Raw genomic sequence first — 143,262 nt, 5'->3', positions numbered from 1 at the left:
TACTGAAACTTTCCTTTTTAAAACTAGGCAAATTTTATTAAGAATCTGGAAAAAAAAAAAAAAAAAAGAATCTGGAAAGTCTTGTGGGTACTCCTAGCCAGGTACTGCATATAAATATCACACCCAAACTGAAGAGTACAGGCTCTGCAATCAGCTTGCCTGGGTTCAAGTACTGGTCCTAGATGATAGTTGTGCAAACTTGGGTAAGTTAACTTTTCTGCCTTAATGACTTGGAAAATGGGCTTTAAAAATAGCACCTATCTCATAGGATAGTTATAGGCATTAAATACATATATATATATATGTGTGTGTGTGTGTATGTATGTATGTATAAAGAGCGTAGAACAGTACCTAGAACATAGGAAGTATTCAGTAAATGTCTCTCACACACATGCAGTGCTGGATCTTTCAAATACAATTTGTCACATATCAGATTAACATGCTAGCTACAGTGGATTGTTGACTGGGAAATGGAATTAGTCTCATTTTATTTGATTCTGATTCCCTAAACTAGAATTCTATCTGTATTGTATCAATAAAAATGAATTTCTTGAGGACATGAACTGTGTGCTACTCCATCTTTTTATTCCAGGGCCTGGCACAATGCCTATTATACAGGGATTTAATAAATTTGGAACAATTTAATCCTAGTAATTTAAAAATTATCTATAAACCCATATAGGTGGATGTTAATAGAGATCTATAAAACTCCATAATTTTATTCTTATTTGACTACATACAATACGAATGTAGTTCTGGTGGGAACTTTGAAGCATTTAAAAAGTTTTTCTAAACAGTAAGGGGTAAAATTAAAACTCAACTAAAAATAATTTTTTAAGAGAGGATTTGAGCACAAAACAACAAAAACTGGCACTTTGTACACTTCAATGCAAGATCCAGCTTAATTGCTGAGAAGTAGAGGAAAAGCTTTGTGTTGGTTGAAACAACTCCATCTTCTCCACAATTACCGAGAACCATACCAAATGGGGACAAGACTTTCGAAGCCCAGAATAAAGAAGCTGTCCATTTTTACTAATACAGAACTGGTTTAAAAATACCTAATAAAGTCTTTCTTCAAAACAGACATCTCACTTACCTTTTCAGTATATTTCCTAAAAACATTAAAGACAGATGTAAGGCTTAGTTGGTAATTTTCATGAACTCAGTTCTTTTCCTCTGACTGTAGTGGAGTTGACGTGACAAAGCAGGTTTGGGAACGCTAGAAATGAATTCCTACTTCCCCTTGCATTCTTCAGATTCATTTTCCCCCAAATTTCTGCAATGGTTGGCTTCCATTTCAGCATCAGTCACGAAATCTTGAAGGTTAGACACAGTAAACAGGGAAGGACATAAAATTAAGTGATACGGGCGTAGCTTTGAGTCTCACAACTTTAATAGGGATGAGTCATACCTTAAAGTATGTGAAAATGAATTACATACTCTGTTCCTTTATGAAATTCAGCTCTTAGTCAAGCTAAAGGTATTAGTTTGGTACAGCCTAAAATTTTGTTTGTTCCTTTAATAAATGTTGAGTGAAAAAAGATGTAATTCCCATGAAGACCAGACAAAAGTTGATTTAGTATGAGTCTGCACCACTGGTTTATTTTGCACTATAAATGTGTAAAGGAAAAACATGTCTAAGAAAGGGAACGAAAAATACTGGCAAACTGTTCTGATTTTCTAATTTGCCAGTCAAATTTGAAATGAGTATTGTACTTATGTATCACTTAAGTCAGAAAAAAAAAAAGTGAACCGTATCTGATTTTCATTAGTACAAGCTTTAAATTAAGACTTATTCCATTCAATTGCTTTCGTAGGAAATTAGCATTGAAATTAACTTAGTAAGAGAGGAGAAAAAATATTGAATAATTCATGTGGAATTAACAACCAAGAAATGTCTTTATGCTTTGCAAAAATCTAAACTGAAAACCAAAACATTCTACACTTCAAGTAGTTAGCAAACAAAACTATTTTTCTTTCCTTCCTATAAATCATTAAATACGTTTTCTGTACTCACACGCTGACATCTCAATTCCCTTTGACAGCCAAAAGTGACAGAATTAGGGCACTACTTTAGGAATATAAATGAGAGTAGCTAGATTAGGGGAACTCAGGCTCACAAACTTGCTTTTTAGGGGAATGGAAGAGAAAGCCATCGGTATGCCATTAGTTTGAGCATTCTGACCATATTATCAGGCAGTTATCCTTGTTGAATGGCTCTGGATTCCAAATGACACATTCTTCCTCAACGTACTCACTCCATCACTGGCTGAGCAGTCCACTCTGGAGACCATTTAAAAACATGCTGTTTGTAATAACCATTATCTATCTTAGCAGCTAGAAAGGTAAAACAAAAGTTAGCATATAAAACTATCTTTAGGGACTAGGGCAGAATACTAATTCATGAATGAGAAATATAATGACCAGAGTAATTTCTCAAAAAGTATAATGAACACATCTGGTACTAAGGAGTTGGCTTTGTTTTTAAGAAATAAAAAAAATTTCTAAATGTCTTTTATTCAAAGTATGGTCCAAGTACCCTCTTTCCTCCTCACAACTTCTATGTTTGAAGTGGCATTCCAGAAGTGCAAGGAATATAAAATATCATGGTTAGGTGTTCGCTAAACAGGAAGGCGAGCCAGTGAATTTATTTACACTGCCCAATTAAATAATAAACATTGGAATCAATATGCCTTCCATCCCAGAAAAGAAAAGTTCATGGATGAAAATCAGACACAGCAACAATTGCTTCTGATGCCAGATTCTAACTGCCAAGGGCAAGAGGGTCTCATGTTACCTACTCTTAACTTTACAAAGAAAAAGCAAAATTCAGTTTAAAAAAGAAAAGGCTTTGATATAAAGCAGAAACTAACACACCACAGTAAAGCAATTATACTCCAATAAAGACGTTAAAAAAAAGAAAAGAAATGACCATTTAGAATGATCTGAAAAAAGCTGAGAAATTTTCATAAAACAGAGTTTGAGAACAAGCTGTGTGAATGCTAGGCTCAATGCTTCTTAGTTTGCAGTTAAGAAGTAGTATTCAAAGGGAAGACAAAATGTACATGTAAGTTTCTTTTCAAAGTAGGACACTGCTCAAAGCGAAGCAATGGGGCGAGCACTTGCGTTAAACTGGTATCTGGAAATAAGGCAAAAATAAAATACGGTTTGTTGCAGGGTTGAGATGCATCCTGGATTAGATTCGTTAAACTAAGAGCCATGAGTTGGCAACAGCAGACTTCTGCTCTTAAAGACATCCTAGTTTGTAGTATTTTGTTCTTGTTAACAGTCAACAATTTAAGTTTCAGGGTTTGTATTTTGAAGCTGGTTATTCTGACATCTATACTACAAAACACTTCTACTGTTTATATTTCAAATCCTCTAATATAATCTAATATACTTAACCACAGCTTCACTGACATCACAACTGCTCCTACAGACTTAAGAGGGGAGGGGTGGGGGGAAACTGAGAAATGTAATCATTATACCTGTTCCATTATATCAGTTGAAGAGAATAAAGCTCAAGATATGGAGAACTAATTATTTTTTGTTTCTCTTCATGCCTGGTTTATAATAAGTTGACCACTGGACCTAAGAAAAAGTGGAGGTCCTAGCACCAAGTTTTCATCACTCATTTGAAGTAAACACCAAGGATATTGGCTATCTCACACAGAAAGGTGCTTATAATCTCTCACTTCAAAGTTAAATTACCTGGAGCTATGCATATTTGTGTTCTCCTGTAATAGTGTAAATAATCAAGAACCACATGAGTCATACCCTAGTGATAACAGCCATATTTTTTTGGCCTACAACAAATGCAACTACACTTTTAAGTGTTTACATGCTTCTTTAAAATACTAATTTCGAACATATAAAATGAGTAATATTCTTGTTTTATTTAAACCCAATATTCAGTGTCCCTGACTGAGGTGGGCTCAATAACTGGTCTTTCAAAAACAGTACAGTTGATTCATATATATTTTAAGTATAGCTGCTAGCTAGCTTGGTCCCAACACTTCCACTTGGTTCTCTCAACTTGGTTCTCTACTCAAGGACAAAGCCAAAAGCAAAACTGAACCTGTAGACCAGGCCTTGTTAACACTGAGCCAAGATGGCCACCAACTTTAAAGAGGCAATCTCTCCCAATTTGGGGATGCTCTGTACATAACTATAAACAAAGGGTCAAGTGTTAATTATGCCCACGAAATGGAGATTTCCGTAGCCTCAGCTCATGAAAATTCATTTTAAAAGATAACAAGGCGTTACGATTATTTTAGTTGTGAAATGTGAAATATCAAGAGAATAAGAAACCAAAAAAAGAAGTCTTGAGCATAATTTCAACTTTTTTTCTATATAAAATTTCCTGATAATCAAAAGCCATCAAAGTGCCTTTCAAGAAGCCTTATCCTCTCGGTTGGCTGATGATGGTGAAGGTGATCACATTCGTGAATATTTATAGATTTTTCCATTGGAGATGCTGTTGGTCTTGGACTGAATGCCATCAGAGCCACTGCTACCTGGATAGAGAGCATCTGCTGTAGATCTGTGTCTCCAGCCTGGCTTCCTGTTTTTCCCAAAGTGCATACTTAAGGAATGAAACACTCATTTCATGTTAGTTATAAGTAAACCACATAGGAAGCACATCAGACTACAGATTACTTAATAGTTATTCATGTCATCCCCTGCCTTCCTAATGCTGACCCCACTACTCCATTTCCTGCAACCTCTTCTCTATTTTCTTTTTTTTTTTTTAATTTAAGAAAAAAATTTTCCCTGTGTAATTCTATTCTCCCAACATTTGTGGGCTTTGCCCACTCCCCTTTCTTCGAAAAAGACATTGACCTAAGTTCTTGGAAATTTCAGGAAAAAAATCAGTGTTAAAACTAAAGGCAGAGTAAAGAGTAAATACTACTTTTCATGTAAATTATTAACAAGAATCAAATTAAAAAGGTGGCAGTTAACCACTTCTAACTCAAACTTCAAAGAATAAGAAATCCTAAATGTGTCACTATCTTTTAATCATTGGCCAATCAGTTATTACACTCTCCCCCTTTCATGAAAATACTAACATGGGCACTCTAATACCATCATACACAACTCCATTAATCAAGCCCTTATTTTCCTATCTAAATTAAACTTTCAAGTCACTTTTTAAAAAATGCTAAGGCAAAGAAAACTAGAAAATCTGTATTTGAATGAACTTTGCCAGTGACTGTGATGTAACCTGGAGTGTCACTTTTAAAAATAAACAGACATAATATTTCTAAGCATCAATAGCCACACTTTTATTAAGTTTCTCCTTGCTTTATGAAATGGGTCAATTTCTAAAAAATCCCATGAATAAACATAAAATTTTGGGGAATTCCCTGGCGGTCCAGTGATTAGGACTCCCCGCTTTCACTGCCAAGGGCCTGGGTTCAATCCCTGGTCGGGCAAACTAGGATCCCACACGCCACGTGGCACGGCCAAAAATAAATAAACAAACATAAAATTTTTATATACCAGATAAATTTCCCACTTACAACAAACTAATTCCAAAGATGCTTTACAACATTTATTTCTGATTGCTATCAACCAGCACCTTCTCCTTCCCTCCACTAGTTTTTTTTCCCAAGTAAATTCTCCAACAGACTAATGGTTCTACCCGATACCTTGGGTGAAATTCCCAATTTGATCTTGCTAAATTAGGTTACTATAAATAAGATGTAAAATGTGGAATTTTAAAAAATGTATTATTGGGAGTTCCCTGGTAGCCCAGTGGTTAGGATTCTGGGCTCTCACTGCCGTGTCCCATGTTCAGTCTCTGGTCAGGGAACTGAGATCCCTCAAGCCGCGCGGCCAAAAAAAAAAAAAAGAAAGTATTCTTTTTCTATAGCTTTTTAAAAGACTGCTATCAGAGCCTGGTTCTCAGAGATTCGATTATCAAGACAAAGAAGAAAAAGAGAGAATGTGTATTATCCATACGTAGAAACTCATGTTCTCACTGACTTTGCGGAAGAACCTAGTCCTTTTCATTCACTGCGAAGTTCTACTTCAAGTAAATGGAGTTTAAGCAAACGTCAAGTAACTCCAAGTAAAAAAATAATTGCAGACATTTAGTTTTCAAAGAACACCTGTTTGACAGAAAAATGTGTTAAAATTTTTGGTGTCACTAAATTAAAAATTTTAAATGTGTAGCATACCTTGTTTCTAAATTAAAATAAAGGATGTTTTAAAACAACTTTATGAGCAGATAAATGACTATGACAATACCAAGGTTTTTTGCTCTTCCACAACTTCTAGTCATAGAAAAGAACTTGCAGGGTTCACTCTGGCACACCTGGCTCAGATATGTGAGAGATACGATATGGGGTTTATATCCACTGAGGCTTCTGGGGAAGAAAGCATTTCGGACAGAACAGCAGTAAGGCCTGATTCCAATAAATCTAAAATGTTAGTTTTAGATTAGTATTTGCTATTCACTTTACAATTAAGTAGCTCAAGTACCGCATAAAATTTCACACAGAGGGGAAATAAATTTCTAAGTACTTCCTAATATAACATGAGACCACCTTTTTTGACCTGAAGGATTGAGAACTGATATATGTTTATAAAATTAAGAGAATCAAAATATCCATAATCGTTTTGGCAAAACCTATACCACTTAAATTGTTACGTAAATATTTTTCAGATTGAACACAGCAAGTACGCAACTAAAGGAAAATGACTTCATAACCCTAATGTAGAAAATGTTCCATATTATACTTTTTACCTATGTCCTTCTTCAAGTCTGAGGGCTCCAATACATGCTAGTGAAAAAAAAGATCAAAATTAGCATTAGTGTAAGGATTTTCAGTCAATACTACAAACAGAATCACCAGGAGAAAAAAGTCAGAATAAAGAAAACTCAATTATGTGACTTAATGAGAAACTCTTGAGACATACAAAATCAAACTGTATTACTTACCAAACCTCTACACCATCTCCTGACAAATATCCAGGGAAAAAATGTGGGAGATCTAAAATGTATCATAAACATGCAGAGAAAACACTTTAATAGCTCTCCCCCTAAAAAACATAGTTCAAAATGAAAAATTTCAAGACAAGACATAGGTCAATGAAGTATAATTATTTTGAAGTCTTTTATAAAATTTCTAAACTTATGAATAAACTTCCAGTTTACTGCTCCTGATGATGCTGAAATAGTTTGAAAAGGGAGGGGAAAAAAAGTTAAAAATGTGGGGGGGGGGGGAAATTTACACAGAACATGGGGTAGAGGTAAGTTGCAGGGAGGAAAGGAAGAGAGAAAACACCAAAATTAAAAATAAAATAAAAACCTTTCTCTACAACATGATGGAGCTCTATTTTTTTTTTTTTCTTCTAGTTTATTGAGACGCAGGGCTCTATCTCTGAACAGATCAGTTATTTAGTATTTGAATCATGGCTCTAGTACAAACATTCCTGCCTCTCAATGTCCTCATCTGTAAAAGTGAAGCTGTGAAGAGAACACCTGAAAAGCACTTTGAACAGTACCCGACACACAGTAAGCACTTAACTAATGCTAGCCATCAGCATTAAACAGAGCACAGATTCACCTAAATTTTATTTCCTTATCAACTATTATTTTTATTTTTCCAAGGGCAAACGCAGGGATCTCCCCGATGGGCTCCCTTAATGGCTGGAATTTGAGTCCAGGTCTTGCCAGTGTATCTAATGATACTTAACTTTCAGAACAGCTTCAGGCAAATTCTTTCAAACGTTCTTTACATAGAAATAGCTGATCCAAATATGAGGTAACACTCTTCTTGCCTGGCATCAATTATTATTATTGATATTAGGAGGTGGAAGGCAGTATGCCCTTATATATATAGTGTTATATGTATGTTAAGTGTGGTGAACTAAATGTTCAAGTTTGCTGGGAGGATAATCAAAGTGGTCAGACTCTACTTGCAAGTATAAAACCAACTTAACCTCTTGTATCCCTTTCCCCTACAAAACTAAAGCTTTTGTGTATATATATATAAAGAAGCAAACATGTATCAATCACAAAATGTAGAAAAGAAAATATTCTATGAGGCTAAGAGCAGGGCAATAGAAGCACACAATAGCAAATTAAATTTTACAAATTTAAACCTTATATTCTAGAATAAACCTTGTTTTTAGCTTGTAATTCAAAACTCCCCACAATAAACCTAACCTAAGAAACTGCTTTGTCTCTAGCTCTAAAAAGCAAAATATATTTCCAGAGAAAGATAAAAGTGAAAGTTTTTAGCTCGAATACTTGCCTTATTACAAACTAGCTGTACAACCCTGGCAATGTCATTCAGTCCCTCTGGGCCTAAGTTTTCCCACTAGAAATAGGGATACTAGTGCCTAACATGGGAGTTATTGTGAATATTAAAGATAATATAAAGCGCCTAGCTGCATGTGACTGGCACACAGCAGGAACTCAATGAATGGGAGCTATTGCTTGACTACTGTGAGAAGGGTTGGATATCAAGTCAAAAATTAAAAATATCAAGAAGTCTTTCTTTTTGTACTTTAATTTCCCCAGGAAGAGACAGCTAGAGCATGGAACATAGGAAACAGGTCTAACAGGCTTTGTCTAAGGGAGTCTATCACCATGATTAAAGTACAGATTTAAACAGTCTCACTCACAGTATGGATGACTACCACAATATGGACATGTACTGCAATAATATAACAGTACCTTTGCTTTCAGAAAATACAACAGCATGTGAAATTCTATGTACCCACCTATGTAATTTTTAGGCCAAGAATGGCCAACTAGGCTGTTTTTCTGTTTGGTCTGTGTACTTTTAAGAAGTGGAATTCTGAAAACTGTAAAGCAAAAGATTGCTCTTTACCTGTCAAGAGAATTTTAAGTTCCCTGTGAGTCACTAGGTTCATCCTCAAAACCTGATGCAAACTCTCATATCCATATTGACTAAATCTAACCCTTCTGCATTTTCTACTTAGATTTTGTTACCCACTGCATCTAGATAATAAGTTTCAGTACAATTTTGTTGTCAAATTGCCACTTAAGTGATTCCAAGTGCTCCCGGAAGTGGGCCACTGGTTGGAGTCTAGAAATCATTTTGTATATAGCAGTTTTCATAGTATAACCATATATTCCTGTTATTTCATGAATGATAACACATTCCAATCCATGTCTTTAAAAAATGGAATAATCTCCAAAGTAATTGCTAGGAAGTAATGAGTTAAAGCAAGGTGGACAAAGGCAGTCTAACTTTCCTAAGGTTAACAGTAAAGGTTTAACTAGAATGTCAGAATGGGAAAGGAATAAAAGGTTGGAAAGGAAAGATGCCTGGGAAGTATATAAAAGGTCTCAAATTTCAAGAATTCAGATCTGACACCATGATGTGATGGGAATATTGGTATTTGTATGACAATTATTATGGCAACTGTATAGGACAAATAGAATAGTGAGAGAGATCAGGTAGGAAAATTAGGAGAAGAGTTGTAATAATCTAGAAATTGACTTGTAAGACACAAAGCAATGCCTCCTAACTTGTAAGTCTTAGATTTGGGGGTACATCAAGCCAACTTAATGTGAATTTTCTCCCTTAATAGAATATTAGCTCCATAATGGGAGAAGACTGCCTTATACCCAGTGTATTTTCAGACCCTAGTACATTATTTAGCATAAAGGTGGCTCTCTAAAAGTACAGTCTAAATCTGAATGTAAATGTTGTTGTAATTAATAAAATAATTCACTTAAAAAGTATTGCTGAATTCCTAGAATCTTTTAATACAAAATTTCCAATCAACAGAAGTAGTGAAGTACAACTGTTAGTTCTTTTTTCAGCCGCCATCGTGTGGAGTGCAGCATGTGGGATCTTAGTTCCCCAACCAGGGATCCAACCCGCGCCCCCTGCATTGGAAGCACAGAGTCTTAACCACTGGACAGCCAGGGAAGTCCCACAACTGTCAGTTTTTATGGTTGGTCCGATATTTTTTCCTACACTGGTTCCAAGTCATTTTCCTGCAAGGTTAAGAACTCCCACCCTAGGATAGTAGATTAACTAGAGAAAGTAAGGAAAAGACGTTGTAGAAGAATCAGTATGACTTAGCAGAAAATCCAACAGGAGAACTATTAAGATTGCAACCCACAGGATCAAAATGTGCTCCCAAAACACGTAATTCTTTCATGGCTATGTCTGTAAGGTTTTGTTCCCTTTGCCACATGCTGCTCCTTGTATCCCCAGTGCCAGGAACACATGTACTCACTAAACGTTTGTTAAATGACTGGTAACTATTTTTCAGCATTATCAGGTTTCAGGTGATCTGGAGGTACATATGAGATTAGAGACTGAAAGAGTGGGGTTAGAGATATAAAATTCAGTAGCCTTAATAGTGGTTGAAATCCCTACAGAGGGACAAAAGACACAGGAAGAGGGCATTACAAGGGACAAGGAAATACACATATTGTGGACCACAGCCAGCCAAAGCCAGAAAAGCTTTGAAGGTTTACTCAATTGTGTCAAAAATAACAAGACGATCAAGGATAATGACTGGGAAAAAGGGCAATTGAAATGGCCTGAAGATCATTGCTGTCATTAGCAATGCTGGCTTTAACTGAGCAGCAATTAAAATGATCTGTAATTATGAATCTCCTAGACAGGACACAGCTGGATGGAACCTCAAAGCAACCCAGGGCACCTTGGTTTGTCAGATACCTATTTGGAATTCTGAACCTGGTCTTGGTGCTAAGTATAACTAGAGCCAGCCTGACTTTGATTAATACCTTCCAGGTCACAAGTCCCAACTCTGATATTGCGAAACTGTTTATTCACCAGCCACATATACATATACGTATATACATATACATATCAGTTACTATCTGAGAACTGATTTTCCCGAAGTTCACAGGCAATCAGGATGCCATTCAACTTTGCTTATGCATACTACACATAGGCTTCTTTCTCCAGGAATCAAAGTGAGTGGAAAACAATAAGGCAATAAGTTCTGGTTCTGCTCTATCTTTAGTCTATGACCCTAGCCTAGGCAAACCATGAGTTAAACAATAATGCCCTACTTCGAAAACACACACAAACAAACAGAACGATAACAATTGCAGGTAATCAGAAAGATGTTAAAAAAAAAAAAAAGATAATCAACACTACACAAAGCTGGGTTATATATGCACCCATACTTCATGACCTTCCTGCAGCCACTTCAAAGACATGAAAGAAAGCCAGGGAACGTACAAAACAGGGCAGCTAAGAAGTGTTTACAAAAATAAAGTAGCTTTTACCTTCAAAGAGTAAGAACTCCAATCTGGAAAGAAAATTAAGATGATAAAATTGAATTCCATGTAAAATCATAGTGGTTGCAGATAAGATACCACAGTCTGGCTCCATTTTATTCAAAGTAATTTAAAACAAATCCTGAAACACTAACTAGGAAATGTTTTAAAATTGGTAAAAAGAAAAATCACAAGATGATTAGTAAACTTGTGACAAAAGCCACAAATACAAAAAAAAGTTTAAAAAGAGAGTAGTTAACCATAAATAGGTTTAAGAAGGTTCAATTAATGAAGGCTACACTGATAGCAGTATTTATTTACAAAAGGGAAGCTTCTCAGCTATTCAGAGGCTATCATTAGTCTTACCATCACAACACAAAATAATTCTTACGCTGTCATTTCTATGAAACTAGTCTTTGGCCCCACCTATAGTTCTGAGCTGGGGAAACTAATAGTCTAACCAACTAGTTAGTAATACCCCAGTTGTTCAATATTTCAAAGAAGCCTAATGACATTTACCAGATAAGACTGCACACAGCAAGTAAAACCCAGAAGGCAGTACAGAGTGGTGGTTAAAATGCGAGCTCTGGTATCAGACCAACCTGGGGTCAATTCAGGATTGGCCACTTCTAGTCAGGAGGACCTTGGACCAAAATGTCTCTGTCTCAGTTTTCACATTTACATTTATTTAAGACAATGACAGCCCATTGGAAGCATTCAGTATTAGTTCTTCTGCCAAGTTTGTTTTTGACTGAAATTATAACCACTTCAACGTGTTAACCTCAGTTCTCTCTTACTGACTAAAAGTTCTGGCTAACAATTATAGGTCTTAGAACTTCTTAAAAGAGAAAATGTTCATAGGTGAAAAACAGAAATAACAGTGTGTATTATCAGACACTAACCAGTTTTGTTAAGACATCATGGAGTTTGAAACAGCTTGACCTCATGAGGGGCCTTATGAATTACAGGGAATGGAGAAAAAAATTATTTTTAGTGAATCTACTCCATTTGAACAAAGCAACATCTGTATGTCTGTTTCTCTTCAGGGAGGTAGAAGAAATATTTCAAAGAACTGCCCATTATTTCAACCCTGACCAGGGATTTCTCACTTAAAGGCTCAGTTTTCAGTAAGGGAAAAATAGATACAAATATAAGGAAACCTACCTTCACATTTGTTCTTTCAAATTCATATGGTCACTCCATCTTTACATTTTAAAATTTGAACTGTACAGTGAAAATTCCTAAAATCAAGTTACTTTGATCATATCCAGTGGATACTAAACAAATTTTAGTTTAAAAAATTCATGATATATACATTTTACAAGCTCTTCTCTCTAGGAGTAATCCAAATCATACACATTATTCAGGTACTCCAATTATAAGCTGAATATTTTATTATGAGCACAGAACCCCTTTCAAATTTCCAATGGTGTTTTTTCTGGAAGATTTGGTTTGATGATCCCTACTATTTATAAATCTATTATTGCCTCCTGGAATCTCTTCTAAATTCTTTGAGGATAATGATGACTTATTATTTTGTATTTCTAACTCTTGAAACATAAAACACTCAATGGTTGTAAAATGAAGGACAACATATCAATTATCAATGTTAGGTATAGACTAGACTTATTAACCTTTTCAATAAATAACTGACTTTTAGTTGATTATCTAGATTTGGTTGATAATATACAAGATGAATCTATTTGATTATATCCCTTCCTACGCATTAACAGGTTGATCAAGATGTTACTGTACTTTCTGAAAAGAAAAAGAAAAGTTAATTACTGTTATAATACTTCTCAAGGACAAAATCCAGTATGGGGAATTTTTGGTAGTTCTTACTGTCATACTGAAAGCCCACACTATGGAGAAAGCAACTGTATATGTGCAATCTTGTTAAGGTGAAAAACATGTTACATTAATAAAAATAAGAGTAAAGTTAATAATTTTCAACAACACGTCATGATGAAGCCTCAATTCGACTTTGCTATTTATTAGAACTATTTAAACATTTTTCCCAAATATTTATTGGTAAGCAAGATCACAAATTATATGCTGAGAATTAATGTCAGTGTTCAGCTGCTGGAATACAGTTAGTCAAACTTCTTTCTTCAAGACTACTATACTATACATCTATAGACTTAAATATTCTGCCCCAGACAGAATCTTTGGGTAAATTTTAAGAAGCACTCATCATTGCTTTGACCTACTTTGCAGATTTAAATATAAAGCAACGCTAAAGCTGATATAAAAATATTATTTTTAAAACAGCAATGATAGTGACTTTTCAGAAAATATTGGCCAGATCCTTTATTAATGTAATATTTCAAATCATTAATCATCTCCTTCTGGGAAACATTTAGTCTACACCAAACAAAACTAATCATGTGAAAATTCCGTTAAGGAGAGAGCTGGTTTTCTTAGAGCCAGATCAACTGATCAGTTATAAACTCAAAGAAATGACTTAAGTTTAGGTATCATAAATAAAAAGTCTTCAGCTAATCCCTTACAGCATCACGTTACCATCATGGTGACTTAAATTCAGGACTGCTGAGTACTGGGAATCCCTGAATCTATTCTGAAATACCCAATTATTTTAAGCAATGGACCAAATTACATAGAATTCTAGAAGCAAGACATTACAGTCCTTAAGAATTAATAGGCTTTTAACAAAAATATTGATATCTGTTTACCTATATACCATTTTTATATAGCTCAGATTTTCATGAAATAGAACAGTAGAGAAAACCCTGAATAATCTAAAGCCATAATTTTTTTTATTTAAAAAAATTTTTTTACAGACCACCTTTCTTTCTGCATCAGGGAAGGAAAATAGGTTCTCTACATGACCAATTTTACGGCTGAGTATACTAGCTCCTTTTATATGCTAATTCTGTATCTTGCGTGTGTGTGTGTGTGTGTGTGTGTGTGCGCGCGCGCACACGCACACACACACTCACTGAGGTTTGGTTTAAGTGAAGGCCTTTAACAAACTTTTCTACCATGTCCTTGAAAAATGTAGAAGAACTGAAACCAAATGTTAGATAGATGATGGGAATGGCTTAATACAACAACACTTTAAAAAATACTTAGGACTTCCCTGCTGGAGCAGTGGTTAAGAATCCGCCTGCCAATGCAGGGGACACGGGTTTGATCCCTGGTCCAGGAAGATCCCACACGCCGCCGGAACAACTACGCCCGTGTGCCACAACTACTGAGCCTGTGCTCTAGAGCCCGCGAGCCACAACTACTGAGCCCCCGAGCCACAACTACTCAAGCCTGCGCCTAGAGCCCGTGCTCTGCAACAAGAGAGCCACCACAATGAGAAGCCCACGCACCGCAACGAAGAGTAGCCCCTGCTCGCCGCAACTAGAGGAAAAAAGCCCATATGCGCAGCAACAAAGACCCAACCCAGCCAAAAATTTTTTAAAAATTAAAAGAATTCAATTTAAAAAAACCCAATACTTTAAACGCTAGTATAGACTAAACTCAGGGATGAAGATTAATTTGGATTTTGTGAATAAAATAAGTGAAATTTTAAAATTTTAAGTGAAAAAAAAATTTTGTTTAAGTCAATCGGAAAGTGGCATTCCCTTTCCAAATCAACTGTAAGTTTGCTTAGTTAAAAATGGCTTTTCTGGAGACCAAAGTCCAATATGATATTTTGGCCTAAACTTTTATAAATGAATAATGGAAGAAAAACAAAACAAATGGCAACTGAACTATCAACATCACACAACACACACACACACACACACACACACACACACACACACACTCCTTTTAGCAATCCTTTTTAATCTAGGACTTTACAGTTGACCCTTGAACAACACAGGTTTGAACTGTATTGGTCTACTTACATGTGAATTTTTTTCAATAGTAAATACTATATAGTACTATATGATCTGTGGTTGGCTGAATCCGAGAATGTGGAATGGCATACACAGAGGGACTGTGCATAAGGAGGGCCAACTGTAAGTTATATGTGAATTTTCCACTACAAGGAGGGCTGGTCCCTGTAAACCCTGTGTTGTTCAAGGATCAAAGCTACTCTAAATTCAAATTAGTGTGACTTTGTTTTAGGCATGAGTTAAAGAGCTTTAAAGTAAACATAAAATTAAACATTTAAGTCTAACCTGACTTCCTAGGCCTATTCCTAACCTAGCAGTTATGAGTGTATACTCAGTCAGGCAGAACAGGGTTTGAATCCTGGCTTTGCCACTTTCTGGAACCACTAGCTATGCAAAAAATATTACTTAAATCTCAATCTCTGAGTTCCTCATATTTAAAGTAGGGACAATACCACCTACCTTAAAGGGTTGTTGATTACATAATACACAAAATATAAAGTGATTCCTTCAGCACAGTGCCTGGTAACACAATACCCACACAGTAGTTAGTATTATTAACCTACCATTAAAAAAAAATGCTTGGCATAAGGAAACAGCAGAATATTTCTTTTCCATGCTTCATCTATAATATTTTTTTATTTTTCAAAATAAAGTTTTAGAGTTGAAAGTAAGATATTTTATCAGTTCCCAGGGACTACATCCTAGTCCCTCTTTATATAAAAATGGATACCATTTTTGGTATGGATACCTGCCATTTCTATTCTTTACATTTCCCATCTGTTGACCTTAATCCATATAAATTATTTTTAAAGTCATCTTTAATGATTTTCTTCCTTAATCTGCTTTAACTTTTCACCACCAAAGGCTTACTTTGATCTGATTAATGAATGTTAACTTTTTTTTTTAAAGTCAGAGATTTCAAGAAAAATAATACCACATGGCTATTTTTTGTTACCTATTAGCCTTCCCTTCCTGAGCTGTCAGAAGTTATTTTTATTTTATCTTCTATGACTTTTTGTATCTGTTTTCTGATGTAATTCCTAAATAAACATGCCATGACACTTCCTCAGCCACCTAGTCTTTTTTGCTTTTTCCTTCTTATCTTCCATCAGTTCCCTAAAACTATTAATGCCTGATTTTCTAAACTCATTTCATTTTCTTGCAGATTATGCTCTTAACCTTTCCTTGGGATCTAAACACAATTAACATTTGTGGTGGCCATTACCAAAGTTTGTAATCTCCAACTAGATCCCCCTAGACCAACCATCCTACAAACCACTGTAAACATCTGTTGTTGGTATCTTTTCTACTAAGGTCTACTCTCTAAAAACCCCCCAAATGTGATATAATCTATGACCATGTTATTTATTCAAAGTGTAATTAGGGACATTGACATCACCTACGAGCACGTTAGAAGTGAAGATTTTTGCTCCGTCTCAAATTATTGAATCAGAATCTGCATTTTTAAAAAAATCCCCAGGGATTCCCATCCACATTAAAGTTTGAGAAACACTGTTGAATGGTGAATTGTGACCTAAAAAGTTAAAATAATCACCAGAAGTTCTTGCAAAATTATTTTGATAAATGCAACAAATGGTCTCATTTATCTTTTTCCCACCTTTGAAAAGTCAAATAAAAACGACATTACAACTAACAAGCATACTTACATTACTCTTCAGGATTTAAAAAGACATTTCAATAACAATATTTATTGTTGGTTATATTTAAATAGATCAAATTGTTTTCCACACCAACTCTACATAGATGATACTTAAATATTATTAATCTGATAAGGTTATATACTTCTTAACAGGAAGCATGGAAAGAAAGTTTCAATATGATAAGCCCATGCTAAACATGTACCATCTAACCAAAATATTTAGTTATACCTAACTTGCCAGAAGTATGCCCAAGTCGTTCTGACCAAAGCAACTGAGGTACTTGAACATAACAAAATATATAAACACATACCGTTATAATCAATAGGTTCAAATAAAAACAAGATTTGTCTTGATAATATTTTTCACTTTTTTTCCCACAAAATTTCAAAATAGTGATTTAGCTGATAAACAGTAATGGCCTTTTAGAATATATTAACCTCTGCTTAATCTACTTAAAAACCTAGGCAACTGAAATTTGCAGATTTAAAGGATTCCTGGCGGAAGCTTGAAATTAACACACCGAGAACCACCTGTATAGATGTCTCCGCCTCCAGATTCTATTAAAAAGTGCTCAATATAGTACACGAGATCTCTAATTATGCAATATTTTCATATTTAAGGAAATATCTTCCCCTTTACATGTTTGAAAACTGAGGCTGAGCTCCTTTTTCACCAGTCTTACTATACTTAACAATATTGGTCCTCACCTTTAACCCTGTGGGAAAAAACTTTTAAGTGATCAAACCTCGCATTATTTTAAAAGGCATGACTAAGTTGTACAATTTTATGACTACTTTAACCTCCTGTCCTCTTAATAAATGGACAGCTAGGCCTAACATCACCCTTAGGGAATTTTAAGTAAATAGGTGAATAAAACACTACTCCTGCTTATTAGTTTTTTGAGGAAATGTCTATACATGATTGTGATTTCAGTCACAGATTTCAAGTCTAAATAAACAGAAATGTGATTTCTTTCACAGCAATAGGAGAAGATATTCCCCTATGTGAATAAAATATACTCCATAGGGAAAATACTTAATAAAATCTTATTTCTAAAAATAAATAAATTTAGGGCTTTAGGTAGAGCCAAAAGACACCAATAGAGCCTAAGCCTAAAATGATCATCAAAAATCAACCTTTTATTTTTGGAAAACATACACCATAAACCTGTGAGCTGCACCACCCCTGCCCCAATCCGCCCCCATCCCCAGCTCTGCCAACTCCTAAAGGTGTCCAAGTTTAGATATTTTTGCAGTCAGAACATTCCTTACTGTCTCAGTGAGTGACCTCTTGATTTGGGGGAAAAGGAAAATAAAAACAGTAAACACTTTCTGGAAAATACTGACCAAAGAATTTTGTCTACTCTTTCTTAAACAATAGGGTACACTTTTTATTCCCCATAGCTCACATTTACTTAACAGTCTTCATTTAAAAGAGACAAGGCAGAATGTATTACTACTCCTTCTGAATGGCTTCTTACTCGATTTATTTACAAATCATTAGGTCACTTTCCTCCTAAATCCTTATTGTTATTAATGGTACAGTATTCAGAGGAATGAGCACATTACTTCCAGTAAATTTCCATTCTGAGTTGCAGAGCTTCTACCTTTTTGACTGGTAAGGAACTAAGTACACCTTCAAGGAAAAGAAGTCACAAGAAATACTACTAGATTAGGGCTATCTTTCAGACAATGGGATCAGTATGAAACAGAGAGCCCTCTATATGGTATTTCTTACACACTGGAGATATTTCCCAGTGAGGCACCTAAATCCTCCAACATAGCCTTTCTCAAATATTCCCTCACTTCTCCTTCACTTGCTGAAATGTCATGTCAAGGGGTCAAGGACACTGGGAGAATAAAATGCCTACTGAAAGCACTGTACAAGTGTTTCCCTTTGCCCAACTCTATGTTTTCTAGGATCATCTCCAATGTGGATATGCCACAATTTCATCAGAGAAGCTTTATAAGTAGCCTATTATGCCAAAGACAACAATCCCATCTGACACCTGTAGACCCAGTTCTAACCCCAGTAAAGCTACTTCTTGATACTCTAATAAACCCACTAGAGTTCATTCGGTACTTTTATTTTTACTATCCCACTCCTTCACTACCTTCACTTGAACAGGTGCCCAATATCTAGTACTAAATTTGAGGAAAAGAACTCCATTTGACTACAAAAGTCTCAATTATAGTATTATTGAATCTTTTTTGCACAATTGAACCCATCACACCCCACCCAAAATCACCAACACAACACTTTGAACATGTTAGATTTTATTAAAAATATTTAACATTGTACAAATATTCCAACACAGTTATGATACCTGAACACTGTACCAAAAGCATTAATTTTTATTAAACTGCTGATTAAATGGTCTTGCAAATGTTCCTATTTTAATATTCTCATGTTACTGTATGCGTATCAGCAATGTAATGTTTGCAGGAGCTTTCAGCTCAATTATAGAAATAGCCTTATAACAGTACTAAACATCATAATAAGACTCATTAAAGTACAATTCTATCTATGTTACTGAACAGGGTAGAGAAGTCCCCTTTGTCCAACCATCATAAATAAGACATCAAGATACGCAATGTTCATGGGATCCTGACAAAGTTACTACAGAAAATGAAAGCCCTTTTTTATACTTGAGGAATTTAAGTTTTCCCCCATAATGCTTCCTTCTTTTTTGGTCCCATGAAATGTATTTTATTGTTAGTGTATAAAAGCCAGCAAGTTTGCACTGCATTTTCCTTAAGTTATATGAACCCCTCAGCACTACTTGAGTGTTCCTATTGCTAATTATAAAACTTCCCTAGGATAACACGGTATTAAGTGCAATCTAAAAGTTCAACACCCAAATCTTTTCTATCACTGATACATGCATAAAATGTGTCAGAAGAGAAACAAGTACTTTAACACAATGATACAATCACTGCAGTTCTTAAAGTATAATTTCATTGTAGTAATATACAGCTACTCTATAGCAAGCTTACAGATAAAGGTTTACATTCATGACACTGACTAGCCCATTAATACCTAGGAGATTCTCCCTAGACTGATATGCCCAACCAACAAAGAAGGCATAAGAATACTGAGGAGGTTCTAGGCATGAAAATTCATAATTACTTTTAACCAGTGCTTATGTTATACAATTACTTTTTATGTGGTAAATAGTCAGAAATGCCTAATTATTACGTTTAATTTCCTCAATTTATACTTTACCATCATAGAATCCCCTGAGTACGAAATTTTGCTCTTCAGTAATGACCTAAAAATCTACTCTAATTCTATCAATACCTACTAATCCCATCAGCTGTCCTGGGTTTCAGACGAAACACAAGTTGATAGATTTGTGTTACTGCTATATTCAAGGCCCTAATATTTCAGTTATGTAATTTCCTCTTGACGTAAAGTCATCATATCAAATGTACCTTTAAATTGAGCCCACTCTTGTTTGTCAAGTTGCTAAAACTTTTAAGTTTCATTTTATAATATTAGTATCTCTTTTGGAGGACTTTAAAAAATAATTTATCCTGGTGTTTAAACCTTCCATTCTATTAACACCTTCCTATTTTTTACTAACATTCGTGTGCAATAAATATTTTTAAAGATGCATTATATGCTCATCTACCCCCATAAAAATGTAAATATAAGGAAAATATTAGAGGGATTGAAATCACATAAAACAAAGCAAATTTACTGTTTCTCTAAGAGATTTATTTAGAGTCTATCTTGACCACTTAAAATATACCCTGAATATTTCATTACTTCATACTTGCAGGCCTTTCCTGCTAATCTACGAATTTGAGAATAAAGAGTATGAAGTACTTATTATATGTTCCTATTAAGAACCGAATTACCTAATATTAAAGCCTTATTTTTCTACAAGGCTGACATAAATGCCCACTTACAGAATATGGGCATTCTCCCAAACTTAATGACCCACTACTGACCAAAAAAAAAAAAAATAGGAAAAAAAAAAGTTCTTACCAATAATTCCACTGGTTATCGTCCCCAGCGAACCCCACCTAGCAAGTCGACATCATGACATGTCAGGTCAGGGCAGCCTCAACCTCGCTTCCCTGATAGTCAGGTGATAAAAGGAAGGAGTTAAAACAGGAAAAGTACACTTGCAGATTTCTGGATAACATCTGAAAATGATTAAAAAACAGAAACAAAACAAAAAACCCAGAGCTTCTGGTAACCTCTAAATAAAAAGTATATATGTATATATATTTAAAAGGAAAAAAAACTTTCCTAGAAAGATTAATAATGATCACTTCCAATTAAATATTTAAATTACTGACCAATACATTAAATATGCAATATTTTTAAAGTTTAGTGTTTGCATTTCAAAAATAAAAACTAATCAACAAACTTCTAATGCAAAAGTAAACATGCCTGGTCAATGGATTTGTCATTCTGGATTCTCTAGTCAGTCACCCAGTCCACTGTCTTAGAACAACTAAGTTAACAGAAGCTCCCATTCTCAGAGAAACATAAACACAGTTATAAATCCAGTGCGCTCTTTCTATAAGGCTTTTTCTTAGCTGCTCACTTAAGTGGCTTCACATGATAAAGGACAACATTAACAATTCTTCTATATACTTCGGTTGGTTTTAAGAATACTGGATAGTTCAATATAATAAAATTCTCTTTGGAAAAGTCAAAATGGTAAATTTTAACATCTTCAGAAGTCTTTTTAATTGACAAGTGATAGCCTTATAGCAAGTATTTACTGGAAGGGTTTGATTTTACAAATAATACACAATTAATAAAACGTAGGTATGATTATCCAAATGGGCAGGAGGCAAATGATGCAATGAGTTTCAAGAATATTATATGGCTTTATGCTAGGAATGGAATTTTACATCCCTTCTCTTCTGGAATTTAATATATATAATTTATTTTGATGCATGCTGACCTTTTTAAAAAGAGGGTTCAACTCCTAAATCACATTTCAAAGTCAAATGAGAGAAAAATTATCTACTAACAGAAAGCATTGGGCTTTCTTATGCAGAATAACCCCAGTAACTAGAATAACTGAAAAACAATTATGCTGAACTCTTTTGCTTAAAAAAACTACCTACAGAACCATAGTAACTCAATTTCCACATCAATTGACCAAATAAACTTGGAATTATTAAAAATCTGGCTACTTATTAGAACTTTTTTGCTTTTAAAAAATTAAAACACCATCATATAAATACATACATTTAAGCAACTGCTATAAATGAGTGATCAAATAAAAATTAGTATTTCATTATGGGGAGGGGGCATATATATGTCAATCTCAGGAAGGTACCTACAAAGAAGAGGTCATCCTCAACATAAAGTAAAAATCTTTCCCAACACACACGTTACTGTAGCAGGCTCAGAAATAAAACCAAATGAATTAGGTTGGGGAACAAAAAAGATGGCAGGAGAGTCGGAAATCAGATTTCCCAGAACTCATAATTTGTGCCTATTTAAGAAAAAACCTCATGCAAATCTAGAATAAAAATCTCCTCAACTGACATTTTTCAGGTTTGTATATTATTTAGATTGTTAAATTTACTTCTGTGAAAATTTCAGCTCTGAAGCTATTTTCTCGTAATAGCTTACAAGAAGACATCAACAAGGGAAAAGCTCTAGAGTGAGATTTAATGCTTATAAAGTTTTGTCTGTCTGTTAAAAAACCTATAAGGCAATATTAGAGGGACACCTCTATAGATATATTTTTAATTGGTGAGAGCGAAATATAATTTGTAATTAAAGAAAAGGATTTTGACAGGGAACCTAGGTTTGATTTTTATGTTCTTGCTAGGGTTTATATTTTAGGATGGGCGGGGGAAGCACATATATTACTTTTTCAGAATCACTTCTATTCCCATTCCTAATTTTGTTCCTAAGAACTTTGTAGCTGGTAACATCTAAGTTGTAAGAAATACAAACAATTCAAATTTTATTTCTAGATCCTCTCTTCTTTCCAAGAAAAATCAAGGTTTTACTTAAGTCTTATTTAGATTTATAGCTATAGCTTCAAATTGTATTTTCAAAGTTTAAAGGCAGAATTTAAAGAATGTTTGGTGTCTTTACTTGCATACATGGGCATAAGAAAAACAACCAGCTCTAAGCTTCATCGAATAGATACCCATGTTAACTTGACACTACTATACACAGCAATTATATATAATTCCTTTATCAGCTTCCAAAACATAAAAGGACTATTAACAAGGTCTGTTAACTTACTGTACTATGTAATAAGTGTACTTTTAAAGAGAAATCAGATATATTGACTTTCATCAGCAAATATTCATTTTCCTCCTCAAAGTCAAAAGAGAAGCCATGAAACCCAAAATACGATCTACCTGAGCTCACAAGGAATTAAGTGGCTTATAATTTTGAAATCTAATACTCCTGTCATAAAAGACACCAAACAAGAACAAAACACAAAATAAAGGTGTGCCCATTTTAATTATTCTCCAATGGCTTATTTTTATAATTTAAAAACATTTTAGATCCACCTAAGAATAGAATAGAAGGGAAAATTTTATTGGTAATTTGAAAGTGACAGAGTTTTCTGCACTGTTAGGGTCAGATTCTTTTGTTCCTTTTATTCTCAAGCAAAAAAAAGTAGTTACAATAAATCAGAATTTCTAAAGGAAATGGAAATAGATGCTATGACTTGGCCAACAAAACTTTAGCCATTCGAGTAGTAAAAAAAATTAAAATAAGAGGTTATTAACAGAAAGCAGAAGTAGGACTACTGGATATTTTTAAGCCTCTCTTAATAAGGCATGAGTGTTTCTCAGAGTAAATTTACATAGCAATAGGAAATTATATTCCTAAACCAGTAGAAGTGGTAGTCACAATCATGTGTACTAAAAGTTTACATGAAGTTTAGTCCGCAGAGCAATTGACGCCACAGTACTAACATTTTTTCCTGTTATGTACATTCACTCCAGCAAATAAGGTCTTCAGACAACAAATTATCCTTTATAGAAAGAATGTGGGTCAAAATAAATTGCAGTCTGCTTCCCCAACCCCATTTTATTTAACGCAAATTATCCAATGCCTGCAAGAATGTTCAAAAGCCTTTGAACCTGTTTTTAATAAAAATAAAGGATAAAATTGCCAAATTAGAAAAGACTATGAGAGAACATCAATCAGTGCAGTGCTATTTGGAATAAATACTAGAATTTAGTCTAATTCTCAGTCTGATATCCACGATACATACTGGAATAGACAAGAAATTTTGCATGAATTTGATCACTCACATAGGCAGTTATAGTTTGAAAACAATATTCCTTGCAAGGATTACGAATAAAATAATGTTTTAGGACACAATTGAATTTGAAATAGGTAATGTTTTGAATAGATTTTTGAGTTTTATTGAAATCTTACATGAACAAGAAATTGGAAATACAATCACATCAAAGAACAAATTGTCACGGCTTTGACGTTTAAGCCAAACAAATTTTGTAGGGCAGATTTCAAAAAGGTGTGAAGTTATAACAATTTAAAAACACAGTTGACCTACTTCTAGGAATGCAAAACATACAATCATAGGTTATTTTCAATACAAGAAAACTTAAATTTGTTTGCTTTAATTTCTTAAAACTACTAAGACAAAGCACTAGCTTGTATTTTTATTTACAGCATACTCCATACTGCTAGGTAATCTATCCCAAATCCAAAAAATGAAGCTGTCCAAAACCAAAGGTTCTGCAAAATCATGATTTAACAGTGTGCTCAGCTTGTTTTGAAGCTAAAATGAAGCCTGAAAGGATAAAAGCATTGTAACTCCCAGAATAAGGGAACTCTGCAAGCCCAATAATGTCCAAGAGCATTTATGAAAAGAGGAAAAAATAAAAAGACTTGAGTATATACACAATAGTGATTTCTTCAGCCCAATACAAATGGCAGCAAACTGCTACTTAAAGATGAAACAGATAAGCCAATTTTTTTTTTGAAGGATGTAGATCTAGAGCCAATCGTATCTTGCCAGTATCATTTTCAAGCCCTCACTTGTCTATTTCCACTGTTGCCCATAAGTATCCTGATAAAATTCCTGGTTGTCATTATTGTAACCATAGTTACCAGAATAGTCACCACCTTGCTGAAGCGGCTGTTGAGCGATGGGCTGGGAACCCCAGTTCTGTTGGTTGTTGGTCTGACGGCGCTTGGAATCAGGTTGGTTGTACCCATCTGCCTTTCTCTTGCCTCCTACATTGCCCCCACGGTTGCCCCGAGATCCACGGGAACCACGGCCTCTCTGCTGTTGTGCAGGACCCCCTCTGCCACCCCTAGAGCCTCTTGGTGGTCCCAAAGGTGCCCCCCTTTGTGAATAGCCAGCTCTACCTCTTGGAGGTGGTGCTCCCCGCCCCCTTGGTGGTGGTGGAGCACCTCGCCCTCCCCTTCCTCCTCCTCTTCCTCTTACTGCATAGCCATCATCATAGCCGTAGTAGGGATCTTCATAGCCTCCACGATAGTCGTGATAATCATAACCATAGTAATCATCATAGTAATCTTCATAGCCATAGTAATCTGGAGGGTAGCCATATCCACCTCTCCCCCCACCACGACCCCGACCTCTAATTGGAGGTGGCATACGAGGAGGAGGGTGATAGTAATAATCTTCATACCTAGCAATGGAGGGAAGGGAGAAAAGAAAAAACAAGTTAGTTTGCTTCAAGACTCTTCCTGACTTTTTAAATTACCTGATCTCTGTTATCAAGTTATTCTCTGTTCAAAGATGTATTTACTAAAATGTAGACTCACGCAGTGCTTCTGGAGGCCTGTCTAGCAGCTTGGCGCTCTTTCCTTTTCTTGTCTGGTGGCTTGGCTAAGACTATTTCAATTTCTTCCCCTTCTATTTCTTTGCCATTCATTTCATCCATGGCCTATACAAAATTAGGAAATAAATTTACTTTACACATAACAGTACTTTAAACATAACAAACATATCTGTGCCATTAATACACTTGATAAGCAATTTACTTCACAACTATTTTAATTTGCAAGATGAATATACCCACCAAGTTAAAAAAAAATACACAAAGAAAGTACTTGTTCCCCTCAATCTTACATTCTTATGTGTAAATTATGTTGAGAACAAAACTGATGTCCCACCATTATATTTAAAAAGATAAAAGATTGGGGCTTCCCTGGTGGCGCAGTGGTTAAGAATCCACCTGCCAATGCAGGGGACACGGGTTCGAGCCCTGGTCGGGGAAGATCCCACATGCCGCGGAGCAACTAAGCCCGTGCGCCACAACTACTGAGCCTGCGCTCTAGAGCCCGCGAGCCACAACTACTGAAGCCTGTGTGCCACAACTACTGAAGCCCAGGCGCCTAGAGCCTGTGCTCTGCAACAAGAGAAGCCACCGCAATGAGAAGCCCGCACACCACAACGAAGAGTAGCCCCCACTCTCAGCAACCAGAGAAAACCCTCGTGCAGCAGCGAAGACCCAATGGAGCCAAAAATTAAATAAATGAATAAATAAATAAATAATTTAAAATTAAAATAAATAAAAATAAAAATAAAAAAAAGATAAAAGATTGCCAGAGAGCTGCCTGTTGCTGCTACTTAAATCCAAAAACTTAATTCCAAATAACTTCCAAGCTTAGCCAAACCAAAGCAGCAAATTCACATCTGGAAAAAGTGCCAGTAGTAACAAACTTTTCAGGATTCAAATTTTTAAACAAACATGTGGCATTCAACATGTAGGTCTTAAACTGTTGTTCTATAAAAATTTTAAGGATTTGAAACATAAATGAGGTTATCAGTGAAATTCAATAAGATACTGACCAAAAAAAGCCCCACAATGCTTAACCTGGAACATACTTTGCCTGAATAGTTAAAAGCACAAAGCCTAGCAAAGGCCTGAACTAATGAAGATTCAAGTACTCACCTGGAAAGCAGTAATCAAAAGTATTCTAGGCTCTAGTTTTTTAATTTATGTAGTTCCACCTAATAGCCTCTGCCATAGGGTTCAGGGTTCAGGTAACTCAGTAACAAAGTCTCACCTCCTCACCACAGCTTTTCTGTTCCCTATACAACCTTTTCCTCTCTGGATATACATAATAAAATGCTCTATCCATAAAGAACATTTAGTGCTTTACAAGTATCTAGACAAAGATTAAATCAGTATCTTCCTCTAACTAGTTTTTCCCCTTTACCACCTTAGCTTTTGGCTGCTTCAACTGAAGCAACTAAATGAGTCTATAGAAGCTTCCTGGTATAAACGAGAGAATGGGGGCATCTGTCTACTCTCCCCTCTGGCCATCCTCTGATTTCCAGTTACTGAGCTAGAAATCTTATAACTTCAGAGACTTCTTTGGCAAACCACCCTTGAAAATTATTTTAAATTAATTAGTTATTTAATACCAACTGATTCAAAAGGAGTATTTAGAAGGTATAAATGTATTAGTTATCTGTCCTTCGTACCATTGGCAATTCAGAAGCCACACATTAAATTCTGTATTAAGCTGTGAATTTTATAAGCAATATTGTCTCACTAATTAGCTTCCATGAAAAAGCAAACCAATAAATTCTAACTAGTCAAAGATTCTGTAAGGCACATTTTAAAGCAGTACCCTGAGCAGGAAACAAAAACTGCTCAAATTAGAGGTGGCATCACTTTAACCGACAGAACATGTAGAAAAAGAACCAGGCCTGAGTCACCAAGGATTTCAGATCTATCTCCCCAATTACATAAAAAAGCTTTTATTTTGTCTTGTCTTTTGTTTTGTCATCCCCCTCCCCTCCACCCCTCCCCCGCCTTCCCCCAGAAAGGAGAGAGGAACAAGAGGAAGAAGAAACCTGAAATTTCACCCACTAAGGATGGTGCTGATCCATTACCATCAGAAAGCAGCAGAGTATTCGGGTTATATGTTCTAGACACCGTATGAAAAGGCTTTTTTCACACTTTTCAATACTATCATCAACAAATAAATTAACTATTCCATGCAAGAAATATTTCTAAAAACTACTGAAACTGGCAAAACACAGTCAATACTATGAGAATTCTAAAATGACTAAAGAAAGGCAAAACTATGAAGAACTAACCATTCCCTCAGAGCACAGCTACTGAATTAAATGTGTTGTACTAGGTATGAAGCCATGTACACTGCTCAGTTCCATTCATAGGTCCACAAACCAAGGTAAACAAAGTAGTTACAGTACACTCATTACCATTTTAGTATTTACACCAGCTAATTACTATTCCTTGTAACATTTCCAAGGTATCATGCTATCAAACCTTAGGCTTACAAAAATAATACAGAGATTAAAAATAACTTGCCTGAGATCACAAACCCAGTTAGTAATAATCAGGCTTTGAAATATGGAGTCTTACCTGTTATACTACTACCACTTCACAGAGATTATTAAAAGAAAGTTCCAGAGTTCGGTAAAAGCTGAAAACAATTTTATTTGTTTTTAAAGTCACTTTATGTGTTTAGCAAGTTTCAACAAAATTCAAGTATCAAAAAACAAAATTTTAAATTTTCTACCTTAACAGCTGCTCCTCTGTCTTCGAAATGAACAAATGCATAATCTTTCAACTTCTTCACTCTTTCAAGTTTTCCAAATTCAGAAAACGACTTTTCCAATATTTCTTCTGTCACTGTAGTAGCCAAGTTTCTCACAAATAAAACTTTCACCTAATATAACAAATATACAAATTGGCATTGGCTACTTAATTTTAGCTGAAGTCCTATATTAAAGTATTTCTTCTTATCTTCATGGCATAGGCTTTTCTTCTCTAAAACATTAAGTGTTAAAAGTGCTGTGATCTGGTAACTGACTATACTGCTGAACTGAATAAATAAGCATTTTCAGAACTCTAATGGAAAACTGATGAATTCATAAAAGTGCTAACAAAAGATCAAGATGAAAAATAAATTAATTACATGGGACTGAGCGAACTGATGAGGATGATTATAATTTTTGTGACTTTCTGTTTAAATAAAAAAAAAAAGAAAAAAAAATCCCACAAGGACTGAGAGGCAAAAAGTATACAAATCAATTTTCACTGCAAAGTAAAGGAGCTGTTACAGTGGAGGATTACTGGGGACTGAATGTCAATATTATGACATAGTATGAGTGTGTTTCGTGTTTGGTAATTGCAATCATTGTTGCTTTTGTTGTGGTCATCCATTTACAATGCTTCGTGTCAGTTTATCTCTTGTAAAAATAAAATACAGTGTGTGTGTGTGTGTGTGTGTGTGTGAAAAAAAAAGAAGAAGTATATTGTAACTTGGAGGCTAATGACACTGTGCTACTGTATTTCTGTACACTATTTTTAGTAAGGTAAATGGTATATAGATTAATGCTTAAAAAAAAAAGTATACAAAACTGTTCAAAAATACGGTATTGTAAATCTACTAAAATGTTAAGATTATAAAGAAAATAAATGGCAATTTATGGAAGTGTTAAAAAAAAAAAAAAAGTGCTGTGATATAGACGTGAAGAACAGACTTGTGCTTGCCAAGGGCTGGGGTCGGGGGGCGGGGGGAAGGGATGGACTGGGAGTTTGGGGTTGGTAGGTGCAAACTATCACATGTAGAATGGATAAACAAGGTCTTACTGTATAGCACAGGGAACTATATTCAATATCCTGTGATAAACCATAATACAAAAGAATATTTAAAAAATTGTATATATGTGTATAACCGAGTCACTCTGCTGTACAGCAGAGACTGGCAAAACATTGTAAATCAACTATACTTCAATAAAAAAAAAAAGTGCTATGATAGAAAGTATGAAAAGTACCAAGAAAATGATTCTATTAGTTACCAATTTATATAAATTATCAGTTCCTTCTCCTGCCATGTCGTTAAAAGTAACTAATACTGTGAACAGGACCTTCAAGGAACCAAAATATATTTATTACTAAGTTAATTTACAAATTTAATATGGTCCCTAAGTCCCCCTAAAACAACAAGTTTTTGTTTTTACCCCCCAGAACTGGATGTGCTGATTCTAAAGTTCATATGAAAAACTAAACAAGCAGGAAGAGCCAGGAAAAAAATAAGAACAAAATTTAGAGACTAGCTCTACTAGACATAACAAACTCTATCAATTCAATGCTTAAATCATTTAATCAGTGTAGTGTTAATCTGAATAAAGATGAAAATTGGATCCATACCTCACATTATACACCGGGATAAAGTCCAAATAGATAAAAAATTTAAAAGGGGGAGATGTTGAAAGCATTAGAAGAAAATAAAGGCAATTCCTTTATGTAACACTGCACTTGGAGAAGGCTTTGTGACTTAAAATCTATAAACTACGAAGGACTGAAAAATTCAACTACTGAAAAGAAATGACTTCTACACAGTAGAAAAATACCATAAGCAAAGTCAGAAAACAACTTATATCACAAAGAGTTAATCTCTTTCATATCAGAGCTCCAGAAAATAAGAAAAAGATCAACAGAAAAACAAAATGAATGGAAAGAGGCAAAATTCATGAATACATGGTTCATACAAAGAAACACAAAATGGTCCTTAAATGTATAAAAAACGTAAACTCACGCATGCTTAGTAAAGAGAAGCAAATCATAACAGCTTTGAGGTACCATTTGTTATGAGATTTGGCAAAACCCAGAAGTTTGATCCTATCCTCTTTTGACAAGGATGAGGAACATCAGCCTGTTGTATTCTGCTGGTGGGGAGCAGAATACAAGTACACCTCCTACAGAGAATATGGTCAATATCTTAATAATTACAGATGCATTTACCCTTTGGCCCACAATTCTATCCTCAAGAATCTATCCTACAGATATATTTGCTCTTGAATTAACTGAAACGATATAAGCTTACTCATTGGAGTACTATAATAACAAAAGATTAGAAACATCCAATGCCCAGCTGGTTGAATATACTATGGTACATCTACAAAACGGAAAATTACGTAGTCAAAAAATTAAGAAGAGCTCTAAGAGCTACTTTGAAAAAAATGCGAGGATACACTGTTGCTAAGATTTTTTTCCCCATTTTTATACCTCCAAATAGGGATCTAATTTACAGTCAATGTGACAGATAAGCACTTGTCATAGTTTAATTGGCAGCATTTTATAATTTCTTAGTGGTACATAAAATAACGGTATACTTCCTTAGAGATGAAATATGACAGTGAATAAAGCAAACATAGATCATTAATACAGCTACCAGTAGCCATTTGTGCAAGAAGTAGGGAAGGAAAGAATATATACTAATATTTGCCTGTGTTTGTCCAAGGAAGCACTAAAAGGACAAACCAGAGACCATTAACACTGGATGTCTACAAGGGACAAGGAGGACATGGTAGATGGGGCTAGAGGTGGAGGTAGGACTTCCTACTTAGGATTTAGGATGAATTTCTATGTATAATTTTGATTTGTGAACTAAGGAAATACATTACTCATTCAAAAAAAAAAAATTAACACACCTACCGAACAAATTGTCGCCTCAGATAAAGGGCTATCTGAGTAAAAAGGATTTGGGGAGAAGACATTAATTCAAGGGAGGAAAGTTTTCCACTTCTATCATTACACCCTTTATCTTTCTCAATGTTGTCATACTGAAGTCTAATTCTACATTAGACAGGCCTCCAATTGGTTTATTTACCTTTTTTTTTAAACTCAACATGGATCTTTTATTCTTTTCTGAGATGAAACCAAAGCATCCTATATAAAAATTACTAGTTGAAACTGTGTTTAAAACATTCAATAGGAAAAAGGTCCCTTTAAGAAAGATATATTTATGTACACCTGAACCTAACATAACACTGTAAATCAAACTATAATCCAATATAAAAATAAAAATTAAAAAAAAAAGAAAGAAAGATACATTTAGGCTCTTTGGTTCTGGTTGATTATAGAAATGACCCAACTTGGCAAAAAAATCTTCAATGAATGATAACACTGATACAGTGAATCAACAGCAGAAGCTTTATACTATTGGGTATACTCCCCCTTGCCCAACCCCGGAATAGAAAACAATAAAGGAGCATTATCCAGTCAAGTTTATTCAAATCGGCATTGTTCAAGTTTATAGAGGCTTCCTTTTCATTCTGAAACTTGTTTTTGATCCAGGAAGAATAGTTACTAGAATAAAATCATGAGGTTTTTCTAATCTTATAAAAAGATTTAGGATGAATTTCAACCTGAAAGGTTACCAGAGGTATGTGAAAAGTGGTCGAATAAGCAAATTACTGGCTATACTTTAGATATTCTGGGGATGTCATTCCCCTCTCAATCTATAAGCTATTTTTAAAATGTTTTTATAGGAAATGAAATACAGGCTACAGTCAGTTTCTACAAGGTAGATTCAAAGTTGTAAGAGATCTTGTAAAGAGATTTATCCAACTCCAATAAAATAGATAACATCCAAATTCAGTAAGTTTGCTCAAAGTCACAATTGTATTAGGAGAAGAAACAAGTGGAATTAAAATCAAGCTAGTAATAAATAAAAATAAAATATCAGGGCTCTTTAGATTCCCAGTCCCTTTCCTTGACACCTATCTACTCAAAGAATATGAGAAAAAGAGTGAGCGACACATCTGAGTCTCTCCAGTTCATTCTCAATGAATCTTCTTTGCTTAATCCAAAAATGCTTTTGCTTACAAAAACTTTTACCATGCTAGTATAAACCAGGGCTCTCCTCCAAACTAATCAAGAGTGAGGACTGTCTCCTCAGAATCTGGAATAAAAAGCTTGAGGAAAAAGACTTCTCAGTCCAGAATAATCCAACCACTCATTTATCACCATCCATAGAGTTGCTGCCTCCGAAAAGGAAAGAGACATACACCAAAATACTTGAAAACTCACTAAAAGCAGCAGAGATGCAACTTCAGATGTGTCCCTTCAACCCCAGGAGTCTCCCAGAGGAAAGCCTAAGAACCAGAACCCTTGGAACCATCCTTTACCAGGCAAAGATACTGGCAATGCAAGTACAGGACTTAGGATGAAAGTGAGGGCCCGCTACAGGACTTGCCATGCATATTTTGCCACTACTGTATAACAGCAAACGTGATAACCCTTTGCCTGTCTTCATGGAGACAATACTCTAAGGGAGCTTGATCATTAAAAAAGAAAAGCTTTAAAAAAAGAAAAAGGAAAGTAAACTATAAATCTCAATGAAATATAGTTCACGGCCATGTAATAAAAGTCATAGTATGGTCAATGAAGATTATAACTCATAATCACCAGAACATTACTTCTCTCTTTATTCAGTAAGACCTTGTCTTTTTTCTTTTCTTCTTAACTTTTTAACCTTGTATCTCTCATAGTGCCTAGCACTAAACAAACACTTAATTGAAGGGATTTTATTTCAGTTCCTTTTACACATTTAATCTGCAGAAAAAGGAATGGTTAATGGAAATTGCTGGATACCAAGACAGACTGTTAAATTTGGTGTCTAAATGGTTAAGATCAAGGGCTACAATTTGTATTTACTGTAAAATTTGAAATATTCGAGCATTATTCTGAGTACAAAATTTAAATGACAACCGCACCCCCAACCCAAGCAATTGCATTTACCTTAGCCATGACTTCTGGATCTGGTTCTTCCACAGGGTCAGCCCATTCAACTGTAACTACATTTCCCCATACTTTTACTTTTCCACTCATCAGCCGGCGTCTGGCTTGTGCTGCTGACTTGTGATCCTCATACTCAAGGAAGCAGAACCCCCGATTCTTCTTTTTGTCATCGGGTTGATGATAGAGAATAACGTCCACCAAACCCTCTGTTAAACCAACAGCCAGATATATAAGCCAAAAGCATCCACCACACATTTAGCGATTAGGCAGACCTAAATCCACTTGCCGAAGAGCAAAAAATAACTGAAGAAGCCTCAAAATGATTTGCTAATTACCTAGTAGACAATTAAATCAGCGTTATTAGATATGGAGCTAGGGACAGTGTTTTATGTTCCCTTTTAAATTTTAGGGATCCTGAAGGTACAGCCATGAACAAATCCAACTACTGTATTCTGACATACATTTTAGAGTGTTTGACATAACGTGAGCTTAAAATTTATGAAAATACTACCAAGGAACTTAAAAACCAAATTATAATATAAATCCAAGAGAACACTCAACAACTAATCATGACCAAAAATCATCCTTGAATCTAACTTTTTAAAAGTTACTATTTTTACCAAGAATAAAAGTAATTGCTTAAAACTGGTGTACCTCTGGTCTTAGTCCTGTACCCTCATCTTTCCATATATGTTCTTTCTAGGTGGTCCCTACTTTTAAATACCATCCATATCCTTAAGAGTGCTTAGATTTTACTCCTAGCAGCAAGATCCAGAATGTGATTTGGATGTGGGAGAGCTGAAGTGAAGGACCAGAGATGAGGCAGTCATAAAACTAGGAGGTTACAGCATTGGATGGTTCATCCACATAGATGTTAAAAGTCCTAACAATAAGTCAATTTCGGGCAGAAGAGAAAGACTGTGAACCAGAAAAAATCTTCAATTAATGCAAGACTGAAACCAGAAGAGCAATAGGTGACAGCTTGAAGGAGGGGGAAAGGATTGTTTATCTGTAGCATATGTCTGGATGACAAAAATGTAAAGAAATAATGGTTTTTATATGGGATGGAGAAGTAATGGTCTAAAAGTGTTTTTTTAAATGCAGCTAGCATTAGTGGATCTCCATTAGCATTTAAAACAATGAAATGGAATAGGAAATGTCAGACTAAATCATATGCAGTAAGTGAAAATATAATTTTGTTAAATTTTGTTTCAGTTATATATAAATGTATATAAATCTGTGATATAAAATGTTCTTTTCAATCACTTCCATGGATTTAGAATTGGAAATCTGGAAAAATCTGATCTAGACAAGGTAAGAGGAAGAAGGCGGATTAAGAACTCTCACCCCCTTAGCCCTAAAGCACACTGAATGTCAAGGGGGAAAAGCCTTCCTTCACTTGAGGGCTACCAGGGCAAAGACTGTGTCAAAAGCTAGGGTTCAATTAAGGCAAAGTAAAGAGGACATTCCAAGAAATTGAGGCTATGAGGGAAGCTGCTTAGTCCAAACCACTAAAAAGAAGAAAGGAGGCAATTTAGACACTGAATAGACATGTGAATTCTTAGATTAAGATACACCTCATTTTTTTGCACTTATAAATAGTACCACAGATTTCCCAAAACTAATTTCTAAATACATTTTTGTTTTACCTGTGACTTTACTGAATTCTTCCAGAATGTTTTCTTTAGTCTTATTCTTCGGAATTGATCCAACAAAAAGCCTGTTGTTTGCCACAGAAATGCACACTCCAAGGTGTTTACCAGGGCGAATTTCATAGCTGTCACACTGAAAGGAAGAAAAGAACCAGACACCCCACAACCACCCCAAACTCAGAACAACTGATCTCAATCTAAAAAATTGAACAATTTAAGGTCAAACACTCCCTGCTTAATGAACTCACTGAGCTCCCTCATGCTTGCCGTAACATAAAATGTGTATTTTTAAACTTGTTACAGCCTCTCGTTTTAGTTTTAACCTTCACTGCTATTCACTTTATCTTTAAAAAGATCTGATTTCATATTTCAGTATTATCTATCTGAAGATTTTCTCCTAGAGAATTTCAGAAAAAATACCTGAGACTGATCATTCATCTGCCCTTGGAGATGAAATTAGATATAAATAAGCCACAGGCAAAATAACAATATATAAAGAACACCAGCTATGTTTAATCAATGTAAAGAAATTTAGAAGAATTTCACATTTTACATAAAACACAGAATTCCAACATCTGAAACTACATATCAAACACAATACTTATAAAATTATATGAAATGATAGGAATAAAAAATGTTTCATTTAAATGGCTATGGTGATGATTTCCTTGATAAACTTTAGCTTTTTAATGGCTTAACATTACTTACCTATTAGTTTACTAAAAGATATGTAATTTTTTCAAAAAAATCATCCATATGTTGTCAGAAACAAGGAAATAAAGCTTTAAAAACTTCTCGGTACTGAATAAACAAACTGGAAGGAAAAGTCCATAATAAAAACTAAAATCTGGGTCAAGCTAGAAGCAGAACTAATTTTGAGGCAACTAATAAAACCAAAAGCCTTGGTGAAAGAGGTTACCATTCTAGAAGAACTAGAACTAGACTAAGTGAGGCCTTTAGCTGTCTGGCAAAAGAGTATGCCAAGGAACAATGATATTGCTATTTTGGGTTACTGAGAGGGTTGTATCTTAACAGAACAGGAGCAAAGATATAGTTAATTGGCATAACTGCTAATACTACTACTACTACTCTGAAATAAGTACAAAGGGTAAAAGGCCCTACAGAAAGGAAATTACTAGATTGGTTATAAAACAGTAGAAAAAGAGAGAAAGATTAAAGACAGAGAGAACTGGAGGGCTTGGAAACAAAAAGATAGAAAAGAACAAGAATATACTTAGAAAATAAACTGTATGATTAGGCTATGACAAAAACAAGAGAGATTCACAGCCATTTCCTGAACTGTGTCCTAAAAGTCACTGTTGCCCAGTTATGTTCCCCAGAACCCATCCCAGACTTCATCACACTTTAAGAATCCTACCCTAAAGTTTAACAGCAAGAATTGACATTTTTGTCTAAGATCAAAAGAGAGACCTGCAGAAGCCAAATATTCAATGAAATTTTAGATACTAATCACTCTAATAAATAACTTCTTAGAATTATGGGAGACTTTCTCTAACACCTTATTTCTTGGGTATTTTCATTTCTTTTTTACTTTTATAATCAGAAAAAAATAGCCAACGGTCACATACCAACTCAGTCAATATAAAAACTTTCAAAGCAAAAACTAAAGAAAGTGAAACAATGTTAACTGCAAATGTTTTTAATTGAGGTATTTCTCTCAAATAATGACTTGCTAGACAGTGGGCATTTGCTTATCACATACCAGTTTAACAGCTTCCTGTGCAGCTTCCTTTCCACAGAAGGTGATAAATGCATACCCTCTGTTCTGACCAGACAGTGGATCCATCATAAGACGTAGATCCCAAATGGGACCAGCCTTTTCAAAAAGGGGCACCAACTCATCCTCATATAAATCTCTTGGTATTTTACCTACAAAGACCTGAAATAAAACCTCTGTGTTAGAATCCCAATGTAAGCATTTGATTTTAGAGCCACAAAGCCTAGCTGCCTTTTTTTTAGGGGGTGGGGACAGAAAGATGGTTAAGGAAAAATGGGGACAATTTGAATCTTGCAAAGCTAACCTTAGTTTTTATTATAATGACTTTCAGGGCATCAACACAGAACAATATTCTATATTGAAAATTGGAAAATGATTAATAAAAGTGTGCAAAATTTGTAGTAACAACTCTAAATTTTGAATTTTTATAATTTGTCTTTTTCTCACAAAAAAACAGAATAAAAGGCATGTATGAATCTTCATGGAAACACCTCTGCATTTTTATAAAAACAATAATTGAAAAGAAAGATTGATGAGGTCTTCCTCATATTTTCTCCTCAACTCCAAATTCTTTACTACTTAGAACTCCAGTACTGGGACTTCCCTGGCGGTCCAGTGGTTAAGACTCGGCCCTTCCAATGCAGGGGGCGCGGGTTCAATCCCTGGTCAGGGAACTAAGATCCCACATGCTGCGCGGCTTAAAAAAAAAAAAAACTCCAGTGCTTCAATCTATCCCTTTCTCTATCAGGATATTACATTTTAAGTAAGTATGAAAAAAATTTTTCAACATTTGAAGATTTTGTGTGCTTAGTTAAAATTATATAGTAAGTAGGATTAAGTTATATAAGAATGATAAATTAAATGATAAATTAGAACAATCAAAAACCCTCTCAGTATTTAGTATCAGACTACAATTTTCTTCAAATTTCCACCATGTCAACAACATTGAAAATAATCTTTTATGTTAAAACATTTGCAATCCACACACAAAGTCTTAAAGAGTAAATTAGTGTTTGCATGAGATGAATTTTCTAGTGAAACTCATCTACATCAACATTTCATATTCTGAAATGACCTGATTAATGAAGTAATAATAATAGCAATCCAAAAGATGCCAATATTATTACTAGAGATTAAGTTTCTGGTGTTAAGCTCTACTACAGTTGTGCTATCTTAAGACAATCCTTTTCAAAATAATCAGATTCACCTTCACTGCTACCTGGTAAAACTTGAGGTCTTCTTCTAAATCTCTAGCACAGTTCTCACACGACAGCTATTCTCATTTGTCTACCTCCTTAAAGTCTCCAATCCTCGTTCACTAAACCTCATTCTAAGGAGATCACCTGAAAAGCCACTGGTTTCCTAACATTCTTTCCTCTCAGTGCTAAAAACCTTTCTCAACATCTATTTTCACTTCATTTCTTTATACCTCAGAAATTTACCTCCTTTCCAAAAAAAGGTTAGCTCCTTAACCCTAATAAATAAGCCCATTTCTTCTCACTACCTTCTTCTGGAAATAATCGCAAATCTTCATCTCTTCAACTGTCCTATTTTGCTCAGTGCATTCTTTCCTTCCCAGTGGTTCCTCCATCTTCAAACATGCCAAATCTCCCATAACAAAACAAAATACAAACAAAAAAACCCTTCTTTAGCCTATATCTTTCGTTTCACTTTTAAATGCTTTGAACACATGGCCCATATCTGTTTTATTTCACTCATGCAGTTATTCCTTTCAACACATCTACTGTATGCTTAGTACTGTGCAGCTACGAGAAGTATAAATAAGACATCAGGCATCATCTGAGTGACATCCCTACAGAACCATCTTTCTAATAAAAGCTCACTCTGAAAAGCACTTGCATCTACGCTCTCTTTAACCCTCTAAAAATTGGCTTCTTCTTCTATCACTAAACTGTATGCCCTAACGTCACTAATGGACTTCTAAGGACCAAATTCAGAAGTCTTTCTTTCCTCAGTCTCATCATCCTTGCCTTCTCAACAAGCATTAACACTGGTGATCTTATCTTCTGAAAATTCTCTTCCCTTAAGCTTTCAGAATCCTCCACTAACCTGGTCTTATCTTTAACTACTCCTCTATCCTTTCCATGGTGATTCGTCTATCCATCTAATAATAATCTGCATGTTTCCCAAAGTTATGGCCCTATTTCCCATAATTCACTGTATTTTCTTCACTCGTAAGGATCATAACCATTCCCAAAGGCTACAACTCTACAGTCATCTCTCAATACATCCCATACATCCCAGGACCTAATTCTAGATCTCCAACTACCTATTAAACATTTCCTCTGGTAGTCCTGATTTTACCCCAAATCATCAGTAAGTTTAGCAATGCCAATTTCTGTTTTTTGATTATAAATGTATGTATAGATAAGAATGACTATGTATCAGAATATTAAAAGTTGTTATCAATGCATGAAAAAAACTACTCTAATTTTATTTTCCTTATTATATTTTCTAAATATTTTACAATAAAGGTATAATATATTTGTAACAAACGTTTCCTTTATCCAAAAATCAAAATGACTAAAACCTACCCTTGTCAGTCGGCTCCTCTGATTTTCCCCACATTTCTCTTGGGAGAACCTAATTTCTGCTCCCCCCTCCACCCCAAGATGACTGAGGAAATAATACTCTCATAAATAAAAACCTCAGATATTTTTAATCCCTCCCATTCCCATCCATATCCAATTTATTTTTAAAATATAAGCTGAAGTCGCTCCAATGTATAATGCTACCCTATACAGATAACTGGCTCCCTTCCTATTCAGAGAACTTGTCCAGACCTCTCACGAGACATGGACTCATAAGCCATGTATTTTTCTACATTCTAGAGATAAGAGTGAACACCACAGACAGGTCTAGGCATTAATGAGGCTTATATTCTACTGATAAGACAAAAAAAATTTAAAAGATAAACAATATGATTTCAGGAGGTGTTAAAGGCTAAGTAAAATAAAAGCAAAGGGACTTCCCTGGTGGTGCAGTGGTTAAGAATCCGCCTGCCAATGCAGGGGACATGGGTTCGAGCCCTGGTCCGGGAAGATCCCACATGCCACAGAGCAACTAAGCCGGTGCGCCACAACTACTGAGCCCGCATGCCACAACTACTGAAGCCCGTGCGCCTCGAGCCCACGCTCCACAACAAGAGAAGCCACCGCAATGAGAAGCCTGCACACCACAATGAAGAGTAGCCCCCGCCCGCCAAAACTAGAGAAAGCCCACACACAGCAACGAAGACCCAACACAGCCAAAAATAAATAAATTTATTTTTAAAAAATTTTTAAAAGAAAAGGGGGACTTCCCTGGTGGTCCAGTCGCTAAGACTCCATATTCCCAATGCAGGGGGCCCGGGTCCGATACCTGGTCAGGGAACTAGATCTCACATGCATGTCGCAACTAAGAGTTCACATGCCACAACTAAAAGATCCCACATGCTGCAACTACAAAAAAAAAAAAGGTCCTGCGAGCCCCAACTAAGACCTGGCGCAGCCAAATAAATAAATAAAAATTTTTTTTAAAAAGCAAAGAAAAGGGATAAAGAAAGAAGAGGTTGTATTTTAATAGAAGGGCCTCCCTGAGAAGGTGAATTTGAACTGAGACCTAAGAGAGAAAATTAAGTAAAAATCTGAGGAAAGAGCATTCCAAGGTGATAGAACAAGTACAAAAAGATGGGGAGTACAACTGACATATATGAAGAACAGCAAATAGGCCAGTGATTAAAATAAAAGATCTGGGACTTCCCTGGTGGCGCACTGGGTAAGACTCCACGCTCCCAATGCAGGGGGTCCAGGTTTGATCCCTGGTCAGCGAACTAGATCCCACATGCATGCCGCAACTAAGAGTTTGCATGCCACACCTAAGGAGCCCACCAGCTGCAACTAAGATCTGGTGCAACCAAATAAATAAATACTTATTTATTTTAAAAAATTAAAATAAAATAAAATGTCCACACAGGAGACAGTGATGGGAAAGGGAGAACAGGGGCCAGATTAAGTTAAACCATGGTTAGAAGTTTGAGTTTTATTTCTTAGGAAGACAGAGGATTTGAGCAGACAAATAACTGAGTATTACCTATGTTCTAAAAGGAATATTCTGGGGCTTCCCTGGTGGCGCAGTGGTTAAGAATCCGCCTGCTAATGCAGGGGACACGGCTTCGAGCCCTGGTCCGGGAAGATCCCACATGCCGCGGAGCAACGAAGCCTGTGCACCACAACTACTGAGCCTGTGCTCTAGAGCCCACCAGCCACAACTACTGAAGCCCGCGCACCTAGAGCCCGTGCTCCACAGCAAGAGAAGCCACTGCAGTGAGAAGCCCACTCACCGCAATGAAGAGTAGCCCCCGCTCGCCGCAACTAGAGAAAAGCCCACGCACAGCAACCAAGACCCAACGCAGCCAAAAATAAAATTAATTAATTAAAAGAAAAAAAAAAAAGGAATATTCTGGCAGCTGGATAGAAAGTGGACTGTATGGAAAAACAGGCTGACCAGTCAGCTTAATAGGGCAAGGGATGATGGTGGCTTGGTGTAGTAGGATGATAGCTTAAAGGTAGGGAGAATTTGAGAAACAGTGAGTTTTTAGTTATGTGGGATTCAAATCTACATTTTAGTTACCTTGAGCAAGTTTCTCAATTAGTGAGTCTTAAGATCCTTATCTGGGAATAACATCAGCAAGAGGGTTCAATTTCCATGTGAGCAGAGAGCCCACATCTTGATCCTCATTTTATTCCCAGCACTGAACACAGTGCCAGGGACACAACAGCTGCTCATCTTTGAAAGAATATATGAATGAACATCTACCTCATACTGTAACTTATGCGCTAGATCCCATCCTTTCTTTCTTACTCAAGGACACTTGGTCCGGCAACAATTTTATCATCAATTTCCCCCTTTATACGTGGACCATTCCTATCAGCACATAGTATGTTATAATTTCTCCCTTAAAATTTAAATTAAAATAAAAAATATATCTTGATTATAACACCTTCTAGCTATTGCCCCGTTTCTCTGCTACCCTTTGTAGCAAAATTGCTCAAAAGAGCCATATATACTTGCTGCCTCAAATTTCTCATCTCCTTAGTCTCTTGAATCTTCTCCAAATCTGGCTTTTACCACCATTCCAGTCAAAGTCATTAATGCCATCAATGCTGTCACAATCAAATGTCAATTCTTAGTCCTCATCTTACTTGGGAAGTTTGATATAATTAACCATTCTTCCTTCTATGAAAACTTTCTTCACTTGACTTCTGGGACACCCTACTCCTGGTTTTTCTTACCTCACTGGCTCTTTCTTCTCAGTCCCCTTTGCTAGTTCCTCCTTGTCTCCCCAAACTCTAAATGTTGAAGGGCTGCAGGAATCAGGTCTTAGACCTTTTCTCTAGCTACACACACTTCCTTGGTGACACATCCAAACTCATGGTTTTAAAATACCATCTAGAGACTTTCCTGGTAGTCCAGTGGTTAAGAATCCGCCTTCCAATGCAGGGGATGCAGGCTCGATCCCTGGTCGGGGAACTAAGATCCCACATGCCGCAGGGCAACTAAGCCCGTGCTGCAACTACTGAGCCCGCACGCTCTAGAGCCTGTGTGCCACAACTAGAGAGCCTGCGTGCCGGAATTACAGAGCCCACACACTCTGGAGCCTGCACACCACAACTAGAGAGAAGTCTGCACGTCACAACTAAGACCCAAGGCAGAAATAAATAAACAAACAAACAAATAAATAAATAACCCATCTAGATGCTTATGCCTCCCACATTTATAATCTCCAGCCAGAATTCTCCTATGAACTCCATGATATAAGCAACTGCTCACTCAACAGCTCCATCTGGATGTCTAAGAGACATCTAACTCATAACATGTCCAGAACTGAACTACTATCTTTCAGTCCTGCTAATTTGCTCTTCTTTATAGCCTTCCTCATTTCAACAAATGGCAATTCCATCCTTCCAGCCGCTCAGGTCATAAGTCTTAAAGTCATCTTTGGCTCCTTTCTCTCATATCTCCATATCCAACTCATCAATAAATCCTGTTAGATATGCTTTCAAATTATCCAGAATCTGACCACTTCTCACTAGCTTCAGCCATATCACCCTACAACATTATCAACTCTATAAATCAGCATTCATTAACAGGGCACGGCACTTAAAAAAAAAAAAAAAAAGCTACTGATAAAAGGTATCCTGAAACAAAAAATACATAAGAGTAATTGGTATTAATTTTGAAATGTATTTTTTGGTGTGGCTAGGTTCTCTGGCCACACTAGGCCTAGCCTGGTTTGAATATTTTTAAATTTGAGAAAATCTGTATTTGAGTATTTTAAAACTGTTCTGGGAAGTAAATTCTGCTTTATATTGTTTCTATTAACATAATGCAGTTGTGCTTCATAATTACATCATTCACCATCCATATTTTCTCCCTACCCATTACAAATACAGGCAAAAGCAAAGAAAGCACATGCAGTGGCACTGTGAAAATACAGTTGAGGGGCTTCCCTGGTGGCGCAGTGGTTAAGAATCCACCTCCCAATGCAGGAGACACGGGTTCGAGCCCTGGTCCAGGAAGATCCCACATGCCGCGGAGCAACTAAGCCCGTGCGCCACAACTACTGAGCCTGCACTCTAGAGCCCGTGAGCCACAACTACTGAAGCCCGCGTGCCTAGAGCCCACGCTCCGCAACAAGAGAAGCCACCGCATGAGAAGCCCACACACCGAAACAAAGAGTAGCCCCCGCTCACCGCAACTAGGGAAAGCCCGCGGGCAGCAACAAAGACCCAACGCAGCCAAAAATAAATAAATTAAAAAAAAAAAATAGTTGAACACACCTAAGTGAGGAAGCTAAGTGTCAGATTATTATACTTCTTTCGTAACACATGTCTATATTTTTAGAACCATTCAGGTTTGCTTCATTAAGCATACCTAAAATGAAAAAAATCTGTATTTTCAGGAAAAGCAATTTAATGATTACCTTACAGAAAGAATTCATAACAGCAAGCTCCTCATACTCTAAATTATCATTTGAATTTTAGAAGTCCAACTTATAGCTTTTCCATAAGAATACTGTTCTATTTTAAAAGAAACATCAGGGAATCCCCTGGTGGTTCAGTGGTTAGGACTCCATGCATTTACTGCAGGGGGCATGGGTTTGATCCCTGGTCGGGGAACTAAGATCCCACATGCCCCGTGGCACGGCCAAAACAAAACAAAAAATTAAAATTAAAAATATAAATAAATGAAAGAAACATCCACAAACCTATGGTTAACAAAGTGCCCAATATTATAATCACTGGGGTCCATGAAGAAACATGCCAAAAATACTGATTCGTTTGAGAAATAGGAGATGGTCTCATTTCAAGATCAATTTAACTTAGGACATTAAAAGAACTTAAAAAGGCTGAAAATAAATAGTATTCAAAAACTAAGATCACTCTTTTTAAAGTTTTTAAGCTCAATTTTTAATTAACTAAAATGTAACATAAATGTTTTCCTTTTATTAACTTGTTGAGCCATTCTGGCTCCATATGAGCTGTTCAGAGTAACCACTCAATCATGTGCAGGTTAATCCTCCCCCTCCAGGACCAACAGAAACTAGTGAATACCCTCACAACAGTTCTTCCTTTACTCACTAGGCATTAAGGCTTTGAAAGTTTTGGCTGTCTATTATCTATCCACTCATTACTTCAACAGTAATAGAGGAAGCCCTCTGAGACTCTGGAAGGAATCAACAGAAGTAACCAGACAGCTCAACAGTGTCTTTTTTTGGGGGGCAGGGGGCTGCATAGGGTCCTAGTTGTAGCACGCGGGGGGGGTCTTCGTTGAGGGGTACGGGATCTTTCGTTGCGGCACGGGCTCTTTGCTGTGGCACACGGGCTCCAGGGTGCGTGGACTCTGTAGTTTGCGGCACTCGGGCTCTCTAGCTGAGGTGTGCGGGCTTAGCTGCCCCACTGCATGTGGGATCTTAGTTCCCCAAAAAGGGATCGAACCCGCGTCCCCTGCATTGGAAGGTGGATTCTTTATCACTGGACCACCAGAGAAGTCCCTCAACAGTGTCTTTTGATTATCTACTAGGGTTGTTCCATTATCCAGCTCCTATTCGCTATTTTGCAAACAAAGCAGCTTTTCTTTATATGTAATTCAAGTCAGATGCTACAAAGTCATATACTTACAGGTCTGTTAAATACACTGGTTCTTTAACACTTCAACTAGCTAATACACCAAAGAGTTAGATCCCAATCTACCATTTCCTTTGAATTCCTCCACAGATCATCAGTGCTATGCTCTTTAAACAAGAGTTTATTACATAGACGTGATCTCCACAGAGATTACATTTGTCAATGGAAACAAAATTAAAACAGTTTTACAATACCAGCTGAAGAATACAAAGATACTGTGACACATGGTAACTAGACTTACCATGGTAATCATTTTGAAACTACAGAAATATCAATATATTTATCAATATTACTGTGTTGTGCACCTGGAACTAACATAGTGTTGAAAGTCAACTGTACTTCAAAAACAAACAAACAAACTCATAGAAAAAGAGATTAATCTGTGGTTACCAGAGGCAGGGTTGAGGAGAGGATGAACTAGATGAAGGTAGTCAAAAGGTACAAACTTCCAGTTATAAGTACTAGGGATGTAATGTACAACATAATATAATTAGCACGGCTGTATGTTATATAAGAAAGTTGCTAAGAGAGTAAATCCTAAGAGTTCTCATCACAAGGAAAAATCATTTTTTTCTATTTCTTTAATTTTATGAGATGATGGACGCCCACTAAACTTAGTGTGCTCATCATTTCATGATGTATGTAAGTGAAACCATTATGCTGTACACCTTAAGTTTATATAGTGCTGTATGTGAAGTATTTCTCAATAAAACTGGAAGAAAAAGGAAAAAAAAAGGATACAAAGACACTATAACCAGACTAAGTCTGAGAGCCAAGGCACACTAAAAAAAAAAACGCATTTCAAAATTGATACTTATCATTCTTGTGTATTTCTCATCTCAAGGTCAATGCTTAGCAACTATGTCCATTAATGAGTACTCACTTATAGGGTTAATTTACAGTAGATTTTCATTTATTTATTTATTTATGGCTGCATTGGGTCTTCGTTGCTGTGCTTGGGCTTTCTTTAGTTGCGGTGAGCAGGGGCTATTCTTCGTTGCAGTGCGCGGGCTTACGGTGGTGGCTTCTCTTGTTGCAGAACACGGGCTCTAGGTACGCGGGCTTCAGTAGTTGTGGCTCTTGGGCTCTGGAGTTGCTCCACGGCATGTGGAATCTTCCCGGACCAGGGCTTGAACCCGTGTCCCCTGCACTGGCAGGCAGATTCTTAACCAATGCACCACCAGGGAAGCCCTTTACAGTAGCTTTTATCCAAAGATAAAACCTCGTAGTCTTCTCATAGCTTAATTTTAATAATGTCAGTCTCATGCACTGACCCTAATTTCAACTTCCTCAGTCAAGAGCTAATAATAATTTTGGGGGACTTCCCTGGTGGTCCAGTGGTTAAGAATCCGCCTTCAGCAGTGGTTAAGAATCTGCCTGCCAATGCAGGGGACACGGGTTCGAGCCCTGGTCTGGGAAGATCCCACATGCCGCGGAGCAACTAAGCCCGTGAGCCACAACAACTGAGCCTGCGCGTCTGGAGCCTGTGCTCCGCAACGGGAGAGGCCACGACAGTGAGAGGCCCGCGCACCGCGATGAAGAGTGGCCCCCGCTTGCCGCAACTAGAGAAAGGCCTCGCACAGAAACGAAGACCCAACACAGCCAAAAATAAATAAATTAATTAAAAAAAAAAAAAAGAATCTGCCTTCCGATGCAGGGGACGTGGGTTCGATACCTGGTCGGGAAACTAAGATCTCACATGCTGTGGAGCAACTAAGCCCATGCGCCTCAACTAGAGAGCCCAAGTGCCGCAAACTACAGAGTCCACACGCTCTGGAGCCCGCGCACCACAACTAGGAACAGAAAACCCACATGCCACACCTAGAGAGAAGCCCGCGCACTGCAACGAAGAGCCTGAGTGCTGCAACGAAGACCCGACACAGCCAAAAATAAAAATAAATAAATAAATAAAATAAAACATTAAAAGAAAGAGCTAATAATAATTTTTAGTAACTGTAATGAACCATAAAAGAAAACCCAAACCTTAGAGCATCAATATGACACCAATTAAAACCAATTATGTACTAAACCTATCATCAACCCAGTATGTTAAAAACTTTAATTTTCAAAACATATAGGCCAAATCTCATGAAATCTAAATTTAAGGGAGAAATCCAAACTTTTACACTGCACTCTTATTGCAACAAACTGCTTGACAAGAGTGGCTTAGGCTGGTGATCTCATATAGGGATTTTTGCTGCAACCATATCTGCTGTATGTAATGATATCTAACATACAGAAAAACGCATCTTTCTGCTAAAGAGGGAGTGCAATATAAGAGAATGTATACATATTTTACAATTAGCATACTATTTGTTTCTAACTGGATACTCAAAAGTTTACTCTATTAAATTGTTCAAATACTTTCAGTGAAATCTTAAAGTACTAGCAAACTCCTTCCTTATCTACATAAAGCAAAGATAAAACAAGTTTCCATTAAAGAGCTCATTAATGAAACCAATCTAATAAAAAAAGTTTATTTCTATAATTATGAGATAGATACAACCAACTAATTTTACACCAGGCTATATTCGACATTGTGAAGAACAGAACCATATGATACAAACAATTTTTACTCCTAAGGATTTTATAATTAGTCAAAGAAACAAAACTAAGAAAATGTAGCAATAATTGATAAGGATATCACATGGTATACTACAGATAACTTTTTCAAAATGTATTCTCCTCTTGGAGGTGTTTCAAGCTGCCTCAAGAACAAGAAAAAAGGCAAAGCATCAATTCCATTTTTATTCATTTTATATGAGGGCTTAAGGTAAGGGAAAAAAAAATCCTGATGCCAGGAACAAAATTTAAAACCATTAGAAAAAAATACATATGGTGTAGGAGTCCCTGTAAGAAAGCTGAACTATATTTCCATATTGTTTAAAAATAAAATATAAATGTAGATTTTAAAGGGTTCACAACATAAATAGAACATTAAAGATAAAGGATGGTGGAGGGGGATTAATGAGAGGACAAAAGTGAGTGAAAGGCTAAAGATATCATTCACTTGTATATTGTTTCAATGACACTTGCTCCTGTAAGGAATGTAGATGGTTTAGAGTCCCAATCCCAACTCTATCAATAATTATATAGCATTAAGTAATTTACAGTAGTTTTTTGAGACTCAAAACAAACATATGTAGCTGATACAGGTATCAAAAAAACCAAAAATGCTTAGAGCCCTTTTAATAATGTTAAATATCAAGAAACAGAACATTAACTGTAATAACGTATAAAAGAAGTTCAGGGAACAAAGACCAGTAACTGTAAACATTTACATACAGAAAACATTCTACATACAGAGAACATAATTAGAATTAGCTCTGATATACATCTAAAGTGTTATGTTAAATGGTGATGTCTTTATCTATTCACAAACCAGAAATAATAATCTTTGCTTTTGGCTACCTGAAAAGTTAAGTTTCAGCTTTTAGAAGGGTGCCATTGACAACGTTTGAGTAAAGTTTTAAGATTTCTTAGAATTCTAATATAAGTAGGAGATACATAACAATACCACCTAAATATTTTAACTGACATCATCACCTAAGGAAGCTACCGCCATCACTTTGTTTTAAAGAAAATCCTATAAGATTATCATTTAACCTAGTTTAAATTTTAAGTTACGAAGTCAGGATTACAGTACTCAAAGAAAAAAACCATAACCAATTATTTGTCAAATACTATGTGCCTACTATACTCCCGGCATTATGCTAGGTACTAAATAGACACCAAACAGAAAAGGTCCGTGCAATAACAGGGTTTACCTTTTGGCACACAGTTTTTTCCATTTAAAGGATGAGAATAGGCTAGCACAAAGGTATATGAAGAGACCTTCATGAAAACACAGATGGAGGATGGATTCCTTCTTTGTTCAAGTATAGACCAATGTGCTCAACCTTTTATCTGATTCTACATCCTTCCCTTGTGCAACCCACTCCCTTCAATAAATCTTTCTGTAAACACTGAGTATCTTCTATGTGATGAAGGGGAGGGTCAAGGAGGGAGGACAAGCACCATTCAAAATTACTGACATAAAACAAAAACAAAAACAGAATAAAGCAATTGTTTCTCCTTAATAACCTCACCCCAAGGACCTAAAATGGTGTGTTGTTAGTTGCATAGTTTTAGTAGCCAGTTCCAAAAACTCTACATTCCTTTACAAAGTGTCTGGGTATCTACCAGTCACATGATTATCCCTACTTATGATGGCAGCAAAATACAGATGGATATCCAAAAAAATAATAATAGCTACTCTTTGAAAAAAATCAATTTTTTCCCCCATCATACAATAGGCAGAATTATTTACAAACTGGAAAGATTTTAGCAAAGAGCTGAAGAACACTTACTTCTGTTCCAATTCCAGGTTGCATGCCAGAGTACACACTGTCTGGTGGAGGACCACCATACTTCCTCTGTCCTGTGGTTACATCCAGGGTATAACCAGTCCTCTCAAGCAAGGCCTAAAGATAATTATACATAATTATTTATAGTTGAATATTAAATATCATATACACACAAATCAAAATATAAATCTTTTCCAAAAGGTTCCCTAACATCTTAGGTTATGTATTTTAGTTAGGGGAAAAAAATCACAAAGTTCACACTGGTTCCTCTCACACGGGTTGACTTTTACTTCTCCTTTCCATACACTTAATGGAAGGAGTTGCAGGCAAGTTAAGTCTCCAAGCACACATCACATTTTTGTTATGAGAACAGAAAAAAGGGGAAAGGATTACTAAAACTTTGACATAAGCTGACCCCAGGCTACCTATTCATACTTATGTACCACAGTATTCCTCATTTTGCACCCCCTCTATGTCAATTAGATTTTTTCCTTATTTGCTCCCTTTACATAGCATACTTACATCCAGTGACTCTTTTCAAATGAAATGTTCTCTATCCCCTTTAAAGAACATTATGGAAAGGTTGTATTAATTCCAGTGAGGATGCTGGCATTAAAGGATCTCAAAGTGATTTGAGTGTCCATATCATACTGGCAATAATAAATTCATAATACAACTAACAAAAAAAAAGTTCTCTATCCTTAAAAAAATCAAGTCCTAGCTCTTTTATGCAGCTTCTCTAATTTACTATTTCTCACATCGTCCTACTCTTTCCACTGTACTCAAATAACTTAACCTTTATTTTGTTTAATCCTGTTGTTTTGTACTCCTACTATACCATAAGCTCCGTAAAAACCAGACCATTTCTCATACAGCACAGACTCAAAACATCTGGCAATTACCAAATGAATATACTCTCAGGTTTCAAAAAACAAACTATGTTTCCTGATTTCCAACCTCCCTCACAACATTATATTAGGTATTAAGAGGAATCATAGAAAAGATAATGTCCTTGCCCTTAAGGGTTTGTGTTCATATGAAAGGCCTACAGAACAAAGACACATGGAAAAAAAGAAATGGAATCTACCTAGAAAGGAGAATTTTACACTTCAGGTTTTTAAAATCACAGCATGTCAGAGCAGCAAGAGACTTCAGACATCACCAAGTTCAATATTTTCCAAAAATATCTCTGGAGGAACCCCGGGATTCCAGTTACCTTAGATTCTCCATTCTTCTACCTTTGACTATTTTAACCACAGAAATACACGTAATATAGAATACACACAAAACATATTACATATTATACATTACTTGTATAATATGTAATATACTCATATTACATATATAATATGCATCTTCTCAAGAGCAAATAGCCAGCTTTAGGGAAATAATACAGATCTATCCAATGAACAGCAATAAGTTTTTTAAAAAACAACCATTACAGCAAATAGAGTTTTCATCTATTAGTTAAAAGATATAAGAATGGGATTGTGCCATTTTACAGATGAGGGAAAAAAGGTACAAAGGAGCTTTATATAAGCTAGTTACATGATAAAAACTATGTTATATTTCTTGTCTAAAACATAGAATTGTACAAACTTCAACATTAAATAAATTAACTATTTCAAACCCAAAAGTCCATCACTGCAGCAAAACATCAATATCCATTTAATTCTTTTACTAAAAGCCCTATATTCACCTTTTAGTTTATCTAAATAATAATAGTAATAATAATAATGGCTCATAGTTACACTGTTCTCGCTACATTCCAGGCATTACTCTAAGCACTTTACCTATCTTAATTCCTTTAACCTTCACACTTCATGAGGTAGGTACTATTACTGTTCCCAGTTTACAAACAAAGAAACTGAAGTAAATAAAAACTGAGAAGGAGGAAAGCAGTTATTAAAACACCTCTTCAGCAAGAGAAAAGACACAAAATACTTGGAAAGAAACTGAAGAGACATGATTGAATCAATCTAAAAAACTATTATTGGAAGTATCAATAAATATGTCATTCATAGCCAAAAGAACAAGGAATAAGGGAGAGTATGTTTAGGAATTTTCACCAAACATATAATTAAATGTCTGCCCCCAAAATTCTTCTTACTTTATTTTCCCTAAATTATCTCATTTCCAAACATTAGTTTTTCTTTTTCTTTTTTTTTTACGTGCAATAAAAGCTGTTTCTAGGAAACATGAAAAGAAGCATTTGATCTCATAATTAAATTTAATTTCATTACAACTATCCAAGTCAAGTTTTACCTTGATCTTTGCTTCATCGGGTCCCTTTGTAGACTCTTGCACCTTGCTCCCCTGTTTCTCCCTTTGCCTGTAGGTCTTCATAACTCCACATAAAAATGCACTTTTGTTCTAGAACAGCCAAGTAATTCAATGAAAAAGAATCACCAGGAATTGATGAAGGGTCAAATACATAATTAACTTTAAATTTCAGAAGACCAGAATTTTAACAAAATATTTACTCATTTATTCACTCAACAAATATTTGCAGAGTGGTTGTTACATGCCAAACTGGAGCAGACAGCAGTTAAGACACACAAGACCTCTAGGGAGTTTACCTGCTACACTGGCACAACAGTCTTCCATTGGTTGATATTTAAATGTATCTGGGCTATTTTGCCAGGTATCCTGAATCTATTCCTCCCACCAACATTATTTCCCTCCAAGATAATAAAACAGGATCACATAATCCAAAAATATTACAAAGGAGTGGGGGACTTTTACTTTATGCTTGTGTTTCTGAAAACTCTCTGCCATGTAGATCTTTTTTTCTTTAAGCTAATTTTTTAAAAGAAGCAGAGGTAGTCAGAAACAAAAATACCACTCCTCCACAGGAAAAAAAGTAACAGTAAAATAATTTCAGATCATTAGTTGTTCAAAGACATTTCTGAATAATGACCTTACCTGAACATGTGATAAGTCACTTTCCTTGAACTGCTGTAGTACAGACAGAGCTCCTTCTTCATTAAATTCCCTGAGAGCATCAATGGCTCTTTCATCAAGATCGACATAAGCTACCAATCCTAAAAATTAAATTGAAAAGGGGTAACATTATTGCAACAAAGGGGAAAATCTAAACTGTGTTATCAGTGTTTAATCAAGAATTGTTATATTCAATACTATCACTAACTAAATTTTCATTTAACTATATGCATATAGGCAGCTATACAAATACTATACAGAAAGGTCAAGAGTACAAGTATGAAAACAAAAGATAAAATGTCAACACTTGTAAACATAAATTTCAATCCCCATATTCCCCAAAAAACCAAAAAAATCCTAACCCCATTTCCCACTCCCCAAAACGTTTAAGTTCCGGAACTTAAATCTGATGTACACACTGTACTACAGATTAAGCATTAATATAACAAGTTATGTTAGGGTGATTAAAAACACACTGTATTTCCCAAGGAGCAACCTTCAAATTACATGCACTGTTGGAGTTATTGCTAACCACACAAGAAGTGGGGAAAAAAATAAGAGAGAACCTCTTTTACTAAATAATTTTTTCCACTCTCCAAAAAGTGTCACAGGTTTTCCCTCCTTAACACCTAAGATAAAATGAAATTCATCTGTTTATCTGAACATCTATTTTGCTGCAGTCAGAATGTGGAAAGGCATAATTTTAAACTTTTCTATAAATGCCAGTGCAGCTTGATTAATCAATTCTGAAAGTCATATTTTAAGGCATTTTTCTGTTCTTCAGAAGTGTCACAATGAGATTTTAAAAGATGCTGTGGCATTCACAACACTGTCAACAATGACAATTTTTGCAAATGGCATTAAAAGGACTTTACTGTGGACTTAACGAGCAAACTATACAGAAAATATATGCACTGCATTCTATATATATACAGTATATTTAACTGCACACAGAACATTTACTAAGTTTAAGTATAATTTCTTAAGTTTGTTAAATTTTATATTTCTCAATATATTTCAGAATTGATCCAAAGTAAAATGGAAATATTTGGCAGATTAAAACCCCCAAATCCATATGAACTAACATCAAAAGTGACTCCATTTTGGTAAAGCCAAAAAGAACTTTACTCCATAATATATACTGTCACTTGCGAAGTTACTTTTAAAAAAATGTTGCCATGATTTAAGAGCTCAAAATGAGCATGCCTAAATAATTGGAGTTTCCTTACTTGAATATTCCATATCACCACCTAAAGCCACAACTCAGGATACCCATCAGTCCGTTCTGTCAATCCAACCCTACACCCAAACCATCGGCCTCTTACTAGTAACAGAACACTCTACAAGAGAGTATCTCAAAGCAGATCACTGCCAATTCTCTATGGCAGAATGTCACAGAAAGTTCCTGAGGACTGATTTTCAAATGGGACCATCACCCAGGAGTCATTTTGAGAAGTCATTTTAATGTCTAAAATTATCTTGAGCTTCTCAGATTAAAAAAAAAAAAAAATGTTTTAAGGACAAAAAAACCCCAGAAATTTGTTACTACGGTACTTAAGACACATTTGTGAGACAGTTCAATTCTCTCTCCCAGAATCTGGATAGGCACACAAAACACAGAGGAAGAAAGTTTCCATCTATGGTCCCAAAGGGGGAGGACACATTTATTTATGAACAACACTTCCTAAGGGGATATATTTCTCTCCCTCTTTAGAACTTCAAACCACTTACAACCACCATATTAAAATGTTCAAATTTCCTTAAGCACTTAAGCATGGGACTCCTAGATTTAAAAAAAAAAAAAAAAAGAAAGAAAAAAAAAAAAGCAGCTGTTACAAACCAAACACTTCCAAATTACTGAGAGTTGGGGATTTCTGTCTGTTAGAAACTAGACAGGCCACAAACTCTCAAGGAGTCTGACATTTATTATCATTTCAGACAATACACTCTAACTAGTCCTCTTATTATGCCACCTAATCAGACCTAAGCTGTTTTAACAATCACTTTAAGAAGCTAAAGTAGAAAAGTAAAAGCAAAATGATGACTGATTTAGATTAAGAAAAAATGTAAAATTTGATATGCTGAAACATATATATTAATTGATGGTAAATCTAAGACAAATTGATGTACTGTTCTGAAACAACTAAGACTGCATATTCAACACTAAGAAGGCTTGGAAATAATGAAATAAGAATATCAAAGTCAAACCCAATATGCCCTCAATGAAGGGAAAGTAACATTCAGCTCTATATAGATCAGAAACAATAATATTTAACCTTAAAAAAAGTCTATAAAATTCAAAGTGGTTTGCCCTCACTTTCATAACCAGTCAGAAACAAGAAATGTATATTATACCTGTCTGAAATATTTCATCAAGTCTTTCTGCCACCTTCTGTGGGAGGCCTGCCTCTATCAGTGTCTTGTAGTGTTCTGTGTGAGTTACACTGGAAGTATCCATTGGTTCTTCCTCTTCTTTTAACTGTACCGCATTACCATTCACCTGATTAGCCATTTTATTATGCTGCTGGAAAAAATTCAGGAGCTATATTACATTAAGCCAGAAATAACTAGTTTGTAGGACAATGCATGATTTATCTAAACTAATTTGTATACATGCTGCTAATAACTTCTATCAAAATATTATTTTATGATGCCTTTTCTGATGTATCTGACCTAAATTTGCATAATAATTCTGTAAAACCATGGAAAATGTACATGGAAGTGTTATTTAAGGAACTTCATGTACACTAGGTTAAATAAAGCCTTGAATTTACTTAAGGTAGAATCACTGATTAACAAAAGCAGCTGTTGTGTCCTGACGAGCTTATCAACAAATCACCACAAAATCCTAAAAAGCCCCTCAAGCTCTCAATTCTTACACAGTTTTAAAAAGTTTGGTTTAAAAACAGAATGAACACCCACAGACAACTTAAGGTTCAAGGACTTTCAAATTTTCCTAGCTCTGCTTCAAATCCAAGATAGGTGTGAAATAAATGCCCTGCTGTCTCTAGTTCAACATTCTGGTGATTTGGGTTTTCTCCGCCTCACTTAAAACAAAACAAAAAACACAACTTGACATTAATTTTTGTTCTAAAATTAATTTGCTATTCCCATTCACAGATTTAAAAGAAAAAATGACCAGGTTTAAAAGCTAAATGATTGTTTTAAGTCCACATAAAATAAAAAGTGAGCTATAGTTAAGGTTGCTTCTTAAAAAAAAAAAATCATGAGTGTATACTGAATTTTTCATATCAGTAAAATAAACCTAAAAAACATATTTTAGAACGGATAACTAATTCCTTCCAAATAGTTTCAACAAACATTACCTAATTAGGATAAACTTAGGTCAGATGTCTCAGATTAACCTACCCAAATCATTTTGGGTGTTCAACCTGTATGTAATGCTGAAATGGATCAACTCCCCGAAGAGAGAGATTAAATAATAAAACCATACAAGGCCAGTCTCTATACTACCTCTTCAAAAGACGGAATTAAAGTTAAAGTGCATTTGTCTGTGGTGAAATTATAATGTGATGAAGATAATAAGCACCAGAATAAAGACATTGCAACGAATACTGAAATAAAGGACATGAAGGTGGATTTCAAGGAAAAGCCTACTTTTCTTGATGAAACTCAAGATACCTAGTCAGCTATAAAGAAAATACAAGTTTCCTAAAAAGCACTAAAACCCATACGTAAGATAACCACACCTCCAGACTGCTTATCAAAACACTGTGCAAATGCACCAGGTACAGTTTTCCGACTTAAAACAACTTCATTTCAAAGTCCACCGATATTTAGCTGAAGTTAATGAAAAAGGGAAGAAGACCGAGAAGGAGGTAATACAGCGTAGGAAGAGAGCAGAAAGGGTTACTTTGAAAATGGGATAAACAATATCATGACTTATGATTACAAAACATTATTAAGACTTAGTAACCCTCTAATGTCTATACAGACGCAGACTCCGTGGTTAATCGCTGGGTGGATAAATGTTTCTCAAGGCAAGCCTCAAATTCTGATGAACTTGCAAAAACGAAAACATTCAAAACTGGCACTTTTCATCAAGAAACTACTTATAGTGTAAGATGAATAGTTTACTGATAAATACAACCTACTTCTATAAAGATGCATCCTAAAGTCCAAAACATCTTTGTGAACATAGAGTTTTCCATGCTCCCCCACCCCCAAATACGACCATAAGATCATCAGAACTCAAAAGTTCTCCGTATCACAAGACCCTTGCAGTATTGCACCTTGGAATACTATTAGTCACGGAAAGAAAGCAAATTTTTAACAGAAAAGTTCAACGAACATCTGTTAAGGTGGTATTTTTTTTAAGTATGTGTAAAGCAAAAAGACAAGTTGCATATTAAGCACAAGACAGAAATATTTATGACTACCATTCATTGCAAAGGCTCTCTACAAGTTGATTCTGAAATTGTTTGAAATTTACCAAAAAAAGTCTGTAAACTTTAACAACAACAAAAAAGTACAACTATTAGAGTCCAGAAAATAAAACCTTTCGGATCAAGGAACAAGCTCTCTTCAAGCCAAATACAATGTGCTCATTTAAAAAAAGACTTTCATGTCATATGAGACCATTTAAAACTCTTGTGTGTATTCAATATGATGCCACACAGCCAAACCATATTTCTGGATGCAGCAAATACACTAATGTGACTTAAGTCATTTGATCTAAACTTTTTTGCGAAAAGTAGAAATTTAAATAAGGGCTGCTGGGAGATTTGGGAAGTCTGACACTAGCCCCTCTCTGATTTTTTCTGAACATCTCGTGAAAATTCTTCACATTTAAGAGACCGGCTTTAAAAGAACCAACGCAATGAAGACTAATGGTTATCTCATGGCTTAGGAGTGTCAAGCCCTTAACCTACAACTGACTCATGAGACATAAATTCAGCCTCCGGAGGACAGCAAAAATCTGAAACAGGTAGTGTGAAAGGACTGAACCCTTCAAGAGCCCCGTGGCTTCAAGTTTTAAATTTTGGCAATTACGGTTTCTACCGCAGAAAAAAAAGAATCGCCTTTCCAATTTCGTGCGCCTATGACAGTCTTAGAATTAGGTATCTCAGGCGCCGCTCGAAGGCTAAGTTTCATGGCCTCTAGTAGTCATTTTTTCCTTCAAATCTCGACTCGCAGCATGCAGAATGGGGGAGGGGAGGGAGGCTTCCTACACAAACCAGCCTTTTGGCCTCTGCTTCACACAAAAGTTTTCTCCCGGCTCAGGTCACCCGGGGTTTGCATCCCGCCCTCTGCCCACCCCCTCCCCGTGCCGGTCCGGATCATCAACACATCCCACTCGTGGCTAGGCCGGATGAGACGGGAGCGAGACGGCTCCGGCGGGGAGAGGCAATGGGGCCGCGGGCGCCCCAAGCCGCCGGCCCGGCCCGGCCGCGTGGAGCAGCGGGCGGAGGCGGGAAAAGCGCGCCCGGACCGGCAGCCTGCGCGGAGGGCGCCAGGCCGGCCGGACCGGGGGCCGGGGGTTGGAGGGGCGGGGGGAGGATGAGCGAAGGCGAGGAGGCGCCTCGGCTGGGCCAGGCCCTCAACTGAGCGGCCGGACGAGGCTGAAGCCACCACCAGCCCATCCCCACCCCCACCCCGGGGCCTCGGAACGAAAACGAAACTGGGGACAAGGCGCCGTGCCCCGGCCGGGCCCAGTAGGGTCGGATCGGGGCTCCCGGCCCCTCCCCCCGCGGGCCGGCGCGAGACTCACCGGGGCAGAGCTGGGGCCGGAGGCCGGGCCCGTGAGAATCAGCGCGAGGCGCTTTGAAAACGACTAGAAATGGCGCGCGCGCCACCCCCTCCCCCCCTCATGGACAGAGACGCGATCCCGGCAGCACGCGGGGTTTCCCGGAACTGCTTCCAGGGACTCCGACCGGCCGGGCAATCACCGCGCGCGGCGGCCTGAGGAGCAGCTCAGATGACCAATAGTAGCGAGAAGAGGCGCACCACGCCGGACGACTTGGGAGCCAATCGATGAAGCCGTCGGCTGAGCCAATGAGGGAACTCAGCGCCGCCGGCTGGGGCGCCTCCGGGGCGGGGGCAGGAACACAAAGGGGTCTGTGGCGAAGCCTCGGGTGGAGGCGAGGCTACGGTGCTCCAGTCCCAGGGTGCCGAGGCTCCTCCCTCTTCGTCTGCCGCCGGCGCGAGGCCGAAAAAGTAGGCCGCCTCCGGAGCCCCGCCCCCTACCGTGCGCACCGGCTTGTTCGGCCGCGGCCCTCCCGCCCCTTGGCTGGCGCCACAGCGCCGGTAATCCCCCCGGGAGCCGCCGCCGCCGGCGTTCGCCCCAGACACGCCCACCGCCACGCGGTCCGGCCTCCCTCTAGGTCGTCTTTTGGGCTCTAGTTAGAACGCGGTTTAAGGATTTGGCTCGTCTGTTTTGTTGGAGAATTTCTTCGTGTAGAAAGTCGTCCCTTGGAACGCTCGGAAAGCTGACTCCCGGGCTCCCTTCCACACATCGTTGGGAGCAGCTCAGAATGTGAGGGAAATCGCTGAAGTGGGCGTTTCTCAAGAGCAATGTTACCTACAAATGACAGAGCAGAGACCTTTCTTCACGGGGTTTGGAGCTAATGAATATTCACAAGGTAGATAGGGCAGATGTATGCATCTATGAAACCAAAGGAGCCGTGCAAGGAAAAGGGCTCATTCCCAAAGGAGACTAATTCCCGTTATTCCTAAGCATTTCTCACCTTCCATCCCTTACTGGCTTGTTCCCTGTCTTGCCTTAGTCCAAACCTATCTCATCCCACGGCCCTTCCTTCCCGACCCCATCTCCACTGCCCCATCCCTCTCGGGAAGTGGAGGAAGCCAAGCGGTGGTCTGCAAGATTTCCAGATAACTTCGAGGATCGTTTAAATTTCCCAGAAGCTATCAACCAAAAATTAATTATGGAAAACCTATGTGCCCGGTACTGGGCTAAACGTCACGGTGAATCCAACTTTTGTACTATGGGGTGTGAAACTTATACAAATGCTGGGATCCTTTAGAAAAATAATATAAAATGATGAATACAAATTTAGGAACAGAGTCTTGGAAGGGCATGGTAAAGGGACTTTGAAGCTTAACCTTTATTTGCTTCACATAAATCTGCTTCTAGCTCGAGGGTTCTTAACCTGTTTTGTGCCATTCGACAGTCTGGTAAAAGCTATGGATCTTTTAGGTTTTTAAATGCGTAAAATACGTAGCATTACAAAAGTTGAAATAGAATCAGGAAATACATTTTTAAAACTCTTGTGACATAGTAATCTTTTTCTTTAAATATTAAATATCAAGATTGTGAAGCAGGTCAAAGAACTATTGAAATGTAAGCAATGAGGAGATATTTCAAGAAATCCCACAACTATAATGTGTATGAAAATATCTGTGATTCCTATTGGTGACAGAGTGAAAAGTACTGCTAATTCTCTGGTTTGTTGCCTACATTCACAATGGGGAAAATGCTTAATTTTGGCAGTATATTAGTGAAAATAAAGTTATTTTTTTCCCTTCCAAGTTGAAGGGCCAGTGAATTCCATTCAGAGATTCTTTCAAGTCCATTTAACACAGGATAAGAACCCCTGGACTGGATACTGTAATTAAAGTGATTCTATCACCCAATATTTTCTGAGATAATATTTCAAATATTCACCCATATGGTCCTCCTAAGTATACTCCACCTTTTCAGACCATATATCTTGATTTTTTTGATTTGGAAAATATGGTCATCTGAGCTTTGCATTTCAAAAACAATTGTGTGTGTGTGCATTCGTGAATGCAATATTATACAGTTATTTGTTGTACACCCTCTACATATAAATCACTGTGTTGAAAGCAGGAAATATAAAATGAATAAAACAATCTCTGTCCTCTGAGAGCTTACATTCTAGCTGACAAGTCAGGACAAGTATACAAATAGATATAATAAAAATGAGTTGCTAGGGAGAGCTCCAGCTATGTCTCTTTTTTTTTTTTTTTTTTTTTTATTTATTTTTGGCTGTGTTGGATCTTCGTTTCTGTGCGAGGGCTTTCTCTCGTTGCGGCAAGCGGGGGCCACTCTTCATCGCGGTGCGCGGGCCTCTCACTATCGCAGCCTCTCTTATTGAGGAGCACAGGCTCCAGACGCGCAGGCTCAGTAGTTGTGGCACACGGGCCTAGTTGCTCCGCGGCATGTGGGATCTTCCCAGACCAGGGCTCGAACCCGCGTGCCCTGCGTCCCCTGCATTAGCAGGCAAATTCTCAACCACTGCGCCACCAGGGAAGCCCCAGCTATATCTCTTAACCTTTTTTTTTTTTTTTTTTTTTTTACTAGCTGTACGTTTTTAGTAGATGTTCTTTATTACTTTGAAGAACTTCCCTTTTATTCCTAATTTGTTGAGAGTTTTTTAGAATGGATGTTGGATTTTCCCAAATGTTTTTTGTCTATTGATCATGTGGTTTTTGTCCTTTATTAGTACAGTAAATGATTTTGGATTTTAAACAAATCTTGTATCCAATTTGTTTTTGAGCTTCTTAGATGTGTAGATTAGTGTTTTCTATTAATTTGGGGATTTTTTTTGGCCATTATTATTTTTTCTTCTTTTTTTTATTTTTATACAGCAGGTTCTTATTAGTCATCAATTTTATACACATCACTGTATACATGTCAATCCCAATCGCCCAATTCAGCACACCCCCACCCCCACCCCCCCGGCTTTCCCCCCTTGGTGTCCATACGTTTGTTCTCTACATCTGTGTCTCTATTTCTGCCCTGCAGACTGGTTCATCTGTACCATTTTTCTAGGTTCCACATATATGCATTAATATATGATATTTGTTTTTCTCTTTCTGACTTACTTCACTCTGTATGACAGTCTCTAGATCCATCCATATCTCAACAAATGACCCAATTTCATTCCTTTTTATGGCTGAGTAATATTCCATTGTATATATGTACCACATCTTCTTTATCCATTCGTCTGTCGATGGGCATTTAGGTTGCTTCCATGACCTGGCTATTGTAAATAGCGCTGCAATGAACATTGGGGTGCATGTGTCTTTTTGAATTGTGGTTTTCTCTGGGTATATGCCCAGTAGTGGGATTGCTGGATCATCTGGTAATTTTATTCTTAGTTTTTTAAGGAACCTCCATACTGTTCTCCATGGTGGCTGTATCAGTTTACATTCGCACCAACAGTGCAAGAGGGTTCCCTTTTCTCCACACCCTCTCCAGCATTTGTTGTTTGTAGATTTTCTGATGAAGCCCATTCTAACTGGTGTGAGGTGATACCTGATTGTAGTTTTGATTTGCATTTCTCTAATAATTAGTGATGTTGAGTAGCTTTTCATGTGCTTCTTGGCCATCTGTATGTCTTCTTTGGAGAAATGTCTATTTAGGTCTGCTGCCCATTTTTGGATTGGGTTGTTTGTTTTTTAATATCAAGCTGCATGAGCTGTTTATATATTTTGGAGATTAATCCTTTGTCCGTTGATTTGTTTGCAAATATTTTCTCCCATTCTGAGGGTTGTCTTTTCGTCTTGTTTATGGTTTCCTTTGCTGTGCAAAAGCTTTTAAGTTTCATTAGGTCCCATTTGTTTATTTTTGTTTTTATTTCCACTACTCTAGGAGGTGGTTCAAAAAAGATCTTGCTGTGATTTATGTCAAAGAGTGTTCTTCCTATGTTTTCCTCTAAGAGTTTTATAGTGTCCGGTCTTACATTTAGGTCTAGAATCCATTTTGAGTTTATTTTTGTGTATGGTGTTAGGGAGTGTTCTAATTTCATTCTTTTACATGTAGCTGTCCAGTTTTCCCAGCACCACTTATTGAAGAGACTGTCTTTTCTCCATTGTATATCTTTGCCTCCTTTGTCATAGACTAGTTGACCATAGGTGCGTGGGTTTATCCCTGGGCTTTCTATCCTGTTCCGTTGACCTATATTTCTGTTTTTTGTGCCAGTACCATACTGTCTTGATTACTATAGCTTTGTAGTATAGTCTGAAGTCAGGGAGTCTGATTCCTCCAGCTCCGTTTTTTTCCCTCAAGACTGCTTTGGCTATTCGGGGTCTTTTGTGTCTCCATACAAATTTTAAGATTTTTTGTTCTAGTTCCGTAAAAAGTGCCATTGGTAATTTGATAGGGATTGCATTAAATCTGTAGATTGCTTTGGGTAGTATAGTCATTTTCACAATATTGATTCTTCCAATCCAAGAACATGGTATATCTCTCCATCTGCTTTTATCATCTTTAATTTCTTTCATCAGTGTCTTATAGTTTTCATTGTCATTTGTCGCTAGGTATTTTTTGATTTCCTCTTTGATTTCTTCAGTGATCTCTTGGTTATTTGGTAGCGTAGTGTTTAGCCTCCATGTGTTTGTGTTTTTTACGTTTTTTCCCCCTGTAATTCATTTCTAATCTCATAGCGTTGTGGTCAGAAAAGATGCTTGATATGATTTCAATTTTCTTAAATTTACTGAGGCTTGATTTGTGACCCAAGATGTGATCTATCCTGGAGAATGTTCCATGCGCACTTGAGAAGAAAGTGTAATCTGCTGATTTTGGATGGAATGTCCTATAAATATCAATTAAATCTATCTGGTCTATTGTGTCATTTAAAGCTTCTGTTTCCTTATTTATTTTCATTTTGGATGATCTGTCCATTGGTGTAAGTGAGGTGTTAAAGTCCCCCACTATTATTGTGTTACTGTCGATTTCCTCTTTTACAGCTGTTAGCAGTTGCCTTATGTATTGAGGTGCTCCTATGTTGGGTGCATATATATTTATAATTGTTATATCTTCTTCTTGGATTGATCCCTTGATCATTATGTAGTGTCCTTCCTTGTCTCTTGTAACATACTTTATTTTAAAGTCTATTTTATCTGATATGAGTATTGCTACTCCAGCTTTCTTTTGATTTCCATTCGCATGGAATATCTTTTTCCATCCCCTCACTTTCAGTCTGTATGTGTCCCTAGGTCTGAAGCGGGTCTCTTGTAGACAGCATATATATGGGTCTTGTTTTTGTATCCATTCAGCAAGCCTGTGTCTTTTGGTTGGAGCATTTAATCCATTCACGTTTAAGGTAATTATCGATATGTATGTTCCTATGACCATTTTCTTAATTGTTTTGGGTTTGTTTTTGAAGGTCCTTTTCTTCTCTTGTGTTTCCCACTTAGAGAAGTTCCTTTAGCATTTGTTGTAGACCTGGTTTGGTGGTGCTGAATTCTCTTAGCTTTTGCTTGTCTGTAAAGCTTTTGATTTCTCCATCGAATCTGAATGAGATCCTTGCCGGGTAGAGTAATCTTGGTTGTAGATTCTTCCCTTTCATCACTTTAAATATGTCATGCCACTCCCTTCTGGCTTGTAGAGTTTCTGCTGAGAAATCAGCTGTTAACCTTATGGGAGTTCCCTTGTATGTTATTTGTCGTTTTTCCCTTGCTGCTTTCAATAATTTTTCTTTGTCTTTAGTTTTTGCCAATTTGATTACTGTGTGTCTCGGTGTGTTTCTCCTTGGGTTTATCCTGTATGGGACTCGCTGCGCTTCCTGGACTTGGGTGGCTATTTCCTTCCCCATGTTAGGGAAGTTTTCGACTATAATCTCTTCAGATATTTTCTCGGGTCCTTTCTCTCTCTCTTCTCCTTCTGGGACCTGTATAATGTGAATGTTGTTGCATTTAATGTTGTCCCAGAGGTCTCTTAGGCTGTCTCCATTTCTTTTCTTTTTTTTTTTTCTTTATTCTGTTCTGCAGCAGTGAATTCCACCATTCTGTCTTCCAGGTCACTTATCCGTTCTTCTGCCTCAGTTATTCTGCTATTGATTCCTTCTAGTGTAGTTTTCATTTCAGTTATTGTATTGTTCATCTCTGTTTGTTTGTTCTTTAATTCTTCTAGGTCTCTGTTAAACATTTCTTGCATCTTCTCGGTCTTTGCCTCCATTGTTTTTCCGAGGTCCTGAATTATTTTCACTATCATTATTCTGAATTCTTTTTCTGGAAGGTTGCCTATCTCCACTTCATTTAGTTGTTTTTCTGGGGTTTTATCTTGTTCCTTCATCTGGTATATAGCCCTCTGCCTTTTCATCTTGTCTATCTTTCTGTGAATGTGGTTTTTGTTCCACAGGCTGCAGGATTGTAGTTCTTCTTCCTTCTGCTGTCTGCCCTCTGGTGGATGAGGCTATCTAAGAGGCTTGTGCAGGTTTCCTGATGGGAGGGACTGGTGGTGGGTAGCTATCTCTAACCTTTTAAGATGAGGTAACACAGCACAGCGAGAGTCCACAGCCCTGCCCTGTGACAGACCAAATCTGTGGTCTGACTGGTATGTCAATGAACAATATGCTTTTGCTTCTTAAAACAATTACAGGGCACCAGAATATTCAAACTGAAGCTTTGACTTTTACCACTTACAACCTGAACTAACAAAGAATGTTTAAAATTACCAAACCTTTTTATTGGATCCTTAGATTAATCTTCATCTTGCTTGTCCCTTTCATGATTCTAAAAGAAACAGTCTATTCCTCAGACTCCAAACAAGATTACATCAATTCAGCCTCTTCAAAATGCCTTCACTTGCTACTAACAAGGTTAAGCCATCCCAGACACAGTTCAAAGTCACACGCTAGGGAAAGGAAAAAAGAAATAATATAGAGGGACTTCCCTGGTGGTCCAGTGGTAAAGGATCTGCCTTACAATGCAGGGGACGCAGGTTCGATCCCTGGTCAGGGAACAAAGATTCCACACGCTGCGGGCCAATTAAGCCCGCGTGCCACAACTACTGAGCTCACACGCCTCAACTAGAGCCTGCGTGCGGTAAACTACAGAGTCCACGTGCTCTGGAACCCACGCGCCACAACTAGAGAAGAGAAAACCTGCACGCCACAACTAGAGAGAAGCCCGCACTGCAAGGAAAGATCCTGCATGCCTCAGCGAAGATCCCGCGTGCTGCAACTAAGACCCAACGCAGCCAAAAATAAAATAAATAAATAAATAATAAATGTCTTTATTTACCATTTTCCAAAATGGTAGTGCTCCAATCAAGACTGGCCAGAGCTGAACACTGTCTCTCATTTTTACCTCCTAGGATTATGCTTCTTTTAAAAAATAAATTGCCATATGGGTGGCTTGCAATAGCTTGTAGTCAACTTACCCCAAGGCCCGCTTTATCATCATTTTTGCGTGCCTGCTTTATCATCATTTTTGCATTTTTTCTTTTGAAGATTATCCTAGCTGGCCCAATGAGTTCTCTTCTAATTCTCAAATTCATCAAGCTGTTTTAAAATAGAAAGAGTGTTTCTTCATCTTAGTGACACAACGTTTTAAACAATAATCACTACCATTTATGGAGCTCTTACTATGTTCCAGTGTTTTACAAATGCTGTTGCTGATCCTCTCATGAAATCTTAAAGGCTAGTAATATTATCCCATTTTATTGAAGAAACAAGGCTCAGGGAGGTTAAAACATTTGCTCAAAGCCACACAGGCGAACAAAGACTCAAACCGAGTTTTGAGCTACTTCATCAAGCTCCTTTTCTTTTTTTTTTTTTTCCCCTTTTCAATTAAAGTCTTAGTATTGGCAGATTCTTCATTTGTAGAGGTAGACATTTTTACCAGTCAAAAAGCCATCATTGTCAATCTGATGAATAAGTTAGAAAATACTGTTTAGAGCCCAAAGCAAACTGTGATATAAGATAATGAGAACATTTTCCTTATGTGCTTTGCAAATTGGCTTTGCAATGCAGTTTGGACATGTTCTGAGAAATGACAGTATCTAAGAACAAAACTGTGGCCTCACAAGGTCTCAACATTGAGCAACAACCGTTTGGGTAGCTTTGTTAGAAAAGAAAACATCCCATGGAGATTATACCTACATAGACTTCATAATACTAGTTAACGTTTTAAAGCATTTGCCATGCTATATCATTTAATGCTCACAATATATGAGGCAAGTACCAAAAGGTATCATCTCCCTTTTGCAGATGAAGAAACTAATTCCCAGGTCAGAGTTGAGACTCAGACTCTGATGTAACTCCAAATTCCAGTCTCATAATCATTATGGTACACAGCCAGAAGAGATGAATGAAACCCAATAAAGTTAAACTTTTGTCTTTTTAAGCCTTCATATTTCCAAACCTGAAGTTGGTAGTCTCCGAATTTGAAATTATTTTTGTCCTTTTTTAAAAAATGAGTTCTCTGCTCTCCTTGGGTTCTGTTGAGGGAATATAGAAAAAGTGGCGGGGGGGAAAGTGAAAAGAAAGTTAGCAAAATGAGCTCTCCTTTCCAACCTTCCATTTCCTCAATCAAACTCAGGAAAACAAGAATTGGACTTCCCTGGTGGCGCAGTGGTTAAGAATCCACCTGCCAACGCAGGGGACAGGGGTTCGAGCCCTGGTATGGGAAGATCCCACATGCTGCGGAGCAACTAAGCCCGTGAGCCACAACTACTGAGCCTGTGCTCTAGAGCCCATGTGCCACAACTACTGAAGCCTGCAAGCCTAGAGCCCGTGCTCCACAATGAGAAGCCACCGAAATGAGAAGCCCGCCCACCAGAACGAAGAGTAGCCCCCGCTCACGGCAACTAGAGAAAGCCCACGCGCAGCAACGGAGACCCAACGCAGCCAAAAATAAATAAATAAATTTAATTTTAAAAAAATAGAAAGAAAGAAAACAAGAATCAGGAATTCCCTGATGGTCCAGTGATTAGGACTCCACGCTTCCACTGCAGAGGGCAGGGGTTTGATCCCTGGTTGGGGAACTAAGATCCCGCATAACACGTGGTGTGGCAACAACAACAACAAAAAAAAAGAATCAACTTTCAAGTTCAATTAGGTTTGTTAAGTCCAATTTAACAGTGATGAACACTTGGTCTTTGGAAGAATTTAACATCACATTTTCCCGCTTAGCAACAGCAGGATTCCCTGGAGACTCACCATCAGCACCTTGGTGCATCTACCCACTAACACTGAACTCTGCAGCCGTTAAAGAGACTGGCACAGGCGGTGGCAGCAGCTGCCACCTAAATTCCAGAAATCAAATTCTAGGAGACTGTTGAACATAATATTTGGTCCATTGAGTTTTAATTATTTTAAGGCTTCCCTATAGGCAGACAGAAGAATTATGTGTGACAAACCTTAGGAAGTGTTACTGTAAGCTTTTAACCAAAATCCAGTAGAATTCTACGATTATTACCCATATACCAATATACATGTTATACTGTTACACAAATCAGATTTAATAGGGATTGTGAGTCCTGCTCCCTCAGTATAACTTACTTATGTTTGTTTTGTTTTGAAAGTGCAATAAAATAGTAAGAATTGATTATAGACTACGTGTGTATAACTAAATTTTCATTACTTTTAAGTTAAAATAACCATTAGAGGAAGCGGGAAAGTGCTCTCTGATTATCATTAATATTAACAATAATATAATACCTATGCTTGCATGGAGTTTTTCCATTTACAAAGAGTTTCAAATACAGTATCTCACTAGACATCTGCTACATTTAGACATCTTGAAATATGTCACACGTCCTTTGCCCTCTGACCCTCCTCTCCTGATTTTTCTCTGGGTTCTGTAATACTCCTCTCCTCTGCCCATCATTACCTATTGGTGCTCCCAGGATTCCATCCTTGATGTTGTTCTCACACTCAATCAGGGCCACCCCATTCACTTGCATGGTTTTCACTGCTCATTTCCATACTCACTATTCCCATTTCTTTATCCACAAGCCCATTTGGGGTCCTGAGCTCTGGACTCATATTTTCAACTACCTGCTGGGCATATGAACATGTGTTTGGATGTAACAGGTGCTTCAAACTCCTCAACAAGTCTCTAAAGATGGTTTTTATCTCCCACCATTTGCCCCCTTCCTCCCTGACCTCCACCTACCCCAGTCTGGTTCCTCCAGTATGCCAACCGCTGCCTAGCACCTTACATTTGCTCTTTGGTAAATTAAGTACTTAGAACACTTTCCTCCAGATATCCTGACAGCTCCTTCAGAACTCTGCTCTAATGTCACCCCTTTAGAGAGTCTTGACCATCCTCTCTAAAATAGCAGTCCCCCTTCACTCCCCTTCCCTTACTCTATTTTTCTTTATTGTACTCGTTACCACCTGATGTTATGTATACCTTTGTTGGTTGTCCACCTCCCCCACAGAATACAAGTTCAACAAGGGCAGAGTCTTTGCCTCATTCATTTCTATGCCAGGTACATTGTTGGTGCTCAACAAATTTTTGTTAAATGACTTAACTAACTTCTATCCTTTATACCCACCCCAGATTCCTCCTCTTTGTGTGTTTTGGTTCCATCCATAGCATACTCATCCATCCAACAAATTACTCACCTCAGGAATCTGGATATCATAGGTTCTGACTCCTTATAAGTCACTGGTAAAAACAGTTGATAGTATGCCTGGAGGCTAGGACTAGGAGTTGAGCAAGAGTACAAATAAGGGACTTCCCTGGTGGTACAGTGTTTAAGACTCCACGCTTCCAATGCAGGGGTGCAGGTTTGATCCCTGGTCTGGAAACTAACATCCCACATGCAGCATGGCCAAAAAAAAATACAGATGAAAGCTTGCCCCCTTCTTTTCCTGTTCTGGCTTCGTCCTATTCCAGGAGGGCCCTCAGGTCCACGTGTGGCTGCAGGTCCAATCTCTGTCCATCCTCCCAAACCAAGGGCTATGGGTACACACATGGAGATTGGTTTGCCCTCAAGAGAACAAACTTGGGGAAGAGGCTTGAAGTGGACTGTCTGGGCAAAGGATTCCAAGGTCCTAGATAGTTGAGGTTTGTGATCTAGAAGGGGAGGGAGGAGTATGAGCTCTAGATGGGCACATCCCCTTGGCCTAGTGGGTAAAGGTGCAACTTTAAAGTGCAGGGCTCAGGGAGATGGCCCTGTTGCTCTGGTATAATGGCAGTACTACCTGGGCTAAAATCCGAACTCCAATAGAGTGGACATAACCAAATGAGGGTGAAGTCTAGAAAGCATTCTTCTTCCCTCCCTTGCCTAAAAACCAAAGATTGAAGTCTTGTAACTCAAGAACTATCAATATGGAGATTTAGAAAAGGAAATCTTGGGTAAAAATCCTATTAGAAAACAGAACTTCATCAAAATTTAAAACTTTGGTTCTTTGGGGTTTTTTTTTTAATATAAATGTATTTATTTATTTATCTTTGGCTGTGTTGGGTCTTTGTTGCTGCACATGGGCTTCCTCTAGTTGTGGGGAGTGGGGGCTACTCTTCGTTGTGGTGCGCAGGCTTCTCATCACGGTGGCTTCTCTTGTTGCAGAGCATGGGCTCTAGGTGCACGGGCTTCAGTAGTTGTGGCACGTGGGCTCAGTAGTTGTGGCTCACGGGCTCTAGAGCGCAGGCTCCGTAGTTGTGGTGCACGGGCTTAGTTGCTCCACAGCATGTGGGATCTTCCTGGACCAGGGCTCGAACCCATGTCCCCTGCATTGGCAGGCGTATTCTTAACCACTGTGCCACCAGGGAAGTCCCAAAACTTTGGTTCTTTGAAAGGCACTGTTAAGGGAATGGAAAGCCAAAGACTAGGAAAAATACTTGCAAATCATATCTGATAAAAGGACTTGTAAGCAAAATAAAGAACTCTCAAACAAAAGATCCAAAACTTTCATTAGATTCTCAAAGGAATCTGAATCCTCCTGAAAATATTAACAACTATTGGCTTATGTGCTCAGCTTGGAGAATTCAGAGGTTGACCAACAGCCAAAACTGCAGCTGGGAGCTTAGAATCCTGCCCAAGCTTCCTGTATTGAGAGCTTGCCTTGTAAACATGTCACCAAAGTTGCCATGATGTCTAATCCTAGATAACCCTCCAAAGATGACAATGATTCAAGTACTGGAGCATGAGGGGCCGGTGACTTTATCCCAGCTTTACCTTGGGAGGGGGTGTCTTAGTTGGGCCACATTGCCTTTAGGTGCCTTTTTCCTCTTGCATTAGGCCTCACCAGATATGCAATGAGAGAATATCTACCGTTTCTACAGAATTTCTTTTACGAATAGCTTGTGCAGTGACAAATCAGAAATGAAGTCACCAGTCCTGATGAAGGGAATGAAGTTTATACATATTCTCCTCTCATTTATCCAAGAAATATTTGTTGCCTGCCTACTCTAAGTCAAATATTTTGCTAGGGGCTGAAGATACAATGATGAGCAAGACACAGTGATTTCTTCAAGGATATCAAAGTCTAATGGAGGAGATGAAAAAGTGAACAGGCAATTACAAAATGAATAAAGTGCTTCCAGTGGGATAATCCCAGGCAACACTGAACACGGGATCGGGAAAGGTTCCCTAGAACAAGTTAGGTATGAGACCTGAAGGATGAGGAGGAGTTGACCAGAAGAGTGGAGAGAAAGAGGTGCAGCTTGAAGAGCGTTTCAAGTACAGGGAAAGTGCAGAGAACTGAAGCTGACGAGGGCAGCAGAGGCCAGATCTTGATGACCTACATCACACTGTATGCTGCTGGCAATGGAAAGCATGAGAAAGTTTTGCACAGAAGAATGGCCTGAAGGGATTTGCCCTTCAGAAAGATCATTCTAGCTGCAGCAAGGGAGAATAGATGGAAGGGGGTTGAAAATAGATGAGACTCATTAAGAGGTTGTTTCAGTAAGCAGGATGTGGCTTGCTGATGGTCTGAATAACTGCAGCTAATATTTTGAGCCCCATTATTTAATTTAATCTTTGCAACTCTGTGAGATGGATATAATTACCCCCATTTTACAGATGGGCAATCCAAGGAACAGAGAAGCTAAGTAACTTGCCCAAGGTCACATGATAAGTGGTGGCAGTACAGAGAGCAGGTAGACAGATTTGAGAACTATTTAGGAGGTGGTATGTCATAAGACTAATTATTCAACTAATTTTCATTATTGATTTTGGGAAGGTGGCTAAAGGAGAAGCTTTCAAGTATGATATGCAAGTTTCTAGCTTGGATGACTAGGCCATGACTGAGTTAGGAAATACGTGAGAAGCAGGTGAGGGGGGATGGTGATAGAACAAAGTGGTAAATTCAGTTTGGGGTCTGCCTGGGTAATTTCCAAGTGGAGACATCTACAGGGCAGCCGCAGGGGCTGGTGTGAAATTCAAAGTGAGATTTTGATGTTATCAGCCTCAGTCTCTGCCAGAGGGAAAAAAAGCACCTTTGAAGAAGCTGAAAATGATACAAACTTGGAATATGAAGCATTTAGGAAAACAGATAATACAATGGGATTCACCATGAAACTGTTTTAGGTCATTACAGGGTCATTTTCTTCTATTCATTTTACTCAATTGTTTTTCACTAACAACTTTTTATTTTCTCCAGTCCTTTTCTCTCCACTAATTTTCTCCCCTTTGCCTATTCACGTATCACAGTGTTCTCTGTCCTTAAACGAAAACCTTTTCCATTGCTTTATTTCCAGGACTTATTCCTTACTTCTTTGCATACAGACTTCTCTCTCATCTTCACAAAAAGTCTGAAGTAATTTCAGCTGGCTGCTTCTGATTCCTTATCTTCCATCTATTTTTTTTTTTTTTACATCTTTATTGGAGTATAACTGCTTTACAATTTTTTTTTTAAGATTTTTTTTTCTGATGTGGACCATTTTTTAAAATCTTTATTGAATTTGTTACAATATTGCTCCTGTTTTATGTTTTGGTGTTTTGGCCGTGAGGCATGTGGGATCTTAGTTCCCCGACCAGGGCTCGGGCCCACACCCCCTGCATTGGAAGGCAAAGTCTTAACCACCGGACCACCAGGGAAGTCCCACACTAACAACTTTTCATCTTGAAGTCTCCTATAGATAAGCAGGTCCCAGTCGGCTACTCCATTACAGAGTTAGGTATCTAACCAATGCTTCAAAGAGGTGCATTTCTCCCACGGCATAGGAACTCCTTTTTCAGCAGGAACACTAACCTTTGAAACACTAGGGAACCATTTAACAAATTATCATTTCAGTAGACTCAGTGGGGTCCTAATGGGCTGGAAGCACAGCCATAACAAAGGGCTAGCCTCCTAGAGAAAATTCAAAGAAGGAAATCTGCCTCTACTATAATAATGGCGAAACATTAACATGTTAAATGCCCTGAAGGAAAGGTTCCAGGTGAATTTCTCCAGCATTTTCCTTAAACTTTCCTACCCAGTAATAAAAAATGCTGAACATGTAGAAAGGAGAAAAGGAGTTTTAAAAAATGTTTACAGGAACTCCCTGGAGGTCCAGTGGTTAGGACTCCATGCTTTCACTGCCAAGGGCACGGGTTCGATCCCTGGTCCGGGAACTAAGATCCCGCAAGCCATGAGGTGCAGCCAAAAAAAAAAAAAAAGGTTTGATAAAATCTTTCTTTTTCCAGTCTTGGCCATAGGGCTAATTAAAACTTTTCTTTCCTATTTGTATTTTTCCCCGATTTAAAGCACTTCCACTTCCTACCTCTGCCTAGACTGGCCTTCCATTTAAAAAAATGTTTCGTAAGATAAAATTACGTGTAAGTAATTTGAAAATAATGGCCACACCCTAGTAGAACATAATCACTGCCTTAGGCAGACTGCACAATCATGTCATGAATATAGAGCCTTTGCTTCTAAGACGTATCTCTGTTCTAGGATCCTAATACTAATTTAATAGAAATTGTTTTAGTTTCCTTAACAGATACTCAAAAATATCTCCTTAAAGCAATATGGCTTCCTCTCATTTTTCCGTTAGGATTTTTTTTTTTTTTTGCTTCTGTTTCCCTTCGCCAAAGCTAATGAGTTACCCATATCAAATATTTCCATGTTGCTTTGCCACCAGCCTAATCTTCATAGGGAACTGTCCAGGTTTTTGCACTTGCCAAAATATGGCAATATCCAGAGGGCTCACCAATATGTGAAGACACAGTATTCCCAAATTCCCACAAGAACATCTGTACAAATGCATCAATATAAAAACAATTGTGCCCAATTTTAATAAACCTGATGAAAAGCCGTTTTATGAATTGGTGCTGGATTACTAAAATAATTCTCAGCTTTTTGATTTTAAAAATTATACTTTTAATTACAGGATATTGTTAGAATAATACAGATATAGATAGACACAAGAAAACTGTGACCAATACCATAAGGAAAACTGCTGTACATACTTACGTGTTCACTCACTCTCCACAACCATAGAAAACAGGCACAATGTGTTCAGGGTGTGTGCAGAAGCAGCCAGAGACTTGGGAGCAGAAGGCATGCAGAAAGCTTTAGCAAAGAGAGACTGAGGCATAACTTTACACAGAGTTCAACACAGCAAATGGGCAACAATTGGCAGGGAGAGGAGACAGAGCTGGTCCGGCCCTTGCCCTTTTAACTTCCCAACTGAAGTGTACATGTCTGGAGAGATGGCTGGGGCACTCAGAAGCCAAAAGCAGCAGAAGGAACAGCTTGGGGGTGGGGCAGGGGAGTAGGGAAGGAAAAGGGGGTGAAATAGTTAGGTCATGGAGATGCTGTCTTCTTCTACAGCCACTCCGAAGCTGATGCCCCTAGTGGCTCACAGAAACAACAGGAGAACTTTGATATTCATTAAAACCACCAGCAACACTGATATGGGAAAAAGACATTTGAGTTTAGTCATCAAGAACATGTAAGTCATTCAACAATTAAAATATGAATACCCAAAGTCAGCTAGATATTGTATAGAACAAAAAACATGCTCCCTGCCCGAGTTTGTATTTAAATAAGAGTGACAACATAAAGACACCTACTTGGTGGAGTGTTTTTTCATTGTTACTTCTGAGGTTGTGTCATTTGCAAGGGATGCAGACCCACATGGTTGTGGGTCATAATAAATCACTATAGTACACTACCCAAGGGAGACCACTGGCTCCTTTAACGCCAAGTCCCAAAGAGCTATGGTAAAAGTTTTTCAAATGTTACAACACTCACAATACAGTAGAAAAAACATGGGGCAGGCTCAAAAAATATATATTCCTCACTCTAGTCCCATCTCCTGGGCATCAGTTCCCTCCCACTCCCACCCCCAAATGCTTGGATAAGCATCAACATTTGGGATATTTCTTAATTCCTATTTGGGCTGAGATAAGGAGAACTGACACTACTGGGCTTAAATTGGGTCAACTCTTATATTAACCACTTAAATCTGTAGGCTGGGAGAATGGAAATACATTCCTATCTAGTTTTATTAATTCCCTGTGACTAGGCCAAAGAGAAGATAATTCAGTCTGAGAACAGGACAATCAACCTATTTGTCTGGTAATAATCTCCAACTGACTGATACATATAAACAAGTGCTTGGTTCTGTACAAAGACAGATCTTACAGGAGAGTACACATTAGAGCACTAGTGTTTCAATTTTTTTTCATAAAGAATGAAAGGACATTTCTCACATTGGAGTTATGTCTGTAGTTCTGTCACATGATCAATATCACCCAAGAACATGCTAATTCAGTGTGAATTCAGTTTCTGCTATTGGAAAAACAACAGGAATACACATTTTACATGTACATACACATGCCCTTATGCAAGCTAAGATAAACACTGGGATGTGGCCCTTATCAAATCCTAGAGTTAGCAGTATAGGGAGAATTGATCTTAAAGGGTAGAGGGGAAAGAACAGAGAAATGACCTGTGTTCCTTGGGAAGGGACTCCGTTTCCTTCCCTGAAGTGGTCAATTCCACTTGTTCCTTACACTCCACCATCACTTATGGTCCTATCTTTCCTTGAAGATATTTTCCCTACAATATTCCCTACAGTGATCCCCAAAGAAAATTAATAAATTCTGATTAATGGCAATAACAGTGGGCATCTCTTGCTAAAGTCACCACTGTTGATGAGTCCTTGGTCCCCAAACCTGTGTCTCATTTTTCCTTTCAATCTGTATCTTCAGTTAGCTTTCACAATCATGAAAGCTTTAAAAAAGTTAATTATAAACAATGAGGCAAAAAGTTATGATCATTGCCTTCATCATGCAGAATCCTGCTCTTAGGAAGACAGAAAGATACAAATGCATGAGCAACTCAAGGAGAAAGCCCTTTGAAGGGAAGATGTGTGTGCCCAGCTACTATGGTGAGTGAATAGGTGTGGCAATTCAGGCAAAGTCTCTGGTTGTCTTTTACCAAAGCAGCTGTGACAACCCTATCACAGGTCAATATTTCCCCTAGCATAGTTCTTTGGGCCAAGGACAGGAGAAATTACTTTTAAAGATTTACTCCATTTCCAGGCCTGAGCATTTACCAGCATTTAGCACCTGGTCTTCAGATTTCCAGTTACTTGTGGGGCTGATTTTGATGAAATAATTCATTAATACTGGGTGAATAAAAATCACTATTTTGGAGGAAGGAATACCATTCCCAAAGCCATGGATCAGAATTTCAAGTGGCTTGTCTTCTTCGATGTTTTAAACTGTGGCCCACAACAAGGAAATTCAGTACAGTAAAAGCAGCTCAGTCTTGAGAGAGCTCTTTGATATCAAATAAAATTGTACCTTCAAATGACTCATTTCTCAGTCGTAATTTCAGGACTTAGTCAGTGTGAACTCTCTTATGTTTAATGAGAGCTGAGCTCCGGCTGAAACTCTTCTCACATTCGGTACATTCATAAGGCTTCTCTCCCGTATGAACTCTTTGATGTGTGATGAGGTTGGAGCTCTGGGTGAAACCTTTTCCACACTGCACACACTCATAGGGTTTCTCTCCTGTGTGGGTTCTCTGGTGTTTAATTAGGTCTGACCTTTCACCAAAGCTTCGCCAACATTCGTTGCACTCATAGGGCTTCTCTCCAGTGTGAATTTTCTGGTGTGTGATAAGATGAGAGCTCCGGCTGAAGCTTTTCCCACAGGCGTTACATTCATATGGCTTTTCCCCAGTATGGGTTCTCTGGTGCTGAACCAAGTGTGAGATGCGGCTGAAATTCTCCCCACATTCATTACAGTGGTACGGCTTTTCCCCTGTGTGGGCTCTGCGATGGCGCACAAGGTCGGAGTTCTGACTGAAATTCTTCCCACACTCATCACACTTGTAGGGCCTTTCCCCCGTGTGGACACGATAGTGTTTGATCAGATCAGATCTCTCACTGAAGCCTCGCCCACATTCATTACATTCGTAAGGCTTCTCACCTGTGTGGGTCCTCTGGTGCTGAGCTAGGTGAGAGCTCCGGCTGAAGCTTTTCCCACACTCCTCACACTCATAGGGTTTTTCCCCACTGTGGGTCCTTTGGTGCTGGATTAGGTGAGAGAGCCGGCAGAAACTTTTTCCACACTCGTTACATTTGTGGGGCTTTTCTCCAGTGTGGATTGTCTGATGCTGAATGAGGTGAGAGCTTCTTCCAAAACTTTTCCCACACTCATTACAGTCATAGGGCCTCTCTCCAGTGTGTGTTCTTTGATGCTGAATAAGGTGGGAACTCCGACTGAAGCCCTTTCCACATTCATAACACTTATAGGGTCTGTCACCGGTGTGGGTTTTCTGATGTCGATTAAGGTCTGAGATCTGACTAAAGGCCTTTCCACAATGAGAACATATATGATATCGGATGCTTGTATGGACTTCTTTGTGGACAAGCAGATCGGTGACTTGTTGGAGAGGATAGCTTACCCACTCTTCTGCTGTTAGATCTCCCCATTGTCTTTCTGATCTATCCCTGTTTTCAAAGGCCTCTTCGCTTTCAGGACTGTCCTCAGTATTCCCAACAGGTCTTTCAGATGCAGTCCCAAATTCCACATCTTCACTAATCTCTTGCTTTGGATTCACCTCGTTTTCACTCCTGATTTCAAAATCTGTAATAAAAGGTGAAGAATAATACTGGTAAACACACACAAAAATTATCTACTGTGTGCTGGGCACTGTGCTAAGTTCTTTTTTTTTTTTTTTTTAAAAGGACTTTTATATATATATATTTTTATATTTATTTTTGGCTGTGTTGGGTCTTTCTTTCTGTGCGAGGGCTTCCTCTAGTTGCGGCGAGCGGGGGCCACTCTTCATCGCGGTGCGCGGGCCTCTCACTATCGTGGCCTCTCTTGTTGTGGAGCACAGGCTCCAGACGCGCGGGCTCAGTAGTTGTGGCTCACAGGCCTAGCTGTTCCGCGGCATGTGGGATCTTCCCAGACCAGGGCTCGAACCCGTGTCCCCTGCATTAGCAGGCAGATTCTCAACCACTGCACCACCAGGGAAGCCCGTGCTAAGTTCTTTATGTGAATTACCTCAGCCACCCTGAGAGCCAGGCATTATGATGATTTCTACTTTATGAATGAGAGATTCAAGGCCCACAGAAGTGACTCGCAAAAGGTCATACAGTAGTAAATGGTGAAGCTAAGATTCAAATCCAGTTCTGTCTGATAAAAGTTCATGCTCTGTATCACTACAGTTAATGGTTCCTTATGAATATTGTATGTGTTCCTGGTGTTTCAAAAGAAGAAAACCATAAACAGAAAACATAAAACTCTAAATTAGAATTTCTAAAAGCCAAGAGCCTAGATATTTTATATGTGAATGAATGTGCGTGTATGTGTATGTTCTTAACTTGTCAAGCCTTCTTCATTACCGTTATATAATATTTACTAAGAACCTACTGGGTTAGCATGGAGAAAAACAAATTTTTATCAATCTGTATCAAGTCTCAGTTGACAGGAAAAATGACTGCCAAATGTTACTTGCTACTTTTCAGTGGCTTTTTTTTTTTTTTTGGCCGCGCTATGTGGCTTGCGGGGAGCTCCACCAGGGATCAAACCCAGGCCCAGCGCAGTGAAATTAAGGAGTCCTAACCACGGGACCGCCAAGGAATTCCCTCAGTGGCCTTTTAATGAAAATAGAGGTGGGAAGGTTGGAGAAGGCAAAAAAGATGCCTGGCTCAGAATATTCTTGGCATTGACTAGGTAAAGACTTTAAATGAAAATCAAAATATACAAAGTCACTGTCTACAAGAAACCTTCTACCAGACACTGCTTTTTCCAAGTTGTGTTTCTTGGTACACTCTTCAGAAAGAGATTACTAGGTATGCTGGGAGAAAAGGGTCCAGGGATAAATCAGTTTGGTAAGTGGTGCGTACAACATCATCTTCTTAGAAATTCAAAATGCCTGATATCACATTAAAGGTTCTGAAGAGTCTTGAGGTAAAGAAGTCTTGTAAACGTTATCTAACCCACTCCCAAACTTATATGGGCAAGAAACATTTGTGTGTGTGTGTGTGTTTCCATGCTTCCATCCTTCCAAAATGTGCTCCTTGGGCTGGACCACTGACATATAAATTCACATTTCTTTAAGATTCTCATTTCTTGCTTTTGTTAGATTGAGTGGAATATTTGGGTTACTGACTACAATAGATCTAGGTAGATAACTTCACTTCTGGTTGCATTTTGAAAGGAAGGATCCAAGAAAGTTGGGACATCAGAGAGAGCCCAATTTAAAAAGGAAACCCTTCACAGTTTGCCTTTTGTTTGTTAAAAGCTATAGGAATAAAGATTTCATAAAAAGGAATAATCCTAATGAATGGCAGATGACCTAGTCAACCATACATGATTGCTAACTTCTGTCAAGTCCTAACAGGAGACAAAGTGAGTCAAAAGACTTTCAGCTCAAGAATACCCTGTTTATTCTAGTTACACCCAGACCAAAGGATATCTAAGAGAAAAGACAGGTTTGCAGACCACCAAAAAAATTAGCTTCCCTCTCTAATAGAATCTGTGATCTCATTTAGTTCAGGATTCTTCTGCAACAACATCATCTGACACACTCAAAATCTATGATCAACTCTGAAACGTCTCTAGACAAGTACCTGCTCTGGATAAATAAAGGACCTGAGGCAAAGCTACAGCTCTGAAGCCAAAGCAAACACAAAAAGGTGGCTTTTGCCTTCCCATGAACCTGGGTCAGAACCCCTTTATCTTCTAGTAAAAGCACCATTTACAGGGGCATTTATATCCTGGCAAGCACCATTATGTCAGACCTGTTTGGTCAGTGATCTGTACAGACAGGCTGGAGAATGGCAAATGACTCAGGGCGCAAGAAATCTGAGTGTTTCTAAGATGTGCAGGAACGATCTTTCATTTTAGACCATATGACCTTGATATTCCCGCATTCAAAGATCTGCCTGAGGACTCAACTCAAGCCAAAATCCAATTAAGTGCTTTAAGAATCAACTAACTAGGTTGTGTTGAAAGAGCTAAGGCATTTTTGACAGTCTCAAAAACGTGGGGTGGAGAAAGACAGAGAATCCTTACCTAATGAGACAACATTGCCATAATTCTCCTGCATAACATCCCTGTAAAGGTCCCTTTGTGTAGGGTCCAGAGGTCTCCATTCTTCCCGGGTGAGATACATGGCCATATCTTCAAATGTCACAGGTGCCTGAAATCACACATTGCTTCCTCAATACTTGGTATCTAGGAGGTTAGTACCAGTTTTTCTTCTCGAAATTAGAGACATGGCTAGAATTGTTGAGGAGGCAAAAGGTATTAGGTCTGATATGCAGAGTCCAAGCGAGAAATAAACAAGCAACAAAGAGATGTGGTAAAGGAGAGAGCAATTTATGAGCTGATTGCTTTGGTCCCATGGCCAGATATCCCTGCCCTACTCCGAACCTTACCCTCTAGTAGTAGTTTTCTCAAAATACAACTAGCACCTACATCATTCCATACCTTTACCCACAATGTTCCTATTTTCTTGGAATATCTTTCTCAGGGTAGTGAAATCCTACTGTTCCTTAAGGCCCTGTTCCAGCACCGACTGTTCTTCAATGCGCCCCATCTCGCTGCTCTGCTCCACTCCTCCCTCCCTCCCTCCCACACCTCAGAGAGAATTAATACTCCCACTTCTTGGTTCCCACAGCATGTTGCTCCTACAGAAAATAGTGCTCTTATCATGTAGTTTCATGGTTAACCGGATGCATCTGTCTTCCTACTGATTGTGAGCAGGCAAGGAGGGCATGCCTCATGCATCTTTTGTCTCCCCAGTATTTAAAGGCAAACAGCAGGTGTTCAATAAATGCTTGTTTGTGTCTATACTGTCCTGATACTGGGTCTCTGGAGGCAGAATACCGAAGCAAGCGAATTACTAATCTCAGGGAATTTCCCACAGAGATTCGCGGAGCAAAGAAACGCAGGGACGACGTGGGTAAGCACAGGCAGGGTCCGAGAAGCCACCCCCGGCTTACCTGGGACCCAGCCATGAGCAGGGTGGCTGCCATCTCGGGCTCAAGGATTCGCCTCCCAGGAGAGAGAGAGAGCAGGAAAAGCAGCTAGCAGACAGCGCTAAAGGAGGCGAAAAGCAGGGCGTGAGGCACAGAAACAGGCCCTGCCCACTCCCCGGGGCTGGAGTTCTGGCCGCCAGGCGACTGGGGAGGGCCCTGAATCCGGGCCGGGTCACTCTCCTCCCTGACCCTCGAGCGCGACCCGCCCTCCGTGTCTCCACCACCAAGGGGTGGAGGCTCCCGGAATTACTAAGACAGCCCCCTGGCTCGGTCCCTCCCGGGCCGGGGGTCAAGCCGAGGCTGTCTCAGGGAGGAGGCTCTCAGCCCAGCCCACAGAACGCCTCTGCTCTTCCATGTCGAGGCTGGGCCCTTTCCGGCAGCTGCCTCAGCCAATCAGCGAGCGAAGCGAATACGAGGCCCGCCTCTTGTAGCACGGCCGAGCACCTTTATCACGCCTGCGCCCGCCCCCGTGGCCTGTCGGGAGTTGGAGTTCCATTCGGGCGTACAAAGGCCAGTCAGAGGCCAAAAGCCACGGAGGGAAAAGAACAAAAGGGTGAAGAAAAAAGCGCGTCCTCCTAGCCAGGGCGGAGTATCTTCCGCTCTCCTCTCTTGGAGACCACAGCCGGATTAAGCCAGGGAGGTTGCCTTGCTTCTCCTCACGTCCCTAGAAGCTTATCTTGAGTCGGACCTTAACTGCGACGTCGAGCCTAATTTAGGCGCTGGCCTGTGTTGAGTTCAGCTGGGATTAGCTCTCATTTGACATCCTGGGCCTGAGAGGAAAGCAGCAGCCGCCCACTCCCCAGGGGAGACTCAGCGGCCGCGCTGGAACTTTGAGCTCCACCCACGCACTACATCACCCAGCAGCGACTGCGGCATTCTCACACTGCTACGCAGACTACAACTCCTAGGGGGCAACGCGCCGCCCGTCCGCCAGCAAGTGTGGTCCGCGGCTGGGCCAGGCTTGTGTCCCGGCTCCATCGCTGTTAACCCTGTAGGGGCGTCCTTCTAAAGAGGGCGCTCCTTGAGGGGCAGGCTGAGTTGCGCTTAGCGGAGGGGACGCAAAAGCCGGAGGGAAATCAGAAGCGAGGGTGGAGTATAGGGGCGCGTAATGTGGAGCGAGCCAGACCCCAGGGTTGGGAAGGACCGTCTTTATCATCCCTGAGGGCTTGCCTGCTAAAAGGGTTCCTGGCGGCCTCCCGCATCGATGGGATCGTGGGCCTCTATAACGGCCCACGCCCGGTGGACCCTTAGGTTGTTAGCAGTCCCTGACCGGCTGAAGGTGGGAAGCCGAAAACCCGAACTGGGAACGAACAGACCTACCTCCTGGCCCGCAAAAGATCCGCTAGGTCGCCGGCTCCAAGATCCAAGAGGCCTCAAACAGATTTCAAATCCGCAGGCAGGGTTCTCTGAGACTACAGACGTTCGGAAAGATTCTGGGGGTCACTGGCAGATCCTGTCTATCTCAGATCTGCAGGTAGACCTCGAATCCGTAGACGTGCAGGCAAAGCCCAGAGATCGTAGGCGGATCCCAAAGACTCACAGATTCTCGAGACCTCAGACTCTCAGACAGCTCAGAGAAACCACAGGCTCATAGGCAGATTCCTGAGACCACAGCAGCTAGCCAAGAAACACCACCAGCAGCTAAGCTACATTCAACTGGAGTTCTTCCGAACAGAAGGACTTGCAGCCTTCCCTTTCCCCAGCCAGGATGAGAAAATTAGACAATGGAAGCCGAGCACTAGGGAAAGCAGGCATTCTGCGTGGGGAAGAGCTCTGAGCTCGCTGTAGCCTTGGAGAGGGAAGTGATGGAAAAAGAATATAGCAGCTTATTAGGGACTCCCACCCTCTTCAAGTTATAAATATCCCCAGAACCTTGGCTACGTGCCCAGAAGCCTGTTGTCTCTAACCGTACAGGAGACTTCTCTGCCTGGGCTGGGAAAGGGGCTTTTCTTTTGTTTTGCAGCTATGTCCACCCACTAAGTGACTTGAAATTTTTTCTTCAAACGTGACTCTAGGCTATGCTTTTATTAGTGAGTGTCCTGTTCCCAGTGCCCAGTTATTTATGGTTAAATTACTCAAGTGTCTAAAAAGAACTAAGACCCTACCCAGCCATGAGGCAGACTCTCCCACTCCCGCTCCTCTTCTCACTCCCAACTGTGAGGCAAGGAATTTTTTTAGATACCACAGAATTGTACCATCCTACCCCATCTAAAATTAATATGGGAACCACAAAAAATAGAATCGCAGAGGGTCCCCAAGAGGCAGTGTCCTGAGTGGGAAGTGTGTGGGCACCAAGGTCAGACAGACCTGGGTTGGAATCCAGGCTGTGTATCCCTTGGAAAGACATTTAGTCTCTCCAGGCCTATTTCCCTTTCTGTGAAATTGGGTAATCGTACCTAAGGTGGTGGTGAGCAGTAAGTGAGATGACTTAAAGCATTCGACACAGAGTGAGCACTCAGATGATAGTTGGTATTATTATTAATCCTGCCTTTGGTGGCAGGAGAGAGTTTCAGAAAGGCCTGTGGATATTTTCACTGGCTCAGAACATCTGGGCAGTCAGAGTAGCTGGATAGCTTTGAGGATCTGCTGATGACTGTATTATCCATAGTGTTTCTGCTGAAAATCCAGAGGAAGTTGAGCCAGTTAGTTGGGTTCAAGAGAACTGGTGTATTGAGCCGAGTAGAGCAGAGGTATTTGGGGCTGCCAAAAACCCAGCAAGGTGAGGCCTTGCACTCCCAGGGAAACCTCTGGGACAAGGAAGAGGGAGATTGGTTCAGACTTTGGCCAAGTAATTGCAGGTTTCTAACTGGGCCGAAGGTGAGGTGAGTGCCTGAGCCCCTCAGCTCAGTGGGGCTCCCTTTTCATCCCTTCTCTGACAGATTGCTTTGTAAACTTTGTTAGGCCTTTTCTTTCCCCTTGTTCCAGAGCTTTAAGTCCTTCTTTGTCCTCTCGCCATTCCTTTTATTCCTCAGGCCTGCCTGGGGGCAGGACGACTCTCCAAGCCCAGCTTGGCTGCTTGCCTCCTTCTGTGAGTAAGTGCTTTTCTCTTTCTTCACCTGGGACCCTCCAGAGGCTAGAGGAGAAGAGGGGCTGAGAGCGGATGGAAAGCATGAGTGCATTTGGTGCCCCTGGGTGGGGGTGGCCCCTGAGTGGGGAAGAGAGGGAGGAAAGGCAGTGGGTGAGGGGTTTCCTGTTGCAGCCTTCAGCTGGACTCTTGAGAGTTGGGGGTCACTGGAGGAGGAGGTGGCTTCCTGCCCCATTGTTCAGGACTTCATTGTTTCCCAGGAATACTTATTGTGTGTGGGTTTTCAATAACCAACTTGGAAAGCTGTGTTTGTTACCATTATTCAGCAAACAATGCGCACCTACTGTGTGTAGAGGCAGCAGCACAGCCTACCACTGGGGAAAGGGGCCAGGAGTACCATTTCATCAGGGTCTCCAATTTAGGCTTTTGACTTTATCTGCAAATGGGGTTTTACATTATGTCAGATCCACTGACCAATTTGATCAAAGAGCCTCCTTGGGACCTCCCTGGTGGCGCAGTGTTTAAGAATTCGCCTGCAATGCAGGGGACACGGGTTCGAGCCCTGGTCCAGGAAGATCCCACATGCCGCGGAGCAACTAAGCCCGTGTGCCACAACCACTGAGCCTGCGCTCTAGAGCCCGTGAGCCACAACTACTGAGCCCGCATGCTGCAACTACTGAAGCCTGTGCACCTAGAGCCCATGCTCTGCAACAAGAGGAGCCATCTCAATGAGAAGCCTGCGCACCACAACAAAGAGTAGACCCCTGCTCGCCACAACTAGAGAAAGCCCGTGCGCAGCAACGAAGACCCAAGACACAACGCAGCCAAAAAAAAAAAAAAAAAAAGAGCCTCCTTGTATATCCTGAAGCTTGTTTCTTATTAACAGACCACTGTGCCTGGGGAGCACTATAAATTATTATATTTTAATAAATCCTATAATTATCTTGTGAGCAGCACAATTATAATTTTTTGTATTGGAAGCATTAATTTGCTAGACATTGAAAAATATGCCTCAATATTTGAGATCTTGTTTTGTTATCTCTTCATTTTCAAATATACCAAGAACATTGAAAAAAAAATCAGTGATCCGGGCTTCTCTTTATCCCTGCTCAGAGCAGAGATGAAGCCTCATCTCAGCACAGGGAGCTGGGGACATCCTGACTTACAAACAGTCATTGCAGTCCAACTGCTAGAGCATTTGGAGGAGCCAGCTACTGGGCTTCGAGGAGGGGCGGGCTCACAGCTGGGGGGCGGGTAGGGGAGGAGTCTTCACACGGGAGGTGACTTCGGAGCTGGCTTGCAAAGACTGTAGGAGTCTCGGAGGTGGAGAACGAGGGGAGGGAAAGCATTCCAGGCTTCGAGAACAGCATGTGCAAAGTCATGGAGGCGTGAAAGGACAGAGCGCGTTCCAGAATGGTCAGGATTGGGTATGGTTAGAGGAAGAGTATGGGGGTGGAGAGGCAGGGGGAGGAAGCAGAGCAGGGACAGCCTCTTATGTCCCTTTGCCTGCCTGCCTGTTTGTCTCTGGCTTTGGCTGTGGATCAGCAATGCTGGTGATGAAGTGCAGATTGGGGGGGTGGCCTGGGGTGAGAAGAGCAGATTGACTCTGCAGGAGGAGAGGGGAGTGGCGAGGATCGGGAAGCTCTTTATGACCTCATGCATTTCAGCTGGTTTTCTCCTTAGAGAGTCAACATTTTCAAGTAATGTAAACAATTGCATTAAAAATGTACAACAAACTTATTTAGTATTGTTTAACCCATTTAAAGGCATCAAATAGGCCTATATTCACTGAACACGTTTACTGTCTCTGTCCTGTACTGGCACTGTGCTGGGAGATAGGATACTGCCCCTCACAGTGACCGCAGGGCTGCTGTGAGGATTAAATGTGAGAATGGCTGCAAAATGTAAAATGCACGGGCACAGAGGAGGGCCTTGTCACACAGTGGCCATCATGGTTGTAGGAGAGGTAAAACGCATCACAGATGATTTTTCACCTCCCATCTGTGAGGTGAAATCATATTTCAAAGTGACTCAGAGCATGAACGGGGGCCCAGGTTCAAGTCCAGATTCTGTCTCATAGAAGCAAATTACTCTCTGAGCCTCGGTTTTTTTGGTTTGTAAAAAGAATATAATAATACAGTTCATAGAGACAGAAAGTAAAATAGTGCTTGCCAGGGGCGGGGGAAGGGGGAAATGGGGAATTGTTTAATAGGAATAGAAGTTCAGGGTTTTTTTTTTAATATTTATTTTATTTACTTATTTATTTGGTTACATTTTATTTATTTATTTGGTTGTGCTGGGTCTTAGATGCAGCAGGTGGACTCCTTAGTTCTGGCTCACCGGCTCCTTAGTTGTGGCATGGGAACTGTTAGTTGTGGCATGCATGTGGGATCTAGTTCCCTGACCAGGGATCGAACCCGGGCCCCCTACATTGGGAACGCGGAGTGTTAACCACTGCTCCACCAGGGAAGCCCCAGAAGTTCAGTTTTGCGAAATGAAAAGAGTTCCTGGAGATTGGCTGCACAACGATGTGAATGTACTTAACACTACTGGACTTTATGTACACTTAAAAATGGTTAAGATGGTAAATTTTTTGTTATGTATACTTTCTCACAATTTAAAAAATTTATTTTATTTTATTTTTTTAATAAATTTATTTTTGGCTGTATTGGGTCTTTGTTGCTGCGCGCGGACTTTCTCTAGTTGCGGTGAGCGGGGGCTACTCTTTGTTGCGGTGCGTGGGCTTCTCATTGCGGTGGCTTTTCTTGTTGTGGAGCATGGGCTCTAGGCACGTGGGCTTCAGTAGTTGTATCACGTGGGCTCAGTAGTTGTGGCTCACGGGCTCTAGAGTGCAGGCTCAGTAGTTGTGGCACATGGGCTTAGTTGCTCTGTGGCGTGTGGGATCTTCCCGGACCACGGCTGAACCTGTGTGCCTGCATTGGCAGGCGGATTCTTAACCACTGCGCCACCAGGGAAGCCCTCCCACAATTTTTTTTTGCACACAAGTTCATTTAATCTAAAACTCACCAGTTCTCAACCCACAAATTTTTTTAAAAAGAACCTAGTTCAGGGGGTCTGAGGATTAGTTGAGACAATATAAAGTACCCCTATACTCATAGCAATAGCTAATGTTCACTAATCAGGTACTTTGTGTCAGGTATAATTCTAATGAATCCTCACAACAGCCCTATGAGCTAGATGCTATTATTACCATCATTTTATAGATGAAAGACAAAGGCATGAATTTACATAATGTGCCCAAGATACCCAGCTAGTAAATGCTCAAAAATTAATAGATATTATTTTTTTAATTAATATTTATTTATTTATTTTGGCTGCGCTGTGCCAGGTCTTCGTTGCAGCACGTGGGATCTTCACTGCAGCATGTGGGATCTTTAGTTGCGGCATGCGGACTCTTAGTTGCAACATCCATGTGGGATCTAGTTCCCCGACCAGGGATGGAACCCAGGCCCCCTGCATTGGGAGTGTGGAGTCTTACCCACTGGACTACCAGGGAAGTCCCCTTAATAGATATTATTGACACTGTCATACAAAGAAATTATCATCATCATGGTAGAATGCACTGTAATTATTGGCATTTCACAGTGCTGTGGGAGTTCTGAGGAACCATCTCTTGTGGCCAGGGGATCAGAGAAGACTTCGTAGAAGACATGTATCTGAGGTGAGCCTTGAAGAATGGGTAAGATTTGGACTGGGGTGGAGGAGGGGGAATCGGAATAGGCAGTCACAGTTGGGAAGGTCCATCAGGTTTTCAAGAACAGGACAAATACCTCCCTTAGGCTGGAGCATAAGGGGCAGCAGGGGTGGAAGGTAAATCACTAAAGACGGGCAGATGGAAGGGAGCTTTGAAAGTCAGACCAAGTACAGCTGGTGAAAATCCACTGAAAATGATTGGGGGAATGATGCTCAGAGCCATGCATGGCTCATGCAGGTAAGGTAGGGACTGTTTTTTGTTTGCTTGTTTATTTGTTTTTGTTTTTTTGGCTGCACCACGCGGCATGTGGTATCTTAGTTCCGAGACCAGGGATGGAACCTGTGCCCCCTGCATTGGAAGCGCAGCATCTTAACCACTGGACTGCCAGGGAAGTCCCGGTAGGGAGTGTTTTGAGTTGGGAGACCAGTAGAAGGCCTTGGCATCAGTTGGAGAAAAAAGAAGACCTGAGAGAAAATGTTGATGGTGATGGCAATGGAGAGAAGGATTGGGTAAGGGAGAGACTGTAGAACTGATAAAATGAAGAGGGCAAGGGGAAAGGGTCAAAGATGGTTCTAAGTAATGAACTAGTTGACAAATAGAAAAGACAGAAGAGGGGATTTAAGAAAGAGAAGATGTGAATTCAGTTTGTGATTAATTGTATTGAGAGGGCCGTGGGGTACTTGGAGTAGATATCCACATAGGCACTTGGTGACTTAAGTCTCAAGCTCAAAAAAAAAAAACCTCAGAACTAAAGACAGAAATTTGGTAGTCTGGATGAGACTACTAAGAAAGACTTGTCTGTAGTATTTCAGGTTTCTGTAACATTTGAAATCCTCTTCTAAACTGGTCATAGGATCTTGACTCTGGTTTTCAAGGTCATTTGGCCCTAACATTCCTGGTGAGACCTTCTTTCCTCCATCCCAACCACGTTGCTTCTCTGTTTCACCTAATGTTGTCTTTTTCCTCCTGTAAGGTAGCAGCAATCTCCCTCCCCCTAGGAAGCCTTTCAGGGAGGTAGAGTTAACGCTAACTCCCTTGAAGCTCGCACCCTCTTCATCTTTTTTTTTTTTTTCTCTTCATCTTTGATATTAGGGAGGCGATGGGGTTAAACCATGTATTCTGGCCGACAGCATGTGCAAAGCCTGTGTGACGAGGAGGAGCACAGCACGGCCAGTGCGGCTGGAGCACAGAGTGTCGGGGAGAGGCAGAGGCCAGCCCTGCAGGGCCTTATAGGCCCTGCCAAGAGTCGTGGGAAAAAATGGAAGGTTGCAAATGGGGGTGGTGGAATGGGGGGGCAGGGGCTGTAACATGATCAGACTTGCAACTTTGAAAAGCCTATTCTGGTCAGCGCAGTGGAGAGCATGAACTGGAGGGGGTCCTGGGTGGACACAGGAAGACCAGCGGGCAGGGTATTGACGCCTGCTGATGAACACAGTCTGAGGCCTATTCATGCTTTTCTGTGTCCTTTTGCGAATGTAGATGTGTACTGTATAGATGTGCGAACTGGAGCCGACTTGTTCTCCTGCTGTTTAATCTGACTCATCTCCTTTGTAAACGGTAAGGTTATTGAGGGTAGAGATTCAGTTTTGTATTTTTTCCTATGCTGTAAATCCTAGTGACACCGGGAGCGCAACGGACATTTAGACCGTGACTATTGAAGATCGCCCCAGGGTGCCATCTTTAAAAAGCCCAAAAGTAACATTTATTGATATTATTATATTAATAGTGGTTGCTATTTTGTTCTGCTTTTGACTTCTAGACGTTTGGATGGAGGATTAGATAATGCAGAGAAAAATCTGGATATCTCAACCAGTACTACTCCAGTGTGGTCTGTGGACCAGCAGCGTTGGCATCACCTGGGAGCTCGTTAGAAAAGAAGAAAATCTCAGGCCCCACCCCAGACCCACTGAATCAGAATCTGCATTTTAACATGATCCCCAGGGGATTCCCACCTATATTACAGTTTAAGAAGCACCTGGGTATCTAAGCAACATCCTTCTACACTTCTGTGGGTAATATTCATACCTCAGGCATTTATCACACCCCATCTGGTGTGGAAGTCTGTGCCTGTGGCTTCTTCCCCTGCCAGGCTGGGAGCTCCTGGAAGGTAGGGGCCGAGCACTGCGTATGGCCCTGGATCTCTCATAGCACAGAGCACAATGACAGGAAGCAGGAGACCTGGGTTTCCGTCCTGGATCTGCCATTTATGAGCTGCGTGTATTGTATCTCCTGTGAGAGGATTTTCAGTCCTTCCAAAGGACCCACCCCAAATCTGACTGCTGAGAAGCTGGAGATGGTGGCAGGTTTCTGTACACAGTTTATTTACAGGCTTCATCTACAGGAGGAGGCACTTGGGTGGAAGGAGGAAGGTGATAACCAATTCCGCCAGGGCACATAAGAAACTTGGGCTGAAGTTACCCCAACAGCTACCCTAAGTGTGAACCAAGGCAGATGGAAACTCTATGAAGCAGGCACTAGTACCACTCCCATTTTTAATGGGTAAGGAAATGGCTCAGAGAGGTTAAGTGACTTGCCCAAGCTCCCAGGAGTTCACAAGCTCCTACGCATTAATTATTTTAGAAAACACAGTCCAGGAGCCTCAGCCTGGGGCTGCTGGAAGGCCAGGGACAGTCAGAGACTGAGACCCAGGACAGACCCACCAGACCTGCCCCCAAGGCTTTTCCAGACGGTTCCAGATTTGCCTAAAATTCCTATCAGCTTAAAAAGCAAGCCAATTTCATCACGGGAGAAACACAACAAGGGCCCTTGTGCCCTGCAGAATTCCTCTGTAGCTGGGGCCACAGTAGAGCTGTGAGGAACGCATTGCCTGGGTCTGGATGGGTTCCAAGGCTCAGGACCTCCCAGGGGCCACCAAACTCGGGCACCACTGTACTCTTCACTCAGAAACCCTCAGCTCAAGACGATGTGTCCCCTGCCTAGAGGGACCAGGTCTGGAGTCCTCAAAGGCCCCCAAACAAGCTAGGAACAGGGAATAGCAGAGAGTCTGGGAAGAGATGAGTGGGGAAGAAATCTTTCTACATGATGTGGAAGTCATATCTGCCTAAGCCAAACCATGTGCCAACTGTTCTGCACGTGTGATTCATGGTGGGCTGGGTAAGATTTGAGTCGGTCTGGTAGTTTTCAACTCAGAAAAGGCCGAGAGGTTCAGATGTGAAGGAAGGGACTCAAAGCAAAGGTCTGCCAGTCACTGTCAAAGATACGGCACCTCAGCTCTGAGGCTCTGAGTTTCTACAAGAGGTCTGTCAACACGGACTAAGCATTGTACCCCAATTAGCCTCCCCCTATTAGTCAATCACTATTAATAACTGATTATTAAGTTGTAAAAGCATTCTCCCTCTGATCCCTAATGCCCCATTCAGAGTTAAGTTCTTTTCTTCATTTTAATTTTTATTTTTCTCCAGTTACGATGGCTTAGTGCTTTCTCTTTGTTCTTCCTCACCTTGTTCACTGAAATTCTGGCTGGTGGTTCTATCAGCAGAACTACAAAACCAAAAAGGCAACAATGTTTTAGAACTTTCTTTGCCGTGACTCAAGGAGGCTAGAGGCAGGTGGAGGGACATGAAAAGGAAGGTGGGGTCTGGAGCCACACGGACCAGAGTCCAGATCCCAGCTCTGCTATTATTAGCAGTGTGACCCCGAACAAATCACTCATCTGCATAATGGGATCATAATGCCGATCAATGCAGAAAAGCATATCAAGTAATGAATGGAGATTCGATGGCGGACATGCAGTAGGCTCTCAATTTATGGTCAGAAATAACACCGTGATTATTACTAATAGCTTGGTTAGAATTTAGGTCTCCCACATGGCAATGGACACTACCTGAAAATTTTGTCAGAAGCCATGTAGCGGCCACCTCTAGTGGGACCTGCCTCTCCAACTTGCAAATTCCAGTTTCTCTCCAGGAATCAGGGAGGAGGAGCTGGGTCTGGAGCATGTAGAATGTCCTTTGCCCAATAGTAACACAATAGCTACAATTTGTTGAGCACTTACTCTGGGCTAGGCAGTATTAACGTATATTAACTCATTTCATCCTCACAGTCACCCTGTGAGATAGGCACTATCATATCTCTTCCATTTTCACAGGTAAAGAAGCAGTTCAGCCAGGTTAAATGACTTGCCGAAGCTCCCATAATACTAATAGGTAACAAACTCAGAATAATAAGAATGGTGGTTTCTATGTACCAGGCACGTATGTGCTCAGGGCTTTTTTGTATGGCTGTACAGGTTGTTCACTGCACAAGAGAGCTTGGCCAAAGGGGCAGGTTGGGGCTGAAACTCAGCCCCTGCTCTTTGCCAAGCTCTGTACCCTGGTGCAGGGCTGTGTCTACCTGGAGGCAAGGACACTTCTTTCTAATTTGACAAAGACACCACATGAGCTATCAGAGGCCCTGTTAATTCTTTATGTGTATTACCTTCTCAATCCTCAAAACAGCTCTGTGGGCTAAGTATTCCTACCCTTATTTTATAGATGAGGAAATCCAGACCTAGAGAGTTCAGGTCACTTAGCAAAGTCACCTTGTAAGTCATAAAGCTAGGATTTGAGCCTGATACCAAAGCCCATGCTCTAAACCAGTAGGCCATTATACTGGCCCCATCCCTAAATGCTCAATAAGTGAATAAAAGAAAAATACATAATTGTCTGACTTTTACCCTAAAATACATGGCAGTTCTTATGAGGCCCCATGGCTGTTGAGGCCCTACATAAAGTTGTAGAAAACTCAATCAATCAGGAATTTGGAGTACTGTCTTTCAGTGCTCGAAACTCTGCGACTTTATGCTTGTTAACCATTTCAGTAGCTCAATTTCCTTATCTGAAAATAAGAGTAATATTATAAAGGAACATTTCTCTTAGTTGTTGCAAAGTGTGTGTGCATATGTAATAATCGTCACATCAACCATGGGAGGTGAGTGACACGCTCAGGATCACGCAGCGAGTAGGGCAGAGCGGAGACCTGAAACCAGGGCTCCCGACTCCCAGTCCCATGCTCAGTCCTTGCTAAGTACCTTACAATTTTAGGAGCACCTGCAGCCTGCCCGGTGGCCCAGACATTACACAGTACACATGCAAGTCAGATGGTACTGTAAACGGACATTAATCATGTGACCACACTCAGTTGTTTCAGAAGACGAGGCAGGAAGGAGCACTCTGAGAGGAGTCTTTGCTTGGCTCCCGTGCCTGAAAACAAAACCGCTGCCCTTGCAGGAGCTGGGGCCCACCTGGGTTACAGCCTTGGGTAATGTAAGGCTTTTCCAGAGCTGCTTTAGGAGGGGAGGATGACCTGGGAGCATCTGGGGGCAACGCTGTCTCCTCATCCCTGGCTGTGACCAGGTTCAAAGGAACCATCTGTGGAAGCACTTTGCAGAGAGGCGTTGTCCAAATGCAGAGTGCTATTGTTTTTCCTCCCCTCTGTGGATCTCAGGAGGCTGATTCCATCTGTGTTCAAATGACAGACTTGCCCTTCCTGTGATAAAATGCGGGCTGCTGTCCCCACCCCAGCTGGGTGCTTTCCAAAAAAAAAAACATGCACATACACATGTACACTGTCCCCACCTCCCCAAAACAACCCACCACTATCTCCAGCTCTGCAGGCCTGCTCTGTGGAGGCTGGCAAGCCCCCCATGAGGCCCCTTTTGGGCTGTGGGCATCCTACTCCTTATGTGGGCAGCATCTGTGGATGACAGGGAAGGAAGAAAGATACAGACATACAGACCTTCCAGCGATTGCCACATTCATTGCATAAGACAAAGGTAGTCATGGGCTCATCAGCACTGCGTGTCTGCACCTGAGAGAAAAAGAGAGCAGGGACCACTCATGAAGTCACTTTCCTGCTCTAGGACCTGCTATGGCTCCCACTGTCTGTAGAAGTAGGTCCAAATCCCAGAGGTTGGCACCATTACTCCCACTCCACTTTGGCAATTCCCTTATCACTAAGAATTCCATTGTGTATTCATATGTTTTCCATCAGCTCACTTCCAGTATCTCCCTGGCTCAACCTGACCTTTGCACTCTCAGTCTTGTTGTTGATTCTTCTGAACTGATCTGTCTTCTCTTGCTTCAAGACTCATCTCCTACAGGAAAAATGAACACATCCTATTGGATGTACCTCTCTGATCAGAACTGAGTGAGCTGGAAGCACCCTTAGGGATCATCCAGTTTGTTCTTTATTTTACAGGTGGAAGAACTGAGACCCAGAGACGAAAAGGGATTTGAAGATCATTGGGGATATTTAATATTGTTTTCTAGTTTCTCATCCCCTTAACCAGACCATTCAGGTGCAGAAACCAGGTTTCCCACAGCAAATCCCTGGTATTTCCAGATTTAACAATTGCTGTTCTGATTTTCTGCAGCCAACCCTGGACGGCCATGACATGTAGCAAGTTGTTGCTTTGTGGACACTCAGCTATGAACATGTCAGCTGGAGTCTGTGGAGTGGGGGGAAGTTCCCCTGCTAATGGGTGAGTCCAGCAGTGGGCCAGGAGGACACAGCCTAGCACAGCCTTGTCACTGCAGAGCAATGACACCTGAGGAAGGATACCACTGGGGTCTCTCTGTGGAGAGAGAACTTTGCGAATGGGCATTTGACTTCTGGTGGGAGGCGATGCACAGGAGGCATGTCATTCCACAGGGAAACGTGCTTGGAAGGGAGCAGGAACTTGCACACACACCTCCAGATTCCTGAACTAGAATTCTCCGAGGGACTCCTGAAAGGCAAGGCTCACTATTTCTGCTGTAGCCACAGATCCCCAAGGGCAAGGTGCTCTGATAAATCTTGCTTGAGAGCAGATGGGGGAATGAATAGAGTTCTAGAGTGACAAAGCACCAATTAGAATCCAAGAATATTGGTGCCCCAAGGGCATACATAACACGTACAACCCAGAAACAGCTTTTAAGTCTCAGAGAAGAGGCGTCCACAGCCTCCCACGGCTCCCCATGCCAGGGCAGTGGTCTTCACCCTTACGACTCGGGGCTAAATCCCTTAGGCTTTACTACCAAGTTGGCTGTATTGCAGGCAGAAAGGTCTGGATCTGGGTTTATTAACATCTCTGCCACTGTCTTTGCCACTTTAGACAAAGCCGCAAAACTTGTCCCCGTCTGGACCTCGGCTTCCCTGTGTGTAAAGTGAGGGAGCAGAGTTTTTATTGCTAAGTTCCCTTCCAACCATCTGTGACTCTACAGTTGTTCTGTGCCCTGTGAGTCTGGTCCCTCTTATTCTTGCTTCAGGGAAGGCCAGAACACGCTGGCCAAGCCTCACAGACTCAGATCTGGGTGCTTCTGCGTGTATCTTTTCTAGAAGCCACAGATGTATCATGTTGGTGTACCAAGACTTGCCCTTCTCTCTGCAGCCCAGAGTTTTAGCCTTTTCTCCCCGCTGGCTTCTCCCTAAGCTCCTCCTGGCCCCTGTCGCCTCCTCCCCCCCTGGCCCCTCCCCCACCCCATACCTGGTTATAGGTGCAGTTTTTCTTCTTGCATTTGCTGCACTGGAAGAGGTCGGTGGTGGTGCCGCCTGTCTTGGCCATCTGGTGCTCTCGGATGGCCTCTTGGGTCATGGCATTCCTCAACTCCCTCAGCTCATCACTGGCCATTTCCTGGCGAGAAATGAGTCTGCCCTTCAGGGCCAGGGAGCCCCAGGAGCCCTGGCCCTGTCCCAGCTGGGAAAAGGCTTTATCAGAAGAGTCCCCATTCTGCCTTTGGGTGGAAGGTCAAACCTGGGTGCTCCAACTGGGCCAAGTACAGTAGGGCACATATAGGAGAGTACAAGGCAAATAGCTTCCCCCAGGATCAACACTCTTGTGTACATTGCCTCAGGTACTCTTGTGTACCTTCCTGCATAAGCTGACTTCATTACTGACCACCTGATCTATGATGTTCCCCTTGTCCTTCCAGTCTGGACTTGACCCACTGCCCGTCTGAGCTGGGATCCCTGCCCGGCCAGGCCATTCTGCCTGGTGGGAACCTTGGTCTCGACTATTCATGACTTACTGCTGTTACCCCCACCCAAGCAGGACCTGAAGCTCCTGGGTTCACACAACTAACTGCTCACCTGTGATTGCATCATGGAATATCTTTTTCTATAAGTTCCTACAGAACAGAGCCTCCTGTCTCTCGTCAGCTCACTGTAGGCACTTAGTGTCTGCATTATTCAGGTCCTCCCCTTTTCTGTCCCTCCCCTGGCCATTGGACTTGCCTTGAACTTCTTCCAGAAGAGAGCAGAGAGGGAGACACTCAAACCGGAGAGAGCTCTAGTTAGTGTTGGTTTTGGGGGAGGAAGATGGCTGAAGCTAATTTTTTTCCTTTTTAAGATTTTTTTGATGTGGACCATTTCTAAAGTCTTTATTCAATCTGTCACAACACTGCCTCCGCTTCTATGCTTTGGTTTTTCGGCCAAGAGGCATGGGGGATCCCAGCTCCCCAGCCAGGGATGGAACACGCACCCCTTGCACTGGAAGGCAAAGTCCCAGCCACTGGACCGCTGGGGAAGTCCCGAAGCTAATGTTAAAAGAAGATTTGGGGAGTTCCCTGGTGGTCTACTGGTTAGGATTCAGTGCTTTCACTGCTGCGGCCTGGGTTCAATCCCGGATCAGGGAACTAAGATCCCGCAAACCACGAGGCATGGTCAAAAAAAAACCAAACAAAAAAACTTTTTTTTTTTTAAAGAGGATTTGGCACTGGCTAAACATTTTAATTATTGCCATCTGGCATGACCCCTTAAACTGTGTAGAACAGAGTTGGTACAAAGGTCAAACGAATTTAGTATGCTGACTGCTACATTATAACCACTTGGGTTTCTTGACAAAATGCATTTTCCTATGAATCCAAAACCCTAAGGGCAGGTCCAGGAATATGCATTTTTATTAGTGCCCCCAAGTTATCCTAGTACACACGAATGTCCTACTGTGTCAAATTCAAGGACTAGGTCCTAACCAATGGCAGGGGTATATACAAAAACAAGTCAACCCCAGGCCATATAAGCAAAAAGCAGCTAACTTTAATGTTGGGGGACTTTCCAGAGCATAATACATTTATTCATTCAAAATGTATTGGATGTCAATTTCTTGAATGCCTTTGGCTGCAGGGGTGGCTAATTTGTAGCATTTACGATTTCCATGGTGTAAACACTCCCACCATGGCCATTTTCAAGCTACTATGTGATACAACTGAATGCAGAGTTGGGAAGAGCTACACATAATCATCTCTCTTGAGCTGGTAGGAGCTGGCTCCAGCCCACCACTGCCTCTAAGCCCTAAGGATTCAGACCTGATTTGGTTCCTGTCCCCAGGTAATGCTAATCTAGTAGAACAGCCAAGCATTTGAACAAGATTGCAAGATAGTGTAGGAGGTACTAAAGCAAAGGTATACAAAGTGTAGGGAAAGCCCATATGGTGGCTAACTGCCTGGGGGCAGGGAGGCTCATTAAAGAAGCTGACACCTTCCCCAGTCTTGAAAGATAAGCAGGACTTCCTGAGGGGGATGGCACAAGAGAATAATAGATGCCAGAGATCAGAGGACAAGAATAACATGTTTGGGGAAGGGTACTCAGTGTGGGTCAAGGTGAGGAGTGTGGGAGATGTGGCTGTGGGTCAGACTGTGCCAGCTAAGAAATAGAGAACAGGAAATCGACTATGCTTCAATTAAAAAAAAAAAAGAAAAAAGAAATAGAGATCAGGAAAACTCTATCCACTTACCAATCCATTTACCTATCTCTTCCTGCCTCATTTAGGAGGCAGCATCAAAGACACATGGGGTCAGTACAGTAATATAGAAAATAAGGTCGAAAATGAGGAAAATAAGTGTAGAGATGACACTGGATCTTCACGTCATGTACAATGTGAATTTGCTAAATATTTGTTGAGTACTTATGACACACCAGGCACTGGCTTTGACGCTGGGAACAAAACCCCTAGCCTTGTGGGCTGCCAGTATGTCCACTCAACAGCTCTAATGGGTATCTCAGAATCTGCCCCATTCTTTGAATCATCTGGGTTTGAGAGAAAAAGAGAGAAGGAGGAAGAATGAGGGAATCAGGTGGACCAGGAAAGAGACATAAAAAGGGAGTTAGGGAGACACAGGAGGCAGAGAGGGATGTCCACTCACTCACACAGGCATCGGCTGCCCCAGGCTCTGCCTGACGGGAGCCCCTGGCCTCTGAGCCACAGCATAGCAGGCAGCCCAACCCCAAGCTGTTATTTTTCTTTTTTCTTTTTTTAAATATTTATTTATTTGGCTGTGTCGGGTCTTCGTTGTGGCACACGGGATCTTCGTTGCGGCACGTGGGATCTTGCACTCGTTGCGGTGCGTGGGCTCCTCTCTAGTTGTGGCATGCGGGCTCAGTAGTTGTGGCGCATGGGCTTAGCTGCTCTGCAGCATGTGGAATCTTAGTTCCCTGACCAGGGATCGAACCTGCACCCCCTGCATTGGAAGGCGGATTCTTTACCACTGGACCACCAGGGAAGTCCCTGTTATTTTTCTTCCTGGAGCAAAAATGGTCCTATATTTCTTTCTTTTTTTTTTTAAGAATTTTATTTATTTATTTATTTGGCTGCGACATGCGGGATCTTTTAGTTGCAGCATGCGGGATCTAGTTCCCTGACCAGGGATCGAACTTGGGCCCCCTGCATTGGGAGCACGGAGTCTTAACCACTGGACCACCAGGGAAGTCCGATCCTCTATCTTGTATAAAAACTTCCTGCCTAGAGCAAAAGTTGACCCCAGGAAGGAGGGCTCCTGGGCCTCCGTTGCCTGGGTTGCGGGCAGGGGGCTCCTCAGCGGCTGGCACTGGCAGTCCCTGTGGAGGGCGTGATGCAGTCCTGGCTTGCTGCCCTTGGCCTGGTCAGCCTCTTCTTGGGCCTGGGTTGATCACCCAATTCTCTTGCCCTGTTCTAGTGAATAGTCCTTGGATGGGGCCAGACTTGGCCGGTTCCTTTGCTGAGACTTCTGGGGCCTGTCTTTGTCCTAATTCAGTCACCCAGCTCTGTTCTGGCCTCCAGCTTCTGGGAACTTGCTGGGTTTGGCTCACACCTGTGCCTACACCTTGCTCTTGGTTCTCCGGGCCCTGGTTTCCCAATGTTTCTGGAACTGCCTGTAAGACAGTCTCTTGATAGCATTCCCACGACACACACACAAAGAGAAGCAGAGGGACCCCAGAGCCACAGAGTGAGGGACAGAGAGAAGGAAATGCAGGCTGGGTTCCCATCAAAGTCACAGCTTCACCTCACAGGGAAGGATAATACTCTGTTAAGTCAAGTTGCAATTTGTAACTCTGGGTATATGTTGTTATTTGCCTAAAAAGAGCATATATTTTAGATTAAGCCAAAAGATATCCCTGTCCACCTGTGCAAAGTTCCCCATTTTATCCTAAAGCCAGGGCTCTTTGTAAAATTTTGGGTATTTGAGGAAAGCAGCAAACCCTCTTCTCAGAAAAATGTACACGTACACATTACATAACACACACACCACACACCTGCATACACCACACACTAACCACACACACCACACACACATACACTACATCACACAAACCACACATACATACACATCACGCACACCATAAACACACAGAGGCACACTCTTGACAATACTTTCAGAGGGTTCCCAGACACCCCAAGGCACACCCAGACTCCAGGACGTCAGTGCATTTCCCCTCCCCTTCTCTGGGCCGCTTGGATCTAGTAGCGCTTTAGCAGTGCCATTGCCACGTGCTTGCAGGGAATCCACTGAGTTAGCTCTGGCAGCAAAGAGCCACTCATACCTGAGGGTGTACAAAGGTCTTTCCAAGATAGAGACTCTGAAATAAACAGATCTGGGATCAAATCCTCATCATCACTTATGAGTTGAGGGTGGCCTCAGTTTTCTCATCCACAAAATGGGGATAATATTTCCTCTTTGACAGCACTGTGATGAAATGGCCAGTGAATGGGCCTAACATATACTAATTCCTGGGAGGGCTTTGCTTGCCTTAACCTTCTAAACACTTCACATGTGTTAACTCATTCAATCCTTCATGGGATAGCTGTTATTACTTCCACTTTATGGATGAGAAAACTGAGACACAAAGAGGTTAAGTGGCTGGTCTTAGATCACACAGCTAAGTGGCACAGGCAGAAGTCAAACCCGGGCAGTTCGGCGCAGGCCCCGAGCTTCTAACCACTGCACATACTTCCTCAAACAGGCTTGTTCCCTTTACCTTCCCTTACTGATCCCTTCAAGCTGGGTCAATCCTTCCCTCCTGTAAGTTCCCATGGTGGCTCTGTCCTGGCAGCCACCACCGCTGTATTATATGTATTTGTACACATGTCTGTCCCTGCACCTTGGGCTGTGCTCCATGGAGTCAGGGACTCCGATTCTGGCTTCGGCCCAGAGCTGAGTAATGGGATATAGGACTGAACGAGGCAGAAGAGGGAGGCAGATCACAAGGCAGGGAGGAGAGGGTGCTCCGGGGCCAGACAGCTTGGCTCCTGGCATCGACCTTTTCTAGCTGTGTGCACGGGCAGATCACTTAAGTCCTCTGAGCCTCAGTATCCTCACCTATAAGGTGGAGATGATAAACATTTCTGTCTCGGGTGGCGTGAAGCTAGAATTGGCCGACACACCAAAGCGATTAGCACAGTGCTGAAGACATGGTAGCTGTGTTCACTGTCCTGATGGTCCAGGGGCCCTGAGGGATGGGGAGTCTTAGATGGTCCGGCTAGGGAAGCCCCTGTTTCATCACTGAGTTACAAGCCAGTGCCTCTCAGACTTGGGCAAGGCTGGAGGGGCCCGGCCCCTTGTCCCACCACGCAGAGGTCCCGGCCCCGACCCTCACCTCTGCCGTCATCTTGGCAATGAGCCCAGAGGAGATGGCCCCACTGAGCACGTTCTGCCTCAGGCCGGGGTTCCTGGGGTCCTTGAGGTTGCTGATTCGGCTGCGCACGCGGTTCCGGTACTTCATATCTGTGCTCTTGAGCTCCTGGTAGATATGTGACACAGTCAAGGGCCAGCCACTCGCAGAGGAGCACAGAAGGACGGGGAGCCTGTCCCTGAAGCCCGAGGAGCTGCAAGGCCACCTCTTCCTTTCCTTGGACTTTTACAAGGGGTCAGGCACCTTTGTGGCCTCTGACTCCCCAAGTAGGGGGTCTCACTTGGGCATTTGGGGTCAGTCACATATCAAGGAAAGGAAATAGCCTCCAAGGTGACAGCAGGTCATCTCAAGCACTGTGGTGTCAGGGACCCCAGGAATGGGCAGCCTGGGTTTGTCTAAGCCTCTTGTGTGACCTCAGGTGAGTCCCATGACCTCTTTGTGCCTCGGCTTCCTTATTTATAAATAAAAGGCCGTTATGAGGATTCCGTGAGCTAAGCTGCATGAGGCACCAGCGTGGTGTCTGGGGCATGTCAAGTGCTCAACATTTGGGGGCTAAGATGATAGTGACGACGATAACCTCTAGTTTGAAAGGGCCTCTGGAGGTTGTAAGTCCAGCCGTCAGAGGAAAACATAAGATTAGGGGCCACATGTCTAAGGCTCTAGGCAGTATTGCAATAAAGAAATCGTCGAGTTTTGTTTACTCTGGTGTTCCCAAAATATTAGAGCATAGACCCACCTGCCTGCCCCTCCTCCCTTTTCTCTGGGAATACTTTTCGCGGAACCCACTTTGGGAATTGCTGGTCAGAGTTACTTCGCTCATTAATAGATGAGGAAGCTGAGGCTTCGAAAGGGTGCAGGCCCTTGCTCAAGGTCACAGGGCACATTCCCGGCAGAGTCAGGGCTGAAAGCCAGACCCCCTCCTAACGGTAATGCTCTCTCCACTCACCCGGCAGGAAGTCGCCCCTGGCCACCGACCACAGTGAGTTATCTGTCCAGACACTGCATCCCAGACAGGCCTCCCACCCCCTCCTCCCTTCTCCATCCTCTGGAGGACCTCAGGGAACAAAGCCACATTTTCTTGGTCTCCTAAGCTAAGAAGAATCAGGAAGATGAAGCCTTTGCTGGGAAAAACCATATACAAGAAAGAGAACGTGGGGAATGTGGGAAAATGGACACAGCTGGCTTTCTCGAAGTGGTGGGAGGGAAGGTGGTATTATTTATGTTTTCCTTGATTGTTGTTTGTACAATACAAATGTGAAAAGAAAGAATATGCCCTAATGCATCTGAAAGCCAAAATATTTGTTTAAAAATCTGTGTTTGAGATTCTTGGAGGTGGGGATCTGCTTGATATGTGGGGACAGCAGGGCTGGTAATCCTTTCATCAGCCTCTTCCTGAGTCTGCCTCCATTTCCTGAGGTCACAGAGGGGGATGAGGTGGAGTGCAGACCTAGGGATCATAGGCCCCTACCCCCCCAGACGAGCACATGTGAGCCCCACGGCTGCCATGTTAGTCCAGGGTCGCTGCAAAGAGGTCAGATCTTTTTTAGGACATAGAGCTTTCAAGCCCCCAAACTTATCCTTCCCCTGACCTCCCACCACCTAAGAACAAAGAGCTAAAGGGTTGGTGCAGCTTTGATTTCCTTTCCTTCAGAAGAGGGTCGTTCAACGAGGGAAGGCCAGCAGTGGAACTATGGACTGGATCACCCACCTTTGTCTCTAACTGGGCTTGAAGGTGGAGGGACCTGCTTGGAGGGACAACTGTTTGGGAGAAAACAAAGATGAAGCTCCTGAGAGTTCTGATACCTCATGTTCTGTGTTACTGAATTAATTGGAAATTATGAAAATGTACTTGGAGAGGTGTTAGATTAGCTCAAGAAGTGCTGGTTAATAACTAAATGATGGTGGAGGGAAACTCCCAGATATGTTGAAAGATAATAGGGTGGTTCTCAGGCAGGAGATGGAAGCAGGAAGTTTGTTTTCTGAGATCGGCCCCTGTACCTTCCCAACCCCAGCTGAGCCCCTAGGTAGAGCCTGGAAGGCCAGAAAAGGGCCTTAATGGGACACTCAGACCCCTGTTCCCTGGGGATTCTGTTCCCACCCTCCATACCTTTTTGATATGCAAAGCTTTGTCTCCAGTAAAAGGAATTCCATGCATTCATTCAGTGGGGCATAGTGTGGAGGGATTCCCCCTCCAAGACAGAAATCTTGGGAATTCCCCGGTGGTCCAGTGGTTAGGACTCCACGCTACCACTGCAGGGGGCCCGGGTTCGATACCTGGTCAGGGAACTAAGATCCCTGAATGCTGTGTGGTGCAACCAAAAAAAAAAAAAAAATCTTCCGGTGCAATCGGCCATATCACATGGTAGTCACTTCCTCTGTCTAGACAAGGCTGCTTTCAGACAGTGGAGGCATGGCACATAAAGGAAGAACTCAGGACATGGAATCCAAAGACCAAGGTTTTCAGTTCAGCTTTGATATCCAGTAGTTCCTGAGCCTCAGTTTCCTCATCTGTAAAATGGGAACAACAGCCCCTGCCTCACAGAGATTATTGCAAGTATTAACAGAGGTAGGAAGTGTCAATTGCCCAGGACACAGTGCCTGGTACATATTAGGGGGTCAAACATGGGAGCTGTTATCTTCAGAGGAGGAAGAGAGGGAAGGGCTGAGCGCAAGGAATGCTGTCCTCTCTCTCTGTCTCGACTCATTGACAATGTCACAACCCAGGCACGTCAAGACACAGCCTGGGGACTTCCCTGGAGGTCCAGTGGTTAAGACTTCGCCTTCCAATGTAGGGGATGCAGGTTCGATCCCTGGTTGGGGAGCTAAGATCCCACATGCCTCATGGCCAAAAACCAAAACATAAAACAGAAGCAATATTGTAACAAATTCAACAAAGACTTCAAAAAATGGTCCACATCAAAAAAAAAAAAAATCTTAAAAAAAGAAAAAAGACACAGCCTGTCTGAGCCCTCAGGTTCTACAGTCACATTTTCTGGGTTCAAATCATCCCAACTCTGCCACTACTATTAACTGTATGAGCTTGGGCATGTAACTTAGCTGCTCTAAGCCTCAGTTACCTCATCTGTAAAATGGGATTAATCCCACAGGGAACCTACCTTGTGGGATTGTTCTCAACGTGAAATGATGTACTGCTCGTAAAGAGCTTATCAAAAGGCCGGCAGGTGCCAAACTTAATAGATGTTAGCTAGAATTAAGAACTCAGGTTCAGGGGCAGAGCAGGGGCCTATGCCTGAGTCCTTCCACTGCCCACTCACTGTCCTGGATCCCTTGTACTTGGGAGACCTGTCGCTGGACAGTTCAGGCACCCACAGCCCTGGCACAGCTCAAGGATATGGTCTTCGATTTCTGATGCCATCTTGTCACAGTTGACCCCATAGTCCTTGTAATTGTCTAAAAGAGATTCGGGAAACACAGGCATCAGCTGGAGATGACGTTGGCAGTGAGGCCTGCTTGGACAGGGGACTCTAACATCCTGTAGCACTTTCAGGGTGCTGAGAAAGACCACCTCTCCCTGACCTTGGGAAGCCCTCCCTCCCCCGTCCCTGGCCCAGGCCCTCTCACCGTCCGCCTTCAGGGCCGCGGAGAGCATCTCCACACACTTGTCCCGGACGGAGTCCCCCGTGAGATAGCAGGGCGCCAGGAGGCAGACAGAGGGGGCAAAGGTGGGGCTCGAGGGGCTGCTGGGTGTTCTGGGAGTCTCTGCTTTCGATTTGCCGCTGTTTGATCTGAGGATGACAATCAGTAATAGACATTTTGACATTAAGTGAATAAAGCATTTACTGAGCACCATTCTAGATGTTTTTATGGATGATCTCCTTTAATCCTCATAAAAACCATATGAGGAAAGCACTATATATATATGTATTTCTTTTGGCTGTGCGGCGTGTGGGACCTTATTTCCCCAACCAGGGATTGAACCCGCGTCCCCTGCATTGGAAGCGTGCAGTCTTAACCACTGGACCGCCAGGGAAGTCCGGAAGGTACTATTTTAGGCACTTGACATGGATCATCTCATTTAATCCTCCTAACAACCCCATGAGGTCTGTACTATACGTAGCCCCATTTTAGAGTTATATTTTAAAGTGCATTTTAGAGAGAGAGATGCATTTAAAATAATACGACAGGTCACATATCTGGAAATCAGTAGAACCAGAATTGAAACACAAGAGGGTGAACTCTGGTACCCAGGCACTTAGCCAAACACTGTGCTCTACTGAGAGGTTACAGAAAGTGTAACGATGCCAATAACTCTATCATCCACCAGGCACCATGCTAGCTGCTCTCTCTATCTGCTCTCATAGAACCATCTATTCACTCATTCAATAAATATTAGGCACCTATTTTCCAGGTACTGTGCTAAGAACAAGGGATAAAGCAGACAAACCAGAAAAGTTCCCTCACTACAGTCCAGTGAATAATGAATTTACCACCACTTAAGAGAATTGTCTTTAACCATGTGCCAGGAACTGTGCCAGGCACTTTAGGAGCATTTTCTAATTTGATCCTCACAGCAGTCCTTGGAAGTAGGTACTGTAATCATCCCCATTTGCAGATGAGGAAACAGAGTTACACTACTGAGATCTGCCTAAAGTTACAACGCTAAGATTTGAACCTAGATCTATCTGATTCCAGTGTCTATGCTCTTAACTCCTATGATACACTGTCTAAGAATGATCCCATTATGGTTTTGGCTTAAAAGACCACAAATATATATGAACTGGAAGGATAACCATGTGTCTTAGCTCGGGCTGCCGTAACAAAGTACTATAGACTGCATGACCTAACAGAAAATCTTTTCTCACAATTCTAGAGACTGCAAAGTCCAAGATCAAGGTGTCGGTTTATTTGGTTTCTGGTGAGAGCTCTCTTCCTGGCTTGTAGACAGCCTCTTTCTTGTTAAGCCCTCACGTGGTGGAGAGAGAACAAGTGAGCTCTCGAGGTGTCTCTTATAAAGATGCTAATCCTATTGGATCAGGGTTCCACCTTCATGACCTCATTTAACCTTAATTACCTCCGTAAAGGCCGTATCTCCAAATACAGTCATATTGGGGGTTGGGGCTTTAACATATGAATTTTGAGGGACCACACATATTCAGACCATAACCCCATGTTAATAGCAATTATCTCTCTGAGATGGGATTATAGGAGATTTTCAGTTTCTTCTTTCACTTATACATATTTTCTAAGTCTTCTATAAAGAATATATCTATTGATACTTTTGTCATGAGAAACACTTTTTTTGTTTGCTAACATTTGACAATCATGAGTGGTCCCTCTGTGCTGATGGCTCAGACCGGAAGCTTCCTGTCTTCCTGTTCTCAAGAAGCCGCCAGCAAAAGGTGGAAGCAACCCAAGTGTCCATCAGTAGATGAATGTATGAATAAAATGTGGTATATAACACAATGGAATATTATTCAGCTATAAAAGGAATGAAATTCTGAAACATGCTACAACTTTGAAGACATTATGATAAGTGAAGTAAGCCAGATACAAAAGGACAAATATTGTAAGCGTCCACTAACATGAAGTACCTAGAGCAGTCAGATTCATAGAGTAGAATGGGGCTGGGGGAGGGGAGAATGGGGAGTTATTATTTAATGAGTATAGAGTTTCAGTTTCAGATGATGAAAAAGTTCTGGAGATGGATGGCGGTGATGGTTGTACAGCAATATGAACGTACTTAATACTAGTGAAGATGATGCTGGGCTTCTGAAAAGTCAAGCCCAAGAAATTGTGTCTGGGAGTGAGGCTGGCTGAGTAGCTCAAGCTTCCCAGTGTTAAAAACCTGGGGTTACAAGAGAATCCCATCCGACAACTTGCTGAACACTGATCAGTGTGAATTCTGCCGTCCGCCTCCTCATCCCCCAACTTGTGCTATTTGCCCTAACCTTGGATCCCCTCTGTCACCATAGATACCCTTGGACCACTGAGAGTTTTGTGTTCTCTGGAGCCTTGAGGTTCCTCAAAGGTGTCTCAGTGCTGCCACAGGAGTGGGGTGGTCTGAGGAGGGGAGGCTCTGCCCTTTTAAGGTTTATGGGTTTTTTTTTCATAGTTCCCCAACCTGAGATTGAAGCCAGACCCAGGGCAGTGAAAGCACCAAGTCCTAACCACTGGACCGCCAGGGAACTCCCAAGGTTTACATTTTGAATTCCCAAAAATTTTGTCCAAAGGGATTCCCTAGCTTTTATTTTTTTAATGCAGTTTGAACTTTACTCTTCTAGATTAATTTACCCTGGATGCTACCCAGCTCTGTCTGACAACTGGGTTGCCTGGCAGCAGAGCACAGGGAGGGATAGGGAAGCTGAGATCCAGCCAGCTCCTCCCGTAGTCAGATTTCAGCGGGAGTAAAGGTGTGGGTGCGGGAAGGCTGGGAAGGGCATAAACTCTAAAGTCTAAGGGCTGCCTGCGACCAAAATGAATCCCCCTGCACCCAACCCTGGTCTCGGCCCCTGGGCTCTCACCTGCACAGCCACAATAGCCCCAAAGCTGGTCTCCTCTTGCCCTCCTTACAATCTATTTGCCACACAGCAGCCTGGGGGGTCCTGATCCCATCGCTCCCCTGCTTCTGACCCTCTAACAGCTTCCAATCATTTTCAGCTTAAAGTCAAACTCCTCACCATGGCCTCCTACCCTCCCCTCTACATCTGGCCCCTGCCTCCCCTTCTGACCTAATCTCATGCCCCACTCCCCTCACAGTTCACTGAAGTCCCCCACTGCACTGCTGCTTTCTGTTTCTTAAATACACCTATCACTCCCACCACAGTGCCTTTGCACTGGCTGGTCCCTCCTCCTGGAAAGCTCTTCCTCCTCCAGCTTTTCCTACAACTGATGACTGGTGCTTTCCCACCAGGCAGGTCTCAGCTCAAATGTCACATCCTCAGCGAGGCCTTCCCTGACCACCCCAGCCAAGCCGACTGTCCTGCCCTGTAACTCTCTAGCACATGACCTGATTTCTTTCATTCACAGCACTTATCCAAGTCTAAAATTAACTTGTTTATGTGTTTATAAACACTGTCTGCCTCCATCTCCAGATTACAGGTTCCAGAGTATGAGGACCCCATCAGCTGGTTCACCATTGTCTTCCAGCACCTGTGATAAGGCTCTAGGTAGACACATGATAAATCTTTGTCAAATGAATGAATAGATGAGGAATTGAGGGAGTTGGCCACAAAGAGATGAAAGGCACATCCAGGGGTCTAGACAGAGCTGAAATGGGCAGGGGCAGGTCCTCTTTGGAAAACCAGCTGCCCCACTTCTCTAGGCTTAAGAGAGGGATCTCCCTCTGAGCCAGCATCTGTCAACTCCCACAACCTGGGCCAACCTATCTCCTACACCTGGGATGGAGCCCCAGATTCTTCCTGGTGCTGCCCTTCACTGACCTGTGTGCCCATCACCACACCCTCAATGTCTAGCACTCACCAATGGGGAACCACCAGGAGTCAGTAGCGCACTGCTTGGAAGGAGGCATAATAGTAAGAAACATTAACAACAGTTGTCATTTTGGGGACAGCTACACTGGGGTGGTATATTTATTAAGAACCCAGGCTCCAGAGCCAAACTCCCAGGTTCAGTGTCTGACACCACCACCTTGTAGCTATTTGACCTTGGGTCAGTTCCTTAACCTCTAGGTGCCTCAGTTTTCCCACATGTAAATGGAGAAAACAATAGTACCCACATTATAGAGTTGCTTAGAAGATTAAAGCACCTAAGAGAGTTCCAGACACAGACTATTTACAGAGATTGCCACATTAAGTGTGAGTATTATTACTAAGCATTATGCATCTATTGAGTACTCATTTGGGTTAGGGATGGTGCTAAGCATTTCGTTATCTCATTTGATCCTCACAGTGACCTTGAGAGGTGGGGTCATAGTTATCCCCATCTTACAGTTCAATAGACTGAGGCTCAGAGAGTTGAACTGACTCTCTCAAGGTTATCCAACTTGCAAATGGCAGAGTCAGACCACACATCTAGCTCTGTCTGCCTTCCAAATTCTTTTCAACACATCTCACTGTGTCCCTAAAAAGCGGAGAGTTTTCCAGAGTCCCCTTACCTGGACTAGGCTGGGCTGCCTGCTGCATTTTCCCCCCCACCTTCCTGGCAAGGCACTTCCAGCCTTAGTCCCTCCTCTTGGCTAGGAGCTGGCTGGCTGGCTGGGATTCGTGTCTGGACGGCATATCAGGCAGCCACGGTCATTTTGCTTTCAATGCACATGATTGGGAACTGCGCCAAGTTGCAGAGAGGGCATCATCGGCGGGGGCGGGGGTGGGGGTGTTGGATGTGTCAGCAGCTTCCTTCTGCTCCCCGGATGTGCCAGTGCCAGCACCAGCCTGTGGTCTGACATCACCAAGTTCTTAAAAAATCCTCCTGCCCCAGGACTGAGCAGAGGCACCTGGAGGCCCGTCTTGCTGCTCCTATGCGCCACCTCGAGGGCATTTTGGTTACTGCACCACCAAGCCTGCGGAAACTGCTCAGGTGAAAACAAAAGTCAACCGATTAAGACAAATGGTCCTAAGGGCAGCTGGCAAAGTGCAACCTTATTCTCTGTCACAGTGGTGGCCTTTGTGGTCTGTCCCCTGGTACTCCAGCTACAGTTCTCCAAGCACCATGCTCACTCATACTGCCACACCTCTGCATGTGCCATTCCCTCTGCCTGGGATGCCCTCAATTGGCTTGTCTACCAGGCAATTCATCTTTCACTTCTCAGCACAAATACTCTCTCTTCCCTGAAGTCTCCTTTGACTTCTCCAGTCATGTTGAGATACTGTGTTCCCATTACACGTTATATCTTCGAAAAACAAGCATTTTTTGGTGTCTGCCTCCACACTAGTGATTAGCTGTGTGAAGGCAGAGATCATGAGTTTGTATCTTTGCCTGGCTTTAGAGGCCACAAACTGGTTGGCTACAGATGTGTTTTGTTTGCCCTACTGTGTCTTAGAAAAATCTGAATATGTTGCCAACATATAAAATTGGGTGTTTCTTATGAAAATCTAATTGGCCAGCTTTCCTTAAAAAATTGGAAGGCATGGCACTCTGGGCCAGCATTCCCATAAAGCATCAACCAGCTGGGGCTGGGTAGTGGGTATCCCCTTCAGACGGGTAGGCACTCTCCACTAGTCACCCAGTGTGTAAACATGCCCTTGACCCCTGGAGGATGTTGAGTTTGCAAGAAGGTGCTCAACAAATATGCTTGCTGAATAAATGAATGAATGAGAAAGATAAAATAGAGAGGTAGAGAGTGCAGGAAACAGTCTGGGTAGTGGATAAAGTGAATTCACAAGACTTGTTTCTCTTCCTTTGGCTTGCCCACCCCCAATACTGAACCAGCAAGAAATGGCACAACTACTGGAAGGCCAAACATACTCTGCTTGACTGACCTTCAGAGAAAGAATGCATTATGAGAAGGGTGCCAAGAGACTTCCAGGCCACAAGGCAAAGTAAGGAGAGGAGCCTGAAGGTATAAATCCTTACACAAATGCCAAATGTATTTATTATAACATCGAACCCAGAAATGGGTTAGTGGTCAGTGCTTCATTTTCAGATAGGACAGTCCTTCTTTATGCAGGGCTGTCCTTTACATCTGGGACATTTAGCATCTCTGGCCCTTGCCTACTAAATTCCAGTAGTGCTCTTCTCCTCTCTCCCATTATTACATTATATTATAGACCAGAGGTTTGTGTCTCCCCCAAATTCATATGTTGAAGCCCTAACTGCCAGTGTGATAGTATTTGGAGGTGGGGCCTCTGAGAGATAATTTGGTTTAGATGAGGTCATAAGGGTGGGGCCCCATGATGGGATTAATGCCCTTATAAGAAGAAAAGAGATCACAGCCTGAAAGCTCCCTCTCTCTGTCATGTGCAGTCACAGCGAGAAGGTCTGCAAGCCAGGAAGAGGCTGCTTTAGAACCAGGATGATGCTGGAGCCTCAATTCCTAGGCCTCACCCATGGCAGACGTTGCTAACTGACTATAAAACTCCTTTCTTCTGACGTAGGATGCAGCCTCAGATTCGCTCTCCAAGCAGCAGTCCAGAGAGCCTCCACTCAATGGCTGGAGCTGGCACTCGGCTGCCAGGGTTGGGTTACGCAACACAGCAGCACCATCAACATACGGGCCTGTTTTATCTTCATGAAACCTTAAACGACCTAATATTTGCGCCTCTTCTTTTCTTTCCAATGTCAGTCTTACTGGTGCGTTAGGCCTAACGTAACTGGGCAGCTCCCACACACACTCCCCTAGAAGCCAGCACCCTTACCACTCCCTCTGGTCACCCCAGCATCCAGTATGGCCCCTGGACCTTAATCATTTGCCTTGATAGACCTTTAAGCCACTTCCTCCCCTCGCCCTGCTTCTCCTGCTCTGACCTCTGACCTCCCTCCTGGACGACAGTTCATGCTCCTCTCTCGATCCACAATCTCTCCTTGGTGATCTCATCCAGGTTTGTGGCTTCAAATGCTATCTACACATTAATGACTGAAATTTATATTTCCAGCCCAGGATTTCTTCCTGAATTCCAGCCTCGTTTAAGCTATTGCCTATTCAACTTCTTCACCTGAATGATTTATACACCCCTAAATCCAACATATCCAAACCTGAACCCTTGATCTCCCACCTCAAGCCTGATGTACAGAGTCCTCCCCATACCAATCCACGGCAACGCCATCCTTGCAGACACTCAGGTGAAAAGTCCTGGAGTCATCCTGACACATATTCTTCTCTCGTACCCCACATCCAATCCATCAGAAAATCCTGACAGCTCTCCCTTCAGAATATACCCGGGGTCCCCCACTTCTCCCCACCTCCACTGCTGCCACTCTGATCCAAGCCACCATCATATCTTGCCTGAATTATGGAAACAGTCTCCCAGCTGGTCTGTCTGCTTCTGCACCTGGCCCTAACAACCTAGCACAGCAGCTAGAGGGATCCTGATAAATTCGGTCATAGAATTTCCACGCTCAGCACCCTCCAAGGGCTCCTGTTTCACTCCATCTTCCAACTCCCCACCTCACTTATTCACTCCAGACCCACTGGCCACCTCACTGCCCCTTGACCCTGCCAGGCACACTCCCACTTCCGAGCACTTGGTTTGGAATGACCCCGATGTCTGCCAGGCTAATTCCTTTCATTTCTTTCACGTTTTTGCTCAAAGGTCACCTCCTCAATGAGGGCTCTCCTGACCACTGCAGTGACCATCCTTCCCAATCCCCCTCACTCTGCCCTATTGTTTTCCATAGCATTTATCACCTTTTGAACCATTGTGTGATTTACTTATCATATGTATTTCCTGTCTCCCCCATGAGAAAATAGGCCTCATGCCTGTGGGGATTTTTGTTTCTTTTGTTCACTGCTATATCCTCGGCACCTAGAACAGTTCTTGGCACATAGTAGGCCCTCAATAAACATTTGATGAATGAGTGACTTGATGATTTAGGGTAGATACCCTAACCAGTTCTGCCCAAACCCAGAGATCCCAGCCCAGGTACAGTCTCTCAAGACCCGTTCTCACTGGGTTCAACTTGACCTTGAGAATGTTCCCCAAACAGTGATGGGGCAATAGTGATTGGTCAGCCACCCCAGTGAAGGAGCCACACCTCTGATTCAGAGGCCCACCCAGTCTTACTGTGCGGTCTTAGAAATCAGAGGCAACGTAAGAGATGACGTTTCCTCCTCTCCCCTGCCTCGGGCTTCCTCCAGTAAAACAGAGAGAGACACACACGCTGAACGGGACTGCTGGGGTGGAGAAGTCCATGGCTCCCTTTACCTTTCCATCGATGGTCTTTTTGGAGAGGAGGTGGCCGAAGACTTGGAGTCCACAGAGTCTCTCCTGAAAGAAAAGAAACTGGAGATGACATACTCTCGTAGGCTAGCATGAGTACTGGTCTAGAGAGCTCAGAGGCCGGAGAGAAGGCATCCTGGAGCCAGGCCTGCCGCGCTGAGGATGACGAAGCCCATCTGGGCCACAGCTGCCTGGGAGGGAGAGCTCTAGGGGGTGCTGGCTGGTCACCCTCACCTACCCTCCATCAAATGAAGTAATACGAGGGAAGGAAACCAAGATCTGCCAAGCACCTAATACGTGTCAGATATGTTACATGTGTTATGTCATGTGTTACTAATTATTAATAACTAATTCTCAGCAGGCCCTTCCTCCTTGCTGTCAGGCAGGCCTTGGCTAGCTGGAATCGATGGATTGGAATTCCTGGGATTGTCAATTCTCATGAGGAGCTGGAGAAGATCAGCTTCAGACTCTCCTGTGGGCACCTTAAGAGGAGGAGAGAAGCATGTGGGCCTTGGAGCTAGAAGAGCTGGGTTTAAAACGGCAAGTGAGAAAGCAGGATACAGGACTTTGCTGGTGGTCTAGTGGTTAAGACTCTGTGCTTCCGCGGCAGCGGGGCACAGGTTCAATCCCAGGTTGGGGAAGTTTCACATGCCACACAGTGCGGCCAAAAAGAAAAAGAAAAAAGCAGGGCCCAAATTTAGATGCATACTGTGTCTGAAGTCAGGCAAGAAAAGTAATGCTTAGGAGGGGAAAAGATGAAAAGAAAATACATCCAAATGCTAACCATGGTTATATCAGGGTGATGGGATTAGAAGGGAAAAGTTTCCCCCCATTTTCCAAAATACATGTAGCTACAGTCTTTATACGGTAGAATGCATTTTCCCCTTTTTTTGGTTTTATCATTTTAATCTGCTTGTAAATTGTAACTCCCCAGGTCACTTACCCAGCTCTCCTTTTTATTTTTAAATTTTTATTTATTTATTTATTTATGGCTGCATTGGGTCTTTGTTGCTGCACGTGGGCTTTCTCCAGTTGCAGTGAGCAGGGGCTACACTTCGTTAGAGTGTGCAGGCTTCTCATTGCGGTGGCTTCTCTTGTTGCGGAGCACGGGCTCTAGGCGCGCGAGCTTCAGTAGCTGCGGCACACGGGCTCAGTAGTTGTGGCTCGCAGGCTCCAGAGCGCAGGCTCAATAGTTGTGGCACCTGGGCTCAGTTGCTCCGCAGCATGTGGGATCTTCCCAGACCAGGGCTTGAACCCGTGTCCCCTGCATTGGCAGGCAGATTCCCAACCACTGCGCCACCAGGGAAGTCCCCCAGCTCTCCTTTTAATTCCAGCACAAGTATCACCTTCTAACAGACTATTTGTTTACTTATTTTATGCATTGTCTGAGCACCCCTCATGTAAATTTCAAAAGAGCAGAATTTGGTGGGTTTTGTTCACTGTGGTGAACGCTGTCTCTGCTGGGCCCACATCACTCCTTGGGCACTCCTTCTCCCAAGTGCACTGGGGCCCAAGGGCTTCCTCCTGCAAAATCCCCTGGGCCTCTGACCCAGGGAGTTCTCCGTGCCAGCCAGCGCCAGGAGGCCGGTGGGCAGGAAGTGCTGGGGAGTTAGCCCCAGGAGCAGCCCTCAACCAGACACGTGGAAATACGTGGGCAAATACCCCAGCTTCCTCAGCCCTCAAGAGGGTCAGTTGAGGTGTGTTCTCCACTGCTCTCCAGCGGGATTTAAGCCCTGGTGACCCAGGGCAGTAACCTGCTCACGAACACACCCTGTGCCAGTTCCCTTCCCTTCCCTGTCTCACTTCCTCACTCCTCTGTCTGCATTTCCTGAAATCACTTCCCAAATAAGCCTCTTGCACTTGAATCCGTGTCTCAGGGTCTGCTTCTGGGAGGCCCAATCTAATATATTCAACTGACTTCTCCCAAGTGAATAGAACAGTGCCTGGCACAGAGTAGGTGCTTTATAAATGTTTGTTGCTGAATGCTATGAAGTCAAACAGTAAAGAAATATTTTAAAAAGTGGAAAAAGAAACCTGCCCAGAGGTAACAACTGTTAGGTTTAATGTCCTTCCTTCCAAATCTTTTTCTACACGCATACAAACATATATGACATTTATCATTCTAAAAAGGGAGGCAACGACATGCCTTGTAATCCCAGCCCTGCCCCTGGGCAGGTCATGTTCTCTGAGCATCAGTTCCCTCATCTGTCAAATGGAGAGAAAAGGACCTATGTCTTGGGGCTGGCTGGGAAGAAGAATTTAGATCATTAACATCCCTACAGCAGTTCCCACCACAAAGCTGTCCTCAATACTCCATAATCCTAGGTATCTGATTTCTGGTCTTCCAGATTATGCAAGGTTCCTGCATGGATTTCCAGCTCCCATCTCATCCTCCAGGTGGTCCGGGAGACAGTGGGTGAGGAAGGTTCAGGGGCCAGTTCTAACTATCCTGTGGACCAGACTCATCCAGCTCCGGACCTTTGCCCCAGCTTAAACACAGGGGGAGGCAGCAGAAAGGGAGAGGAGCAGAGACCCTCCTTCACAGTCCCACACGGGGCCCTGGAAGTTCCTCTGCGGGGTTCCTCCCCGAGTGCCCCATGGGGATGGACAGGTGCAGGCAGAGCCGGAAGCTGAAATTCTTGCAGCGGGAGAAAGGAGGGAAGATGTGAGCCTCTCCCCACATCTCCCGAGACTCCCCATCTTCTGGCCCTTCCTCATTGCTTTTCCTTTCAGAACAAACCGGAAATATTCTGCAGTTTTTGCAAATGATCATTATGAAAACTATTCAGGAACGTGAGAAAATGCCTAGAATACACTAGGAAGATAAATGAACAGGGATGTAATAGTTTGTAGACTCTGCCTACAGGAATTGGGAAATTATGTATGTAAGTAGATCAGGACTGGGAGGGAAGAGAAGAAAATGAAAGCTGTTTCATTTGTCAGAAGTGGCAAACTGTGAAGAAATATTTTTAATTCTTACTTTACATTTCACTAATGTGGTTATAGTGTTTATATAAAAAATAATGATAATGAATTGTCATTAAGAAAACTAAAAAGAAAGGAAGTTCATCAACTGAGCTGAAATAGGACCCCTGCCCACTAGATTCTCCCAGCAAGGTGGGGGGACCACTGTCTGCTCAGCCGTGGTGACAGCTTTATCTCATAGCTCCAGCTGTGAAAAGTGAGCTGGCATTAACAATTCAATGCCCCAGGATGTTGTTAAATGTAAAATGCTGGTTACAACACAGTACATAGTGAGGTCCCAATTTTATTAAGAAAATACAACTCTCTCTCTATATGTTCTTAAAAAAGATGAGAAAGATATACATCAAAATGTTAACAGTGTTATTTGTTATTTTCTTCTTGTGTTTGACTTTCTAAACTTTTTATAAAATGTGACTCACCGTTGATATAAATAAATATATTATGTGAAAATGCTACAAAATAGAACATAGAGTTTAATTCCATTTTATTAATACAATACGTATTTCATGGGTAAATGCATAGGAAAAATTCTAGAAGGATATATATATATGTGTATGTATACACACACACACACACACACACACACACACTTTATATATAGTGAGATAATGACGCTTAGGCCATAATACTGAGTCTCAGAGTCTAAGGGTGTGTGTAAGTGATTAAGTTCAGCCCAGAATTTGGCTTTCTGCTTTCCAACTGTCTCCTTGCCATTACCTATTGTCCTTGTAGGCCTTTAAAAGAAATCCCTTTGCTGATCATTCAGTGGGATTTGGGGACAGAGCAAAAGGAAACACCTGTGTTCAGGCTGCCATCTGTTCCCGGACGTCTACACTCGCTATTCCACAGATTAGTCCCATATACCATTTGGTCACCTCAGCCTCTGTCTTTCAACTACATCTCACAAGATCCTGAGGCTTCATTTGCTAAGGTGCTCAGAACCAAACAGCTGCTCCAGACATGGCCAGACCAGCCAGAGCATGAATTTTCCACAGGGGACTGCAATGGTACAGCCAGCCCTAGCAGTATTCAATAAATGCTCACTCCGTGCGGGGCACAGTGGCTCACAGGATCCCTGGCAGCCAACCTTCTAACCCGTTTGGGAAAACCAAACACGCCATGTGAAAAGTTAAATGCCAATCAGGATTTCTCCAAGTGGGATACAATTGCAAAGTTAGCAAAATGAAAGCAATAGAACATACAAAAGATTACAGAATCATTTGACAAGTACTGCTGCATTTTAAAAAGCAGACTATCAAATTGATGATGACTATAGAAAACAAAGAGAAAATAGAAAAAACATAGACCAAAATATTAATAGTGATTGTTGTGGGGTGGCGGGGATGTGAGTGATTTTTTTCCTACTTTTTATTATTGATTTATTAAAATTTATTTTATTTATTTATTTTTGGCTGCATTGGGTCTTCGCTGCTGCATGCGGGCTTTCTCTAGTTGCTGCGAGCAGGGGCTATTCTTTGTTGTGGTGCGCAGGCTTCTCTTTGAGGTGGCTTCTCTTGTTGCAGAGCACGGGCTCTAGGCGCTCGGGCTTCAGTAGTTGTGGTGCATGGGCTCAGTAGTTGTGGCTCGTGGGCTCTAGAGCGCAGGCTCAGTAGTTGTGGTGCACGGGCTTAGTTGCTCCACAGCATGTGGGATCTTCCTGGACCAGGGCTCGAACCTGTGTCCCCTGCATTGGCAGGCGGATTCTTAACCACTGCGCCACCAGGAAGACCCTAAAAGTACTGTTGTTCTGATTTCAAAAGCAATACAGAATCATTGTGAATAAAACAATACAGATGAAAAAATTTTATTGTAAAACATAGAATATGAAGCTCTTCTTAATTACAATCACACAGATACATTTTTGTTTTTTTAAAGATGGTTTCATTATTTTTTCTCATTTCAAAATTGGTACATATTTATTGGGAAAATATTAGGAATACAGAAATTTGCAAAAAGAAGAAGAGGGACTTCCCTGGTGGTCCAGTGGTAAAGAATCTGCCTTACAATGCAGAGGGCACGGGTTCAATCCCTGGTCAGGGAACTAAGATCCCACATGCCGCGGGGCAACTAAGCTTGCGCGCCACAACTACTGAGCTTGCACGCCTCAACTAGAGCCCGCATGCCGCAAACTACAGAGCCCACACGCCCTGGAGCCTGAGCGCCACAACTAGAGAGAGAAAACCCGCACGCCACAACTAGAGAGAAGCCCGCGCACCGCAATGAAGACTGAGCACCGCAACGAAAGATCCCACATGCCTCAACGAAGATCCCGCATACCGCAGCTAAGACCCGATGCAGCCAAAAATAAATAATAAATAAATAAAAATAAATCTTAAAAAAAAAAAAGAAGACGACGAAGAAAACAAGGAAAAAAACCTCTCAATCCTACCACCCAGAAATAATCACTATTACCATCCTGGTGTATATCCTTCATGTCTTTTTTCCTATGCATGTACATAAAATTCACTTATTTAATTTTTATAAACATGGAATCATAGTATATAGTACACTATATAGTACACAGCTTCTCTTAATACTTAGTGAATATTTTTCCATGTCATTAAATATTCTTCCATTCTCTCCATGGGGGCCCTATTGGCATTTTGAACATAATAAATGGTTCTTTGGTGTGTAGGACTATTCTGTGCATTGCGGGAAGAGTAGCATGGAACATCTCCTCTGCCCCACAGTTATTTTTACAACTAAAAATGGGAGTAGTGTGGTGGAGGTATATCTCCCTCCTGGTCAAGAAACACTCCCCTTATAGCATCATTTCCTAAAAACACTTATTTCATAGAATTATAATAAACATTCATTTAAAAAGGGTTCAGAGGAAAAAATGTTTCAGTAATGTCAGCTGAAAAATGTTACACACAGAACATATCATCTGTATGTTTAATCTGATTAATTCCTTAAAATGAATTCCTTGTAGTGGATATACTTGGCAAAAAAGGTATGTACATTAAAAATGTCGGTATATCACGATACTATCTGTATTATCTAGTACGATCAGGTACCATTCAGTGTTATCTAGTCTCACCCCCTTATCTATTAGATGACCCCCTCCCTAAGGAATTAAGTGATCTGTCTAGTCACACAGGGAATAGGTAGGATTTACTAATCCATCCATGAAGGCTTTTATCTACTGTCATGGATAAGGCATTTGGGTCTATCAGAAAGTCATGCATTTTGGGGGACCCTGGCTGGGGTGGGCAAAGGGGAATGGGCACGGTGTTGAGACCTCAGCAGAGGTCTGGGGGTCTGACAGACAAAGATGGGAATCCCACTCTGTCACATAATGGCTGTGTGATCTTGGGAAAGGCCCTGCTCCCCAACCTTCAGCTTCCGCATCGCTAAATGGCAATTTGAATAAAGAGCCAACAAAACACTTTTCCTTCTCGGTGGACAAGTAAGTTCCTAGCCCCATTTACCTGGAACCCTGACAAAGGTGGAACGTCAGCTGTACTACTAGGCAGCGTTGCTTCTAGTGCAAATGAGTGCTGATTGGTAAACTGTGTCTAGACAGGAAGGGTTATGAAAGAACTATAAATGATTAGTGGAAAACCACGGCTTTTGGGCTACCCTGAGTGCAGTGGTCATTGCTCTTGTAACTGGTCATTGCCCTTGCTGGGATCCTGGAAACTTTGCCTATGGGACTGTTATAAGATTTAGGACGTGGGGCTTCTAAGTCAGGGGGTTCCCACCCAATGTGGTCTCATTCTCTGCACCTGAGAATGTCACCTGGGTGGGCCAGAGAATAGCTCTGGACGCTGCGTGGTCCCCTATGAGAACTCTTGGTGATGAGAAACACCTGAGGCTACCCTGCTGGCACAGTGCATCTCCTGTCCCTGAATCCTTCTAGGCAAAGCCTGTGTCAGGGATGGCCTGTTTGGGTCTTGTGAGTCTGTCTCGTTGAGCCAAGAAGACCCCCAGAGGGGGCACTGTAGGAGATAATAACAATAACCACCTTCTGGTGTGTGAGGATTAAATGAAGTTATATAAACAGAGGTGTTGCCATAGGATGTGACAAGTGTCAGCTCCCTTCTCTCCATCCCAGAAAAAATACCTGTCTTTAGGCTCTTCCACTCGTTTTTTCCTTGGTGGAGAAAGGCTTGTCTCTGGCTTCCAATCTGAACAGTCAAGCCCTTTTTCCTTCTTCTTTGCTTTTACTCTTTCCTCTCTTTTTTCTCCTTTGGGGGGTGCTGGGGAGTGTAAAAACAAAATGGTGATATTGTTCCTTAACTCTCTGTCTCAGCCCAACCCAGGACTTGGGGAGGAAGGAGCAAAGGTCAGGGACTGAGATAGCCTCCCCCTCCCCCAACAAATACCTGTTTAGAAACAAGTGCATATCCAATATGCACATGTGTGTGCAAACTGAAGCTGACACATGGGGACAGAAAGACCTTTGCACACACCTATGCACATATTCATATCAATGTGTATATATAGATATGTATAAACACCCAAGCACACAGATATATATACATAGGAACATGTACAGGAAAACCCACCCATCTACAAATCTCCCACTTGTTTAGACAAGCATTGGCAGTCCCACTAGAGGCCATCTGTCACTTATTAAGTCATTCAACAACCATACACTGAGTGCCTGTTGTAAGCCGGGCACTGACCATCCAGGTGCTGGGAGGAAAACTTGGCCCAAGCGACCCTGCCCCTCTCACCCAGCAGCTGCTTCCAGTTTCTGATGAGGACTTTGGCCAAGGACACCACCTCCTTGTCAGAGCAGTGCTTGCGGACCCCATTCACGGCAACTCCAATCCTGGTGGTCTGCAAAGCGAGAGGGTTAGTGGCCGGTCTGGAAATCAGGACCCACTGGACTGGCTGCCCTAATTGGCAAGACCTGCCCCAGCTCAATCACCCCCTTCCCCTGGCCCAGCCTCTCCCGAGCCCCAGCCTGGACCTGTGGCTGAGGTAATAACCCTGACCTTATAACCGAGGCCCTGACCTGCTGTCCTGAGTGAGGTCAGTGCCCAAGGCCCAGTGCCCTGCAGGGATGGGTAACTGCGGCTCTGGTGAAAAGCTGGAGCAGTGGCGGTGGGTCTGGCTGATGACCAGGACTCCTCCCCATTCTCTGCCCCTTGGTGTCTTTGAGTTCAAGTTTCAGCTTAAGACACAGCTCTGGCTACTACAGCTTGGGTATGTGCTAATTTTTCAGGGCCAAGAGCTTCTGGTAAAGTTTGGGGGCTACATGGGTAACACATGGAGGATCTAAAAATGGGGGGCTTTTCCCTCTCCCTGAGTCACTGGCCTCTTGGATCCCACAGGCCCAGGGCCTTGGGAATTGGGGTACACAAGGAAAGCAAGTCAGTCTTTCCCCCAGACCCAGAGGGCCCCGAGGGCTTAGAAGCTACCCTGCCATCATCTAAAGGCCTGGGTTCCCACCCCCAGAGTACCTCAAGATCCCATCCTGCCGCCTTCCCTTCAGAAGTTCCTCCCAGACCCCATCCTTGGAGGGCTCCCCCTAAAGGGTCTTTCCCTGCCCCACAAAGTCACCCTCCACTCCAGGCACTGGCCATCCCCACCCACCTGGAGTAGCTGGATGGACATCTGCCAGCTGTTCAGCTTCTTCAGGAGGTCGAGGGCCCCTTCCTGTGGGAGGCCACAAGGTGAGGGCTGAGGCCCGTGGGGTCTGCCCCAGGCCCCTCTCTGACCATTGTGTGGTCTCAGTGGGAAGGAGGGTGGCAGGAGGTAGGGAGGAGACTTTTCCAGTGACAGGATACAGGCAGCCAAGTGGTCGAAGGACAGACAAGGAACAGAAGGAGGAGAGAAGAAAAAGCTTCTGCCCCAAACCAGCCCTCTAACTTCACCTCCCACCACCCAGCTGGGTTCAAGCCCCTCTGAGCCAGGGTCCAGCCCTACCCACTCACCCTGACCCCCAGCCATTGGTTCTGCTGTTCCTTCCACTGGGCATGCTCTTCCCTTCTCCATCTCTTCCTCTAAAATTAACTGCTTCATGGCTTATTGCTTCTGCTTTTATGTCTGTATCTGCCTCCCTTCACTTCCCAACTGGGAACGTCTGTAGGTTGAGGACTGTGGCTTTTTCTAAACAGCTTTATAGAAGTATAGCTGACATACAATAAAACACACATGTTGTAGGCTACAATGTGATGAGTTTTGACCTACATATACCCCCCTGAAGCCATCACCACAGTCAAGATAAGGACATAGGGCTTCCCTGGTGGCGCAGTGGTTGAGAATCTGCCTGCCAGTGCAGGGGACACGGGTTCGAGCCCTGGTCTGGGAGGATCCCACATGCCGCGGAGCGGCTGGGCCCGTGAGCCACAACTACTGAGCCTGAGCGTCTGGAGCCTCTGCTCCGCAACAAGAGAGGCCGCGATAGTGAGAGGCCCGCGCACCGCGATGAAGAGTGGCCCCCACTCGCCGCAACTGGAGAAAGCCCTCACACAGAAACGAAGACCCAACACAGCCAAAAATAAACATAATAAATAAATAATAAATAAAAATTAAAAAAAAAAAAAAAGATAAGGACATAGTCAGCATCCCCGACATTCTCCTTGTGCCCCTTTGTTATACATCCCTCGCTGCACCCCCAACCCCTCTAGATGAGCTTGCATTTTTTTAAGGATTTTATAGAAAGTGACTGTAATGGAATTTCGCATCTGGCTTCTTTCACTCAGTGTAATCATTTTGAGATTCATGCACATTGTTGCACAGATCCACAGTTCCTTTTTATTTCTGAGTTGTTTGCCATTGCATGTATATACCACAATTTGTTTATCCATTCACCTGTTAATGGGACTGTTAGGTAGTTTCCAGTTTGCAGCAATTACAAATAAAGCTGCTGGGAACGTTCATGTACAAGCGTTTGCGTGGACATGTACTTTCTTTTCTCTCCGGTGAAGAGGACTGTTTAATCTCTGAGACCTCCGGCTTCAGCATACTGATCTCATCACTCAGGGAGCATCTCCCTGAGTGAATGAATAAAGCAGAAAGCAGAAGGCAGGAGGGGAGAGTGGGAGGGGAAGAAAGGAGACTCGGATGTGAAAAGCTGTTGGCTGCCAGGCCCTGAACAACCCCTCACCCATTTCAGCCTTCTCTTTCTTTCCACCCACTTCCTAGAAGCCAGCCCCGGCCTCCTGTCCTGAGACAGGTTCCCTGGGGAGCACCAGCTGACTGTGTTCTGTATGCCCCGAGTCCTGGTCCCACTGTGCACTGCCAGCCGCCAAGCCCCTCCCTATCAGTCTTCCTGGGCCACATCCCAAGAGCTGCCCTCTGTCAGTCCTCAGCCTCCCTTAGAACTTGGGTTCGTAGTCTGTTTTCCAAGGTGTGACCTGTGGATGTGTGTGCATGTGAACTTGTGGGCACATAAGCCTGCATGTACCACTAATTAAAGGCTTATTATCTGCTGGACACGGTTCTAAGTATTTTACATGCATCATCTCTTCTAACTCTCTCAATGACCCCATGAAGTAGGTCCTATTACTATTCCCATTTTTCCAGAATCATTATCCCATTTTCAGAGAAGAGAAATAGGAACTGAGCTGGGATTCAAACTTAGGCCTTTCGGGTTCCACCCAATATACAACCATGTAGGTAGGTATGGACATAGGTCTGGCTAGACGTGTGCAATCATGAAATATCAACATGGGTAAGTGCAGGGGTATGTTGGTCAATGTTTAACGACAAGTTCTCAAAGGAAAAAAATTGATTCGTAGTGTTTGCCCATTTCTGTGGTGTCAATACTCCTCCCATGGCCAATGTCAAGATACCAATATGCTGTGACTGACCTGAAGGAGGTATTCGGAAGAGATGTGTGATGCGAAACCATATTGATATAACAGAAGTAAATAACCTTCAGACCATAGATGACAGTAAAATGCAATAAAATAATACGGAAGTGATGATTTTGGAGTATTTATGACCTATGTTTTTAATATAATTTATTTAATTGTAAGCATATAATTTAATGTTAAAAATAATGGCTGTATTTAACAACTGGCTTGCAAAATTCCTGAAAGTTCAACAGTGTTAAGCCAGTTCCAGCTCACCACTGGGCGTGTGCCTCTGCATGTCATACTGTATAACTGGGTCATGTTGGAGAACAGCCATGAGCCTGGGTTGTAGCTGGACTCACAAAGCCTTGTGCAAATGTTGCCAGCTGTGTCTCTCTGCATGCACGAATGGGATGCGCAGCCAGCAGTATCTCTGGTCCAGGTGCGGAGCTGCTGTGTGTACGCTGCTCGAAGCATAATGTGTTTATTTGTCTTTGAGGGATGATGGTCGTGTCATAACATGTCTGAACGTGTAAGTGTGGCTGTCTGCTAAGTTTGTAGATTTGCATGTTGGGGTGTAGCTTATTGTGTGCATGCACACGTGTAGGCATGTGTGTAGTTGTCTTTGTGTATCCTTCTGCAAATATAATGGTCAGTGTGTCAGTCATGTCATGGTCAGTAACCACATCTTTTATGTAGTTATGTTCATAGTTGCTTGTTTAGCTATATTGTGTGTGGCTGCATGTACGTAGTTATGTTTGTTGTGTGTGATCATGAGGCTGTTTGGCTGTAAGTCTGAAGCTGTTACAGTTGCTGTGTGCTCCCAGCATCTGACAAAAGCCCTAAGTTGCTGGGACTTCAGTAATTGGCAGTAAACCCCGGGCTTGAGCTGCAACGTGGAAGATCCGTCTTATTACAGGAAGTGTGTCCTCCTCTCCCTAACCACCACTGGGCGGGCCCACTTTCGCTCCCAGAGCAGGCCCCACCTTACTAGGTCACATGCCCAGAGCTCTGTGCCCACCCAGATGCTGCCAAGAACCCAGGCGCAGACGTGGCTGCAGGCTGGCTCTGTGCTACAGGGACCCTGAGGCCAGACTTGCATCTTTCCTGGAGAAAGCTCTGGGTACTTCCACAGGAATCCTCGCCAAGGGACACCATTTCCTCTTCCCATTTCACAGAAGAGGAAATCGAGGCCAGAGAGGGAAAGTAGAGTGGTGGGTCTAGGTCCATAAAAGGAGTGAGGGGAGGCCAGGGCAGGTCCCTTCCTCCGCAGGCAAGCTGCCTTTCTCAGGTCCCCTAAGCTGCCCCCGCACCCCTCACCCAGAGGCCCAGAATCTCCTGGCCCAAACCTGGGGTCAGCAAGGGGCAGGGCTGGGATAACCTGTCTACTTGAGTTGGAATTTGGTTCAGAAGCCCCGGGCTGGGCTCTGCCGCCCCCAGTTGAGCCTGATGACTTGAGGCTCAGTTTCACTGACTTTGGAGCATCCTAGAATGGGGGCTCCCAACACTGCAGGTTTCTGTGTTTCCTCTGGCTGTGCAAAAGCAGGAGTCACTCTCTAAGCCTTCGCAAGCACCAGTCCAGGTCTTCCTAAGGGTTTCACATCTCTTCCACCCTCACCACCACCAGCAGAGACAAAAATGCAGTGACATTCCTTCCCAGGAGGTAGGTAATCTCATCTTCTTACAGATGAAGAAACTGAGGCTCTGGTCTTTATATGGACACCAACTCATTACTGCCCACGTCTACTGGAGAGCTCCCTGACACTCCATCGATCCAGCGACCCCTCCCTCTTCCCTGCTCTAAAACCACCCTTAGGGTCCATCCCTCTCTCAAGCTCCTAGGATTACAGAATGTGCTGGAAACGCAGGTCCTGCTCCAGCACATGCCTACAGATGGTGGGAGGAGGAGGGCCCTGGGACAGGGCAAAGTGAGGGACCTGCCTGCTGGACTACCCTCCTCTCTCTTCCCTCTCCTGGTGAGCTCCAGCCCTCTCCGTCCCAAGGCCAAGTTTGCTTGTCTAGGCAACAGGGTGGCAGCCAACTTGAGCAAAGATCACAGGGAGGATCAAACATTAACTTCAAGTCGGCCCGCAGTAAGGGCTCCTGGCACTGAGCGCTCAGGGATCCGCAGGTAAGGCCTCCATTCCTGATTCCCCGCAACCTCCGGGCCCTTCTCTCCCCCCAGCCTCCCCCGCCCCTCAGCTCGGGCCTGCAGCCGGTCCCCCTTCCCCCGCCCCGCGGGCCCCATGGGCGCAGCGGCTGCCCGACACCTGTTCGGCCCCCGCCCGCCTGGGCCCCAACCCGCGGCCAAGGAAAGGGAGAGTTGCAAACAGAGCAGCTCCTGGAGCCTCAAGCTGTGGGGTTGCGGGATCCGAGGCCCTTCGCTTTTCTCTGCCAGATCCACTCCCGGGGTGTGGGGTGGACGCGGCTCAGCACCCCTCATCAGTTCAAGTTTCTTTTCCCCTTCTCGGGTCACCCAGGATTTTGTTTTCCCCCGTCTCCGGCTCCCCCGTCCCGCAGTCGCCGCCGCTCCCCGGGCTTTGCACACGCCGAGTCCCGGGGCTTCGAGAGTCCTTTTCCAGCTGCCGGTCTCTTCACTCTCTTTCCCGGGCCCTGCACAAGCTAGCCAGGGGCCCCAACCCTGCAGGTCCAGGCGTACGTGCACAAGCCCAGTCTTTGGGGCCGGCACGGTCCACCCCGGAGCCCCGGGCCATGCACACGCCCACCCCGAGGTATCAGCAGTCGCCAAGGGGCGCCGAGCCCTGCCCCGGCCGTGCCTCCCTCCGGTCCCCTAGTCCCGCACGCGCCTCCCGGGCGCCCAGCCAGCACGCGCCCCCGGGACTCCCGGGCTCGCACGCGCTGCGCCTCCCGGGGACTGGGGCTGTGGCCCGAACTCTGCAGCCTCACCGTGTTCTTCCTGGCCACCATCTTCTCCAGCTTCTTGGCGATCCTCAGCAGCTCCTCTTCCTGGCCCATGTTGGCCCGCGACGCCCGGCGGGACGAGGGGCGCAGGGGCGGCAGCCGGGTTCCGGGGGCCGGAGGCGCAAAGGCTGAGGGCGCGCAAGCCGCGCGGGCCCCAGACGCACCCGACACACACGCCCGGCGGGGGCGGGGCTCTCCCCCCACACCCCCTCGGCCGCCTGCCTCCCGACAGTGGGGGAGGGGTGGCGTGCACTAAATATAGACTTCAAGGACTCGCCGGGGCAAAGATTGCCCGCGCCCGCCAGTCGGGCCACCCGAGAGAGGGACGAGGCTGCGAGAGCGGGCCCTTCACCTCGGGCCGGTCCTGGGGCGCCGGGAGCTGAAGGGAGATTTGGGAAGGAGGGCTCTCTGGTGAATGGGGAGGCCGTCGTCCCTGGCCACAAGAGGCTGTTGTTGTCCCGAGGGTGCCCCGGGAGCTTCCAGAAGAGTTCTGGGCTCCCGTGTCTCTGCACCGTTGCAGCTCAAAGCCGGCGGACCTAGTTCATGCCTATGCCCAGGTGGAGGCAGTTTGGTACGCTTGAATCACATTATTTTGCATGATCATTAAATCCAATTCTGTCCTACCCTGTGCTCACTATTCTTGCACACGCGTGTATCCAGGCCCACTGTTGCCCTCAATTTTGTTTGTTACAGTGAGGTTTTGCATTTCTAACAAGCTCCCCTAGTGCTGCTGGCCCCACAACTACACTTTGAGTAGTGAGGGCTTGGGAAATTCTTAAGTGCACCAGACTTTGAGAAATCCGTGTCCAGGTGCATGTGCCCTTTATTTAGTCAGGGTCAGGACACTGCCTCCCCAATGAGATTAGATCTGGAAGGGAGGAAACAGAATCATGCCTCCACAGCTGTGCACACACATCTGTGTTCCTGTGGAAGGACCTTCCAAGTGTCCCCAGCAGACCCAGATCCCTTCCTCAACGTGAGTTTAACTGATAGAAAATGACCTGTGTGTGTGTGGAGTGTGTGTGGGGGTGCTTATGGGCCTGGAAGGGAGGCATGAAAAGTGGTCCGCAGTGTGTGGGGATGGGAAGTTGTGGCTTGGAGCGTTCAGTGAAATCTCCAGACTTTCCTGAGAGAACCTTGAAGAACCTCGTCCTCCATCACAGGGTGGACTCACCTGGCTTCTGATGACAAATTGAAATTCAAATAGAGTGATCACAGTTCAGGCAAACAAAAATGCAGTCCAGCAGCAGCTGAGGATCTGGTTTCAGACACATCTCTGCATCACTGAAAGCCTGAACTTTCTTTGAGCTGTACCAGGTCCACGGACATCACCAGAGTACTCAGAACCACACTTGCCAGCTGCAAACCTTATGGTCTCAAGGTCTCCCCTTGTAATTATGCAACCATTTTGGACCCCAACCAATCCTTATTTAATAAGCACCTTTACTTCTGGCCACCTCCAATTGTAATTCTTTTTTTTTTTTTTTTTTAAGGAATTAGTTTTTAATTTATTTTTATTTATCTTATTTTTGGCTGTATTGGGTCTTCGTTTCTGTTCAAGGGCTTTCTCTAGTTGCAGCAAGCGGGGGCCACTCTTCATTGCGGTGCACGGGCCTCTCACTATCGTGGCCTCTCTTGTTGCGGAGCACAGGCTCCAGACGCGCAGGCTCAGTAGTTGTGGCTCACAGGCCCAGTTGCTCCGCGGCATGTGGGATCCTCCCAGACCAGGGCTCGAACCTGTGTCCCCTGCATTAGCAGGCAGATTCTCAACCACTGCGCCACCAGGGAAGCCCTCCAATTGTAATTCTTGATAAACAACTCCTGTAACTAACTGTAACCTTGCGGTTTCTGCCTTTATAAGCCTTCCCATTTTGTAGTCCTGCAGAACACAATTGAAGCGCTTCTTTATATATATATATATACATACACACACACACACACATTTATTTATTTATTTATTTATTTATTTGTTTGTTTTGGGCTCCCTTGGGTCTTTGTTGCTGCGGGCGGGCTTTCTCTAGTTCTGGCGAGCGGAGGCTACTGTTCCTTGCAGTGGCTTCTCCTGTTGCGGAGCGTGGATTCTTAACCTCTGCGCCACCAGGGAAGCCCTGATGCGCTTCTTGAATCTGTGTCTCCAGGAGTGCAGTGCTAACAAACCCCAAATAAGCACCTTTTGTTTCAATCAGGTCTCCACTTCTAAAATTTTGGTTAAATCTTCTAACTGTGCTGGGACCAAGGTAGGAAGGGGTGGGTTTCTCATTCATTCAACAGATACGCATTGAATGTCCAAGCAATGAATAAGACAGACCCAGTCCCAGCAAGCTTGAGACTCAGTCTATGGGTAAGAAAAACCTTAAACAAATACGGACACCATCAATTCTGTGTTATCACAACTGGGGTGAGGGTCAGGAAGAAGTAGAGGATAACTTGCAGACATCTGAGGGGACTTGGGGTGTCATGTTCTCTGAAGAAATGAAGTTTAACTTTGGGTGGAAGTGCTGAGTGGGAGCTGGGGGGAGGAGGAGGAGAGTGTTAAAGTAAGAGAAGAAACATTTATACATATATTTATTGAGCACCTACTAGGTGCCAGAACTTTTAGCCCTGAGCATCCTGAGAGGTACAAATCAGTCCTCCTGGAGTTCCGAATGTGCAAAGCTTGGGGAAGGGAGGGTGCTTCACGTGTCGGGGTTGAAGGAAAAACTGGTGTGGCTACAGCACAGCGGTGAGAGGGGTGTTCAGAGGGGAGGTGGGTGGGGCCTGACCATGAAAAGCGCTGTAGGCCACTTTTAGGAGGTTAGACTAAAACTTCTTGGCCAACCCCCAAGCAAGCCCCTCTGGGTTGAAGAGACAGCTGTCTGCAATTACTTAGGATTGCCTTTTAGAAAAAGCAGATTTGAGTTTCCTCAAACTTCCACCCAACTCCCACTGTGAGTTGAGTGACATCAAAAGAAGCCAAGACTTCAGGGCTTGAAGGACCCTAAGAAAACATCAGGTCCAAACCTTTCTTTGTACAGATTGGAAGACTGAGGCCCAGTGAGGCCCAGGATTGCACTGCTCAACCGTATCAGACATGTCAGTACCCTCTACATCCCCTCTGCCTACCCATCCACCTCGGAGGTCACCAGCAGGCAATTCCTGGACACACCTCTGACAGCTTCCTGCATCTCTCTGAGGGCTTCAGGGCAGCCTGGAAGTAGAGAATTAGGAATTGACACCCCCAGAAAGGACGCTTGAACCAGCGAGAGACCAGAGTTGGTAGTAAATACACCAATTTCTTCACTCCTGATGGGATAACTTGAAGGCACGTTCCTTTTTTTTTCACATCCCTACTACCCATTGTGCTTCCTGGGATCACCTCACAAATAAGCAGGGACTGTGGCAGAGTTAAACTGCAGGTCTCCAGACTCCTAGTCCAGTGCTCTTTCCTCACACCAGGGTTTCTCAACCTCGGCACTATTACCATTTTGGGCTGGATAATTCACTGTTCGCGGGGGCTGGCCTGTGTACTGAAGAATGTTTAGCAGCATCCCTGAACTCTAGCCACTAGATGCCAGCAGCACCCTCCAGTTGGGAACAGTAAAAAATGTCTCTTCCTTGTCAAATGTTCCCTGGGGGAAAATCACCCCTGGTTGCAAACCACTGCTCTACACCAGGCTGTCCCTCTTAGCAGGTCTACAGAAAGAATTCCAAGCCCTAAGAATCCCTCCCCTTCCCGATGGCTCTTCAAAGAACATAAATGAAAACACTGAAATTTACTCTGAAAAATCTTTTATTAGAGATGAGTGAAATAACAAGACACTGGGGGCTCTGAAGACAACCTCGCTCCTGTGGGATCACAGACCTGTCAGGTCTCCAGGGTAAACAGCGCAGCCTCCTGGACCAGGTTGCTGCATTGGCCATTGGCATCCTCTGGCCTCCCCTGTTTGTCCTGGTCCATCCCTGCCAGGTCCCAGTGCCCAGCGCCTATAAAGCTGACCTGTTAGAGACTGATGATGGCTTAGGTGTATCTGTTTTCCAATACGGGCCTGAAAGCGACTGTGGAATTTCTGGCGCTGGGAAGTAGAACCTTTAAGTCTCCACCCTCCATTTCTATCACTCTCCTTTCTCCTTTCTTGGCCCTTTCCTCCCCCGAGACTGGAAGGTTCCTGAGTTGACTGACAGAAAGAGGAGAGAAGTGAGGATAATCATCCCAGACCATTCCTTTCATTCTTGCTAAATCAAGGAGAGTAAGCGAATGGGGGTGAACCCTCCTCTACTTCCTGGCTGGGAATCTGTTACAACAGAGGTCCCCAGCAAGGCTGTGCTGTCCCTCAAAAGGAGTGATATTCAGAATATTTATTTAACAGCCAGTATAGCACGGGCACTGAGCAACCAGAATGGATACAGGCTGTAGACAACTGCAATGTTATTCAGGTGTAAGCCAGCTGATTGTCAGTCTGCCCCTAAGCCCAGAACCATCCTCTGGAATCTAGCCCTGCCCATTTCCAAGCCTAACTCGTGGGACCAGCTGCCCGGAAAGGGACCACATCTGCAGGACCTTTGTCTTATTCCTGTGACATCTGCAGTGCCTAGCACAGGAATGGACAAAGAGCCAGAACTCAGTCAAAGAATACTAGGCTAATGAATGGCTGAGAAGACAGTCCCTAGTCTGGCAGAATCCCTGGCCTGCAGAATGATGAAGGCAGGTTAGAGCCCCCCAGACTGATGGAAGAAACACAGTCCTGGTCTGATGAGGGATTGAAGGTTCTGCAGTTGGAGCTGGGTCAGGAGCACTCGGGTCCAGCCATAGGGCTCCCTGGTCCCTGGCAGGTATGAGATGGAGACAAACGGCCATCAGCCCTAACATGGAGGGGCCCAGTGCCCTTGGCAGGGGCATGGGCCCATGTCAGGGAGGAAGGCCAGCCACAGAGGCACAAGGGACAGAGACAGCAAGACCCCAGGGCATAAACACCTCAGCTCCCCAGTCTTGTGGGCTCAAGTCCTAGCTCTGAATCTGGGGTCCAGCATGGGGGTGGTTCAGGCATGCAAGGGCTAGTAAGGAGCTAGTCTTGCAAAAGCTGCACAGAACTTGCTGGGAGAACCCCAGTCCTTGAACCGTCTCCTTCAGTGAAGCCAACCTGGGGAGAGAAGGATGAAAATTGACATTTCTTAAGCACCTGTTATATACCAGCTGTTTATCTCACTCAGTTTCAAAAGGTCCTATTGTGGGACCATGAAATTATCCCTATTTTACAGATGAAGCTGAAGCTTGAAGAAGTGAAGCCACTTTTCCAAGACCTCCACGCTTCAAAGCCCAGGCTCTTCTTATCACACATGTCTCAACAACAGGCATCAACTAAATGCTGGGTGATGGACACCTGGTTGTAGACACACATTTGTGTCTGGTGCCTGACTCTGATAGACTGAGGATGATGATTCCCTAGAGAGACCCAGCTCCTTCCATCCCCTACTTTCAACACAGACAACTAATGCCAACCCCGACAAATCCCCAGGGGAACCAGGAACAGAGATGGCTTCCTTCTCGGCACAACTGCCTCTGTCCTATGCCCACTCCCAGGCTCCTCATCTAAATATGTATGATTGTGCGAGACTCTGTGATTCAGCAGGGAGAAGCTGGATTAAGGATGACAGCTCTTGCCTTGTCCCTGTCACATCCCTCTATGCCTGGAAGTTTCAGTGGATTCCAGGAGACTCCTGTACAAGGGGAGAGTTATGCAAACCAAAGGCTGGAACACGGCCACCCTAATCCTTCCTCGTCTGCAGGGAGTGCTTCCTTCTCTGAGCGACCAGCCTGGCTGACACAGCTTTGCTCACCCTCCCCTGGGGAACAGTCAGAGCTTGGGCCTTGTCACCTCTGATGCCTCTCAAGGCCTGGGCTCTCCCCAGCTGCACCCATCCTGGGCTGGGGAAGGAGGAACACCAGGACAGGGACTGGTCAAACGATGGCTGCCCCCAGTCCTGGAGAGAGGTCTGCCGCCCTAATACACTTACTCTTGACCAGCTCTGCCTCCCACGTACCCTATCACCGCCCTTCAAACCACAGTCCCGGAGTCTTACCGGCATGTTCCTTCTGGGTAGAGGCTGCCGGGCTGAAGGACAGTCCTCCGGGCTCCGGCCCCCCCGCCGATAGGAGCGAGTGCTCTCAGAGCTGGAAGACAGGGAAAGGCCAAGGTGACCCCTGCACCCAGAGAGCCCCTTAGAGTAGGGGGAAGGGCTCAGGGATAGAGCAAGGCTGGGGGCTTGGACTGGGTGGGCAGAGAGTCTACGAGGCCCCCAGGCTGGGTGCATCACAGGCCCCAGAGGCCCAGAACTGACCTCCACACTGAAAATTTCACCATATCTACTCCCCAAACTCCAAACTGAAAGGGTTTGCAAGGAAGAGAGGACTGGATCCTGGGTTGGAGGTGGGGACAGAGTGAAAACCCCACTGTGAACCTGTAGAACAAGCCACAGTTGGCACTAGGCCTTCGCTCTTCCAGCTTCAGCAGCCTGAGCCCCAGACTCCTCCCCAGCTCTCCAGGCCAGACGCAGGAGCAGGTGTGTGAAGGGGGAAGGGGTCCAATCACCCTCCACTTAAGGTCTAGCATTTCTGCATTGTTCATGGGCCTCAGTGCTGGAAGGTATCCCAGGCTTCAGGCAGGCACCGTTTAGAGGTGGCGAAGTAAATGGATGCTCAGAGAGGTCAGGAGACTTGCTGAGACTGCACAGCTGGGCTTTCACCAACCTGAACCTGACAGGGGGATACATCTCTGAAGGGGTGGTTCCAGATGTCAGGCTGGGTCGGGAGGGGCCCGGGGGCTCCCAGAGGGCCTCTTCAGAGCTGGGTAGGGTTTGGTTGGGACCCCCAGGTTCCACGGGGCTTGTGAGGCTGGAGGAGGAGGAGGCTGGACTGCTCAGGTTCTCAGGGACCCCAGCAGACTCCGAGCTCAGGCTGGGAACTTCGGAACGATCTGAAATCAGAAGTGATAAAGACTGGCTTTATCACTTACCCTGTGCTCAATTTCAAAGCAGCTTTTGGCCTCTGGAATCTATCATGGTTCTCTCCCAATTCCCCACCTCTCATCTATCTCTCCAGCACTCTCCTTCAACTCTTCCCCATCATGCTTCAGTCTCATGGTTTATGATGTTCATTCCTGATAGCCAGGGCCACACTGACTAGCACTGTTTCACTTCTGCTCACACCCTCTCCTCAATCTGGACTCTCCTGCTTGTCCCTCAGGCTCAGCTCTGATGCTGCCCCCACCAGGAAGCCTTCCTAACCCACCTACCAATCCCAGCAGGATAGGCTCCCTCCCTCTCCCGAGTTCCCAGAACAAGCCTGTTCATTCATGCAACAAATAGTTCTTGACAGCAGCCAGGCACTGTGCTAGGTGCTGGAGAAATAGTAGTCAACAAAACTTGCTTCCGTCCTTTTGGGATTTATCTTCTATGTCACACTGTGCCTTATATTATAATGAATTACATTCCAGTTTTTCTCTCTCCCACTAGACTGTGTCTCAGTAGCCCCCAAGGGACTCAAGACACAGTGGATGCTTAAAAAATGCTTCTCTCTCTTTTTATTTCAGTGAAGCATTGAGGAATTTGGAATAAGACAGACCCGGGTTGGAAGCCCACATCAGGGACTTAGCTGTGGGATCTTGGGCATGTTACTGAACATCTCTCTTCCTTTACCTGTAAGGCGGAGACGATCACCCCTACCTGACGGTGACAGTGAGGGTGGTATGGACTAACACAGCGCTCTGAGCTCAGTGCCCCAGCACATAGCAGGCCCTCAGTGAATGGAAGGAGAGCATCTGTCTGGGCAGCCAAACATACCTCCACTGGCATGTCCCGCACGCCCTTGGGCCATGGTCCGAGAAGGGTTTTTGACCGGCAAAGGTGGGGGGCAATCCTCACTCTGGATCTTAGGGGCAGCTGGTCCCAGGCTGGCGATGGTCTCGTAGGTCTTGTTGCTGATGTCCAGCCTCCCACTGGCCCAGCGGACCTGGGCTGGGGGCTTCAGCGGGCAGCGCTGCCGGGGCAAAAGTGTGGGAGGGAGGACGCCCTTGGTTCCTCCAGCTCAGCCCCGCCCCTCCCCACATCAGGTCCCATTTGGACCTGGAAGACCATCAGGTCTTCCCTTCGGCTGTCTGGAGGCCTGAGAGACGAGGGCTGGGACGCACCTTCTCTTCCTCATCCTCCTCACTGTCAGAGCCAGGCTCTGTGGAAATCCCCCAGGGGTAGTCCAGGTGCAGGGGGAAGGCGAGGGTCCCGGCATGGGCCTGCTCCAGCTGCCAAAAACAAAGCCTTGGCAGTTCAGAAGGTCAGGGGCTCAGTGGAGAGACAGAAAGGGTCAGGGGCTCCCTCTCCTTCCCTAGACCTCACCAGCTCCTCACACTCTTTGTGCTGCTTCTTCCTGGCTATGTCCAGAGCTGTCTCTCCTGCCTCGTTCACTGTGAGGGACAAAGTCAGGGGTCATGGTCAGGGTCAAAGAGGCATTATAACTTAGAGGTTAGGATGAGTCTTTGGAATCAAGATTGTCTGGGTTTGAATCCTGGCTCTGCTACTTCCTGGCTGTGTGACTTTGGACAAGTGACTTAACCTCTCTGGGCCTTAATTTTCTCATCTATAAAATGAGTATGACACTTGTAACTACTGACGAGGTTGTTATGAGGATTAAATGAGTTAATATACACAGAGCACTTGGCACATTACCAGGTACACATTAAACAGTAAATCATAGCTATTACAAGCACTATTATTCAGATTCAGTTAATGTTTATTTGTCTAGGTACTTTAAGAAAAGTTGTTTTATTTTATCCTTTCAGCAGGTCTGCTAGGTCAGTGGTATTATTCCCATTTTACAGATGAAGAAGCTGAGGTTCAAGAGATGAATGGACAAACCCCAAAGTCACAAAGGTGGTCAGAAGCAAGCCAGGATTAGAACCCAAGTCTGTGCGCAAAGTCCATGCTTGTTACCAGTGTTCTCTGTCTGGAAATAAGGCAGGAAGTCCCCCACGAGGGGTAGTCAGGAATGGGAGTCTGATGGAGGAGTTGTCGGAGCCCCACCTGTGCCAACTGAGGCTCTCCCTTTCAGCAGCAGCTTGAGGCAGTCGGGTTGGTTGTAGAGAGCAGCGCAGTGCAGGGCGCTGTTCCCGTCAGCAGCCTTGGCATCCAGGTGACCACTGTGGCGGGGTGTGGGGGGGTGGGCCAGGGAGGAAGGAAGGGAACAGACAGGTGAAGGGGTCAAAGTCAGGGGGAAAAGAGAGAGGGGAAAGGAGGGAGGAGAGGGGGAGAAGAGGAAGGCAAGGGGAGCGTGAGGAGGTGGGCAGGGAGGTTCTCACCCGTTTTGGATGATGAAATCCACCAGGGGCAGGGAGGCCTGGTTGGTGACTCTGACAGCCAAGTGCAGGGCGAGCTCTCCAGGTGCCTGAATACATGTCCACACCTCTGAGTTTACCCCAGTTCACCTGCCCCCCAATATTACCCTCTTAAACTCTTGCTGCCCCCTGACACCTCCAGATATGAAGCTTCCAGAACCCCTGAGAGAGGAAACTGAATGGGGAAACCTCATGTTTGGGAGGAGGATGAAAGGCCATCCCTTCACTGCTTCCTTCAGTGGTTCTACCTCCTCCTCCCCAGTGGAAGGTGTTTCTCAAACTTGGTTCTTGGCCTTGGACTCTTCTCTCTGCTCCTCTCTCACTGCCCCCAGAGACGTCGAATAACCTCAAGCTTTCAGTTAACACTCACGGGTAGGCTGTTCCAAATTCTTACCCCGTCTAAGTGCTACACCCACCCTGCCCACTGGAGAGCCCACAAGATATCAGGCAGACAGCTCAAAGACATGGCATCCAATTTTTGATGTCCAGTCAGTGTCAATTTATTCCTTCAAATGTCTCTGATATCCTTTCCCCCTTGGCTCACGTGATGTTTGTTACTAGAATCACCAATGCAATGGCCTTCCTTGCTCTGATCTGACCCACCCCTCCCCATTTCTAAGGCTATTCAAGGGAAAAAAAGATTCTAACATTTATCGCACATATATTATGCACCAGGCCCTTTCATACGGGACTTAATTCTCACTTCAACCCCATGGGTGCTATCATTAACCCGTTTTACAGATGAGAAAATGAGACTCAGAGTTCAGTAACTTGCTCAGGATCACACAGCTAGGAAAAGACAGAGCCAGGATTTTGGCTCAGAATTGCCTGACTTAAGTTGTGCTCTCTCCCATTTACCCCTCTGATGGGTGGGGTTTGAGCAGATGTCAGAGGTGGGGCAGGGGGGAGTAACAGCCAGCCCTGGAGGAGGACTGGGGTGTGCTAAGTGTGGCTGGGTTATAAGTGGCCCTTGGAGAGGGTTCTCACCTGCCCCTCAGGCCCCGGCAGTGGCTGTCCAAAGTCCTGCCCATTAGCGAAGGCTTCCAGTACAGACAGGAGGTCCCGGTTGCAAATGGCCATCCAGAGTCTCTGAGGCTCGGGGGTGGATCGCCGGGCAAACCTGTGTTCCACATACTTGGCCACGATATAGTCCCTGCGGGTGCTCCTGCCAAAAATAACCGCGGGATGTCAGAGCAAGGACCGTTTCTACTCAGCTGACCCTTGAAACCACCCCACATGTCCTGGACTCTTCCAGATCTGAGGCTCCCCTCTCCCCAGACTTCTCCCTGGGAGCCAGGGAAGCAGAATCCCCCGGCCAGAATCCGCCCCCAGCTGAGAATCGCCTTACATGTCACTCTCAGTTGAGGGTTTAGGGCCGCCGTGCGAGGGCAGCTGGGCCTCCATGACCTCATTGAAGCGAGTGTTTCCGATGTTCAAGGCCAACTGGGTTCGCAGGAAAGTAGTGGGGGTAAGACGCGGTGGTTAGGACAGCGCCCCCTGGAGGACTGAGCTTCCAGAGGTCCCGCCCCTCAGCCTCCCTCCTCGTCCAGGCTCGGCTCCGCCCCGCCCATCCTCTTTTTGGCTCCTCTGGGTCCTGCCCCAACTTGGCCCTGCCTCACCTTGGCCCCGCCCCATCCGACCACACAGGCTCCAGCTGAGCCCTTCGGGCCCAAGCCCCGCCTCTCATCAGACCACGCCCCGAATCGCCCTCCGGCCCCGCCCCGCCCTCACCAATAGCTCGGAGGGGCCCAGTAGGTCCAAGGTGAGGGACTGCATGCGTGAGAAGCGCACGCCCAGCTCGCGGTGGACTCCGGAACACTGGATGCAGGTGAGCACGCCCAGGTTGGTGCTGAGCCAAGTGGGGTCTGCAAAGTAACACAGCTCGTGCCTGGAGGCGCAGGCCCCTCCCCTCCGTTTCCACCTCCCTCCTCGTCCGGCCCCACCTGCAGCCCCGCAGTCGCAGCACTGGCCATTCCCGGGCCTGCTCTTGACCTCGGCGATGAGCAGCTTGGTGAGGTCCTGGGGCTCCCCGTCCAGCCCGGCGCCCCCCCAGGGCCCCGGGCCGCCGCTGGGCTCCCCCAGAAAGGCACTACTCAAGGCTTCGTCCTTGCTGTTCTGCAGCACTGACACCCACCTGCGGAGAGTGCGGCGTGGCGTGGGGATGACGCCCGCGGTGGTGCGGTCCTGTATCGGGCCGGAGGCTGCTCCCCTAACCCCCACCCCCGGGCTAGCCGTGGGGGGCACTCACGCCTCACACTCATGTTCGTCCTCCGCCTGGAAGTGGTATGTCCTGTTGTCTGTGGGGAGAGGGGCGTTGTCTGGCTCACAGAGATCCTGCTGTCCTTGCTGCCCTGGGCCTGGGAAGCCCTCACCCCCACCGCCGGCTCCAGACGGAGGTTTTGTTCCTTGGGGCCAGGCTCTGCTAAGCTACAGCGGGCGGGTGATGACAGTGGCCAGCAGAGGGGGCAGTTTCTCAGAAGAAACCTCCAAAGTAGGACCCCAAGAAGGCCCTCTTGTGTGAAGCCCAGCTTCCAGGGTCAGGCGAGGTTTCCCAGGGCACAGGACCCCCTTCAGCTCACGGGCAGAGGAGCCTCTGAACCTACGGCCACCTCCCCTCCCAGCCCCACAGTCTCCCTTCTGGTCTTCCTGCTCCCCACCTCTCCCCCTCGTCCCCCAGCCCGCACCAGCTGCCAGATTGCTGGGCCAAAGGTTCTGCTCAAATCACACCACTTCCCTGCTCCAAGGCCTCCTATGACCTCCAAACCTTTAAGAGGCGGTCCCAGGCTTCATCTCCCACTACTGCTATGGGAACCCTGCACCCTGTCTAAACTGGAAGACCCACTCTCCTACTTCCATGCCTTTCATCTCCTGAAACATCCTCCCCCAGACTCTATGTTCTGTGTCCTTCAACGCTAAACTCCGAGAAGGCTTTCCTGATTCCTCACAGCAGGGCAGACCTTCCCTCGCTCTAATATATCTTTTTAAATTTTTATTTATTTATTTGTTTATTTATTTTTGGCCACGCCGCATGGCTTGCGGGATCTTAGTTCCCTGACCAGGGATTGAACCCAGGCCCTCGGCAGTGAGAGCGCTGAGTCCTAAACACGGGACCCGACAGGGAATTCCCCCCTCACTCTAATCTCTGATGGTGCTATATCTGCACCTCTCTTCTGGACATTCCCCATCACCTTGCAGTTCCAGGTCCCCACCTCACACCCCTGCCAGAGAGAGCTCCCTGAAGACCAGATCTAGGTCTTTCTCAGCCTGTGCTGGTGCTCATGAAAAGCCTGTCACCAAGACCCCAAAAGATGAAAACTGAACATTTTAAAGTAATAATTTTGAAAGCCAAATTACCCAAATCCATTTAAATATGCTTTACAGAAATCATATTTAATGTGGGGTGTGGGTGCATTTTAATGTTTAATGTGACATGGGGTGAAGCCTCTAAAAAGTGTGTCCAGAGCTTAAGGAGTCTGATGCCTGCCGTAGCAACTATTTGATAAACACATGTGGAATTGGACACAGGCCCCTACTTGGAGCCTCCCAGGAGCTGACAGGTCTCTCAGAGAAGCCCTGGGCAGTTGCTGGGTAGGGGGCAGGGACTACTCACGGGTCACCAGGTCAAAGCACTTTTTCTCCTCGGGGTTTGGCCTCACTTGGCATGTCAGCAAGGTCAGCTTCACTGGTGGCCGGTTTATCTGTGCGAAGTTGGGGATGGAGGATGTACATGTTACCCTCTGGGCCTCCCAAACTCTTAGGCTTGTTTCCCAATCTGTTAAATGGGCACAATAATTGCGTTCCAGTTTATGTCTCCCCTCTCCTAGCACCTCAAGGATGTGGAGTGTGAGGCTTTGGATCCCCTCCTTCCTCCCACAGGGAGTCTCCAGTTCCCTGGATCCAGGTTTGCAACCAGTCTTAGAGGGAGGGTTTGACATCTGTCTGCTCTGAACACCAGGAGGAGAGGACCTATAATGTCCTTAGACCCCGCACCCCTCCAGGCCTCACCGTGCTGTGTGAGATGGTCAGGCAGCCATACTTGACTCCACACTTCCTTTTCTGCCAGACTCTTCGAATTCTAGGGCCCAGAGGGATAGAAAGACAGTCACTCAAGGCTCACACCTAATTCCCCTGTATCAGTGAACAAGAATCCTGGACCAGGACTCACTTCTTCACCTCTTCCGTCCCGTGACCCCTATGCCCCTCACTCCCTGGGCTCCCTTCTGCTGGAGGGGACACAGCCCTGCCATTAGGAAGCTCCCAGTCAGACAGCCCCACTCTCTAGGAATCTTTATTCTAAAGGGGCATGTGACCTTGGCCCTCTGAGAGCTTCCAGTCTGATGGAGGAGACAGTTCCCAACCTTAGGGACCTCCTAGTCTGAGAGGAGGAACAGGTTCTTGACCACAACAGATGAATTATGGTTAAAGACAAAGCAAGATAAATATCGAGCCCTCAAAAATAAAATTAGCAAATCCATGATCAAAGCTACTTGACACTTTTCCTCTAAGAGGTAAATATTAATTGGTTTAACAAAGGTATTCTTCTCTGATAAAAACTGATTAGTAAGTAAAAAAATTAACGGATTCCCATAAAGGCCTTTGCATTTCACAGACTGATTTTTTTTTACACCAGGGAGCAGGGCACAGTCAACAGTTTCATTTCCAGGCATACTCAATGTATTATAGAGATTACGGGTGAGGCCATGGAGACTGTCTAGTGCATAATAAGTGCTCAAAAATTGTTCACTGCCGCTATTCTTCTTCTTTACGTTAAGAACAAGCAGCAACTTTAGCAGAAATTCACAAGCCCAGGATTCTGATGATTTTGCACTGCCAGAGTGGAGGGTCCTGGAACCCTCAGGGTCTACACAAATGATAGGAACAGTCCCTTCAGGCAGCTCACCCAACCCTATCATTTACTGGCTGGGTGGCTTTGGGCAAGTTACTTGAGCTCTCTGAGTCACTTACCCATCACTTTTCTTGTACAGAAAGCCCACCTTCTCTGTCCCAAACTGCTTGTTGCCTTGGTGCTGGTGGATGCTGTAGCCACCTCCTGAGTTCTTCCGGCTCAGAGTCTCCTGTTCCTCGGACATGCAAAGGAGACCTCAGGGCATGTGGGTGGGAAGAGCCCCAATCTGCAGGGGTCTCACTCAGGGAGACTTCTCAAGGGGACGCTATGGGGTCTTCCTTCTCTCCCTCCCTCCAGGGTGGGCCTTGGGAGTGGGCACTTGGTTGGGTATGATTCAGGGGCTGACTTCTCTGCTCTCAAGCTGCAGCGTCCCTCGGAGGGAGTCCCGGAGCTGGGTCAGCTTCTGTAGCTCCTCCTCCTGGGCTTGATGCAGCTATGGGGCAAAGGGCAGGACCCCATCACCAGCCAGCGGATGTGCCAGGCACAGAGCCCAGACCCAGAGCAGCAGGGCAGTAGCCGCCTTGCTCTCTGGACAGGAGCCAGCAATTCCACGGCCACAGATTCTCCCGGAAGGACAGGGGACTTGACCACAAGCTCAAGGGTGAGGCCCAACTTACTGCGTGTACTGAGGCCGCCAGCTTCTCAATGAAGGGGGACAGGCTCTGAGCAGCCTTCCAGCCATCTTGGAAAAAGCTAAGGGTGTGAGGCCAAACAAGGGACCAGAGAGAGAGATGAAAATGAGAGGGGAAGTGTGGGAGAAGGTGCTCTAAAGATCGCAGGGCACCTGGGGGCAATATAGTGTGACGGCCACGAGCAGGCACCCCGGAGTCAGAGTGTCTGGGTCCAGATCCCACTTCCTAGCTGTGTGATCTTAGTAAATCTGAGCCTAAGTTTTCTCATCTATAAAATGGGGATAATATCAGTAGCTGCTCACAGGGGTGTGTGTAGGGTACGTAGTGCTTGATATGTGGTGAGCATTCAATAAAGAGCAGCCGTAAAAAGCATTACCAATGAGGTACAGACACACACGGAAGCCTCAAGGGTCAGCCAGACCCTGGGGATGGCCTTGTTCTCGGTTGCCTGAAGGGTTAAGGGGCAAGGGACCGTGGGGATGGGGGTGGGACACAGGGAGAAACCTACTTGTGCTGGGCGTGGAAGAACTTGATGAGGCTCTGCAGGAAATCAGGACCTTGCTTCATCTGGCTCTCCCCGGCTTTCAGCAGGTACTGGGGAGAGGGCAGGGAAAGGTGTGTGATGTGAGCAAAGCTGAATCCTGGGGACAAGGGGCTGCTGTCCCCATCCCAGGCTAATCCTTTTGGCCATGACTGAACCTTGGTGACATCTCAAGGGCCATCTGGCAAGGACCTGGGCTGAGACTGTGACTGGGCCCCCGGGGGGGGGGGTTCAGGGATGCAGACAGGAAGACACATCCCACCCCTCCCTCGGCCTGGGGCACCCCTTACCTCACACATGTGCAGCTGGAAGACGCGTCGCTCTCTCTGGGTGTCCTGCGCCACCTCCCCGGCACTCCCTCCTGTCACCCTGGCCCGGTCCCTCTCCTTCTCCAGCCTGGCCCTAGGCCCCAAGGAAAGAGAGGCCTGAACAACTCTCACTATCCCCTTGCATGTCCCACCATCCCTACATGCTCCTGTCTGTACGGGCACACGAGAGTGAGGGGACCCTCCTCTGTGCAGCTGTGTGGTGGGGCTGGGGTACAACGGTCAACAGTGTGGATTCAGGGAATCTACAGGCTGGTGAGGGGGATGGCAGCCCTGTGAATCAAATCACAGCCTTGAAGAGAGCAATGGGAGAGTAAAATGGGGGATCCGACCTCATCCAGCTACTCAGGAAGTGATGCTGGAGCTGAGATCTGAAGTCAGAGGAAGCTAGGGCTGGGTGGGAGGATCAGACCACGTGACAGCCCGGAGGCAGGAGAGATCAGGGATCACAGCAGAAGTGGAGAGGGAGGTGGTTCCAGGTGAGGTAAAGAGAGGCCAGACCACGCAGGGCCTGAGTCAGACCATGCTGACGTTCTTGCTCTTTATCCCAAGAGCAATGGGAAGGAATTGATGATTTCTAGGCAGGGAGGGGATGGGCTCAGATAGGGCCAGGTGGGATTGGGGGTGACCAGTTCTGATTTTTCTGGAAGGGATTTAGGACCATGTGGGTTAAAAGACCACAAGGTGCCTTCATTCTTCTGAGCCATGGAGCTTCCCATTTAAAGCTTAAAAAATCCTTGATTCTTTTCTTTGTAGGTGAAGACAGAAAGCGCTTCCCATCCTGCAGCTAAGAGTAACCTGGGCTTTCTCCCCTAAGGATCTCAGAGTTGGTGGTTTCTCCTGTTTGTGGATGGGTGGAACTGTGTATAAATGGTTTCCTGGAAATCCCACACCCATCAGACCACCCACTCCCAGCCAGGAGAGTATTTCTAAATCTGGGGCTGGACGCATGAGACCGTGAATCCCGTGTAAAGGAGACAGCTTGTGTATAGTTTTGCTCCCAGTGGGTGCCAGCCCTGAGCAAAGAAAAGAGACGTGGGATAACCTTACATCTGCATTACTTCCCCTCTCCAAGCCCCAGTCTCCTCATCTGGAAAATGGGGACCTCTATCTGTACCCAGATGAGATAAAGTATGCAAAAGACTTAGCAGACAGAAGACATTACAGTATAATATTATAGGCCCCTTTAAGCTTCAGTTTTCCCATCAGTAAACTGAGGAAGCAACGGCCCAGACTGAGTTCTCAGGCCCCTTCTGGTTCTAAAGTTCTAGACCTTACTGACGTCAGACCTCTGGAATGGTGTTTATTTGCAGAATCTGTCCCTGGAGACCCAGAGAGCAGTTTCTCAACCTTGGAACTACAGACATTTTGACTAGACAGTTCTTTGCTGTGGGGGCCGTCCTGTGCACTGTAAGATATTTAGCAGCATCCCTGGCCTCTGCCCACTAGATGCCAGTAGCATCTGCCCCATTGTGACGACCACAAATGTCTCCTGGGGGTGCAAAATCACCCCTGGGTGAAACCCACTGCTCTAGAGCAGAGTTCTGCAGGGGTTTTTTTTTGTGTGTGTGGTTTTGTTTGTTTTTAATTTTCTCAGAAGTGGTTACTCTTCATTTCCCTAAAGCTTTATGATACCCCAAGAGGGAATCTGTGGCAGGGGAGTGGAGTTAGGTGAGGACTGACCCTGTGAACGGGCCTGGGGGTCAGGGCAGATGCTTTTTTGGGATCTGAAGATGAGCAGCAGAGAGAGAAGTGATGGCCAGGCCTGAGCAACAATGAGCCTGGCAGCTTGCTAAGGAGGGCGGGAGACTGAGGGGGCAGAGCAGCTGGGAGAGGGCAAGGGCAGCTCCCGTCTTACATTGTTACCATATCTGCAAAAAGTGAGAGGGACTTCCCTGGTGCTCCAGATTTAACAGACTCTGCGCTTCCACTGCAGGGAGCATGGGTTCGATCCCTGGTGGGGGAACTAAGATCCCACATGATACGTGGCATGCCCCCCCCCCCAAAAAATAAGTAAATAAATAGGGAGAAATGAAAAAATAAGCTAAATATTTATCAACAGGAAGTAGTTAAATAAATTATGCTACGTGCACATATAGGAATACTATGCAGCTGTTAAAAAGGATGGGGGAAATCTATATATACTGGCGTGGAAAGAAGTCTGCTCCAGAGTATATGGA

General features: G+C 43.1%; 4 protein-coding genes across 21 annotated transcripts in view; all 4 read right to left on the bottom strand.

Annotated features, from left to right (window-relative positions):
* Window positions 1–24,108: 24,108 nt before the first annotated feature.
* Window positions 24,109–59,254, bottom strand: HNRNPR (heterogeneous nuclear ribonucleoprotein R). 6 transcript variants are annotated; one of them, XM_082392772.1, is made up of 11 exons: window positions 57,874–59,254; window positions 54,498–54,666; window positions 52,125–52,243; window positions 51,465–51,572; window positions 49,203–49,316; window positions 36,650–36,826; window positions 34,925–35,059; window positions 33,275–33,490; window positions 28,263–28,412; window positions 25,527–25,648; window positions 24,109–25,390 (listed from the first exon to the last, which is right to left on the bottom strand). In XM_082392772.1, exons 2-11 carry the CDS (start codon window positions 54,652–54,654, stop codon window positions 24,778–24,780), a joined length of 1,911 nt encoding a protein of 636 aa, XP_082248898.1. In that variant the 5' UTR covers window positions 54,655–54,666; window positions 57,874–59,254; the 3' UTR covers window positions 24,109–24,777. The 6 variants fall into 6 exon arrangements, with proteins under 6 accessions (XP_082248898.1, XP_082248897.1, XP_082248899.1 ...); XM_082392771.1 differs by having other exon boundaries at window positions 54,498–54,663; window positions 57,874–59,252; XM_082392773.1 differs by having other exon boundaries at window positions 33,275–33,480; window positions 34,924–35,059; window positions 54,498–54,663; window positions 57,874–58,621.
* Window positions 59,255–73,105: 13,851 nt separating this feature from the next.
* Window positions 73,106–84,561, bottom strand: ZNF436 (zinc finger protein 436). 4 transcript variants are annotated; one of them, XM_082367113.1, is made up of 5 exons: window positions 84,136–84,561; window positions 81,582–83,777; window positions 80,226–80,322; window positions 79,294–79,420; window positions 73,106–76,854 (listed from the first exon to the last, which is right to left on the bottom strand). In XM_082367113.1, the coding sequence occupies exons 3-5, from the start codon at window positions 80,256–80,258 to the stop codon at window positions 75,602–75,604; spliced, it is 1,413 nt and encodes a 470-aa protein (XP_082223239.1). In that variant the 5' UTR covers window positions 80,259–80,322; window positions 81,582–83,777; window positions 84,136–84,561; the 3' UTR covers window positions 73,106–75,601. The 4 variants fall into 4 exon arrangements, with proteins under 4 accessions (XP_082223239.1, XP_082223242.1, XP_082223240.1 ...); XM_082367116.1 differs by lacking the exon at window positions 80,226–80,322 and having other exon boundaries at window positions 84,136–84,560; XM_082367114.1 differs by lacking the exons at window positions 81,582–83,777; window positions 84,136–84,561 and adding an exon at window positions 80,950–81,230.
* A 4,739-nt stretch (window positions 84,562–89,300) lies between these two features.
* Window positions 89,301–125,533, bottom strand: TCEA3 (transcription elongation factor A3). Of its 2 annotated transcripts, XM_082367160.1 has the most exons (11): window positions 125,304–125,517; window positions 120,190–120,252; window positions 119,325–119,430; window positions 118,709–118,844; window positions 111,643–111,705; window positions 103,445–103,608; window positions 103,218–103,273; window positions 99,827–99,982; window positions 94,467–94,613; window positions 92,738–92,809; window positions 89,301–90,502 (listed from the first exon to the last, which is right to left on the bottom strand). In XM_082367160.1, the coding sequence occupies exons 1-11, from the start codon at window positions 125,370–125,372 to the stop codon at window positions 90,494–90,496; spliced, it is 1,041 nt and encodes a 346-aa protein (XP_082223286.1). In that variant the 5' UTR covers window positions 125,373–125,517; the 3' UTR covers window positions 89,301–90,493. The 2 variants fall into 2 exon arrangements, with proteins under 2 accessions (XP_082223286.1, XP_082223285.1); XM_082367159.1 differs by lacking the exons at window positions 89,301–90,502; window positions 92,738–92,809; window positions 94,467–94,613 and adding exons at window positions 96,911–97,003; window positions 98,774–98,809 and having other exon boundaries at window positions 125,304–125,533.
* A 3,536-nt stretch (window positions 125,534–129,069) lies between these two features.
* ASAP3 (ArfGAP with SH3 domain, ankyrin repeat and PH domain 3) overlaps window positions 129,070–143,262 on the bottom strand; it is a 46,543-nt gene continuing 32,350 nt past the window's right edge. For 7 of the 9 annotated variants that reach the window (XM_082367028.1, XM_082367031.1, XM_082367033.1 and 4 more), the window contains 20 exons: window positions 141,047–141,158; window positions 140,724–140,809; window positions 140,201–140,276; window positions 139,930–140,016; window positions 139,643–139,752; window positions 138,683–138,752; window positions 138,288–138,375; window positions 136,926–136,974; window positions 136,621–136,811; window positions 136,409–136,542; window positions 136,026–136,120; window positions 135,665–135,842; window positions 134,642–134,727; window positions 134,367–134,482; window positions 133,683–133,750; window positions 133,481–133,588; window positions 133,134–133,329; window positions 132,043–132,268; window positions 131,376–131,466; window positions 129,070–130,435 (listed from right to left, as the gene is read on the bottom strand). In XM_082367028.1, the coding sequence (XP_082223154.1) occupies window positions 130,361–130,435; window positions 131,376–131,466; window positions 132,043–132,268; window positions 133,134–133,329; window positions 133,481–133,588; window positions 133,683–133,750; window positions 134,367–134,482; window positions 134,642–134,727; window positions 135,665–135,842; window positions 136,026–136,120; window positions 136,409–136,542; window positions 136,621–136,811; window positions 136,926–136,974; window positions 138,288–138,375; window positions 138,683–138,752; window positions 139,643–139,752; window positions 139,930–140,016; window positions 140,201–140,276; window positions 140,724–140,809; window positions 141,047–141,158 (2,242 nt within the window). In that variant the 3' untranslated portion in view covers window positions 129,070–130,360. Of the gene's footprint in view, window positions 130,436–131,375; window positions 131,467–132,042; window positions 132,269–133,133; window positions 133,330–133,480; window positions 133,589–133,682; window positions 133,751–134,366; window positions 134,483–134,641; window positions 134,728–135,664; window positions 135,843–136,025; window positions 136,121–136,408; window positions 136,812–136,925; window positions 136,975–138,287; window positions 138,376–138,682; window positions 138,753–139,642; window positions 139,753–139,929; window positions 140,017–140,200; window positions 140,277–140,723; window positions 140,810–141,046; window positions 141,159–143,262 lie in introns of all 9 variants that reach the window. The other 2 variants (XM_082367030.1, XM_082367029.1) reach the window with 2 other exon arrangements.

Source organism: Balaenoptera borealis (genome assembly GCF_965194805.1).
Source record: "Balaenoptera borealis genome assembly, chromosome: 1".
Lineage (NCBI taxonomy): Eukaryota > Metazoa > Chordata > Mammalia > Artiodactyla > Balaenopteridae > Balaenoptera > Balaenoptera borealis.
This window is presented reverse-complemented; position numbering and strand designations above follow the sequence as displayed.

What these genes read in the sequence shown, in the direction of transcription:
- HNRNPR (XM_082392772.1), bottom strand. Translation starts at nt 54,654, where the DNA reads ATGGCTAATCAGGTGAATGGTAATGCGGTACAGTTAAAAGAAGAGGAA. An exon ending in TGATGAAATATTTCAGACAG is followed by an intron (nt 52,244 to 54,497) that starts GTATAATATACA and finishes TTTAATTTTTAG; the next exon opens with GATTGGTAGCTTATGTCGAT. An exon ending in ATCCAGAAGTCATGGCTAAG is followed by an intron (nt 28,413 to 33,274) that starts GTAAATGCAATT and finishes TTGTTATATTAG; the next exon opens with GTGAAAGTTTTATTTGTGAG.
- ZNF436 (XM_082367113.1), bottom strand. Translation starts at nt 80,258, where the DNA reads ATGGCAGCCACCCTGCTCATGGCTGGGTCCCAG. An exon ending in TGCTCATGGCTGGGTCCCAG is followed by an intron (nt 79,421 to 80,225) that starts GTAAGCCGGGGG and finishes GTGTGATTTCAG; the next exon opens with GCACCTGTGACATTTGAAGA. An exon ending in TGGCAATGTTGTCTCATTAG is followed by an intron (nt 76,855 to 79,293) that starts GTAAGGATTCTC and finishes CTTTTATTACAG; the next exon opens with ATTTTGAAATCAGGAGTGAA.
- TCEA3 (XM_082367160.1), bottom strand. Translation starts at nt 125,372, where the DNA reads ATGGGCCAGGAAGAGGAGCTGCTGAGGATCGCCAAGAAGCTGGAGAAG. An exon ending in AAACTGGAAGCAGCTGCTGG is followed by an intron (nt 118,845 to 119,324) that starts GTGAGAGGGGCA and finishes TACACTCCCCAG; the next exon opens with CACCCCCCAAAGGAGAAAAA. An exon ending in TTGCCAAGATGACGGCAGAG is followed by an intron (nt 94,614 to 99,826) that starts GTGAGGGTCGGG and finishes ATTTCTCGCCAG; the next exon opens with GAAATGGCCAGTGATGAGCT.